Source organism: Phasianus colchicus, chromosome 2 (assembly GCF_987193195.1).
Source record: "Phasianus colchicus chromosome 2, bPhaCol1.hap1.1, whole genome shotgun sequence".
Classification (NCBI taxonomy): Eukaryota; Metazoa; Chordata; class Aves; order Galliformes; family Phasianidae; genus Phasianus; species Phasianus colchicus.
In genome coordinates this window covers 105,207,033-105,324,392 of record NC_143437.1, presented here as the reverse complement: position 1 = coordinate 105,324,392, position 117,360 = coordinate 105,207,033, and the positions used below count along the sequence as shown (strand labels likewise).

Here is a 117,360-nt window from a genome sequence, read left to right as displayed (position 1 = left end):
TGTGGGCACAGTGGGTGGATGTAATTCCCTGTTCCAGTGGGACAAAATGGGGACGGACAGAGTGACAAGGGGACCTCTCTGCTTAGGGGAATTGGAGAACCCTGCGCTCCTCCCAGTGACCCCAAAAGGGGATGAATTGTGCCATGTGCATGGACCAACCTTTGTGGATTTTAAGTGGTGGCATGGCCCCATCACCCCACAGCTCCATTCTCCCAGGGCCAGGACGTGTCCCAAGGTGGTGTGACCCCAAAACCACTTGAGGGCCACTTCTGCCAAACCAGACAATGGGGACTTTGAGATGCCAAGTCCCAGATCCTGAAGCTATTTTGGTGTGATGTCCCCTGGGATAAGTGGATCCAGAGCTGGGACATCACTCAGTACCATGCACTTCCCCTAAGCTGAATCTCCTTCCCCCTGTTCTCTTCACCCTGGCCTATTTCTCACTGACAGCTGTGTCTGATGGAGATCACATCCTGACACCTCCAGGGGACTGTGTGGGTATATTTAGGCACTGCTCTCCTCCATTACGCAAATGGGCGTTCAGCTGTGGGGAGGTGTTTTCCCCCTGGAAAACGAATATAGGGTGGCATGCTGGCCCAAACATGGGAAGGGGAGAGTGACCCAACTAGAAATGGGGTGACATTGCACAAGTGACACCACAGCATGGCAGAGCTTGGGACGTTTGTCCATGGTTTGTCCATCCATTTATCCAATGGGTGAAGGATCCTTTTGGGCATAACATGCCCCCAGTGTGCATGGGATGAGATGGACAAACTCCCCCACCAAGACAGAGCTGGACAAGAGGAGAACAGGCAGAGGGGAGAGGTGCAGGGTGCTCATAGGGTGGGGCTGGTGGAGATCAAAGTGGGGTTTTAGTGGGGTCCAAACTATGGAGTAGGAGAAGAATCACCAAGGGAGGGGAGCACATAAAGGAGCAAGGGGAGGACAAACAACCAAACACAGCAATCAGCAGCAGACAAACAGCCATTGTGGCAGTATGACCGTCCCTGCTGTGACTGGCACTGGCTGAACACATGGCACCCTCTGGGGGGGGGGCTCTGCTCAAAGGCTCCTTTGAGCTCCCTGCAGGTGTTGGCTCATGGCACAAACGCATCCCTGGGAGCACATCCTAGCCCCACAGCCCCAAAGGAGCAGCACAGAGGTGGGGGCTTGGTGACCACCCAGCTCAGGGCCATCATCTTGCACCCCGAAAGCCCACTGGGGATGGCTGTTATTGTGCTCTGGCAGCAGCTCCCTGTGGTCTCAGGAATGGGTTGATGGTTGGACTTGATCTTATTTGTCTTTTCAATGATTCTACTTAAGGATGTTGTTAGAGAGCATGGTGGGGATGAGTCAACAGCTGGACTTGGAAGTCTTTTCCTATCTTCATGACACTTCTGTGACCGTGGGGATGGAGTGAAGGTATTTCTGCTGTTTCACCCTAAGCCCTTTCCAAAAACGCCTGGGGAGGCTCAGCATCACCCCACTGGATTGCCATCCCAGCACTTCTCCCTTCAGCTTTCAGCATCGCATCTTTGGACCCATCGATTTGAACCCTCCCAAGCACAATCTTTGCACCACGCTCAGTTTTGGCTCTTCAGTCCCATTTCCTGGCCTCCTCCCAACCCCCTCCCACTGCCTCGTGCCCACTGCAGCTCCTCCCAAGGAGGGGTCCCCCGGTGCTGGGGATACGTATAGGGCTCATTCTCCAAAAAAGAGGAGGTCTCCATCACCGCATCCTCCGTGCCCAGCCCCAGGGCTGAGGGGGATGCAAAAGGAGGGGGGGGGAGCAGAGAAAAAAACACCGCCCTCCCCTGGATTGGTCAGAAATGACATCACCTCCCGGCTGTGAGCCAATGGGAGAGTTGCCTGCTTCCCCGAAATATCGCCTGAAATGTCGCTCCATCCCCGGATGCGTCGGGCAGCATCGGCTGGGGAGAACCCACAGCCAAAAATAAGGTGGAAATCATGAGGATCAACAAGAAAACGAGAGCCCATAGTGCCACGAGTAGGAAGGTTTGAGCTAAACTATTCAGCAGGCTGGAGCTCAGGGTGGAAGAGCCACAAAGGGGGTTCCCATACAGCACCCACCCGTGTTACCCAATGGATCTTCCAGCTCTGGGCGTGAGAGTGAATGCTCAGCCCCTGGAAGACATTGCTGCCTTAAAACTATTTCTCTGCCTCTTTGGGAATGAGATTCAGTGCTGGGGATGAAACAGCACCCTTTATTATACCAAAAAAAATAAAAATAAAAAAATAAAAAAATTGCCATCATAAGGAGCCAAGCCATTCATTCATATTGTTTCCTCCAAACAATGTTTGTTTTTTTCCCAACAAATTGTCCAGAAAAAGTCAAAATGCTTCACTTTTGTCATCTGAAGTGATGCTTCGTTTCATCCTTTATTGCCATTTTTATGCCAGACACTGCAGGAAAACATTCCCTTTGGGTCTGACAAAGAAAAACATCGCATCCTGCTCGGCAGCTTCGCTGCTTCTTACTTCCAAAGGATGCTTTGCTGTGCCCAAACGGGCCGTGGGACACCCAGATTTCCAGCTGGGAGGTGATGGGCAGAACAACACAGCAGGATGCTCATGCTGATCTGCCTGTGTTCCCTGTATCAGGGATGCTCGGCTGGAGATGGATCACGTCAGCCAACGTCAGCAAGGCGGAGGACCCCCGGGTTGTCCCCCCCTCAACATCTCCTTTTGTTTTTCTGTCAGCAGTGCTGGTTCCTAAGGAGCATCCTCTGCAAATGGTGAGAAACCATGGAAACAGCTTGTTAATGTCATCATCCTGCCAGGCGGTGCCTGGAGCACCGCATCCCAGGGTTTGGGAACACCTGGGTGTCCTTGGCACCATGCAGGGACTTACAGGGGAAAAGGGGTTATAATGTAAATCAAAACCCACTCAGGGTTTGGCTTTGGGGCTGTTGGTCCAGGATGCTTGGTGGGGATTCGGGAAAATGGGAGGCTGCTGTCCCCCCATAGTTGCTGGCATTGTGCTGGAGGAGCTTTTTGTCCTCTCCATTCCACCTCTGAGTGCACACTGCACATTGCCATTCCCAGAGGTGGGGATTTATGGGAAACCCCTTAAAAATGGAATGAGAAGGGATGAGCTCACTTTGCTCTGTCACGGAGGATGGAGGCAGAGGGATGTGGGCACAGACGATGAGAAACTGTGACACCAGAATTACTAGAATAGCTGTTTATTAAAGACAATTAAAAAAAAAAAAGAGGTAACGCTCATAAATTCTCTTTTTCTGTCTTCTTCTTCTTTTTTTTTTTTTTTTTTTCCTGAGGAAAGTTGACTCTAAAAGAGCACCTGTGGAACTCCAGGACGGAGGTGACACTGGACAGAGGGACAGCAGCCCTACACAGGGACATCCTCATGGATGCGGACGCGGAGGGGACAGATGCGCAGCGCCTCAGGCGTTGCACCCACTGGTGTGCCTCCTACATAGAAATAGGGGAAGACGGTGCCTCCAAACTTCTCATGGAAGGTGAAGATGTGTGTCTTGCAGTCGGCGTTGTAGAAGGAGAGCTCGCCTTCGTCGCAGTCCAGCTCGACGCGGATACGCACCAGGTCCCCCAGTGCCACCACCGAGCGAGCCATGTTGGACGCCTGGCACATCTTGCTGTTCATCCCAGGGAGGCGATAGATATACCAGAACCCGGAACGCGCGTCATGGTGGAAGGTCCAATGGATGCTGCCACGCAGCTGGGCCACCCCGACCCTCCAGTTCGTGATGCCACCCAGGTCCACTTCCCAAGTGTGGAAGCCGGTGGAGAACCCACGGGAACCCAGGATGCAGGGGGCCGAGGTGAAACGCTCGGGGTTCTCCACCAGCAGGCGGTAGCTCCCGTTGGTGACGCTGGTCAGGTCTTCAGACACCGAAAGCCATCCTGCTGCCGAGTTGGGGTTGAAGCTGAAGGGGACTGGAGAGTGGACATGCATTAGGGACATGTGTTAGAGGCAAGAGGTAAGGGCCTCAAGTTGTGCCAGGGGAGGTTCAGGTTGGACAGTAGGAAGAAAATCTCTGAAAGAGCAGTGATGCAGTGGCACAGCTGCCCAGGGAGGTGGTGGGGTCACCAAACCTGGAGGTGCTCCAGAACCGTGGGGTTTTCCCTCTGAGGGATGTGGGCAGTGGGCATGGTGGGGTGGGTTGGGGTTGGACGTGGGGATCTCAGAGGGCTTTTCTAACCTGAATGATTTGGTTATTCTAGGATTAGACATGGTGGGGATGGGTCAGTGGTAGGACCTGATGATCTTGGAGTTGTTTTCCAACCTTCCTGATACCATGAGTAGGTATATCGGGGATGGGCTGATGCTTGGACTAGAGGATCTTAGAGTTCCTTCCAACCTTCATGATTCTATGAATCTCTGCATTAGGAGAGCTGAGCCCAGCTTGTCTAAGGAATGAGCGTTATGGATGAGCCCTGCAAACAGCCATCTACCCATCATCTCCTTTCTGGTAGCAACACAAGGCACAAACCCACCCATGCACGGAGGAATGCATCCTTTGGGGCTGCTTTTTTTGAGTGCAAGCACCCCAGAGCATCCCACAACTCCTGAACACCAGTGGTGTGCATGGATGCTCCATGCCCTCAGTACCATTCCCCTGGGCTGCCCAGAGCAGGGGCTGATCTCATCCTTGGACCACACTCCCTTCCCATTTCCTCACCGACGGTGATGATGTTCAGCATCTTCTTCCACACATTGTACTGCAGCGAGCCCAGGTACTTGGCAGAATCAATGAGCATCCCCAAAGGCACAGCCTCTGGCTCCTCAGCCGTGCAGGCAATCCTAGGGCAGGAGATGAGGTCAGGGATGGGATGGGGCTGTTGGAACCCTGCTTTTCTGCAGGGGCTTCCATGGCAGCACCCCACATCTCCTACCAGGCTGTCTTCCCTTTGTGCAAGCAGAGCAGGAGGTCCTGCTCCAGCACCAGGGCTCCCACCTTGCTGTCATCCCAGGGAGGGCACTACCCCAAATCCCCCCATTGGCAGGGACATTGGGTTACTGGAACAGGGAGGTGGTGGGGTCACCGTCCCTGGAGGTGTTCCAGAACTGGAGATGTGGCACTGAGGGATACAGTGGGTATGGTGGGGAAGGGTTAATGGAGAAGTCTTTTCCAAACTCCATGGTTCTATGATTCTATGGTGTGGGGACCTGTCTGGTCTCACCAGACAGAGAATATGGCTGATAGCAGAACTCACCTGCGCTTACGGTTCTTGTGGGTCTGAAAGAGAAGGAGACAGTAGGCATCAAACTCTGCTCCTAAGGGTTACCAACACCCCCAACCAGGGTGCTGCTGTGCCCTGCGTGGCTGAGCCATGGGGACCCCATCAGGACTTTACCTTGAGGAAGGTATAGTCGTCCTCCTCCAGGTCAGCCTGGAGCTGTCGGGCTTCGCTGCGCACCGCCTGGCTGTTCTCCGTCAGCTGCTTCATCTTGCTCTCAATGAGGCTGTGTTTGTGCTGCTTTTCCTCCTGCAGCTGCGACAGCAGCGCCTTCTCCTCATCCCTCAGGAACTCGTGCAGCTTCTCAAATTCCCTCTTGATCTGCTCCTCCAGCCGCTTGGCTTCCACCTGCCCAATGTAAGGATATTAAGGTAGCTCCACGTGCCCAGCACCCCTGCAATCTCCTCCGCTCCCCAGATTGCTCCTCCAGCTCTGGCTCTTGCTGAGGTCTCAGTTGGACCAGGCTGCCCTCCCATGTCATGGAGATGAAGCCCTGAGCTCCATCTGAGACCTTCTTCCCACATGCATCACCCACCCGCCCTGGAGTCAGCTGCGTTCCTGTCTTGAGGTGTGTGTGCACCCATCTGCATGCAAGTGCATGCGTGTGCATGTGTGTGCATATATGTGGGGACTGGGCTCATTGCCACCCCCCTAGAAGGGACCACCAGGCTGCCACCCCACTGGCACCAACCACACACCTTGTTGTGTTTGGAGATGGACTCGTAGGAGCGATGCACAGCTCCGAAATCCTTCACCTTGTCCTGCAGGGAGGTTTCCATGTTCTTCAGCTTGGCCTGCGGGGGGGAGACGCCCTCAGGACCATCGCAAGCCTACATCCCCAGGTTTCAAATGCAGAAAGACAAGAGCCCCAACCCCGGCAGGATGCGGTTAAGCAGGATCCTTGCTCCATCCATCCCTTCCCCTCCTGCAGCCCAGCACTGCCCACCCGCACCCCAGCGCTGCGCAGACCCTAAACAGCAAGGCAGAGGTTTGTTCCATGGCAAATCCTCCCTGCTATTTTTTTCTTTCTTTTTTTAACACACTGTCAAGCTGCATCTTGCTCGGTGCCCTTTGCCCCGCGCCTTTTGAAATCTGGCACATCCCTATGGGCTGAGTCACAGCAGTTGGATGCTGGCACAGTGCCTGGCCCTGGCTCAGGGCTGTGCTCAGGGCTGTGCTCAGGGTTGTGCCTGGAGTTGTGTTTGAGGCCACTTCTCCCAAATCCCCTCCCCATCTCCTCAAGGCCAGGAGTAGCCATGCTGTGCTAACTCAGCCCAAAGCTCCATGCTCCCAACCCCGAGGCGCTGCTGCAATAACCAGCGCAGCCAGATCCGGCTCGGTGGCAGCTCTCCAAACCCCTCCCAATCCACGGGAGCATTGCCACGCTTCCCTCTCCCGCAGGCTTTTGGGGTTGGGGTGATGATTAAGGCAGGGAGAGTATCAGCAATGATGCTGTAGGGTTGCACCCACTCTCATAATCTGGCACGAGCAGCCTGCACCCTAATAAACAGAACGATGCCTCTCTCCATGCAATCAACCCCCAAGCATCGTTCCCTCACCCTGAAATCCATTGCCGTCTCCTGCACCGGCCTCATCTTGTGCCCTTCGTGCTGTTTGGAGCCCTGGCAGGCGAAGCACACCAGCTCCTTGTCATCCAGGCAGAACAGATTGGCTTCCTCGTGGTGCAGGGGGCAGAGGGCTGCTGGACGACCCTGTCTCCACCCCTCCTCTCGGAGGATCATCTCCACCAGGTTGTTGAGCGTGTGGTTGATGCGGAGGTCATCAAAGGAGGAGGTTTCCTTGCAGACGGGGCAGGCGTGGTGCCGATGCTCCCAGGAACGGCTGATGCAGCCTTTGCAGAAGTTGTGACCGCAGCACAGTGTCACCGCCTCCCGGAAGGGTTCGTAGCAGATGGGGCACAGCAACTCCTCCTTGAAGGGGGCAGTGGAGGGTGAGACCGAAGCCGCCAAGCTGGAGGACGGGGAGTTGGCTTCATTTTCCATGGCGCTGTGGGGGGAAAAAGGCAAAAGGAGTTGAGCTCCGGAGAGCAGCGACTGGAAAACAGCCCCACTCGTGATGCAAACGGGCTTCCTGCCTGACTCACCCGCAGCTCCTCCCGGCCGGCACTGGCCTGAGTGACACCGCGGGGAGGGGACGGGCAGCGGCCATGTCCAGCTCCGATGCACCCCTGTGCCCGGCTCCTCCCTCCCACTGCCTCCCTTGTGCTGAACCCCCAGCCCCAGCGTCATCTCCGTGTCACCCCGGTGTCCGAAGCCCCAGCCCGTGTCACCCCAGTGCCTGCCCGAATCCTCAGCCCTGCTGTTACGCCGGTGTCACCTCGGTGTCCAAAGCCCCAACCCCTGTGTCACCCCAGTATCCTGTCTCTCATCCCCAGTGTCACCCCGTGTCCTTTATCCCTGGTGTCCTGTCCCTTAGCCCCCTCTGCCACTCCCGGTGCCAGATCCCGGTTCTCAGCTTCCAGCCCCGATGTCACGTCGGTGCGATCCTGTTTTCGTTGCCAGCCCCCGTACCTCGCCGAGGACGATGAGGACGGGTGGCAGCGCTTACAGCGAGCCCTGCGCCGCGCCGGTCGGTGCGCACCGCGAGCAGCTGCCGGCAGCATCTCGCTCGGGAAGGCATTCGGTGCCGGAGGAAGCAAAGGCGGTCCGAAGGGCGGGCGGGGGCCGGGCTGTGATTACGGGGAGGGTTCTGGGCAGTGGGCCCGGCCCATCCCGGCTTTCTGCTTCCGTACAGGCGCGGAAAGGTGGAGATTTTGTGGCTTGGGGACAAGGAGACCTCAGTCCCTGGGGACTGGCCATGCAAGCTGGCCGGTCCCATGGTGAGGAGCAGGGGGAGGGTGAAAACAGCTCAAGGGCAGAGTAATAATGGTGTTGTTTTGCTGTGGTGTGCACGTACAGAGAGAAACTGCAGGTGTTGAGTTAAAGGAGTCAAGGCTAAAGATAACGCTGGGCAGGAAAGTACTGCTGGGAATGAGACAAAACCGTGGGGGAGGGAGGGATGTGACAGCCCTCACTGGGATAATCCTGCTGTAGCAGTGCTTTGGGCCAATGTTGCCCCAGAAATGCAGAATTTGGGTCCAGATGTAGCAGAGCTGGGATAATAATGGAAAAATAATTGAGGGGTGAGTTGGTGGGAGGAGTCTAGGGAGACAAAAGGAAGCAAAAGAGTGGAATAAAGTGTAAAACTAGATGGAGAAGGGTGGCTTTTTCAAACACCAGAATGCTGAGGGCTGATGGTTTGTTGACCTGCGTCCCTGCAACAACCTGTATGGTTGTGATACAGAGAGGGGGATACAATGGGGCTGATGCTACCATGGGGCCAGCAGAGCCCCCAGGTCCTGCTGCCCTGCCCAGAAGCTGTGGCAGGGACAGTTCCAGCTTCTTCCCTAGGCCAGCAGGCAGGCAGCGATGGTGAGACTCTGCCCAAGAGCATTGCTGAGAGCTCACAAAGTGGAAAGATGAGAGGGGTTCTGGCTCGGACATGCTGCAGGCAATTCTTGGGTTTGGACACTGCCACATCCCTGCTGCTCCCCAGCATTTTCAGAGGCTTTAGAGTGCTACTTGGAGGCTATACACACACTCCTGGCTCAAGTTTGGGAGAGGTTTATTAGGCCCTGACAGCAAGTCCTGGCTTCAGACACAGCGTCAGCTTGTGGCAGAGAAAAGCTGAGCCCTGGATCCGTGCATTCATCGAGGTTCTTCAGGACAAGGCAGGTTCAGGTCCATCTGATGCACAGGAGGGGAGAGCAGCATGCTGTTTACCTGTGGTGAGAGGCACCCTGAGCCTGACAGTGACAGTATTTAGGTCTGTGGGCACACAGTGGGGACAGCTGGGAGAAACCTGGGGATGTGGCTCAGTGCTAATCCCCTCCTCCACTGGGATCACATTGCAGGTACAACATGCTTGGCCTAAGCACCCCTGTGCCCAGGCTGCAGATCAGGGAGACACTGCACTCACCCCGGAGGTGATGAACTGCTCCAGCATCAGGCTTAGTTCAGAATTCTGCTGCTGTAGGACAGCTGCTTCAGCAAGCAGGTTGGCCCTCCGTGTGAGGATGTTGCTATGTAAAGAGGGCAGAGAATTAAGGTGGCCCCAGGAACAGACAGGGAGCTGCCAGGAAGTCTCTGGGATCTAAGACACCCTTGTGAAGCCCATCTGCAGGGATATGGGGACGTGAACAACCTCCTGAGGCACTGCTGGGTGTCACTAGTGCTGTGCATCACTCTGCTGGTCCCCAGCACAGACCCAGTGTCACTGTGGGCCCAGTGCATCTCAGTTACCTAGGGGACATCACAGAGGTCCCTGCTGAGCACCTGCCCATGTAAGCAGTGGTAGCAAGATTGGCAGACCCCTCTCCCAGCCAGTGTGCAGGGTCAGCCCGTGCCAGCCCTGCTGCAGTCCCCCCAGCCAAGACATCAGCCTACCTTGTCCCCAGCATTACTGCCAGGTACTTACTAATATTCCTCCAGTGCCACTGCCAGAGCATCCCACAGCTTCAGTGTTGGCTCTGGGATAACGTGTGCCAAGGCTTCCCAGTACTCCCCATCCTTAGAGCTGTCTCGTACCTGTAGCACCTCCTTTGCAGAACTGTCCTCCTCCCTGAGAGACGGAGAACAAAGTCCTGAGGCTCAGCTCTTCATGAGGAATAGCCCCGTAGCTCTCAGCTGCAGAGAGCTGTCATCGTCACACAAAATGAACACAACCCTGAAATTAATGGAACCTGCCTTCCTCATGGCTTTGTGTCCCTCTCCAGGCTGCCGTACATCTCCTGCCTGGTTGTACCCAGCCAAAACTCGCTCCAGCAATGAGGCTTGAAGCTGCCATTGACCTCCTTCCCTGGTGGGACTGTCCCCACCCCACTCAACCTCATGAGGCAGGCAGGAGTGGCTCTCTGAACAGACAGAGCAATACAATATCCCCCAGCCCTGCCCACACACCCCCAGAGTCCCTTGTCGTGTTGTCTCAGCCCTGTCTGGCTCTTTCCAAATGACAGCAGTTCTCTTTTGCCCTTAGTCCCACCTCAGTTTGTGAAAATCCTGCACAAATGCTTTCAGGATCTTTAGGACGTCATCAGCATGGATGCACACTGATAGAAGGGAATCCAGTGGTCTCTGAGAGGATTTGAGCTCATCACTCTGGGCACTGGATTCACCATCTGTTCTGTCCTCACCCAGATCTGCAATATCTTCTCCACCTGGGCTTCCCTGGCTCTGGAAGGAAGGTCAGCAAGCTGGGCATGGTGCCCTTCCACCAACTCTCCCTCCCCAAGAGCCTCCCAAGAGCTTCCAAGCACCTGCTGCCTTATCCTCTGGCAAATTTAGGTAGCCCAGACATGAATGGATGTGCAAAAGGCCCTGTCCAGCCATGGCAGAAGATGACTGCAACCCATCAACCTAATTTTTACCAAGACTGTGCTTGTAGCTACTATAAAATGGGTCAGGGATGTTCTCCAGCTTTGAGGTCAATTAGCACAGCTTTGCTATGTCCCTGGGTACATAATCACTAATACGAGGGACCTTGCTTAAATGCCCTGTTGAGATCAACCCAGCTCCACCTCCTCTAATTAATGACCCCATAGCCAAGGCCCTGTCCTGTCCCAAGCCCTTAATGGTCTGGGGCTAGGCACTGGCCTTGATTTCCCCACACCAAGTCCTGTGGGTTATGTTCCAAGGTGTGTGGCCATAGAGCAGCCCTGGCACTATTCACAGGGTTATTATAATGCCATCTGCCCCATTGCTGCCTCCCCTTGGTGTTCAGGAGATATTCTGCTCCCCTTTCCATATATGCCCTGCTCTGCTGGGCTCTCCCTACTGCTGTCCCTGGTAGTCCTACCTGGCTGAGATCTCCTTCCTTGGCTTTGTACTTCAAGAAGAAATCTACCAGCTGGTACAGATCATCCTCACTGTCAATCTCAAGGGCCTGGGGAGCAAAAGAATATGGTTAGCATCACTGAGACAACACAGGAGGGGGAGCTAAAAAAACAACAAACATATTATAGGAGAAAAAGGTGCTCCTCTGTCCATGGTTACGCAGGGCCTGAGCAGGAATGAATGGTAAGAAGTGGTCTGCATGTGACAGGTGGAGGTATCTGTGGATGAGGGGCTTTGAGAACTGACCAGAGGAGCATGCTTCATGCCCTCGCACAATGTTCCTCTCCTTTTATGCCACAAAGTTCCACAGCTGGATCTTCCTCAGGCTTCTCAGTCCTATGCCACACAGACAGATGGCAATAACCCTTCTCCTCTTTCATGGCCATTCTTGGGTTTTGTACCCTCTCTATAAATCACAGCTTGTTCTTCTGGCCGCCCTACACTCCTCAGGTTCTCCAGACCTTTCTTCAGCCTTACCTCCTGCTCCAGACTTTTCCACTTTGTTCCCATTTTCCAGGAGGAGAGAGGTCAAACAGAGAGGCAGTTCCTCAGCAGTGGCCTGATCAGTTCAGAGCAAAGCCCCTTGGCTATCACGACACCCCTGATGGGCCATCAGACTACTCACCGAAAAGATGGAGTCAAGCCTCAAGAGGGTGCGTTCATGCTTTCCCAGTGCACGCAGAGGCCCCAGCAGCTTTCTCTCAATGAGGAAACCCTTGGCAGACACAAAGAGCACAGAAACAGTGAGCATTTCCATTCATGCCCAGAACCCAGCACCCTGCAGCCAACCTGTACCATGCTATGGCTGTGCCACCCTCTAAGGGCAGGCTATGCGGGGAAGATTGGCAGCAGCTGGGCAGCATGAGAATATTCCTCCTGTCTGCCTTTTCTGATCAAGACAGGTACTGCATCATCACGCACCGACTCATCGCTCACGAGCTCCAGGATCCTCTTGGCAGTCTTCCTGGAGATATTTTGCAGAGGTGTGGCTGTATCCCCAGCCTTTGCTGTGTTTTCTTTTTGGCCTTCTCCGCTGCCCACTTCTTCCTTCTCCTTCTCTTTCTTCTCCCGTGCTCCACTGGTGCTCTCTAAAACACAGAAAAAGGGTGAGAAAAAAGTCTTTATTCTCTGATTGTGCTCCCCAGGTCAGTACTAGTAACATCACTGCAGCAGTCACTGGAGAAATCAGTTATTCCTGGTGACCTGGAAATTATACCAAAAAGACCAGGATGTAAACTGGCTCTGGGTCAGCTTGTCTGGAACTAGGAGCAATGGGCACAGCTCAGTGCAAAGATCCCCAAGGAGGCTTGGAATGAGCCAGTACAGAGCTGGACTCATGCCAGACTCTGACTGCAATCAGAAAGTCAGTCAGATCCCTTTGCAGTGGCAAAAACAGGAGAGACAGCGGGGGCTTTCATGAAGAAACATGAGGGTTACCCAGTGCCACAGGGGTGACAAGGGCACTGAGGCTGTGCATCCCACCTGTCAGGACCTCTGCAGCCAACTTGGTCGCCATCCTCTTTGCCTTGTAATGCCCGAAGGGGCCAATGTTGTTGAGGAACCAGTAATGAGGCTCTTCCCAGGGCAGCCCCAGTTGCTGGGTGTGAATGATTCGATCTGCATCGAGGGCTTTCCGCATTAACCCTTTGGCTTCCTCCTCGTTCATAAGCCAGACCTTCATGAACTTCTCAGCATCACTGGCTGCAAAGTGCCTGTGGAGAGAAAGAAAGCCCATGGAAGCAGGCTTTGTGTCCATAAATAAGTTGGCTCCCCTCCATACCTCATTCAAATGCTCTGAAGACTCATCACAGATGGATGTCCAGGCTTCCACACACAGCCTACCTCATCCTCCTCTGCACCTCCTTGCACTGTCCCGTGATGCGCTCGCAGTCAGCTGCAAGACTCTGGTTCTCCTCTCTGAACTGCTTTTCTTGTTTGACCAGTTTTGTTCTCAGATTACTGAGTAAGCTGTGGAGCCTGAAGAAGGATAGCAAAGCTGGAGATTCCCAAAGAAGCACCTTTGGGCAAATCTCACATGTGTGAAGGCTTTGGGAGTTGGAGCTACCATCTGCTACTCAACACCAAGACCTGACTGAACCCCACCAAGTTGTCACAGTTTGGTCACTGCCAGTTTATTCAAACTGTTAGGAGATGATGCTGCCCTGGGCTAAACCCCACCTCTGCCCAGGGATGGGTTGGGTAAGAGCTCACTGTCCTGTGCTACTGATGGTTTCCACAAAAACAAATGGCATGTTGGGAGATGGCAGCAGGCAGAGCCCATCTTCCGGAGATGTATTTTTACCGGTTGAGCTTCCTCTTCTGTTGTGATCTGATGATGGTGTTCTCCTCATCCTGCTTCTTAAGCACCTGAAGGTTGTATTCCAGCTTCTCCTGGTTCACCAAATAGACAGCTTTCATATGCTGGAGCTGCCTCTCCAGGTTCTGTCAATTCAGAAAACATGGACAGAAGCTGTGCTGTAAGTAAAGGACACAGAGAAGCCTGACCATACTTATCCTGCACCTTCAAACTCAGCTTCTCAGCCACATTTCTCCCAGTTAACCCCTCCTGTCTGGCCCATGAGATGGAGATGTTGGTTGTCCATGAGCACATGTTGCAGGACCATCTCTGGGGAAGGGAGAAGGGAATGAAGTTGGACCTGACTTACACTCACTGGGGCACATAGCTCTTGGTCTTCACCTTTAGCTCCTGGCTAAGTTTGTTTCAGAGACACCTCAGGACAGTGGTATCAATAATCAAGAAAACCAGTACTTCCAACTTTTCTTTTCTTATTCTCTCTTAGCTGGAATGGTAATGTCTGTGCTATAAAGAATTACACAAAGGCAGTACTGAAGGGAACCATGAGGACATTTTGCTCACCCCTCCGTCCCGCAGAGGGAACAGCATCACCAAGTAGGCCCAGCAGATGTTGATTTTTGCTATTCCTAACATCCTGCATCAAAGCACAGCTGCTGTTGATAACCACTGAGCAAGTCCTTGCACTTTTAGCTCTCTTGGCTTGAAATCTCAAACCTAAATCTGAATGCTAAATTTAAGCCTTTCCTGTCTAAACTCAAAATTGTGACTTTTTCTTGCATTTAATGCGGACACAGAGAAGCCATTCTCCTCTATCATACAAGACTGTGAAAATTTATAGATAGAGCTCCTCCCAAACAAAATCTCTTCAAACATCCCCGATCTCTCCACCTTTCATTACATGGCATTCATTACTTGCTTTTTTCCAGACTTCCCTGGTGTGTTGCCAAACCTGAATGAGGACATGTAGGTACAAAGTCGAGAGGAATAGTTCTCTCTCCTGCTTTATGTACGACTCTTTTGAAACTACAGTTAAACAGAGCTGGTGCATTTTCACAACAGCACCACAGTGCCATTTGTGAACCTTCATCTCCAGCGTATTGCTGTCTCCCTCCCCAAATGGCTCAGAGCTATTCGTGAACATTATGCAGTCTGTATCAGCCCCTCAGTTATCAATATGAAGTTGAAGAAGTCACAGAATCTGGTCTATCCCCTTGGACTTGCTCTTTCAAGTGGACAAGGACAGCAATGCTTTACTTACTGTTGTGAAAACCACAGGTTTGTGTTGCAAAACCTTTCAGACATTGCTCCTAGCTTGTATTTCCCCAGCCTCCCAGGAAAACATCATGTGGGACTGTCCTAGTTTTGGCTGAGATAGAGTGAATTTTCTTTGTAGCGTCTGGCACGGTGCCATGTTATGGATTTAAGAGGAAAAGAATTCTGATAACACACTGATGTGGTTGTTGTTGCAGAGCAGTGCTTACACAGAGCCAAGGACTTTTCTGCTTCTCATTGCTGCCCACATGGCCAGTGAGGAGAGTAGGGGCTCACAAGGAGCTGGAAGGGAACAGAACCAGGATGACTAAAATCATCAGAGGGATATCCTATACCAGAGAGTGTCGTGCTCAGTAATAAAAGTGGAAGGGATAAGGGAGTAGTGAGCAACTGCATTGCGTATCACTTGCTTTGTATATTCAAGGCCAGGCTGAATGTGGCTCTGGGCAGCCTGGTCTGGTGGTTGGCGACTCTGCAGATAGCAGAGGGGCTGAAACTAGATGATCATTCTGGTCCTTTTCAATCCAGGCCATTTTATGATTCTATGACTTTATGGGCATTAGAGAAATCATGAACCTAGGACAAAAGCTCAAACCTCCTAGGCCATGGACTCTGACAAGGGAGGCAGTTAGTTTGATCTGAAATGATCTGGTGTCAAAACACTCATACTATTTGATTTTCCTATCAAGCATCACCTCTTCAGAAGCAAAACCCTCAACATTCCCAGTTGCTTCATACATCCTAGAGCTGCTACAGACCACTTAGAAGCCAAGGGCACATTGATACTGTTCTGTGGATCCCACTGAGAGGAGAGACAAAAAGCTCCATCATGCTGTTGGCATGGAGCTGAACCATGCATGTTGAAGAGCTGAGGTGATCAGATACCAGATGCAGCTTTCACACCATCCACCTGCCCTCCAGAGCATTGAACAAATCAGGGAGGTCTGCTCAACTGTCACGCCACATGGCACACACCAGCCCTTTCTGTACCTGCACATCAGTCTCCAGATGAATCTTCATGCTGTTATACTCCTCCTCATCCTGGACTCGCAGCTGATTCAGCTGTTTCTCAAACTCTTCCACCTTCTTCACACGGGCATGCAGGTATTCCAGCTAAGGGCAAAAGAAAAATATCATCCATCAGTGGTGACAGCTTCCTCCCATGATCACAGCTCCCTCACCAGCACTAAGCAAGGTCATACATGGATAATTTCCTGGCAGAGCAGGCTGAAAAATCTGCCCACCATGCACCTGAGCAAGCAGCTGCCATCATGCACACTTGTCTTCCAAGGCAGCTCAGTGCTGGAGAACAGCACCAGTCCTGGCAGAGTTTATAAATCTCATGGGGACTTTACCTCTTTTGTGTTGAGGGCTTGGATGGCCTCCTCCCACTTCTTCCTGTTGTTGTCCAGCAGCTCTCGTCGTTCGAGCTCAAAAGCTTTCTGCCAAGGAGACAGAGCCATTTACCATCACGTTGGCACCTCAATTTGCCAGCCTCATTCTAGTCCACATCAGGAGAGGACTGACAGCTGCTCCTGTCTGATGAACCCACACAGACACAGGCCTGATGTTGCCTCTTGCTGGCAGAGATCTGACATTGTGAGCCCACTGGAACTGCTGTCAGCCACCCAGACCCACAAGGGATGCTTTTGGTGGCAGCTCTGTAAATTCACTGGAAATCACTGTCTGATGTCGAGCCCTCGCTCAACAACACATACAAGCTTGATCCATGACTTTCCATGCTCTGCAGAAGGTAAGACTTATGACCAACAAGGCTCCTTCTTGGCTTTTAGCAAGACAGATAACCAGCATGAAGCAGCAATAGCTTTTAAATGTTACCCCACTACTTTGTGCTGAACCAAAGTCATTCACAGCATTGTATAAAGCAGTCCCTCAGCACCCAGCATCATTCAGTGCTCTTACTTGGCCAGATTTGAGCTTCATTCACCAAGACATCAGCTCTCTGCTCTGGACAATAGTCAACCCAGCCAGTGGAAAGAGGCTGAGGACTTCTGGCCACAGATATGGAGAAGGGAACAACAGCACTCTTTCTCCCTGAACTCTCCCTTCACTGAATGAACTGGCTACCTCAACCTGATGGATGTTGTGACGGTAAGTTTTCAACATCATCCTGATCTGCTCCTCCATTCTCTCCAAAAGCAGGTGGATGTCATCTGACTGCTTTTTAATGGTTTGCACGTATTGCTCATCTTTGTTTTTCAGTTCCTGGAGGAGGACAGCAGATGCTGAAATCAGAGAGAATATTTTACTAGGGGATAACAGAGAACGTAGGATCCAGATGCTGTCTTTCCCAAAGGAGAAAAGGTGGCAAGGACAAAAGGTCATGAGGTATTTAGGAGGAAAAGCGGGAGGAGAGACAGATCACCACCAAAGGTCACAGCTGGTGAGAAGATGCAGTGGGAGGTGACACACCTGCAGGCAGGGCACTCCTGCTCCTGAGGGCTAAGGAATGTGCTGTGGGGAGGATTTGCTTCCCTCTAGGAAAACAATCCCCTTCTCTACCACTTTATATTATACTACTGCACAGTCTGGGATCTGCCAGTTTGACACACTGCTACTGGTGCCCCGTACATCTGTCCCTGTACACCAAGCACTACTAAGGCACTGGATCTCACTGTCAACACTTCATCACTTGTATTGCAATTCCTGGCACATTTGTCCTGGACCAACTGACACTGCATGCATCCCAGCCATGTGCTGGGGCCTTGGAGAGCCAGAGGGATGGCTGTTGCTTTAGAACAGCATCCTCCAGAGCTTCAAAACTTCAGTCCTCCCTCGTTAGCCCTGCATGGTCCCCACGCTACCTGCTGCAGTTCACCAATGAGCTTGTTCTTCTCCTCCAGAAGCTGCGTGCACAGCTGCTGCTGTTGGTTCAGCAGCTGCCACAGTTCCTGAGGGACTGTCATCTTTTTGGCCAAGGCCCACTTCGAGGTGATCTCCTCAAACTTGTCAGCACTGGACCTGGCTTCATTCTCCAGCTTCTCCACCCTGTGGGCAGTAGAAGAAGATAATACCAGGGCAGGGCAGCACTAGAAAAAATTCTAAGCAAGGAACTGATGTCTTGCTCCAGCCAGCCTCCCACAAACTGTTCCTACAGTGCCCTCCAAAGGCAACTAAGAGAAAGGATCCGGTGTTTCTTAGCTGATCTCTGCAGGCAAGGCTGAAACAGCCAGTCCCTTGGAGATCCCTCTCGTGAAGCAGTACAGATCAGCCAAGGCAGCCACTGAGCAATTGGAGAATAACTGAGGCTGGAAGAGCCTCAGGAGCAAAGCAGGCTGTGCAAGGCCTCATTCAGGCAAGTGCTGAGTATCTCCAAGGAGGAAGCTCCCTACATCACCATGTAGAGAGGGCATCTGACCACCCTCTCCATGAAGACATATATATCCACTTCCTCACATTAGCACAGCCTCACATTTTTCCCAATCCTCATACACAACAGCCTGGTGTGGCTGGCCCTGCACGTATTCATGCTATAGCTAATAACTACACTCACTGCTAAAAACAGAGGGCAACCTCTGGAAACAGATCATTTACCAAGTCACATCTAAGCACTGGTTGGCATGTTCTCCATCACAGTGTCACCTTCAGCCTCAGGAGAGCTGCTTGGCCAGTCAGAAGTGAGGACAGCTGTATGAGCAAGGAGACCACAAGTATGTGGTACAGCCTTCTAGGCAGAAGCTGAGAACCAGCTGTATTTCTCCCAGGCTGGAGACAAAGACGTGATGGGTCTGGAGAAGACAGGTAACCAGAGTGCCTGGAGTACAGCAGTACCATCTGAGGAAGTCACCAGCCTTGGCATGCCACACTCTGTAAACATTTATCTGCGGCAGGTGGGACCTGGGAGCTCTTGTGTGCCTAAATTTTCCTTTGGAAATTAATTACAGTGCAATCCTAACTTTTCAGTGTATGTGGATGATCAGAATGATGATGCTTTGCATGTAAATGCAGTCACCTTGGGAAGTGTTCAGAGAGCTGCACAATCATCCCTCACTCCTTCCCAGCAGAGCAAACCCACGCCACAACCTCTTACCTCTGTAACTTCAGCTCTGCCTGTTCTGCTCTCCTCTGTGTTTCCCTCAAGTCAGCAGCTACCTGGATATCTGTCACCATCCGTGTGCCTTCAAAGAGCAGCTTGGCCAGCTTCTGTGAAGGAGGTGGTACACATACCTGTAGACTTCAGCTCTGGAGAGAGGGATACTGGAACTGCTCTCATTATGCTGTCAAGGCTCTAGAACCTATCCCCACACTGAGAAACCTGTGTAGATCCATAAACTCCATCTTCTCATTCTATGGCAAGGTTCAACAAGCACTGGAAAGACCTCAGTGCATCCACGAGTCCTCCTTCACTTGCATAGCCCCAAAGGTCAACAGCACTAAGAGGAACTGGCCCATGCTCAGTGCACGGTTCTGTTTTGCTTCCTCTGTATTTGGACAGTGAGATTTGAGTCTGGAGGACAGCTCCAATCCCAGATCCTTCCAATCCATGGGCATTTTACTACAGGGAAATCTTGTCTTCAATATATGGCCTGTGAATCCCCTCCCACTTGGTCCTACAGAGTTTCTGCCACTGCTTCCTCTCTCATAAAGGCTGCTGGGTGTCACTGAGCACTGCATGAAGCCAAATGCCTATAGTTTAGGGATCCAAGAGGATCTTCCTGTCTTGCTGTCATACCTGCCGGCTCTCCTCCACCTGCTTGTGGCTGCTTCTCTCCTCTCCCTCCTCCTCAGCCTCCTCCTTTGGCTCCTCAATTTCTCCAAGGGCTTGCCTGGGCAGAAAAGGGAAGAGGACAGAATCTTTTGCACACTATCTTCCTAATGTTGAGAGATCACCTTGCAAGGCTTGCGACTCCATCCCAGCACAGACAGCACGATTCAGCAGGCTCACCGTGCCCCCAGAAGTGCAAAAAAGAGGCAGCAAATGGTGGACCAACCTCCGTGGTCCTGGACCCACAGCTCGTGTGGGGCAGGGGATGCTGTGAGAACTGATGCCAGCTCCAGGCAGGTGATCCCTAAGCTTGTGCAACAGGTGGAAGTGGCGGGGTCAGGGAGCTGGTATCAATTTGAGGTGAACTGGCACTGCTCTGAGGCTGTGTGCACCCATCCTTGGGCCCACTCGGGGAAGAGGAGGTCATCGGGATGGTGGATTCCAGGGGGAAGGCACTGCTTTGGTGCTGGCTAGGGGCTGCCTGCGGGGATGGGGGACAGGCCTGGCCTGTGAGGGTGCGGAGGAAGGCAGACCTGACACGCTTCAGGAAGAGAGGCCTGGGCCGGACAACGGCAGCAAGGGCCGGGAGGGGAGGGCAGAAGGCTCGGGGCACTGCCGTGAGGCAGAAGGCCAGGCCGCGGGATGGCTGCCCCGCTTCTCACCGGCGCTGGGCATCGAGACGGGCGGCGATGCGGCGGCGGCGAGCGGCGATCCGCTCCTCGGGGCCCGGCTCGGCCGGATCCGAGTCCGGTTGTGTCTCATGGTCCAGGCCCGGCATCCGCCACCGCGGCCCCGCCGACTCCTCGCCCGCTCCGCGGCTCATGAGAAAACGCGTTGCCTGGCAACGCACCTACCGCGCACGCGCAGTGGCACGGCGCCGCAGCTGAGGCGTCGCGCTGTCGCCTAGCAACAAGGGTGCGGCGCATGCGCGTAGCGACGGTCTGGTTGCTTTGCGGCACTGCGTCGCCAGGCAACGGCACGTCCGTGCGTGCGTCCAACGCCTTCCGCCAGAGTTGCTGCGCATGCGCAGTAGAGCCAAGGGTGATGCGGGGGGATCGCATGTGAGGGGTGAGGCTACGGGCAGTGCCAGCAGAGATCAGTCGGTCCTGAAGGGCAGAGGGGTCCAGGAAGGCTGGACGTTGCTCGGGAAGGAAACCCTGAGATGTTTTTGTAAATCTATTAACAGCAAGAGGAAGGCCACGGAGAATCTCCTGTTTATTGGACGTGGTGGGGAATGTTGTCACTGAGGACAAGGCCGAGGTTCTCAGTGCCATCTTCTTGCAGCTCCTTGGTGTTCCCTTCAGTTTTGGGGATATTCTGTGATCCGTGATTCACAGTTGTGGCCCTGATTTTAGTGGGCTTCAGGATGCTCCGGTCTCTCTTTGCCTGCATGGCAGAGTAAGCAGCTGAGGAGTTGAGCTGGGAGAAGGAGAAGGGATGTGGGAGGAGTGGGTGCCCTATGTTACCCCAGCTTTTCATCCCCCTGGGGTCTGCATGCGTTTGTCAGCCTCCCCGGGACTCCTTGCAGTGCTGGGTGTGCAGGTTGATGCTGCCAAATGGACTGGGATGGGCATGGGGAACACAGCCTGGGAGGCCAGCACTGGGATGTGCAGTCCTGGGATCTGTGCTGTTGAGAAGATGTTACTCTGGGAGTGATGAGCATAAGAGGAGCCTTGTTATTAAGTGTTGCGTGTTGTGTTTTGGATGGGTCTGTTCAAGAGGACAACCACTGAGCCCGGATCCTTGAATTGTTATTGAAGATGTTCTGGCTCCTATTCAAGTTATTCCTCATTGTTCAGCTGCAAATGGTCATGAAAATACTGGGCTTCCATGCTTTTGGGAGACAATTCTGGTCATCAGCTCTGATAGTTGCCCTGTCCTTGCAGAGGGTGAAGCTGCAGGTAAGGAAGGAGCCCACTCCCCAGCTTTCCCACCCTCTTCCAGCATTGGAGCCCTCCTGGGCTCTTCTGGGCATCTGCACCCTGGGCCAGAGGGATCCCACTGGAAGGGAGTTGTGCCCCACTAAACCTTCTTGTGTGCATACAGAAGAGTGCTGTGAAAAGGAGCACACGGAGAAGCACAGTCCGGAGAGAAACTGTGCAGAGGCACACGAGGAAGTCGATGAGGATTGCAAAAAATCTAAAGAGGTGTGTGTTATACAGGGTGGAAGAGCTATTGAGGGGCCAGGCTTGATCCAAGTGTTGCTCAGGAGATGTCCACTGCTATGTGCTCACACCCACCACAGCCCCTTTGCCCAGAGCCGCTGTGTTGGAGCCCCTGGCCACTGGGCTCCTCACTATTCCCAGTATGGTCCTTTCTGCCCTAGGAATTCCAGCTCAAGGGGACCCAAAGGGAGTCCTAAGATCCGTCTCCACTTCTTTTCTCCCTCCTAGATTGAGACAGCAGATTCTACACTATCAGCTGTCCTGTGGCTGCAGGTTGCATGTGGTGAATAGAAGAGACTGCATCCATTGCGTGCAGCAGCAGCAGCCCCTCTCACCACCACCACGTGCACTGGGGTCACGTGCACTGCACAGGGTGAGACGTATCTGTTTTGAGAATCGTTGAGATAATGTATAGAGACAAGAATGGCTGTAAGCAGCAGGTCAGCGGTGAGCCCAGACTTGACAGGATAAAACACAAATATCCTAAAAACATCTCTGAGTGTTTCTTAAGTACTGAATGAGGATCTTGCACACTTGAAGCTGGGCATGGTGGGTCATCAACAGCTGAATATTACAGAGAACTTACAAGAGAGCCCTTCCCTCCCTCCTTCCCCACTCTACACAATCAGAAATACCCCCAAACTTCTCGATGAGTACAAACCCACCAGAGAGAAGGCTGGAGGGAGCTCACACTGTGCCAGAAGATGTGGCTCCCTGTGAGCCTCAGGTCTGTCCAGCCAGTGCCAGTGCTGGATAGGTGGCCCTGGGAAGATGTTTGTGCTGCTGGATGCTTCTCTGCCTCTGCTAGTACCCCAGGGAGGGCAGAGCAGGGTCAGCCCCTTGCAGAGCCCCCAGACTCTCTTTCTCAATATCCCCTCAAGGAGCATTTGGGGAACATTCCAATGACTCCAGCGCCTCAGCTCCAGCTCAGCTCTTGCACTCCTCACCTCTGCAGCAGGGTGCTGAGCTCTCTGGGGGATGCCAACTGCTGCCCCAGAGGGCAGAAGGCCACAAGGCCCCATCCTGGGTGTTCTGCCGGGGCTGGCTGTGCACCACTGCCAGCCCAGGGGAATGATACCCAGCCTCACGGAAAGAGCTCCTCCAGCCCCGTTTCTGTGAGTGAAGACAGGAATGCACAGATAAATGCAGAAGAGGAGGCCCAACAGGAGTGAAATATGTCCTGAGGCTGCCAAGAGGCTGTGGGAGGAGAAGGGCATGGGGCTGGGGCAGGCGGTGATTCTGAGCTGGAGGTTGGATGCTCCCATGCTTCATGCCCCCAGGAGCTTCTTGACCATGTAGCCTGGCATGCTGTAGAGGAAGAGGGCCACCATGATGAGGAGCAACAGGGCCAGCACGATTTTGATGATGAGCCACTTGTAGCGGGTGCAGATGAGGTATTTGATGGACTTGAGAGGGTTGAGGAACCAGATGAAAGACGTGTCTGGACGGCTGCCGGGGAAGCAAACACCCATCATGAACACCACAGTCATGGAGAGGGCAGGCAGCACAGCTAAAGAACCACAGAGTGGAAAGGGAGACCATGGGTCCATCCCTGGGTTACCTTTGTAAGGGGAATTAGCAGGACATGTGCAGACAGAGCAAGGGCAGGGATGTGGGGGAGCCATGAGGAGCTAGTGTCTTGTTGGTCAGGGCAAGAGAGGAGAAGTTGGGAGGTCAGAAAAAGGGGATGAAGCTAAGTGTGAAGGGAGCTAGGCAGTGAATAGTGGGCAGTGGTGGGGAACTAAAGGAGAAGGGCCATGCACATAACTTTCATCCCTGAGGTGTGACCCTTCTTCACCTCCCCATGCATGGGTCCCTCCCTGAGCACCACCCAGCAGCATCTCATAGGAGCCCAGGCATCTGCTGGGGAGTTGGGTTTTGTTCTTACTTGGGTTTCTCCAGTGGGTCAGGCTCATTGCGAGCCAGCCCAGCGGGCGATTTCTCTGCTTCCTCTGCAGTCAGGAGGTGCAGTTCAGCTTCGACTTTCCCCTGAAAGGAGAGAAGGATGTTGTGCCCCAGGCTATGCTCCCTGCCTGGCCCACAGCCATGGTGATAGAAGGGCCTAAGGGAACAGAGAGGAGTATGGGGATGGTCTGCAATGGCTGTGGTCCCCAGGGTGGAAAATCACCCCCTTCTCCCCATCCTTACGGTGATCTCCAGCTCGTCATTCTCATCCCTGGCCACAAATGGCCACCAGCCCTTCACCCTCTTTTGCTTGAAGATTGAGACCATGGGCAGCTCTGCTTCGTTTGTCACCATTTCCAGACTGCACTGCTTGGATGTCTTGGCTCCCCGGGGAAAGCGGTTCAGGTCCAACTCAATGGCCCCTGGCAGGAGACAAGGAAGCATAGATGTTGGCACCCCCAAAATGCAAATCCTTGGCTGGAGGTGAGCTTGGCCATCATCTCCTTCCCTGGAAAACTATTCTGAACTTCTTTGGGAACTAAAAAGCTGATGTCTGTTTCAGCACAAGCCTTTGAACAGCAGCAGAGAAGATAAGGGCTCTGATTCTGTATACATTTACAGACAACATCCAAAGGGATCTGTAAGATGTAGTGGGCTTGAGGACCAGGGCTGCCCTTCTGAGCTCTGTTCCTGTCCAGGTATTGCCTCACCCACACCACCCCCTGCTCCTCCAGCCCCAGATAGAACCCTGCTGGTTGTCCCACTGTCCCGACTCAACAGATCCCCCCTTACCAAGGAAATCATCTGCTGAGAAGTGGTCAGCATCCCAGACCTGCAGGGTGAGGCGAGCCGGGATTTTGTACTCGGTCTCATCCCAGGAGAACATGGATTCTTTCTTGGAGATGACAATCTTCTCCTCTGCCATCAGGTAGTCAAAGGGGAAGATGTAACGCCAGTTGAAGTTGCCTTCGCCGGTGAGTGAGTGGTAATGGACGTCTGTGTCTTGCTTGTCCTCCTGCTGACCCTTCAGCCACCTGCAAGGCCCAGAGGAGTAGAATTTTCCAGAAGGGAGGAGAGGGCATGGGGCCATCCTGCATGTTCAGCCAGGATGCCTTCAAGCCAGCAAGACATGGACAGACTGGAAGAACCTAAGAGCTTTAAGTGATGAGCTGGGGCTGCTTGAGTCACTCTGTGATTCTGTGAATCACTGCAGCAGCCCCAGGGGAGGGACCTAGAGGGAACAGAGGGGCTTGAGTGCAAGAAATTCAAGCTGGCTGTTGGGAGTATTTCTCCAGGAAGGAGGATGTTGGACGTGGACAGGAGCAAGGAGCATTGCATGGGAATCTGGAGCAGAGCATGCTGGAGAGGTGTCCCCATCCCACACAGTTGGAGTGGACAAGCCCAGAGGTGGCTGTAGAGTTCTCACTCCACCATGGGGTAGTCTGAGCTCCAACAGCTTTAGGTGTTTGTGCAGAGGCAGCTCAGTATTGGTCGCTGTGGGTTCCCTGTATCAGGGTGTATGTATTCGAGCCCATCAGGAAGATTTAGGGTCTGATGCAGGCTCTGCTTCAGGGTGGGATGGACTCTGCTGACCCAATCTCTGCAGACAGGACCTGAGGTGCCCAGCTTGGCAAGGCATCGCATCACTGGAGACAGTGTTGGTGCTATCTAATCTCGCACCCACATCTACCCCCAGACCCACCCTGCGTTCCCCATAGCACCAGCACCCCCAGGGCTGAGGCAAAGAAAGTGACCATGCTGTACCTACCCCCTGACAAAAATGTCACTGGATTTCTCGCCAGTGAAGTAATCATCATCTTCCAGGATGACCTCGTCTGTGTTCCACACTATCACTCTGAGCTCATATCTGGCAGGAGAAAGGGAGACAAGGAGATGAAGTGGTGGGGAAGGGGCAGGAGGAAGGGAACAAAGGGGATGGGAGATTGGGTCCAGGCATGGAGAGCACAGGGATCTGCACACAGGGATCTGCTCATGGGGATCTTATCCAAAGAAAGGGATCAGGGATGGGTAAGAGCTGGGATCAACTCAGGAGGGTCAGTGGAGCAGCAAGGGAAGCTTTACTTTCCTTCTCCTAAGCTTCTGCACAACCCAGGCCAGAGGATCTAGGGGACAGCATGGCTTGGTAGCTGGGTAGATTTATCACTAAAACAGGCTGTGTCAGCTCTTCCAGACACAGCAGGGCGATAACAGAATCCCAGTCCCCAGGATGCTTAGGGCTGGAGCCCTGCCCCAGCAGGGCTGCCCAGCAGGTTGCCCAGCAGTCTTCAAAATCAGCAGAGAGTTTATCTTATGGCTAAGTACAAAACACCCCTGTTTATTCAGACCGTCTGTCTCCTTTCCAGGGCCTCATTATCAGCAAGTCGAGACTCGACGAGGCCAAGCTGACCTCTCCATCTCCCACAGGAGATCCTCAGGGAGAAACCCCCACTGCTTTCTGTTCCCTGTGCCAGGGCTCCAGCACCAGGTTACAGGTCACTGCTGGACACAGCTGTCCTGGGCTGCGAGTTAAACCTCTGCTTTTCCTCTGTGCTGTGTCTGGACATTGCCCTTGGCCTCGGCTTTCCTGCAGCCTCAATCTTGAGATCCCAACAGCAACCCTCTGGAATCCAGAGAAATTCTCTCCATCCAAGACCTCATCTGCAGGGCATGTGAATGCAAAAGACTCACAGTGGGATGCCCGCTTCACACTTCTGGGGTGGGAAAAGGACATGGTCCAATAGAGTAAGGCAGGACTAGGAAGGATGCAGAGGGAAGAAATGTGTCTTCTCTCCAAAGGAGGCAGGAGAGGCCATTAGGACAGTGCCTGTTCTTTCCTGCTCAGGTTGACCAACCCTGTCTCACTGGCAGCCCTCTCCTCCTGAAAAGAGCCCATCCAAACCAACCAGGAATGTCATGCCCTAACCTAACGCTGCCACTACTGGGGCTGGGATGGCAGTTCTAATTTCCTAGTCTAGGCAGACTCAGCAAAATCAGGAGCTGCCAGGCAGAATATTCAAGGGCAGCTCTGGAAGGGGAAGACATAACTTGGTGCCTCCATTTTTAGGATATCTGGAAGTGCCTGTGTAGCTGGACTGCCCAGACAGAGGGATGGGCTGTGGAGAAACACAAATAGTGGGAAGAAGCAAGACTGTGCCCCCAGCCATAGTTTTTCCCACTGGTCATTTGATTGGGACATTCCTTACTTCTTTGGTTTCCTGGGGGAAATATCAATGGCAGGGCCAGGTGCTGGCATATCCATGGGGAACATGTCCACCCACATCTCCAGGCGACCCTGCAAGGTTGGAGAGGTGCAGTCAGTTCCCTGGCCCCTCCTTGCTTCTCATACCACAGCATTCCCCTGAGCTCCTCCTGCCTTTCAGCATCAGTCTGGCCATGCCAGACATGGGGTACAGTCTGGCCAGGAGTCCTTGCCCACCCTCATGGCATGGTGTGGTGCTGAGATGCATGGGCATGGAGGAGCAGAGGACTCAAATACTAAAGGGTATGAAAGGGACAGCCTCGACAGGGAGAGGCACTGAAGATTCTGTCTAGTGGAGTTAACAGGCAAATGCTAAGGGCTGTTGATGCCCAAGTGCTGCTCTCTGGGGGCCTGGAGGAGGACCTGCTCAATGCCCGGCTTGTCAGGGTTCAGCAGTGGGCGCGTTTCCACGTGCTCAGGGACCAGCTTGCAGCCTGCCCGTGGGACATCCTCCCAGTGGCGCAGCACGGTCAGGGCCAAGTGTTCATCTGTCTGCTTCTTCTGACCTGCGTGGGCAAAGGAGCTTGGAGATCTAGATGGAAAAACACCAAGGAGAGCAAACAACCCTCTTCCTCTGCTCAAGAAGGACCCCAGATTTTCCTGGCACCAGCACACACACGCACACACACACACACTCTTCTTGGATTCCTCTTCCAGCTTCTCCCTGCTTCAAGGGAGCTGAAGTGCCTGCTAATGACTCCTCTCCATTCACTAGTGTCCACTTGAGCCAACGCTTCCTAACTCCTCTCTTTCTCCTGTAACCTTAACCATTAGCAGGAGGTCCAGATCCAGCCTGCTTTTACTCAGGCTGAACCAACTCCGTATCTTTTGACCACATGCTCCTCCTGTGCACGCTTCATGGCCTGCTTTCATCTTTCTTGTGAATGTGAATGCACTGGGACACAACCTTTGAGGATTCAGTTACATGAAGGACACAGAGCTTCCTAAAACCTGGAAAGATCAAGGTGGGCTCTCTTCATTGCTCCTCAAGCATACACCGTCAGGAGAATGTTCTAAAGGCAGCTTTGGTGATCTCATGGACACCCATGAGCAATTCTAACAGCATCCCGCAAACCCAGGTGGTCCACAAGACACTGTCCAGCTGGCAGCAAAGTGAAGGGTCAATGTAAAGCGGTAGATGGAGAAGGACTGCAACATTGCATTAGCATACTGGGGCCAGTAGATCTGTCTCCAACCCTGGACGCTGAGGAGACACCCAGACCCCCACTCCCCTCCAACCTTCATCCCGTGGGGCAGGTACCATTTTCATCCTCAATCTCCGTGGGACCAGTGTACACCCTGTTGGCAACTTTCACTCTTCCTCCTGGCCCGAAGTGTGGCCCATCCACCTTGCCCTCTTTGCACAGCTTGGATAGGATCTGGGAGGGCTTCATGGGGTCACGCCAGATGTTATACCCATGTCTGCAAACAGGAGGGCAAGGTCAGTGAAGTAGTAGCAAGGAGAAAGAAGATATGTTGTTTCCCTCTACAAGCCAGGTAAATGCTACTGCCTGGAAGGACTCGGCACTCACAGGGTAAAGATCTGGGGTTCCAAATGTGAAAACTCAGAGCAGACAGGTCCCACTGCATCCCTGCTCTATACTTTGCTAACACCTTTCAGCCCAGTCCCTTTACTCTGTGCTGACTCAGACCTGAAATCCCCAGTGCACCCTGCTTGACCTCTGATGCTTTGCTCCTTTGGTCCTGCTGCTATTACAGCTCTAGTCTCACTCTTCTACTGAGCCCCATCAATGCCTCAACCCCTCCCTCCCAGCCCTGGATTCCTGCTTACAACCCACTCTGCTGTTGCACTCCTGTTCTGGTCCTATAACCCCTGTTAAGAGAAAAAGTACAGCACAGACTTCCCCATCAGAAGGCAATGAAAGAGGGAGATTCCTGCAGGAGATCTAGGCTTGGCGTGGAAGATGAGACAGGCATGGGTCCAGGCAGGAGACTGGGCAGAGAAAGCTTTGTTCGTACATGGAGTAAGTCTGTGACACCCCACATGTAGCTCGGTGCTTGCTGTAGTAGCGGTTCTCCAGGTCAATCTTGGTCTCCCCAATGAGGTCATCTGTCCCCACCAAGTCCCAGTCGTACACTGCCACTGTCAGCATGGACTCCATGGGGAAGGTGGCCTCAATGTCAAAGGACCTAGGCCAGGGGAAAGCAGATGAAGAGAAAGAGAATGAGTTGGAACACTTGGCTGCTGCTCAAGATCAAGGGCAAGTTGAGTCTGCTTCAGTCTGTTGTCGGTGTTTAATTTGCTTTTGTCACTACAATGTGTTCAATATATGCATTGTAGCTGTATCTCTGCATGAGCTGTTTTGGATCCAGCGGCCCTAGAAAGAAGGTAGCACATGATGACTGCTTGACTTGGTTGACTCAACAGCCCTGAAACTAAGTTGGTGGGTCACTGGCAAGCCAGGCAATACTCTCACAGGATTTCAGACCTCCTAAAGCAGATACTTTGTCATGGTCGGATGTGGACATCTCCTAAACATCCATGTTGACCACACTGCTGCTAAAGAAGAGATGGGCTTAAAGGAGCATGCCTGCATACTCGTAAGGAAAGTTCTGTGTGATGAGTCCCAACCTCTGAACGCTAAGCAGCTGTGGGATGACTAGGGTGCAAGTGAATGGATGACAAGCTTAGCTAACCCCTTCTGGGTGTGAACAGGTGTACAGAGCTTGGGCAACTCACTTTCCAAAGACAGGGTTCAGCTGCTTGGAGATATAGTTCTCCTTGTCTTTGATGTCTGTCTTCCCCAGCTTGATGGCAATATAAGGGTCAGCTTTCCCATTGATGTCAGCTGGGTGGAGATCTGTGGCCTGGAATGGAGAAATGTTAGGTCAGCCCCATCCATGCTAGTGAACAATTCAGCAATGTTTCTGTCCTGATCTGTGAGACCAGGTGGCTCTACGTGGCCAAAGCCAGATGGCAAAACTCTTTTGTCCCCTAAACAGAGTCACTTGGCTTAAGCTGGTGAGAAGTCCTGCTGCATGTTAACCCCTGTCTCCACCTGGGGAGAAGTTGGGTTGGCCTAGCCAGGCACAGTTGGCTGTGTCCCCTCAGAAATATGTAAACAGAACCTCCTTTGCTGTCTCTCTTTAGAGCAAGACTTAACTAGTAGGTCAGGAAGACTTCCTCCTCCAGCTGTTCTCTCCACTGACTACACTGGGGTCCAGAGCTTGTAGGGATTCACCTCACAAAGGGAATTTTTCTCACAAATCACCTTTGTATTAAGGGTGATTTCAAACTCTCCAGTCCCAGTCTCTATCATTGCACACATCAGCAGTTTCCCATGCCAGGTCATATCTAGTGATGAAGCCAGTCCCAGTTAGCAGTGGTACTGGGCAGGCTGGTATCTACTGTCACAACCATCAGTTGGTGATGATGGATTGGAGACTCCTCCTCACCACTGGTCACAGCGATGCTGCCCTGGATGGAGAACCAGGCTAGTGGGAAACATCACCCAAAGTTGTATTTGTAAAACATCAGGGGCAAAGTGGTAAAAAGGGTCAGCCTGTGTGCTTCTAAGCAGGGCTAGTGCCTCGCTGATGTGTCTCACTCCTGCTCTTGCAAACACAAGGTGACTAGTTTGGGGGTCAGAGTTTCCCAGGGCACACTCTGTATATGTCAGGACGTATTGCCCATTAGCTGCACCAGGCTGATAATAATTCAGGATATGCTGAAGAAGGTGCCACCCCCTTCTGCCAGGTCTGCTAGATCCCACCAGCTCCCACTGTGCTCTGCATGTGCTCTGTACTAAAGCATGATGGGGATATAAGGAACCAGCACCTTCTAGTCCAGACCCTGAGAGCTAAAACTCAATGTCCCTGCAGATTTAGGACCAGCTCTGGGGTGTGCAGTGTGGAAGGGAGTGCAGGATCATACCTTGCCACACCATGCTATTGTACTCACCCTCACAATATAGACTCGGACCAGCACGTTGATGGGGTCATTGCTGGGAATCCCCTGGAACATGCCAAAGGTGGGGTCATATCCTGCCTCCTTGGTAATATCATCAGGGAGAGGCACTTTGTAGACACACATGGAGCCCTGGTGGGAGGGAGTGCACAACCTGATTAGAAGCTGGCTGTGCAGGGTGAGCAGGCCCATCCCAGATCACCTTGGGCTCAGCCTTGCCTCTACCCATGTGCTGTAGCATATCTGGAAGCTTTCTTCACCCCTCAAACATCACTTTCAGGGTTTGTTATCACGAGCAAAGAAATTGGACAAAGGGAAGGAGGCTTGCAGAGGAATCAGATTAGCAAGGTGCTTATGTACAGGGATTTCCAAGGGTAAAACTGGCAGAAGGACAACAGCCTGGGGCAGAGATCCTAAGTCCTAGACACCAGGCTGGGCTCTTGGGTTTGGGCAGGAATGCTCCTGGCCACTGTAGTTGGAGGTGGCAGCCATGCTTTTTATATCACTTAACACAAGCAAAGGGCAAATTTGGCTTTAATAGACTTAATCTGGCCAGGATCACACCCTCCAAAAGCAGCCTCACTTTCCAAGAATCTTACAGCTGATAGATGCGCTCCTGCATTGCCTGGGTACTGGCAATAGTGCACCATGGCAGTGAGTCCAGGTGAGTATTCCTGGGGAGAAATGGTTCACAGAGAAAACCAAGGGCAGGACTTATTTCCACAGCAGACTTCGAAGAGGAGAAGCCTTCTGTAAGAACTATCAAGCATCTGTTTGCCTACAGACCATTCTCTCTGTAGATGAGCTACTGAAGCCTGGAACTATCCATAGAGGATTTCCATCCCTGCAAGGATTTGTGGTTGGGTCAATGCAATTTGATTTCTATTGCATCCAATCCCTTCCCACTGAAGCACCTTCAGCACAGAAGTCTATAGGCAAGGACTGTCCCTGTCTTGGGCCAACTCAACCACCAAACTCACTTTGAACCTTCCCACTATCCGCTCTTCTTCTGTTGCATTGTCATCATTGTCCCCAATCTTCCCACGGAGCAGGTTGAAGGTGTGCAGCCAGTCCTCAAAGTTATCAAACTCTGCTTCCAGCTCTTTGTTGAAGACCTGGAGGACAGAAAGGAGGGGAATCAGGTAAAAACAGCAACAACAAAAAAACACTGAGGAAAAAATATGGTGACTGCCAGCGCAACTAAGATGGAACAAAGCTCCCAGTGTCAAATTCTCTAGGAAGAGAAGGGATCTTTGCTTTGGACCTTGATATAAGTGCCTCCCCAGACTGACTGTGTACAAGAGGGATGTTCAGCTGAATAGATGAGAGCAGCTGTTCCCAAACTGTGAAAGACTCAGGTTCTGAGCCCCAGATTCGCAGGCTACATCAATCCTAGTAAACACCATGTACCATCAAACAGAGCCCATCCCTGCTGAATCTCAATTGGGCTGGCCAGGGCTGGAAAGCCCTTCCCTCTAGCAGGAGCCAAACCAAACTGCAGGGCCTCCTTCTTGTGAGTCGACACACGCACCTTCAGTTCATCAATCTTCTGCTTGTTCTTCTTCTCGGGGAGCTCAGGAGCTGACTGCTGCTTCTTTTTCTTGTCATCTTTGGGTGCCTTGGACTTCTCCTTGTTCTTTGTCTGGCCCTTGAAGCCTTTCATGGGAGAGTCATCAAGTTTGATTTCTGGGTCCAAGGGGAAGCGGCGGGGAAGGAGGAGATGGAAATGAAGGTGAGGAAGGGTGGGGGAGACAGGGAAGGGAGACTTGATCAAGGTCTTTAAAATGGAAGGATCATGAAAGCTGACAGCTGTGACTGCCTGCAGCTCCCATTCCAGCCCTGGAGTAATTCTTCAGGCCCTCTCCTCTCTTTCCTTGTTCTCTGGCCATCTCTGCCTTTATCACAGCATTTCCAGGAGCCTAGTAGCTTCCATGCAAGGAGCTTCCAGAACATAAATTATTTAGATGACCGAGAGCATTCTAGCTTCTACCTAGCCTCCATAGCAGTAGTAAGACCTGATCCTACCAACAGCATCTCCTTTTCTTCCTCCCACTGAAGAGTTTTCCTGTCATGTGCAGCCTGGAGAAGAAAAGCCCAGCCTAGGTATTGCAAAGGTGACAGTGCTTGATGCTCAGCACCAAGGCACAGGCTGCTGCCCTTACAGAGGGTGATGCCCATGGCCAGCTTGGTCTCTATTCAGATCAGTCACCAGCTGGTGGCACCAGTTACACAAGGAAAAGCTGTTGGAAAGAAGTCTGAGCTGAGCAACGTTGTGCTCTTCTCCCACCCATCTACAATCCCCATCCCTCACTGCCTCAATCTGCCAGCTTTCATGATTGCTGGGCAGTGCAGATGAGGACAGACAAAAAACAATAAGGACATAGTATGGAAGAGGAATGGAGGAAAGAATGGGAGCGCCAAGGGGAAATGGGTCCTGCTCAGAAGACAGAACAAGGATGTGGGACGCAAGACATCCCCCAGCATCCCTGCCATGATAGCAAACCCAATGAAGAAGCTACTCTAAGTTTGGCAAAACTTCATCTTTCTTATGATATGAAGGCTGGCCTTCATAATGGAACCAGGCTCTATATTTCTCTCAGCTAATAAATTTTGCATTGCCTAAGCAAGACAACGGCCTGTTGTCATATGAATGTGGGACATACAGAAAGGATGGGTGAGAGTCCTTCAGGGAAACCTGTTCCAGCCCTGCTGATGGTTCCTTGCAAGGAGCCTCCAGGCTGCAAATGGATGAGGTCACCCTTGTGGCCATATGTATGATCCAGCAGGGTGCTCAAGCCCTGGTCCTCCCCTTTGCAGCTCCACTCCCTCTCTTGCTTGCAAGCTGCTTACCCTCTGCAATCTCCATCTCTTCTTTCTCCTCTGCTTCTGCTGCAGCTGCTTCCTGCTGCCGGAGTTGCTGGGGGAGAAATGAAGCAAGCAGGGAGTGGGTGACTGTATTGAGGGGCTCTGTGCTCACTGGAAATGCCTGACTCAGGGTCACAGCTTTTTTCCCATCCAAGCAGCGAGCTAAGGTCTGGCCACAAAGGTGCTTGGTGCAGCCTTGAGCAGTGATACTGTTATCAGTTGTGTTTGCCTGCAAACCCAACACCATGTGCATACCAAATGCATGCAAGGAAGCTGAATCCTGCTCAGCTCTTCAAGTGAATGCCTCACCAACAGGCAAGCGAGGAAAGCACCACAGCCTTTGGAAACAGCTGGAGAGAGCTGAGGCCTTGCTTACAGGAGGTAATGCATTCTCCTATCCCAGCCTACATGCCCCCACTCCTTTGTTCAGCACCCACCTCTTTCATGGTCTCAATTGAAGCAAAATACTTGGACCACCAGTCCAGCATGCTCTCATCTGGCTCCTCCTCTTCTATCTCTTCTCCTCCTCCTCCTCCTCCTCCTCCTCCTTTCTTCTTCTTTTTCTTTTTCTCCTTCTCTTCTTCAGACTGAGGAGGAAAAGGGTAGCAAAAGCAGAGAAGAGGATTCAGGTGAAAATCAAACACATCTTATAGTGGAAAGGTGGTGGGGAAAGCACCTGACCAGACAGTGCCCTCCTGGCTGCATGGCCTCTTTAGCACTTTCCCCCTTTTAAAGACAGAGACACAGGCACTGAGCAGCAAAGTGAGGTGCCCAAGGCTCCAGCAATCCTGTGCCAGCATCCTGAGACATCTCTTCCTATCCGTCGTCCATTTCATTCATGCATTTCTCATGCTACAGCACTGTATGTGGCAGCGATCCTCCCTCTGCCTAGGAAGTACCCTGTATCCTCCTGGAGGCACCACAACCCCCTCTGGGTTCTGGTACCTGGTTGTGATGGCAGTAACCAGCACCTCCTTCCCGGGGAGTTGTCTGCCCTGCTCCTCCTGGCACAGCAGTGCTAGGAAGTGCTGGTTCAGAAATGCTTCCCAGTCTGCGGGGACCAGGCCAGAGTTATTTAACGGGCAACACTACTCCATCTCTTCCCTGGGACAAAATGGCACTAGTCCCCACTTATTTTAGGGATGTTGAGGATGCATGGTCCATTGAAAGCTGCTCAGAAGGGTAGGATGGGGTGTAGAGGTTGGGAGCAGGGATGATGAGCAGAGCCATCACTTACCACATCCACCTTCACCACCGCATCAGAGTTCTGCCACACAGGGTGAAAGGGAACAGAGAGGAAGAGCAGGTTAACAGTGCAATCTCACCTGAGTTTGCATACACATAGGCACATACATGCATGGCAGGCTGGAAAAGTCACAGACCACTCCCCATGGTGTAAGGAAACACAAGCCTTGCACAGAGCCCTGGCTGGGAAAGCTCTGTGTACATGGGAGATGCTGCTGTGACACACCAAACCCATTTCTGCCTTGGAGACACCTCTCTTGGGTTCCAAGGAGAACCACCATTTCATGCAACAAAGACTCTGCTCTCTTTTAGCTTTTCTTGCTTAGGAAGGGAGGTCCTCATTTCCATTTGATCATTTTTGAAGGAAAACATGAAGCTGTCTAATTTGCTTAGCCCAGAATTGCCCTTCTCTGGACAGCAAGAAACAGTTGAGTCTAGCCAGAACAGAAAGAGGTTGATTTGTAGGACTGGTATTGACCCAAGACCCTTCAACTCCAAGCATCAACCCAGCCCTGTAATTGCACAGGATAAAGCAGCCCTCCTTTGGGTGAAATCCCTCAGAGATGGGCAGTTCAGTGAAGAAAGCAATGTTAGCATAGCTCTGACACACAGATACTCACAGCTTCTAGCTTCACCATGGTCTCCATCTTCTTGATAGGAACCTCAGGTTCCATGTTGACAATGATCTCCCCTGTGGGGTGAGAGCGAGGGGCCCCATTGGCCATTGCCATATAGCCTTTGAGCTGTTTAGCTGGACAGAGGACAGAGAAAGAGAGAACAAGAGAGAAGGAGAGAGTAGAAAAGAAACTGAGAGCTCAGGTAAGATATTGCAATATTCATGCAGGAGTGATGTAAGGTCACCTTGCTCAGAGGAGAGGGGCGGGGGGAATGAGTACAGACCCTTATAGCATGGTTAAAGGATGGTGCTGTAACAAAGGAAAGCAGATGATGAGAAAGGTCTGTTTTTAATATCTGCCCCATTTTCTAGAGAAGAGATATGGAAAGGGATTGCTCTGAAAATACCAGCACAGAGAGATGCAAGTAGAGGTCCAAATAGCAGCAGCAGCAGCAGCAGCAGAGAGCATAGCACACTCATCTTGAGTCTTGGGGAACATATGGAGTGTGGAGTCATGAAGATACAGAGATCGCAGAACTACGGAATGGTTTGAGTTGGAAGAAACCTTTAAAGGCCACGTGGTCCCACACTCCTTCAATGAACAGGGACACCCACAGCTCCATCAGATGCTCAGAGCCCCATCCAGCCTGACCTTGGGTATCTGCAGGGATGGGGCACCACCACCTCTGGGCAACCTGTGCCAGTGCCTCACTGCCCTTATTGTAGATGTTAGGGATGAAGCAGTTTTGTCTTAGAACAGAAGCCATCCCATCTCCTCTTTGCCCATGCCCCTCAGTTGCCTGCAGTACTCCACAAACACCCCACAAGCTGTGTCCCCACGGCCCAAGGCTGGTACCTGTCATATTCCAGTGCTGGGCTTTCTTATCTGGTGGGCGGTAGATGAACTTTCGGAGGGAGCTGACAGTATGGGAGCCCACCAAGGTGTAGCGCCCAAAAGCCCGGCAGTCCACCACTCGGATGTTCAGGGGCGGGTGGAGCAGCTCATTCTCTGGGAGGTCCTGGGATGCAAAGGTGTGCCAGTTAGCAAGGGATGGATGTGGGCTGTGGGGCTTTGATGTAGGTGGTTGGAAAGACCAGCAGGAACTAAAGCAGAGATAGGAGAGGAAGAGGTGTAGAGCAGCTCAGCAAAGCAGGCCTTGGGAGCGCTCAGAGAAGGGCCACCACCAACTGGGTTGGAGATCAAATCCTTTATTGCTGCAGGGAATCTTGAAGTGAGGGGCTAGGAGCCATCATTTCGGGCTTCAGAAAGTCTGGGGCAGCTGAGGGCCCATGGAGAAGAGAAGCACTCACCACTTCAAACCACTTGACCAAAGTGCTGAAGTTTGGGTTTTTCTTGTAGTTCTGGATGAGGGCTGACTGGACCCCCTTCCCAGCACACTCAATGTCCACACGGGGTCGGTCCACCTGGGCCAGGTTCACTCTCTTCAGGTCCCTGAGTCCCCAGAACAAGATCTAGGAGGAGGAGAAAGCATGTGTGAGAAGGGCTGCCCTTGGATGGAGTCCAGCTGGGGCCATAGGAGTTGGTATAAAGAAGCCAATATGGAGGAGCAGGGAAACAAATGCCATTGCTTGGGGACTGGTGGATCCCTGAGCATTCTTCTTCTTCTCTGCATGGCCCGGGGCTGAAGCACAGTCTGACACCCCACATAATCCAACCCACAGCTGATCCAGAATAACCCAAGATCTCTGCTGCTCTCAGCAGTTTCTTTTCTGCTTTGGGACCTCACTGAACACAAGAATATCAAGTTTGTGAGATGCACGCAGCCCACCTCGCTGCTGAACATTAAGATCTGGCACTCCAATGCAATTACCTCCACTCTGTATTTACTCAGCACCGGCCGAATCCCCAGTGGCACTGGCAGGATGGGGCCTCGGTCTATATCTGTGGGGCCATCAATTGGGGGCAGGTCTGACTTGCCCCCAGAACCAATCTGGAAGAAATGCAGTATGGATTAGGAACTTTGTGTTGTAGAATCATATAACGTTTGGGGTTCAAAGGGACCCTTAAACACCATCTAGTTCAACCCCCTGCCATGGGCAGGGACGTCTTTCGCAGATTGCTCAACCCAGCTTTGAAAACTTTTAATAATGTAACAGTCACATCTTCTCTGGGAAGCTCCAAGAAAGAATGAAAATGAAATGGATGTGCAGTAAGCATGCATCCTCTTGCTTTATTTTGTATACAGAGAAGAGCCCAGAACACCTGGGGCATAACGTACTAGGCAGAAGGAATGGGTTGTGGCAAGGTGTGAAAGGGGAAGCTGGGAAAACAAAAGACTTGGACAAGCCTTTGAGCAAGGTGCTTGGATGGACAAACAGGAAAAGCACCTGGATGGTAGGACTCTAGATCAACAGCAATCTGCAAGGCTGCCCTGATCTTGCCATTATCACAGGGCATCTGAGGACAGGGCAGGCAGACATGCAAAATAAAGTCCCCTTTGAAATAAAAGTGAGACCTGGGATGGAGGGGGCATGTAGCTCTGAAATGTTCAACCTGGCATCTTGGAGAGCACCAAGATGTCTACTGATGTCTTGCAGTGATGCTGTATAGAATTTGGGCTAACATAAGACTTCAATAGGGTGTCCTGTCCAGAATGAAGCTAGGACTTGCTGTACACCATCTTGACCAGCATAACTGCACAGGAGCTCTTGCTGGCACAGTAGCTGTGCTATGCCCTTCTGGATTTTCGAGGATGTACAAAATACACACTATTTGCATAAGCATGGATTAATTCCCACTCCCTCACAACTTCCCCTCCCTCAGTCTGTGCTGGCTGGCACCTGGAGCAGCTCGAAGGCAGCCAGAAGGTCTCCTGCTGTAGAGTTGCCCCGGTAGATCTGGTAGTATTCCAGCTGTGGGGGGAAGCGTGGTGGGCAGTACTGCTCATCTGACATTTTCACCACTGGTTTGGCAAAGGTGCGGCCCATGAAGTCAGCTTTGCCCTAGAGAGGGAAAGAGTACATGAGTTTGCTGGCCCAGCACAATATATCTCAGCTTTCCTCTTTGCATTTTTGAGGCATCAAAGAGTAGTGCCAGCTTTGGCTTCCTGTCTGAAGGCACATTCTAAGTCATAAACATCTTCAAGGTAAAGGAAATGGCCGAGGGCTGGAACAGCAGGGAGGCCATGATTGAACAGCTACTTTGAAGGAAAAGACTAAGGTAATGTCTCCTCAATTACCACATCACAAAAACTCTTGCTTCACTCTCCAAAAATAAGGTATCATTCAGTTTTGTCTAAGAGATGAGTAGCAGTGGCTCCTAGTTCATGCTCTTGGAAATGTGGGGGTGTCTTCTTCTTCCAAGGGTCAGGAGAAAACACACTTCTTGTACCCTCACGAAATCATTTGGGTTGGAAAAGACCACTAAGATCATCAAGTTCAACTGTTAACACATCATCACTGTGCCTACTGCACTGTCTTCCTGGCCTGCAGGATAGACATTTTTCTCTTCCAGGATTCATCTTACCACTGTGTCCTGGTCATAGATCTCAATGACAATTATAGGAGGGTCGTCCCGCATCTCATGGGCTTCTCCATACAGCTCCACATTGTCAAAAACCAGCAGCTGGTCCCAGGTTGGGCATAGGGTCTCATTGAGAACCTAGAAGAACGGAAGATGGATTTACAGCTCCAGACAAGGATTGGGACTCTACAGAAGGGCAGCAGGCTGGATGTTGGTCTCAGTTTTCCTGTCCCAAAGGCAGCCATGGGAATGGGCTTTCAGCATGCTCCAGTTCCTCCTAGCCAGGCAGGTGAAATTGCAGTCATAGGGATGCAGGAAGGCAGTGTGCTGATGAATGGGGGTGTGTTCTGAAGGTGCTGCTGGGGAAGGGACTTCCAACAGGGCCCTTGGAAACAGCCAAGCCCCAGTGCCATAGCAACTTTCCCACACCGTGTTTAACCTCACCCATGATTCACTAGCAGTCGTGAGACCTGTGGCATGGGAGCAGGATGTAGAGCTGATGGGACAAGTGTCACACCAAACCCAGAAACCTCCAGCCCTCCAGGTCAGGAGATGGTGTTTACCTCAGTGCATTGGCTCTGGGAGGTGAAGAAGACTCGGGCAAAGGGGTCTGAAAGGCCACTACTGTCAGCAGCAAATAAACTCCTGGCCTGGTACATGTGGGCTCGTAGCTGGAAAACTTGCTTCTCTGAAACAGAGAATGGAAGTGAGGCATCTTGGTACACAACACTGGAGCCCAGCTGTGGGGCTCAGCCTGGAGAGCAAGACCTCAGCAGTCTCCTTTTGCTCAGGACCAGCACTAATGAAGGAAATACATTCAAAACATGAGTCCTGGGTGGATAAGAACTTCTTCAGCATCCTATTGTTGATATGCAGAATGACAGCTAAGAACGGGGCAGGGAAGAGAGCACACAATTCCCACATCCCAGCTCACATGGGAGCAGAATGGGACAACTGGAAGACCCTCATCCCAAGTGGTGTCCAAGCAGGCTCCCTGCTGCCCTCTCAATGTCCTATTCCCAGATCTACCAAGGGTGGGAAGCTCTTACTGGTGTAAAGAAGGCTGATGGGAGGGAAGGATGGCAGGTTTTGGCCTCTGGTGGTCTTCTTCTCCTCGAAGCCACAGGGCAAGCCACTCAGGAAGTCTTTGCGCTGCTTGTTGAGGCCCAGCCACAAGTAAATCTCCATCTTGGCCTGAACTGTCCAGCCAGCAGGCCCAAAACCCCTCTTCCCAGGCAGCTGAGCATAAAGAACAGTGAAGTTCACAACTTGATAAGGGAGGTCTTGGAGAAGGACAGACCACCTCACACCACACTTCACTGCACTACATTGCTTGCACCCCTGTCACTTAAACACAAGGACCCATCCTCATTTTTTCCAGATCATGCCCACTACTCTGTTCATGCGTTATGTTCTTCCTACAACTCTTTCCAAGCCAAATTTCCCTCCTCTGGCTAGCTGGACCAAACATCATTCCTCTTCCAGACGCTAGCAGCAGGTTTCTATCACTACCAGTAGTGGATCTTTTGTGCCTACTATTCAAGCACCAGCAAAATTGGACCCGCAGTTCTCTCATCTCTATCTCCCACTCTCCCGGTCTGTCTCTTCTCCATCCCCCTCCTCTTGGCTGCATTTCCCCCTGGGAAGACAGGTGCACACCTTGAGGAAGACGGTCTTCACTTTGGCGCAATCCTTGCCCATCTCCTCATCCACAATGGAGTAGAGGATGTCCTTGGAAGGGACACGGGCATAGGCAATGCGCTTGTTATTGCTCATCATCCAGACGAAGATGTCGGGGATGGTGTGCTGGGGCTGTGAACAAAACCAAAGAGACCTGTCAAGCCCTCAGCTCTTTCTGAACCACTGAGGCACTGGCAGGGCTGCAGAGCTTTGTAGGGTAAATTCAGCAGATCCCACAGCAGATGGATGCCCCTAGTGCCACGTTATGACCATTGGAATGATTTTGAGCCTCCCGCTGCAGAACCTTGTCTGCTTAAGCAAAGCTGCTGAGACCTACGCTCAGCAGCATGAAGCTTAGCTAGAAAAGAACTGGGATTTATGTTGTTTTAATCCAAATAATAACTTTGGGGGTTAGAAGACTAAAGATTTATCTTTCCTCGTTACTCAATGATCACGAGGGCTCATGGGCAGAGACCATGTCTCAGTTCCCCACTATGAAAGAGGTTGAGAGGAAGAGTTTTAGCACTGATCCATTCCAGTCCAGCAGTGCTCCATGGGGGCAGTGTATAGACTTGGAGAGGCTCCTTGGACAAGACCTATGCCATGAGGACCTCATTACAGAGATTGCTCCTCTTGGGCCCTAGCTGCTGTGTCAGTGCCCTGTTGCTCTCTCCATGCAGGGGAACGCACCTCGTCTGCCAAGAAACGGAGTTTCTGCAGGAAGTTCTGCACCTGCTTCAGCTTGTCTTTCATGGTGTTCTTCTTCACCTGCGACCGCAGAGTCGTGGCTTGCTGGCCCATATTCTCCTGCAGTGAAAGGGGAGTCCAAGACTGTTCAGAATAGGGGCCATGAAGGATCTCACACATTAAACACATGGTTTTGTAGCTGTCTATGGAAGCTGGTGCCCTTGGCTGTCTCAGCTGGATAAGCTGGTCTTTGTATGTCTCTTCTACCAGCTGTGCTCTGCAGGGTTCCCCCCAAAATCCTCCTCCCCAGTTTCCTCAGCTGTCTCTGACACCAGTGGGGCTCTTTGCCAGCACTCCTGGATTCCTTCCCAAGGCAAAGCAGAGCATGGTGAAAGAGAGACAGTCGTGTATCCCCAAGTGCCCCTGGGATCCATGCAAGACTCAAGAGCTCTTGGGCTCCTCTATTCAGCAGTAAACCCCAAACCCTCAATGCATGGAGACTGGAAACCAGCATGCCCAAAGAGCAAATTCCCCATTGCTTTATCAAGGTCAGAATTAGTCTCAGACCTTCCCAGCTGAATCACACTCACCAGCTCCCGCATGCAGGACTTGAGCCTCTCCCGGTCCAACCTCGTGCGAGAAGAGTGGTGCTGGTCCTTGTCAGCCAGCGTCACAAAGCGCCTGTGGGAAGGGAAGCATGAATGTCTTTGGTCCCCATTTGGAATGCAATCATCTCCAGGCGGCTTTTTGGCTCGCAGTGTGGTGTTGTACATGGAGAGTAGGTGTCATTCAGGTACCAGCACACAGAGGCCACAATATTGAGGCTTCTCTTGCTGTTTTGGGATTGTTGGTGTGCAGACATAAGCACCACTCCAAGCCAAAAGGCAACCTATATGGTGCTGTGTCAATGCAATGAAATACTTGCCTATCCTCCAGAGGATAAGTCGTGATGAGATCACCACCTCACTTCCACAACCTTGTCCATAACCACACAGAAAGCAGGGGTTTGCAGTGCAGCACATTTGCCCAGCTTTTACTCACAAGCACCCGCTGCTCAGCTCCTCCAGGACCCCTCGGAGCCGGCGCTCTGGATGAGGTTTCTCTGTCTTGATCATTTCCTGTACATCATTGAGCCCTTCCTCCTGCAGCAGGGATAGGGGATGTGGTGAGGGGGGCAGTGGGGGTGAGGTCCAGTCCTACAGGGAGCAGCCCCATAGGGGCAGATTTGGCTGTTGGAGGCAGCTTTGGATGATGGGAACAGCTCCCGCATTGTTCTGGTTGGATCTGCTAGGTTTTCTCTTTACTGATCCTACTTGGACTCCTCTGCTCTACTCCTTGCTCTAGTCAGGGGGTGTAGTGACAGGACAAGGAGTAATGGCATTAAACCAAGAGAGTAGATTTAGAGTAGGTATTAGGAAGAAATCCGTTATGATGAGGGTGGTGAGGCCCTGGTACAGGCTGCCAAAGAAGCTGTGGGTGCTCCATCCCTGAAGATGCTCAGGGCCAGGCTGGATGGAGCCCTAGAAAGCCTGATCTGGTAGGAGGTGTCCCTACCCACAGCAGGGACTGAAACTGGGTGGGCTTTAAGGTTTCTTCCAACCCAATCCATTCTAAGATTCCGTAACTGGATGCCTGCTTTGACCTCACCAATTTGGAGTTTGACATAGAGGCTCCTCAGGAATTAGCTGAGATGACTAATGAGGCTCTGCCAGTGAAGTGGCATCCCTCCTGCAGTCTGTGGAGGGGAAGCCTTCCTGCTCTTCTGCTCTTTATGAGAATCCCTGGGTCTAATTGAGAAAATACAGTGAGCTCCTGGAGTTTGGAAGTGTTCAAAATGTGGAGCACTTCATACCAGGGAACTTTTCCCTTTCTGCACAAGCTGTCTAGTGGATCCCTACCATGATTTGTCCCTGCTTTGTGGCAAACTGCAGAGATGCTCAGGGAGCCTGGATATGCCCCATGGCTAACCCCCTGCCCCAACTCCCTCCCTCCCCGGCACGTACTGACCAGCTTGTCTGCAATCTTGTCCATGATGTTGGCGTTATACAGCCTGCGGCGCTGATCCTGCCACCAGCTCTTGATGTAGATGCAGGGCTTCTTCTCAAAGTACGGCAGGTGGAAGTAGTTCCTGCAAGAGGAGGCAGATGAGATGCTCCATGTGGTCATACTGATGGCCAAGGATAACCCCTGCCCCCTGTCTCTTTCTGGGAGGCAGAGCTGTGACAGGGATGGCGGACTTGGGAGGCCAAACTGATCTACACTACATCTTCAAAGAGAGAGGCTGCATCTCCACCAGCACACTTCCCTGCACTGGATTTGTTGGGGCTAGCGCATTGGCATGGGCTCATCATGGAACCTCAAGCATCTGCTAAAGCCATCAGTGACATTTCCAGACAGAATATGTCAGCACTGCCCCATGGCTGAGTGTGAGGCTCCCAACAACTCGGGCTTTCACCTAGGGGAAGATGGAGCCTAGAGAGATGGACTCACGGATGTGTGGTGCTGCTCCTCTCCTTGCAGCATTCACCTTCCCAAGGAGTTGGTGAACAAAAGAGGGAATCCCATGCGGACTTCATCCAAAGCACAAATAGCCTTAGTTCAATGTCGTTTGTTTTGTTTCCCAATTGAATTAACTTAGCCAATTAATTCTGATAGCTAGCACGTATCTACTGGTAAAACATCATTAAAATAATCCAGTTTAAGTACATCTCATTAGGTTATATCCAATTAGCTTTCCTGAATATGAGTCCCTTGTATGCAAGCCTGGTCTGTTTCCAGCCTGGGCACACAAAGACGTGTGCTAATCCCACTCAGTTTGGGGCTTTCTGACTAATAACTGTAGACAGACTGAGCTGAAGAGAGATGCTGAAGGCTAGAAAGACCGAGGGGATTTTGTCTTTTATCCCAGTCTCCTGCCTAACTCATTCTCAGTAACTTGTTCCTGCAATTTTTGTTTTATTCTCCCTTCCTCTCTGGGTGTCCATAACCTCATCTAACTTTAAAGATCCAGGTGATCTTTAAAGCTAGATGGCAGCTTGTTGCAGCAACCGTAGGGTTAGAGCATTGATGGTGCTGGATAGCCAAGTGTTGGGTGTACAGCTGGTCACATGGGTGAGAGGTGAATTCAAGACTTACCTGTCTGTAACCAGGGGCTTCATGGGCTGAGATGAGGAGACAGAGACCATCTCTCCATCCTCATCAGCTTCATCCTCACTGGAGTTGTGCAGCAGCTCGGACTCCTCCTCGTCCCCATCCCCACCCTCCTTCTTCCTCCGCAGGACAGGTTTGGTCACGCCATCAATCTGGTTCCCATAGTTGCCTCAAGAATGAAAAATGAAATGAAGTCACAGGAGTGTAACTCCCATGGGGGCTAAGTGGGCTCTGTCACCTGCCTTGCATTCAAGTTGGGAAGATATTTTCTCCACAGGGCAGTTGAGTTCAACTCTGTGAACCTTTGCCCAGAAACCACATATTAGTGATGGATGTTTACACTCTGCTCAGGTCCCTTTTCAAACCAGAAGGAATGCATGCCATCCCCTTGTGGCCAGTTTCAGAAGCATGTGCTCTGGCACACAATTGCATGGAAAAAGGGGGAAGAAACCTTGCTCTTGCCCTTGGATCCCTCATTCCCCACGAGGTGTGCTTCAAAACCACCCTCACCCAGAAAACAACCAACCTATTGTAACCTCAAAGTTGATGGGTTTGTCACCAATCTTCCTGTCGATCATGGTAGCTTCCAGGAAGGCTCCAAAAAGAAAGAATTCCTCCATCTTTCCAGTGCAGTTCTGCAGGATAAATCCCAGAGATCATAGTTTGGGTCAGCCAGAGGGACAGTGAGCCCTGGGCAAAGGATGGACCATTATCTGGTCCATCTGAGCACTCTCATGAGCTCTGCTTGGGTCTTAAGGATACCATGGAGTTTTGTGTCCTTCAGCCTGACCCATATGAGGAGCAGATGTTTGCATGAACTGGGTCTCTAGGATCTCTGCAGAGAGAGTTTGACCAGAGGTTTTAGCCTGATGTTTGAATGTGGTGGTTTAACTGAGATTGGCCATCCCTTGCTCGTGGCAGACTGTCTAAAGGACACTCAGGGATATGAGCTCAAGCTTGCTCACAGACTGAGATAATCAAACCTTGGTGAACCCTTTGTTTGGATGCACTTTCAGAAATCGAATGGCTTTACTTCCAGGTGGCTTAATTTCCTCTAGAGGTGAGATGAGAGCACTTTTCGCTTTTCCATTCCCAAAGGGGAGCTTTCACACAGAACATGAGCTCCATTTCTACTTCTCACCTCTGGTTCATACAGACTGACATGTGGGCATCCCTATATAGTACAAGAACTGATGTATCTGTGTACACAGAGCAAAGACAGCAGAACATTTAGCATAACACTAAGTGAAATCCTATCTGTGAGACCAGAGATAACCAGCCAAGGGGTCTGAGATCCAGAACTCTTCATTGCCAACAGTAGGGTCAGGGGAGACTCACGTCAGCAACTGGTGTGGCCTGCTCCACTTGCACCTCAGTGGAGCTGTTGATCTCTGGGTTGGTGGTATCCAATATCTCAACAGCAAGGCTCATCAGAAGCCTGGCCCGGAAGGAGACGCCTTCCCCCAGTCCCTCGTTCAGCTCTTGGTGTTCATCCATCAGGGTGTAGTTCCGAGTGGAGCCATACATGTTCACCCACGCAGGGCCAAAGGTGGGCAGATAGCCTACAGGAGAACAGATATGCTGGTGGAGAAGGGGGTATGCAAGAAGAAGGGCACATCTTTGTCTTGGGATCATCACTTTCCTGCTGTGAATGGTGACATCGACTTGAATGTGCACTTGTGTGCATGGAGACGCATTTTTGCAATTACATATGAAAACAGTTTTGCAGTGAAGGCAGTGATTTCAATTTTCAAGGTGCTCTTGTCCAGTGACTTCAGAAGGGCACTGCAGTGAGTCTTGGTCACTCCAACCAAGAAGCAGCTACCTCCAGGACTGGGAAGAGAGCCTGAGCTATTTTGTTATCTCTGCCCAAGGGATACCTCTCTACTGTGAAGAAGGTCCCAACCCCACTTCAGCTTTACCTTTGTCTCCTTCATTAGAGATCTTCCTCAAATCAATGAAATGGGTACCAATGGCCACATCATTGACTTTGTCTGAGTCTCGGATCTGGATCTTTATCCGCTTGCACAATGGGGGGAACATTTCTGTGAAGATGATTTGCTCATTCCAGAGAGGCTCATAGCTGCTTTTTTGCACTGATGTCTTCCCCTGCAGAGTGGGACAAGGAAGGTATTTGATATCTCTGTGGTTGTTGGAGGTCACAAGCATCATAGCAACCATTATGGAGAAAATTAACTCTATTTCAGTCAAAACCAGGACACGTCCTGCACTCCTCCCATGTTAATGACCACATGAGGGTCATTTCATCTTCCTCCTCTCCCAAGGAACTAGCTCTTTTCCTCTACTGGAGATGGCTGCAAACCCATCATAGGCTGCACAAGAAGGGGGAACATGACATGCAGCAAACAATGTGATTTTGCCGTGCATCTCAGCATTATCATGCAAGGACAAATGAGGTTGTCTCCAGACACCAGCACAATGGCTGGTCCTGCTCACATTACCTCCCAAGACCACCTTGGTGCTCACCCACCTTCTGCCCTGCAAATGCCACTTGCACATAGGGGTCTACCAAGTCCTTGTTCTCTCCAATGAGAGCCTTCTTCACATTGGCCATGATGCTGGTGTTCATACGAGGCAGGCCCTCTGCTCGATAGATCTTGATGTAGAAACGAGCCCACTGCCTCTCTGGAGGAACCCCATCTGGTAGGAGGAGGTTCCTGCAACAACAGCAAAGAAATAGGGTTGTAAACAGCTGCTGGGGCTGGCAGAGAGCCTTGCTGAAGAGGGTGAGTGAAGTTAGCTTGCTTCCTGAGCAGGCTGTGGGAAGATGGAAAGAAGATAAAAAGGGCAATTAAACTCAGCTTAATTTAGACATCTAAAGCCAACCTGCCAAGTGGGATGTACAAAGAGCCTTTTTCTTTGTTGTGATAGAAGGGGTGTGTTTTGGGGTGAGAATCAAACTCCACCAAATGGCTTTTATTGGAAGAATTTGCTTTCCTCTTCTGGGAGAAGAAATGAGAGCCACGGGGTACGATGCGAACAAAATCTCTGGAGGAGTTGCTAGATTTGTCCAAGACAAAGTGGCCAAATATGACTACAGCACAGAACAACACCTAAAACAGTTCAGGCAGTGCTTCAAACCCCTGAGCTGCAGCAAGTCAAGAAAGGGACACTAGCATTTTGCCACAAGTCTGAGATTGTGGTGAGTGGCTGAGAAATGGATTTGAAAGCCTGTGGTTGTACAAGGAGATATTTAATTAGCCCAAAGCATTTAGGGCTAGAATGAGGTTTTACACTCCCTTGTTTTTTCCTTCCATACCCTTCAATATCATCTTCCTCTGTCTCGTTGGCTTTGTGGGGTGTCTTGATATTGTCCCCTTTCCCCACCACAGCGATGTCACACTTCAGGTAACCTTTCAGCCCAGCAGTGAGATCCTCGGGGTCAGAAAGGATAGCCCATTTGTGGTAGAACTGGTGCTCTGGAAGCCAGAGGACAAGACTGTCATTTATTGAAAGAAATACAGAGTACAGAATATTGGAATATAATTGAATATGGAATATTGAAATGAAAGACAGTGATTTTGGAGATTTTGGAGGTATCTTTTCTGCAGGTATGGTCATGTGCTCAGCTCTGCCATACTTCAAGCACTGGGCCATCAAAGAGGCAATGCTATTTCCATGCAGAATGAGCTTTTTACAGGTCTCCTGGATGTGTATTTGCTTTATCTGTCCCACAGCTAAGACCAGTATGATTCCTGAATTCAGGGACTGGTCTTTTCATGCAGAAGTATACTGGGGAATCTGGCAGGAATCAGTGAAGGCATGGACTAAATGAGCTCTCCAGGGACTCCTTTGGACTTCTTTCACACAATTCTTTAAATGAATCCCATCCACACCAGCTTTCACTGCCCTCACTTGAGGACAGGATGCCAAAGGCATTCACTGCTTTTTTACAATTTTATAAAACAGGTTTCCTGAAACAGATGTGCTATAAACGAAGCCCATAATTGCACAACAGATTTTATGAGCACTCATAGGGCCCATCTGTGAGAAGTCACTGAGGGCTTTACCATCAGCCAGCAACATGGCAGCAGCTCTAATCAACCTCTTTCTCTTTTTCATTGCACATGTGCCATCTCTCTCTATTGGTTCAAATGCCAGCTACACAGGGCAAGATCCATTCCAGGCTGAACAGGGCTCTGAGCACCTGATGGAGCTGTAGGTGCCCCTGTTCATTGCAGAGGAGTTGGGCTAGGTGATCTTTAATGGTCCTTCCAACTCAGGTGATTCTACAGTTCTATGAAATCTGGAAGGGCAGTGTCTTGCTTACTTAAATAGCCTGGACATCTTCAGTAGGGCAGTGGAGAGGTGGCACAGCCAGGGGGCATCTCAGCTTGCCTCTTGTGCCTTATTTCAGATGGGGTATGCCATCTTTTCTGGAGGATCGAGGGTGACTTACATACATCTTGGATTCTAATTAAAGTAAATTACCATCACCTGAGGAAAGAAGTGCCTGCAGGATCCCTTGCAAAGACATTTCTCAGTGGTGCAGGTAGGCATGTTGGCTAACTGTGGTTACGCACCAGGCTGGGTGTAAACTGTCCCAACGTCCATCTTGAAGGAGCCCACCAAAGTCCCACTGCGCAAGAGGTTTTTTGAGTGGATCACCTGGAAATCGAGAGGGGGAGAAAAGTCAAATGTTTGTGCCATGGGGGTCCCAGGACTCTTTTCAGAAGAGTTCAGTGTCAGACAGGAAGGGAGCTGATGTGTTCTCCTTGGTCTTTACAGGACCTCACGGTACATATGGAGACTCTGTGAGGCACAGCCAGATTGGCAGCTCTTGCTTAGCACTCTCACAAGCAGGGATTTGGATCGATTGAGAGCAATGCAAACAAATTCATCTTTGAAACATGATACAGTTTGCAGCCACCGTAGCAACAAACACTGGGACGTTCACTTGAAGGAAGTGTCTTTAGGATGATTGAAATCTATGCTCTAATTCCCTCTGTGAGAGAAATTGCAAAGCCAGTCTGTTCATTGGATAGATGTTCAGGCTCCTAAGTAGTGTGGTTTGGTTGGTGACTCTACGAATCTCCTTGCTCACTGCCCTCTGTGACTCTGGAAAGGCTGTTTTGGTCTTAAGAACTGTATTTCAGCAATAGCTCTGCCCAGTTTCATGCTCTCGGAGGGTCTTGCTTCCACAAAAGCCAAAACACACAGGAAGACAGGCTGAGGCTCTGACACAGCAGTCATCGGCTCTGGAGGGGATGGCAAGCACAGTTGGGTGGCCCTAGCAATGAGGGCAGTGATAGAGGGGGACCAGAGATCTGCAAAAGTGGTGGGGCTTGTAGGGCCAGACAGTTCTGCTCCTGTCAGGGACCTCAAATCCATCCACAGTGCATGAGCAAAATGGACTCTTCCAAAGCTCAGAGAAAAGGGCAATGCCAGCATGCTCACTTACAGACAGCTTGATGATCTTATCGAACATGACATCTGGGGGCACATGGAAATCGAAGACAAAGTACTGAAAGGGAAAGAACAGGTGTGAAGGCAGGAGAGCAGCTCCTTTTGGGTTAAAAAACAGTGTTACAGAACCATAGACTATCCAGTACTGGAAGACTCCCAAGGAGCACTGATTACACCCCTAGCTCCTCATGGCATCACCCAAAATCTATGTCTGAGAATGGTGTTGCAGTGATCCCTGAGCTCCTTGAGCTTAGGCTCAAGCCCACTGCCCTCTTTCTCTAACCTCCACCTGACCCTCCCCTGATGCAGAATAAACCTAGGTGACAATAAATCCCATTTAACTAATGGCAATGTAGCACTAGGGGAGTGGGAGCGATGACCATTGCTGGAGAACAGACCGACCTCGTTGTAGTAAGGGCAGTTAGTCGATTCCTTCATGGATGTATACTTCTTCTCCTCCCCAACCTCCACGCAGACCACAGGGTCCATGTTGAGCCCAACCAGCTGCCGGGCCTCAATGACAGTGATGCTGACCTGTGGAGAGATCCCATGCCCAATGGTGCGGCAGCCAAACCAACCCAGCACATCTTCACTGCTCACATACAGGGCATCACAGCGTTTAGAAACACCTTGAGCCCCTCTGGAGGTTATCCAGGTAAGTACTTTGATCACAAATGAGAGATTCACCTTCCCCCATTAAAACCACCCATGTAATCCTCTTGTTCACAGTGGGCAACTAATTTGGTCCTTATGTTCTTGCAGTTGAAATTTGCTTGGCATCTTTCCCTTCCTCTTTATGTTCTGGTTACATCACTCCTGAACCCAGCACACTTGCTCCCAGTGTGTCTCACTCTTCTCTCTCTGTTCATTAAACACATAATTATACCTCTTCCACTCTCTTCTGTCACTGCTTCTCCTGTTTGATTTCACTTGGGGCTGCAAAGTGGATGCTGCAAATGTTCTGCAATAAATCTATCACAAAAATCTTTGTTTGCATCGTTCAAAGAAATCCCCATGGACATGTTGCTGTTGCAGAAAGCCAAAATGCTGCTGAATCAGCACAGCTTGGTGAAAATGAGAAGAGAAACCAATTTATGGATCACGCTGGCACCAGCAAGCCCAGAGGTGCTCAAGTGTCTCCAGTCCTTCCTCCTGGTCCCAGAGCTGTTCCCTGGGCAGATGGGGATGCATGTTGGAATGAGGAGGTTCAGCTCCTCAAGTAACAATGCTGCTGACCATAACACCTGCAAAACGTCCTCCCCTCTGTGAGCTGAGGTTGGAGACACAGCATCATCACCCACCTGGTAATCCATCGGCCTCCCAGCACTTGGCTCCATTTTGATGTCAGGTTTGGACCTTTGGAGGGGCAGAAGAAACCCTCAGTCAAACAATAAGTCAACTCATTGCAAACCATGACAGAGCAATGGCAGCCCCTCCTCTCTTTGAGTCTGAAGAATTTAACACCAGAGGCTGCAAGCTATTGCTGAACATTAGTGCTCTTTGTGGCAGGTTGGATATTTCCCAAAAACACTGAACAGGATTTCCAGTACATCTCATCCCTTGGAATGGATTGGAATGCAAAGTGTGCCCTCACCTCCTGGCTTACACAACCCTCACCTCTTGTTTGAGACATTGGTGGTGACAGCTGTGACAGAGGCCAAGGAGATGGTGTCTGGGTCCAGCCCCCCTCCAAGTCTCATGACTTTTCGGTCCAGGTCTTCTGCCTCCAGAACAGCAGGTTCATCTGCATAAACACACAGAGACAAAGGAATGTCTCTCATTGTTTCCACTCGGTGAATAATTAAAGGTGCAGGGAAAGGTAACCAATACGTCCTATCAACCTCACCCGATAATACAAAGAACAATGGTCACCAGGTCAGCTCACAGACAGCCTGGCCTGAAAGGGATTAAAAATAGGTTTGCTTCATGTGACATGTTATTCCGTCCAGGCAATGTGTGGTTTTGTGAAGCTTTGGAAAACTGAAAAATGAGAAACAAGCCAGACTTCAAAGCGTGAAATAGCATTTGAGCAAGCCGCTGCTTTAGCTGCAATTGCAAACACAACAAACCATGTAGCTCTGGGGCAGATGGGTATGAGAGAACAGGAGAAAGGGGTCATTTCCCAAGGTGGAAAATAGCTGCAGGGAAGGGCAAGACATCAAACCCACAGGCACTGACAGTCAGGGCCGAGTCACCCATCACCAGCTCTGCATTTCTGTTAAAAGAAGTTGCTGAGATATTGTGCTGCCTTGTGTAAAAGCCATGTGCACACAGCTCCTGCCCTTCCTGCTTTTGCTCTGGTCACAGCTTTGGAAGCAATGAGCGAAGCAGTGATAGTTTGTCTTTGGGTCAGAAGCTCTGGTCTAGCTGCTGGGTCACTACTTGTTGGAACCAAGAGGCAGCTCCAAATCCACTTCAATAGCACAGGGGCTGCCTTTGGTTTCCCATCTCTTTACCAAACTAGGCAAGCTCTCAGCTTGGTGTGCTCCGGGAGAGTAGAAATCAATTTTCTGTGGCATGCTTTTATGAGTTAAAATGGAAATAACCATGGGATCTGCTGAAGTGAAGGACATTGAGTCCGGGTGTCTCTCCATCAGGATAGAGAGACACTGTGTGGGGAAAGGGTTTTCTTACCCTCACTGGAAGTTTTGAGGATTAAATCAAAACTAGAACACCCAGGAAGGACCCCAGCAGATTCTGTCCTCCCACATGCAATTGGGTGGCCAGAAGAACATCCTTCTTGCTTGGGTTTTGATGACTTGTTCTGTCTGTCTGTTGGATGTGAGCAGGACCAGCACCCTTGTGCGGGGCAGCAAAAGGAAAGCAGACAATGGCACAGAAAGAACGCTGGGTTCAGGTCCTGGGCACTCTGGGAAAGGTTTCTGTTATCACACAGCTTGTTCTGAGACTGCACACCTATGCTTGGCCATTGGGAAGCTCAGTGAGCACTGAAGCATGTGGTTCAGTGGGATGAGATTCAGTGTAGGTTGCAACATGTATTGCTGTATAACCAAAGGATGCAACGCATCCAACCCTGTTCCATCACCAGGTAGCAAAAACAAGGGTCTGAGAGAGGAAATCATGGGATCACAGGGACTGGAAGGGACATCCAGAGATCATCCAATCCAATCCCCAAAGAGATGGTGTGAGGTGAGCAGAGCCCTGGCAAAGCATGCAAGAAACACATGGATAGCTAGGGAAGAAGCTACTGTTGCGTGAATATCAGCTGCCAGTGGGTGCAGGGAAGTCGCCCAGCAACAGCATCTAAAATGACATTTCATCCTTTGCCACAAAAAGGCATTCTCCTGATTCTTTGCCATCGAAACCCAATACTTTGTTCTGAATGGAAACAGCAATGAATTTCCGATCGCTGATGCTCTGTGCATTTCCAGAAAGGCATCCAATTTCAGTGTGGGATGGACAGCCTCATAGCAGCTCAGCCCTTTCACACTGCATGCACCGAGGGGGAAATCATGCTTTGTGTTGTTACATTTGCAAGTAATCCCTAAAAATAAGCTGGAGGCTGCCTGCTGGACCTGCAGGGCTTCTGCCACAGCTGCATGTGGTGGGAGACTCTCTGCATCAATTCCTCTTCCCATTTCCCCCATGGAGACTTTCTCTCCAGCTCTTATCTTGTGCACCAAACATTCTCTCTCCAGTCCCTGGATTGTGGGCTGGCTCTGCCCACACGAGCCCCTCATAGGGTCTCTCAGATTATTTCCTGAGAGGTAGTGGAAAAGCAGCACTGGAGGAAGGATTGGAATCCATTGGAACAGGTTGCCCAAGGAGGCTGTGGATGCCCCATCCCTGCAGGCATTCAAGGCCAGGCTGGATGTGGCTCTGGGCAGCCTGGTCTGCTGGTTGGCGACCTGCACACAGCAGGGGGTTGGAACTGGATGAGCATTGTGGTCCTTTTCAACCCAGGTCATCCTATGATTCTATGAAGGAACAGCCTTCTCCCAGCACCCACCTTGCTTCCGATGGTCATCTTTTGTGGGACGTGCCTTGCCAAGCTTCATGGCTGAAAAAACTCCTTTCCCAGCTCTGTAAGAGGAAAAAAAAAGACCAAACATTGAATCCTGTGTTTTCGGTGCTGTTGTTGGGTGTGAGGACAAGAGGAGCCCTCCACAGCTGGAAGCAATAGAGGAAATATCAGCTGAAAGACCAACAGAGAAAACAGCAAACAAAGGCCTTGTATTTCCTCAGTATTGATCCCCGAGCTGGATAAAACACAGTTGGAGCACAGCATCAGCAGCCAGCAAACTCTTCCACCTGCCCCATGCCTCCTTTCTCTGCTCACTCCTGCTGCTCCCCATTGTGAGGTTGCTCCTTAGGGCACTTCCCTAAAGCCATCTTTGTACTAAAAAATGTACTTGGTGTTTGTTACACCACAGCCTCATGGATCAGGACAACATAGATGAGCTCAGCACCTAGCTTTTGGTTTGCTCTGTTACAGCACCAGATTGCAGAGGAATGCCCTAACCTGCGTACAGCACAGAACTGCAGGGTGATACCAACTGCCCATAAAAAACAGTGCTCAGTAAATGATGGCATTTCTGCACTGCAGAGTGGCTTGCTCCCTAATACACATCTAACAGTGATAGCTATGGGCAATAACAACATTGCAGATATTTTTGGGAGACAGTTCATTGGTATTTGGATGCAAGTCCATGCTGCTGTTGCAAAGAGGCAGGATGTTTGGTGAAAGCTATCAGCACTGGATGTAAGCAGGATGATTTCTAGCTTCAAGATTCAGCTGAGAGTGCTGGTAGGAAAAAAAACCCAACACAGTATCTGTAAAACTGAAACCAAGCTGAAGTCAAACCACGCAATAACTCCCTTCTAAATTAAAGAGCAAAGAGCCAGAGAAGTACTTGAAGGAAATGCCCTGGGGGACTGTCCCAAAAGCAAAAGGTGATAAAGATGATGGGGATTTTTTTGTTCTTGTTGGAAAATTCCCATGTGCTGAAAGTGTTGATGTTTGCAAAAATATGGTTTGATGCATGTGTTCAGGTCGGAAGCAGGAAGGACCTCACTCCCAAGCAGGATCCAGCTGTGCTCCCCACGTGCTGGGAAATAGCACCAGAATTTGGGGATCTCCCCATCTCAGCTGTTATTCCCCTCTTCCTGAGGCCAAAAGACAAAATTGTATCTTTTTGGGGGAAGAAGTCCTGGCATTGGAGCCCATCTGATGCGTATAAATAACAGCTGGATGCTTGCAGGCTGCAGACAGAGGCAGAACAAACAAGAAGAAAATTAAGGGGAATAGGAGAATAATGTATTCACCAAGGGGGGAGGTGGTATTCAACTAGGGCAGAAGGCCAGCATAAGATAAAGGAATTATTTACAGCTGAGGTTTAACTGGAATTAAAGCAATGCTCAGGACTCAAGCCTCTTGTAGCTGTGATTCCTTCATGGGATCCATGGAGAGGGGCAGTTTCTCAATAGGCAGGAAGAAGGACAAAGAGTAGGATTTGTAACCCTGGAATAACTGTACTGGAAAGAACCTTACAACCAGCCCAGCCCCAACCTCTGCCATAAGGGCACCTCCCACCAGCACAGGGCTCCATCCATGGCCTTGGGTACTGCCAGGGATGGGGCACTCACAGCTCCATGGGCTGCCTATGCCAGGGCCTCACTATTTCCTTGAACAGTAAAACAAAGCAGAAGAGCAGTTGGTGATGGGTCCAGTAGGAACCTGCTGGGAAGACTCCAGCATTGCTTGTGTCTCATCAGGACCCAAAACAGCAAGCTCATTGCAAAGATACCAAGGATGTATTGGGTCCTGGATAGCACAGCGTCTGATGTGGGAATGATGAGGGTGGTCTGGGGCTATGTAGAAGACAACATGTAGAGATGGCACTGTGAGACATAGTTTAGTGATCATAGAACAGGTTAGGTTAGAAGGGACCCGTAAGATCATCCAGCTCCAACCCCCCTGCTATATGCAGGGATGCCTCCTTCTAGTGTTAGAATTGGTAGGTTGGGTTGATGAAGACTTGATCTTGGAGATCTTTTCCAACCTTGATGAACTGATGATAATTTAAGACTGGGACTAAGCAGCCATCCCAGCAGGACCAGCCCAGCCCAGCCCCTTCTGCAGGGATGTGCGTGGCAGTCAGTGACCCCTCACTGCCAGCTGAGCCATAGTGAATGTGCTGAGGAGATAAGCCACAGCAGTCTCTCACCTATCCCCAAAAGCAGCTTAACTGCACCAGAGGCCCCAGAGATGGGAAATATACATCCTGACAGCCTCCAGCTCATTCACAAGATGAGACTTGGCTCTGGTGGGCACAGTGAGGAGAGCTCAGACAGCGCAAGGTCCCTCAGAGGAGAAAGCTTCAGGTGGTGCCTCCTGTTCCCACACCCCAATCGCATCTCCCTGCTGCTCATCTCTGTCCCACCTGCATCCTTCACCCATCACTGCCCTTCCTGGTGTTATCTCCGAGGAGGGGGCCCCAGGGATATCGAGGAAGTGGCAGCTCAGAGGCCACAGAGAGAAAAGAAAAATGAAGAAGTGGATGAAAATGGATTCCTGTGAATTTTGGCAGTGCCTAAGAGAAGGGAAAGAGCAAACAAACAGTAAAGAGAAAGCCATGCTTTGATGCTTTGCAGGCAGATGCCCCGATAATCCATCCCATCAGCTCCATTCCCTTCCCAAGTCCCATCTGTCACCTTCTCCAAGCCAGGTGAGCAACGACACATCCCACAGCTACCCCCTTCCCTATCCCCATCCCACAGGGTACTACCTTCACCTGTCAGCTTTCCAGGACCCGGCTTCCTCCAGAAGAAGGGCTCAGTGGTGACAGGAGAGCCACCAGCAGCACACCTATGGTGGTGCAGCCATCCCTATATGCAGGTTGGGACCAAGCACAGATGGAGGCCCCCACCAAGCCTCCTCTCCAGGCACAACAGGGTCTTCTCAGTGCTGAAGAAAGGCTGTGCCAACCCTGTGTTCCTCCCACCAGGCTAAAATGAGGAGAGAAACGGCCACAGCCACTCTACAGTGTGGATGGGGAGCTGGCAGCGAGCTGACACCGTCCCCATATGAATATTGGATGAGGAGCAGTGAACCTGAGATGCCAACACAGGCAGTGCAGCGCCACCCAGACCAACCCCCCTCTGCACAACCCGGTTTTAGCCTGGTTTGCTAAAGAATGCCAGCTCACCTGCCTGCTCCCTTCCAAAGCAGTGCAAGCTACTAGCCCATTGCTTGGTAGCAGGGCTCACGTAAGGCTGGGGGTGAAGGACTGTACACTGTTCCCAAGCCGGGCCAGGCTTCCAAGAAAGCTTGACCCTCTATTAGACACCAGAGAACCTACCCACCACATTTTTCCCTTGAATTTTCTGGTTTCGGAGCAAACAGATTGCCTCCCATTAATGACAAAATGCTGATCCACCAGTTGCAGCTGACAGAAGAGCATGGCTTTGTCCCTTTTGGGTTGCCTCGTGTGGCTTTACAGGAGGGGAGAACCCAGGGACAAGCAGATTTGAAGGGCGCAGGGAGCTGGAAGCAGCCTCTCTCCAGGCCAGCTCCTAGTTAAAGATCTAGTTGCAGGTTGCTGGTTAATTATTCATGGCTGAACAGGACACTTTAATCATTGCTTTTTACTGGGGAGTTGAGAGCAAGGAAAGAGAGCAGGGCCTTTACGGTTCATTCCCCTTCAGGAATGATGTCCATCAGGTGGGTGCTGCCTCCACTCTTGTAAAGAGCATCTGTCTGTCCATGCACAACCAACACAGCAAGACGTTGCTGTAAACTTGACTTTAAGCAGCAGTGCAATAAATAGGAGCCAGAAGAGAGCACGCTGATTGGGAGCACCCTATGCTGGGGCAGGGATTGCCTCTGGGCAGCAGATATCAGCCTGCACTCTCAGGAGACAGCAGCTTAAGTTTCAGCAGATCTGTTACACCTGAGAGCTGCAGGATGCTGCTCTTTGCAGAATGCTCCAACACAGCCTGGTGTGGGCATAGCACGAGGATCTGGGGTAAAAGCAAGCAGGAGCTGAAGAAGCACCTGTATGGGTGATGCAGCAGGATAGCTTGTGGGCATTGGAGTTGTAAATCTGATGCTAAGTCTTGTTTCCTCAGTCCTGCGCTGATAGTCTGCACCCACAAACTGTCCCCTTACCCCAGATATCTCAGAAACCCAGAGCTCCTCTGGACCTGGCACTCTCAGCTTTAGGGAAAGGGAGAGCATGCCACGCGTGTGAGGAACACAAAGTAAGCTAGAAGAGCTAGAAGCAAAAGAGGAGAAGGATGGAGAGCCAACCTACTTGTGCTCCTTTGTCTTTTCTTTGCCTTTGCTGGAGTCAGGGCCACGCATCAGGGGGACAAAAGGCAAATTTCAGTGCACATTAAGAACTTCATCAGAGGAGACACTTTTCCCCTTGCAGAGCCCTACAAGCTCTTTCAAGTACCCCCATCTCTAGGCTGTAGCACCACCCTAACCTTATCTCCCTGTTCCCCTCCCTAATCACTCTTTCTACTCTACTAAATCTCCCCTTTAAGGCATCAGCAAAGTGGGAGGAGAAAGCAATTAACCAGCTGTCGAAGGTAATTAGGAGGACTGGGTTTTAATTACAGTTTGTTGCTTCATTTCTCCCTCTGGTTGCCTGTGCTGCAAAAACATCTAGAAAAAAATTATATTAAAAAAAAAATGGTGCGTGAAGTGAGTTTTTTGATAGGTGATGTCCAGGAGACCTGCACAGGAGAGAGGCCAGGACCCAGTGCTAAGTTAGATCTGGGAAGAGTAGAACCATTCAGCTCAGCCCAGGTGGGCAAGGATCAGCTTGGAGCAGCTTGGGCTGGGAAGCAGCCAAAGAAATCCATCCAGGAGCTGCTCCTGGGGCTGTCAGTGCTGCCCTCCACGTGCACCACCAACACCTGCTGTGGGAGCACACTGCAGAAATACCTCCTGTTTGCCAGCTGTGCTTGGCATGGCAACAAGCAAGCAGTGCTGCCAGTGATTCAGGTGGATCACCTGCCCTCGTGCCCCTGCCTGAGGTGGGGGTTTAAATCATGCCCTGCTTCTTCCCATGGGTCACTGATGTGGGTGAACGGCTTTGTGTCCCCAAACACTTCACCTCTGCAGGAGCCTGCCCAGCTGTGGCTAAAACCCTTCCAAATTCCTATGGAGGTGCCTCCACCCGAGGATGCTGCAGGGCCTGATCAGCTGGAGAGCATCATCCTTGGGTGTGTGAGCTGTGTTGTTCTGGGAGATGGCAGGGGGTACAGAAGTACCCAGCATTGCACTACATGAGAAGTACAGATACTCTTTTTCAAGGGCTCCTATGGAACAGCCAATGCTAGGTTATTCTCTTTCTGTCCCATCCCGCATCCCCTGCCCCTTCCACTTCACCCCTCACTGCAGAAGGATGCTTCTCTGACTGCAAACAGCCACAGTTTAACATTTTTGTACTGGAAAAGGATGCGAATTTCCCATTAGTGACACCAGCAGGGAATTCTTACTTTGTGTCTTCATGCAAATTGATCTTAAGCACTCTGGTGAGCACAAATGAACTTGAGGTCCTGCCCTGGAGCTGTTTCAGTGGAAAGCAATAATACTGTTAAAAGTGGCCCCAGGCAGGGATGGGGGAATCAGGTACCTGAATGGCAAGGTGAGGTGTCTTTTCTCTTTCCCCTTAGCCTTAGCTCTGCAATCAGAAAGATCGATTCCTTCAGTGGGATTCATCCTGCTGCAGTGACAAAGATCCACAAGAACCTTCTCCCCTCAAAACCTCCATCAGCATCGTGCATCAAGCAACCAACCAAACCCAGTTCACCAGCATGCCATAGCGAGATCTCACTGCACCAGGACTGGATAGACAGAACGGGTGGATGGATGGAAGGAAGGGTGGATGGATGGGAAGGTGGGTGGGTGCATGAATGAATAGGTGGATGGAGAGACGGATGGATGTGTGAATGGAGGGATGGAGTGGCACTGGAATGAGTGGACAGACAGTAGACCTATACAGGAGTGGATGGATAGAGGGTTGGACAGGGATGATTGCATTAATGGACAAATGGAAAGAAACACAATGATATAGGTGGGTTGTATCGAGATGGATCAGTGAATAGATAGACAGATGGAAAAAATAACATTAAGATGGATGGATGAGTAGGTGGTGAGTGAGTGGGTTGATAGCTATGCAAGCAGATAAATATTATCATAGAATCATAGAATGATAGAATCACAAAGTTAGAAAGGACCTGCAAGATCAGCTAGTCCAACTGTCCTCCCATTACCATTACTACCACAAGCTACTAAACCGTATCTCTTTTGAAAGTCTCCAGAGTAGAAGGAAATACGTGCTTGCAGGGCATAGGTGAGAATACAATCTACCCACCCTTTGGAGAGGAGAGGATGGGATGGAGTGAATATAAGAAATCTCTGTTCCCAAGAAGAGGGCAGGAAGCAGTTAGGTCCAGACAACATGCGGGGATTGGCATGCTAACATGCATGTCTCATGCAAGCACACAGTGTGTCCAGAGAGCCTGAGCAAAGGAGGGATACCATCCCCAGTACCTGGCATCTTCAGGGTCTTCACTGTTTGGAAGAGACACAACCAGGAGGATGAACATGAGGAAGAACCAAACCCACCCGAATGGACATGCCCTCCCACAGCCCATGGGAGCCCACTGGGACAGGGGAAGGGAACACTGGCTTCAACCCCACCCCGACAGGATCCTCCAGAGGTGGTGCTGAGAAGGTTCATTTAATGCAGTGTTCACCACTCTGGCCTTGGTCAGCACTGTGTGGCAAGATAGTGAGGAGGCAATATCTCACAGCTCTCTGTGATCACCCTGGCCCTGCCTGCCAGCAGCATGACAGTGTTCTCCTTCTGCATCTTCTCCACCTCTCCCAATCTGCTGAGCAGCAGCAATGAACAGCAGAATGCATCTCCTCCAAGGACTGACCCTGTCCTGGGTCTCATGGCCCTTCTCACACACTTGTGCCTGGCCAGGCTGCAAACTCTCCCCCACCAGCCAAATTGCCCTGGGGATGCTTTGCCTCAGGCCTCCCTTGCCCTGGTTTGGATTGGGATCATCATCATGGAGCATCCACACCAGCTAAATTTACTCATATTCTATGCCTTTGGGAGTACATTAGCCCAACAGACAGGGGTGATCCTTACCATGTTACATGGGATTTGTCTGTAGAGGCAGGATCTGCCTCCCTCTGCCATGCAACATGGGAGAGGTTTGCAGGCATGGTTGGGTCCCATAGAAAGCCCCTGAAACTGCTTTACCCAGGTCCTCTCCCCTTCTTTTGCTCTCTTGAGCCTGAGGCAGCTCTTCATGGTGAAACCTGCACATCCTCTTTTGAGCTGTCCATTGGGACAAAGGTTTGGGGTTTAACACAGTTTAGCTTGTGTCCCAAATCTGGGATGTTTTTATGCCTGAGAGGCCACTGGCCAGGTTGGATGTGGATTTGAGCAACCTCATCTGATAGGAGGTTTCCCTTCTCATGGCAGGGGTTGGAACTGGATGGGTGTTAAAGTCCCTTCCAATCCAAACCACTCTATGATTTGGTGAATCTATGACTAGAACGGGATGGGATAAGGGCAACTCCCACAGTAGAAAGTCAGGATGCCACCAGCCATGACATGTTGGTACCTTGCTACTGATTTGTATCCGTCGTTAAACTTAATCCTGAGTGAGGCACAGAAAAGAAGAGAGAAATGCAACCACAATGTCAGGCTTCTTGAAGTAGGCCACCCTCAGCAAGTCAAACATTGACCTGGTCAATACAGTTCATGGTGACATCCCCTTTGTATGGCAATGGCAGTGTTGCCAAACCACAATTCCCTGCCAGAATGTACTCTAAGATAGCTGATAGTTGGTGACTTTTGCTGGATATTCTCAGCCTAGGATGCTCCACTCACTAGGAAAAATTCATCTGGTGGCAGGGTCTGCACTTCTGGCACAGGGCACAGCAGCCACAGGGTACCTGGCAGCAGACAACATCCACTGCTCCTGCTGGATCCAAGAGATCTGCACTGGATCAAATTGGAGTCAATCTAAATTGTAGGTGATAACAGCTGCTGTGGAGGCTCTGCCCTGGGACTCACAGAAGCATCAAGTTCTTTGCTTGGACACCAATTTCCTATTTTTCAGGAATGTACTTTTCCTAGCAATTTAATGGTCTACTGGGAGGATTGCAAAATGGATGGGGGAAACTTGGCAGGAACTGAAAATCTGGGACTGATGGGAGATCATTTCCCTTGGTTTTACTCAAGATGAGAAGGACCCTCCCAAACTTGCCTGGTTATATCAGTTTCCCTAATAGCCCTAACTTCCACCTCTCTTTATTCACAGCAGCTCTGGAAAGCCAAACGAAGAGCTTTGTACCACTGACCAGCACAGGCTGATCAGAGAGTTGTCCAAGCCTGAAGCAGGGAATCCTGCCTCTCACTGCCATCCATCACGGGTGGTTTCATCACCAAGTTCAATGCCAGTGCTTGGCAATGACCCCAGCTTTAGAGCAAGTGACCCAAAGGGATAATTTGCAGCAGGCTGAACCCAGTCAGGCATGGCCTAGGACCACTGGGCACGCACAAGAAAAGGCAAAATCAATAATTCACTGGGACCAGATTGCTTTCTGCTGCAGAGCTCTGCCCTGCCCATGAATATTTTAAGGTCAACAGCTATCAGGTGATGCTTCCTGGGAGCTCAGTTTCTAGGTGGTCAGCAGCTGTGACGTGCGCAGCCCCATCCCACTGAAATCTGGGCAGTCCAGCAGTCCCTGCAGCTCACAATGGACACTGCACAGTGAGCAGGCTCTGACCTTTGAGCCCTGGCAAAATGCATAGATCTAGATTTTACTCATCTGAACCTCAAAGTTTTGACATTTAAGCTTGGATTTAAGGAAGAGCAGGGCTCTGAGAGCATCTCAGCAGAGCTTCAGGGCCACGGTCTGAACAGGTCTGCTCTGGGTATTTACCTAGTGTGCTGCTCTTCTTCTGCATCATCTCCAAGGCTGGGGAAATTACAGAGAGAGAGGAAAAAAAATGACTGTGATGAGAAGTTAGAGAGCTTCCACTGTACTATAGTTTAAAACAGTGGGTGCAGGAATAACCTTGGAACACAGCAACACTGCAAACCACTCCATGCATGCCTGTGGACCGAAAAGCACTAAGCTGAACCTTCTGCTGGTCAAACTGGTTGATCTGGATGGGCTCCCCATTAGGGTGGAAGTGAACCAGTCCCATCCATCCTGACCTCTTTCCTCCCTTCTGCCTTGCTCTAAGAGAAAAGTGGCTCAGGCTGGAAAGGGCTGTGTTGGGTTGGTGCTGTGCCCTGTGCTGACTGCATGGAGGCAGTGGGCACCAAGCTAATTTTCAGCTATCCCAAAGCACACTGACTGCCTCCCCAGCAAAAGCACAAAGGGCAAACTCTTGTATATTAAAGAAAAAAAAAAAGGAAAATGCCTTCTTGTTTCAAGTGTTGTTCCCTGCTTTCTTGGCTGCTCCTGTTGAGAGTCACGGGGACTGGATTGCTCCTTAATGCTGAGGTTGTCTGCTTCTTCCCAATCCACATTGCTTCAGTGCCCCTCAATGTATGAGACCATCTCGCTTTTTGGAGGGGCTTTTTGGCTTCCCTCATCCTCGCTTACAACAGCTGCCTTCTTGTCTCATCTCCATCTTGCTCGGCTGCCCAAAAGCTCTGTGCAAAACACCCAGTGAGCTGCCAGAAGTGGTCAGCAGAGGTCTGCTGCTGGACTCCAGCTGCAATAGGGACGGTAGGGAGGTGCTCTGTGACCTGGTGCAGAGATGTTCACCTCATGCACAAAGCTACAGTCTCCCTCTCCCTAATTTTCTCTAACTTAACATTCAAATATCATAGAAATAAGGGAATAATGGTTTGCTTTCAAGAAACACACATGGTTCCATGGTTTGCATGGATGGAATAATAAGAGCAGCTCCTGCAGTGCTGCAGTCCCTAGCTTGGGCTGTGTGCAGCTACTGTGTGCAATCAGGGGGTGATCCCAGGCTCCCAAGAGATCCACTGGCCCACAGGGGTTAAGCCATGAAGAAGCACGGAGGCTGTGCTATAAGAACTTGTGCCCAAAGTAACAGCCACCTGCTGTTATTCAGCATGAAATAGCAGGCACCAGCTCCTGTATGACGGGTCATAAAAGGAGACCACAAAGGGTGAGGTTTTTTGTAGCCTCCAATCCACTATGGGTTTTGGGGGAGCTCCTGCTGGAGGTGATGCCATTTAGCTCCAAGGCTGCTGCTGCTGAACACAAAACAGGCTTCCAGCCTGCTTTCTTATTGACTGCAGCCTGATGTCTGCTCTGTGCTATTTGTCTCAGCCTGAGCCATCAGCAGGGAGCACAGGAGGTGCTCCAGGCTCATTGGTATTTTTTCCCTGTTGTGGAGGAAAAAGAGCAGAATAGTTTTGCAGCTGCACTTTCTTACCAGGAACCATGCTGGGCCTTTATGAGGAGCAAATGACCATCCCTGTGGGCTTTGTGTGAAGGGCAGGGTGGTGAAGGGATGTAATACAACCCTTGTTCTCTGTTGGGAAACTGCTCAATGCCATAGCATCCCCATCACCCTCAACATCCCCATCACCCTCAACATCCCCATCACCCTCAACATCCCCATCATCCCCACCGTCTTCCCCCCAGAACAGCTCCTGGACCTAAGGACCATCTAAGCCACCCAATGACAGGAGATGACAGTGATCCTATTAACCTGGTCATCCATTCCCATCTGCTTGCACACAGCTTTGAGCTCCTGCACCAAACTGCTAAGTAAAGACAAAAGTTTGGCCATCTTCATGCTCCTGGTTGTGGCTGCTGCTCTTCACATATCAAGGCCCACTTTTTTCCCCACCTCTGCTTCCTCTCAGCAAAGGGATTCAGCTGGATAATAAAATGATGTTGCTAATGAGCCAAGGGAAGAGGGAGCTTTGTGATGGAGATGATGCTGACAGTGGAAATCCAGGGAGATTTTCCCGTTGCCTTCAGTTGGATCTGAAGTCCCCCCTAGGAGGACACAGATGATGGAAGCAGCCCGTGAAGACACTGTTACAGAGCTGCCAAGATTTCTTCCTGCTTTCTGGGTATGAAAAACTGCCACGCTTCTCTACACAGCAAAATGAATACTACAGGGACACTCTCCTGCCTTTGGAGGCAAACTACCTGGCAGCCAACTCTGCCTCATCCAAACAGAGGTTCTGGATGGGAAATTTCAGTCTGCCCTTTGTGTCTGGCCTATGGCATCAGCTTGTTGCTTGGGTTTACCTGAACTTCTCTTTGCTGCATCTCTTCTCAAACTCTTTCTGGGACAAGGTGGGGAGCAAATCAGCACTGCATAGCAAGAAAAACCACCGCAAAGAGATATCACACTTTCATGCACGTCACAGGGAGCTCATCCCACACCAAGGCCATTTCTCTGGGATCCCAGTGCTCCTCCTGGCAGCTGAGCATCCTTTCCAAGGATGCTTCTACAACTGCCCCATCACAGTTCCCCACCAGTTCTCCCGCAGCTGAGAGGTGGAAATCCAGCTGTGATGCTTGTGGCACATCTTCAGGGACAGGAGCAGCACAGCACTGCAAACGCCATCAGCACCCTACCTCGTGTTGAGGGAACCCTGGCTGAGGGTGTCCCCCTCTCCCAGAAGTTCATCCTCGCTGTGATAATACATCTCGTCCTCTTCCATCCTGTGACAGTGGTGACATGGAAAACATCAGCCCTTTCCCTGCTTACTGTACCTATTGGTGCTGACATCAATGACCAACAGCACCTGAGATTGGCAAGGATGAGTGTAGAGCAGCAAGGCAGAGCAAAGTGCTTTGATGCAGGGCAAGTCTCCATCCAGAGGGCACAGGGGAGCTCCTTGGGACCAAAGCAGTGGGTTGAACCCTGGGCCATCTTTGAGTTTTAGTGCAATTATCCACATTCTGTCTTGCTTGGGACAGTGGAAAGAGCATGCCTTGCTTTTTTGGAGGTGTCTGCTCTCCAGTGGCGAGGACATGCAAACCAGTCTCAGAGAGTCCTGCACCTACTCAGCAGCCTGCAGCCACCACGTGCCCCTGTGCATCCTGCAGGGGTGCTCAGCAAACCTCTCTGAAATGTGCCCTGGTAGCATCTGTAGGTCTACAGGAGCTGTCTCCCACCTCCAACTGAGCTGGACATCTTAGTTAGACTCTACAGCCCCTTTCCAGAACCTTTAAGCACAACTCATCCCACACCCTGCAGGCTTCTGCTGCAGGAAAACCCTTCAGTCCCTTCAACATCGTCTCCTCTTTGGCAACATCACGGTTCACCAAGCTGGGAAACGAGTCTGCACTTTTCATTTGCTTGAAAACTCGCAGGTTTCAGCCCAATTCACACAGTTAATTAAGTGCCTAGGAGTGATGTGAGCAGCTGGGGATAACTTCCCTCAATCTCTCACCGTGGGGAAAAAGAAATGTTGCCCTTATATGGTTGTAATAAAGTGCTAAACACAGGAAGAAAGCAAACACTGTTGAAGCACACCACTGCAGAAGCTCAGAGTGGGGGATGTATGGTTTCATCAGTGCTAGAAATGTAAATGCTTGTTGAAAAGCAGTTGTTTAATAGGATTATGCTTGGATTCACCCCTCCAAGCTGGGTTCCCTTATGGGTTTGCAAACACCAGGGCTGTCTGCCTCTGACCTGCTGGTTCCTTGCATACTGTTGGATTGGGACAATCATCCAGGGGCTGTATGGTCCTGGGAGAGCACTGTGCACCCAGCTCCACTCCCTCTGCCTTCCCCATGTGCAACCTTTCCCCTCTACCTGCTTATCTCTTCTCACAAGACTTTGAGCAAAGTGGACCTTGAGGTTTCCACTCTTCCTGTTCAGCTCAAGAGCTATTGGGACAGACAGATGGAGTCATTGTCATGGACAACATGGCTACTGTAAATTTGGCTGAAAATCTGGTTTAGCAGCCCATGGAAACAATACAGATATGCACAGGTGGCTTTACACTTGCAAAACTCTTCTTCTACTTGAAGAGCTGTGTCAGGATTTGAGCATGGGGTGCGATGAAACTGAGCCAGCATCACTGTGGCTCTTGACCTCAGTCCACATCCGTGCCTTGGCCTCATGGATGGCATTTGAGGTGGTAAAGGCTCCTCACAGAATCTATAAGCATCCATAAGCATCCATAAGCAACAGCTCACGCAGAACCGATCCCAGCTTTCACTTCATCCCAGTGGACAACCATCTGCAGTGCCCCAGTCCTGAGCCATCTCCACTCATGCCAGTGACCAGGCTGCATCTGTGACTTATTACAGCAGCTTTGTGTCAAGAAATGGAAAGGGACCACTCATAGGCTTGTTTTCACCTGTTGTTACATCCTACGGGCTTAGAAAACATCACGGTTCCCCACAAGTTCTCCCGTGATGCCAAGGAGCCTTAAGTTAATAGAAAGCTGGTGACAGCACCCTTTAGAGTACTGGATGTGTTCCCATGTGCCATCACAGGGAAAGGGTCCTCAGCTAATCCAAATGGGACTCACCTGCCACAACACTGCATTTGGGACAGGATTTCATTTAAGCCTGGTGACATACAGAGGCACAAGGGCTCTGTCACCTCCCCTGTTCCAGAATCCCCAGTTTCTCCTCCAGCCTCACCATGAGACACGCATACTCATAATGCTCCCAACAGGTCAAAGACACCACCACCTTCTACTCCTGAAGAATCTGCACTGTTTTGGTTTCATGGCCAACCTATCCTCCTGTCCCCATACAGCTGCAGCTTCATTCACCTCCACCTCCTGCCTTGTGGGGGCTGAATCCTGGGAGAACTGTGAGCCCCACCAAGATGCAAGACCCCAGACATCTGCAAATAGCTCTAATAACATCCAGGAAGACGAGGCCTGGCCAACAACTGAACCTTTAATCCTCCCCAGATCTGTATATCACTGCATTTGCAAGCCAATCATGTGCTCCAAACCTGGATATTTGCTGGAAGACTCTGTGCTGGGCAGGCAGGCTGGAGCAAAGGGACCTACATTGAGCTGTGGCTTGGATCTCCTGATGGCTGCTCAGATGTGGAGCTCCTCAGGTGCTGGGACGGTGCTGTCCCTTGGTGCCAAGCCAAGCCCTCCCCAGCCCTGCTGCTCCCACACGCCATTGTGCACTGGTTTTCACATTACCTCCTGAAGCTTCTCTCTGCAGACTGCTGGTTGGATTTGCCCACAGACCCGTCTGTGCCCTGCCGATGGCCGGAGAGGAGGCTGTCTGTCTCCAGAGGGTACCTGCCGTCCCCTTCTGAGTGGACACTGGGAGTCTCCAGGAATTCCTTGTCATTCCACGTGCCCACTGTCCCATCCAGAGCCTGGTACCTGATCTCTATGGAGATGCTGGTCTGCAAGATATGAAGAAGGAAGGATCATCCCTCAGGGGCAACACAGGGAGGAAGGCAAGTCCTGCAATACCTGGAAGGCAGGAGGAGCTGTTGCCTTATCTGGTTTGACCTCTCTGCCTCAATTCCCCAAGTCTCTTCACCATTAGCAGACGAAGGTCATGTTGTATTGGTGGTGCATCACTCATGCTCATTCCCCTCTTACCCAGACACAATTTGCACCAAGCTGCTGCCTGGTTTAGAGATCTTGAACTGTTTTTCCAAGACAAGACCCCAACATTTAAAAAAGCCCAGTCAAATATGTGAGAGTTCATCTTGCTGCAAAAGCCAGCAATGCCACCACTGTCCTAGTGTCCAAAGTCCTTCTAAAATCACTGCTTTGGTCAAAGCAACCAGAAAATTATCTCCACTAACAACACGCACATTTTGAAAGGCAAAACAGCTGCTACGAATATTAAAGCAAAACAAAACCAAAAACCATTCCCCACCTCCGTTCTAAGCTGCAGGTTAGATTGAATGCCAAAGCAATCAGTTTTAGACACAGGGACAATACATTCCTTGCAGAAGGAAGAATTCAGCACCAGACTCATTTGCAGGGAAAAGGGTGATGGATGCAGGGGCTTTAAAGAAGAGGTGAGAGACACCTTTGGGAGAAATGCCATGAGAGCAATGGGTTCTGCCCTGGGGAAGGTGTGCGAGATGCTCCTTTCCAGCTCTGTGACTCAAGGATTGCTTGGGTAGTATTTTTCCTTTGTTTGTGTTTTTTTTTTTTTTGCAGAAAATCTTCCTTTCCTCATCTCTGTTTTTCAGAGGAGGTACAGCATCCCGAATGCCTCCAACCTCAGCTCGTCAAAGGGAGGACGAAAGGCTGGAAAAGAGGGGAGGTGGTTTGGAGGAATGGATGAAAAGAAATGGGAAACTGTCAGTGCAATAAAAGGTGAGATTTTGTTTTGGGCTGTGTTGACTTTATTCAAGTCATCACTAGTTGAAAGGGAAAATAGTAGGTGAAAGCTGAAACTGAGAGAAATCCACACCGTGAAGAAAACTCTGAGTTGTGACAATAAAGAAAATTACTCAGAGAAATGATTCATTGAAGTGCTGTTGGATTCCTCTGACATTGGACTTCCAAATATCATTTTGGTGTTGTTTTTTCTTCATTTTTATTTTTCCCCCACCTGATGAGACAATAATAACGAGTTCTGAGTTGTTCCAGAGGCTCTCTTGTTGAAGGGCAGATTACGCCAATATGAAATTCCTCCTGGCTCCACAATTCTTTGGTTTTTTAAGCCCTTTGCTAGGACAAGTCAATAATGTTATTAGGGTCAGCTGGAAGCTGCCAGCAATGCTTTGCAGTCAGCAAAAAAAAAAAAAAAAAAAAAAAGAAAAAACATTTTTCGACCCTTCCATTGTGTTTGATTGCAGAAAGGCGAAGCTGTGCCTGGAAATTGCTTTCTGCCCACCTCCGCCTCCTCAAAACATCCCATCATTTTTCAGCCCCCTGTTGTTCTGAGTTCAAGATGTGGTGATGGTGGGGGTCTCCAAGAACTCCATGTCATTCCATATGCCCACTGTTATATTATATTTCCACAATCATTCTCCAAGCAAACATCCCAGGCGTTGCCCTCTGGATTCTCTCCTCAGGTCTCCCTCAGTTTGAATTCATCCCCTCGCTGGAGCAATGCCTGGCAGCAGGGGTTTGGGGAGGGAATTCACGAAGCTTATTTGTCTCTGTGCCCCTGAAGTTGCTATGGAGACTGAATGGGAGAAGGGACTGAAATTCAGCCAAAAGCCCAAAATGCAAACACACACCCTCACCTCCTGGCTCTGATTTCAACAGGGGAGACTTGGAGCTAAGATGTCCCAGAAATGAAGGGGAAATAAAGGGACATGACATTTCTGCCCAAAGCAAGCTCCTGAAACCCAAGATTTGTGAGTGTGAATGTACATGGCTTGCGATCTGCAGAAGATAGAGGGGTTTCATCATCTCATCTGTCTTCCTGTCACATCTGCCTTCCCAGTGCTGTCCTGATCCATAGCAATACACAACACTCAGCATTTATATTTTCCAGAGCATTCTACAGCTACCAACTTAAAAAAAAATGCAGAGGGGATGCAGACATTGGGTACTCAGAGGGGAGCTGGTGAGCATGTTCAGCCATGGGGAAGGTTGTTTGTCCTGCAGGTGCCTCCAGTTAGATGCTCTTGGCTTGTAAAGAGCTGAAGGACAGAAAATCACCTCCCTCCACCTTTTGTGTTGCCCCAGTAAGTGGCCAGCCAGGCTCCAAGGCACCAGGCAATGCTGGGACCTCCTCAGTCATAGAATCATGGAATCACCAAGGTTGGAAAAGACCTGAAAGATCATCCAGTCCTAAGTTAGCTCATCCTAAAATGTCATCGTTTTCAACATCAAGAAGTTGCCCAGATTTAATTTCCATCTGCTGATTTTTCCTATCACCCCCTGTGATACTGAGCAGTCTTGAATATACGGGGTTTTCCTCCTTTGGATGTTTCCATGGACTTCAGGAAAAACCAAGGAAATATCAGAAGGTGACTTCTCCTGTCCTGAAATCATCATCGCATCCTCAGTCTGTGATTTCTCCATTTCCTTCTCCCTCCTTAGGACTGGTTTTCCTTCTGCTTTTATTCTCTTTACCCTCATAGAACAAGCCAGCTTGTGTCTCCTGCTAATGAAACCATCGGTCTTTTTATTGCTAATTGCTTGTCATTAACACAAGGGTTATACAATTAAAGTGTTACATGCAATTGCACATCTTAATGCTGAGCCTAGAAAGCTGCTTATAAATGGATAGGAAAGCACTGCGTCTAGCAGAGGAAGGAGGCTAAGTTTTCATGTCTAGACAAAACACCGTGGTTTTTGATGCACAAGACCAAAAGGCACTGTATTCCTAAGTTATAAAATGCAGTCTCCATGGGAAACAGCTCCTATGAGATGCATTAAACAGCCCTGAAATGTGCTGAGTTACGCAGCGCGGAGCTGCAGGTGGGGATTTTATCCCTTAGTTTGGGGAAGTGGGTGAAGGGTGGGTGAAGTGGGTGAAGTGGGTGATCCAGATTGGGTCACTGGTGACAGGACATTTTCACGTTGTTTCTGAGCTGCGTGCAAGCAACTGCACCCTGTCTGTGTGCAGGCTAAGGGGATTTGTTCTCATTTTGCTTCTGCAGAAAATCCTTTGCACCTGCAGAGCCACTGACCTTTACACCAAGAGTAATGGGATGGAGGTGAGGATTCGGGCATTCAGGTGCACAACACCGGCTTGGCTGTTCCCATAGAAAGGGCTGGCGGAGACGCAGATGGACAGATGGACCTGATTCTGAAAGGCAGTTATGGCCAATCACTCCTTGCAACCTACCTGGATGGCCGAATTATTGTCATCTATGAGCGTATCCATCACCTCCACGTGCCCTTCCTCCACCACCTTTTGCAGGACCATCCGGAAAGTGCCGATAAGCCTACGAAACAAAGAAAAGTCAGGTGAGGTGCAGTGAGCAGCCAGCACAGGACATTTTCAGTGGGAAAGCACTTTGATGGCCAAGAGCCACCAGAGCATGTGTGGTTGTTTGGGTTGCTTTATTTAGTTATTTAGTTAGTTGGTTATTTTGCAGTGTGTTGGCCTTGTGAGGATCTAGACAGGAGATGCAGGGCCAAGGATTCTAATTAAAGAGATAGGCAGAGGAGAAGCTGTTGTTGAGACAATGCTGCTGGGATAAAAAAGCCAAGGAAACATTGAGAACAATCAGCCTTAAATTACTAAGGTACAACTAAGGGAACCCAAATTGGACATCTCATCTGGATGTGCCACCCTGCTGGATGTCCTCATGGATTTCCCATCTGGAAATGGTGCTGTATACCCTCAAGAAGTGCAGCAGGGCCCAGAGAAGCTGTTTAGTTCTCCATCCTACTTTTTCCAAGACCCAACTGGATAAAAAGCTGATCAACCTGCTGCAGGTGATGCTGACTTTACTTGGAGCATGAGGCTGGACTAGAGAACTTCAGAAGAGCCTTCAAATCTGAACTATCCAGTGGTCCTTTGATTTGATCTTACAATATCATTGTTTCTGTGGTCTGTTGTGCACGGGCCACACCAAACTCAGTCCCCATGTAGTTGTTGCACATCCTGCAATAGCTGACAGCCTCACCTGAGCTGGGACCACATGTCTCAGGGGAGACATCCACAGCAAGTATGGATCAAGGGTTCGTTAAAATATTTCTTCTTTCTGAATTTGTTTCTACTCTTGTGCTTGAGGGCTCAGGCATGGGCATGCTGACTTCCACTGTGAGCTGCAACAAATGCCAAGGCTGAGGTGAGGTCACACAACACCTCCTAGCCACCACGGTTGTTTCTCCCCAGGGATCTGATCACCACCCAAACTCCTCCATGATGAGCAGGCTGAAGGCATTTCATTGCTCCTTGCAAATCTTACCTGGGCTCTCTGCACTCTACCGCTCTCGCAGGCAGTGAGGGCAGCACAGTGTGCACTAAAAGCAGCCACGTTCATTAAATCAAAACCCACAGTGGATACCAAGGAGAGCTCTCTAATAAAAGCCATTACTTATCTGCTGGCTTATGGCTTGTCAGAGAGCTGTGACTTTATGTTCTCTGTGTTCTGGTGTTGCACCAGAGGGATCTTCCCAGGCTGGGCTGAGTCAGCCTGAGCAAAGAGCCAGCTGTGAATCAAGAAACACCCAATGTGGAAAAAGTCCTGAAACATGCAGTGTGGCATTGCTTTACACCGCTGGCCTTGCATGTCACCTCCAGTGCTATGAGACTGATGACAGCAAAGATCTTTGATGGCATGCAAATGTTCCTGCAGTGCTCTACTCTGGCGAAAACAAAAATAAAAATAGCTGCTGGTTAAGTGAATTTTTTGGGATTTTTTTTTGCTGATTTATCAGGATGTGATATCAAAGGGGGAGATGGGAACTGCCTACAACATGCATTGATGTATGGAGGGATCTTCTCCCACCCCCCACCTAGCCCCAACTCTGGTGCTGTGTCTGCACTGACTTTGGAGGTGGACTCACCTGGAGTCCCAAGGTGTCTGACCAGAAATAGGACTGTGTCTTCTTGTTGTTCCATCACACACCACTCACCACATGGCCTACTTAGGGGGAACATCACAGCCCCTTGGAAATGCTGCACAACTCTCAGATGCAGCGGTGGTGGCTTCTCTGCTCTTCTTGGACCTCTGTGGACCTACAGAAGGTGTGTCTGTAGGTGGGAACACCCCTTACCAGTGTAGTGGGAAATGCAAAATGAGCTGAAGCTGCCTGGAAGCAGCCTGATCTCCACAAAACCTGCCCTGAGCTCAGGCTGCCTCTACATTCCTTTTTAGCATCCTCAGGGTAATGCTGGAGGCAGGATAATGCTGCAACTGCAGCACCACAGCTTGGGGCATTTCAACTTTCCATTTAAGCTGTGGAGAGTGCTCTAAAGTGGTTTCAAGCTACCTTGCCTTGTTTTGCAATTGCAGGGGGGTGAGAACATGCCTGTGCTCAGTTTATACCATCTGGACATACATTTCCCATCTGAAATCCCCTTCAGCATGGGGCTCACACCTGCTGCTCCAGCAGCAAACCAGTCTTGAGCTGCAGTTTTTCTGAAGGCATCTCACAGCAGGACACTGAGCTTTTAGTTCAGGGACTGCTGTGTTTGGCTCAGACCTGCTGTGTGGAAGAGACTCTTTACACTGAGCATGGACACCACTGGTGCTGGTGGAAGATGGTCATTGGCTTTCTCCAGCCAAACCTGGGGGGCTGCAGATCCCCCAGAGCTTTGCTCACCTTTTTGAGTCTGTCTCAACCTCCTGGGGAAAAAAATTTTCCCAGCATCCAACATGAATCTCCCAAGCCACAGACTGTGCCTATTGCTTCTTGATACTTCTTCTGGTGAACAAATATCCACCTCTCCCTGTAGGCTGCAAACTCCAGCCATGAGTCAGTTAAGGTATGGTGTTGGTGATGGGTTCAGTTGGTGACACTGACCATCTCATATTCTGTCATCTCCTCACACCAACAGTGCCTTAGGACCTGGGGCACAGCTTGGGGATGTCCTTGGTGTAGCTGTTGTGGGAGCTGCAGCAATCTGCAGTCTGAAAGCTTTAGGACACAGTAGCAGCAATGTGTTTGGACAGCAGCACTCCCTAGAGACATTTGGATCTGACCCTGTCAAAGTGCATAGCAAAGAGAGGAGGAAAAGAACCCCAGATTCTAACAGGGAGCAAATGTCTCCAGGGGGCATTTCACACACAGCCCTCCTGCTGTGCTGTAGGGGAAACAGGTTAAGAAGAGCAAACAGAATCACAGAACCATAGGGGTTGGAAGGGACCTCTGCAGATCCACCAGTCCATCCTTCTGTTAAAGTAGGTTCCCTAGAACAGATAACACACTAAAGCATGAGTTTTAATATCTTCAGAGGAGGAGACTCCATCACCTCTTTGAGCGGCCTGTTCCAGTGCTCTGGCACTCTTACAGAAAAGAAGTTCTTTGTCATGTTTATATGGAAGTTCCTGTGTTCCACTTTGCACCCACTGCCCCTTGTTCTGTCACTGCACACCACTGAAAAGAGCCTGACCCCAAATACTTGACACCCACCCTTTAGATATTGATAAACATTGATCAGAACCCCTCTCAGCCTTCTCTTCAGTCTTCATTCCTTACCAGGAGATGCTCCTGGCCCCCATCATTTCTGCAGCCCTTCTCTGGGCTCTCTCCAGCAGTTCCCTGTCCTCTTTGAACTGGGGAGCCCAGCACATCAGGGCTCAGTGCTCCAGATGTGGCCTCCAGAGGTGGAGGAGAACCTCCCTTCCCCTGCTGGCCATGCTCTGTGCAATGCACTTCAGGGTCCCCTTGGCTTTCTTGTCCACCAGGGCACATTGCTGTCTTATGTTCAACCTTTGATCAACTGTTAGTCAATTGCTGGTCAACCTCTGGTGAACAGTTGGTCAACCACTGGTCGATGAGAACCCCCAGGTCCTTCCCTGCAGAACTCCCCTCCATCAGCTCAGCCCTTAACCTGTGTGAGTGTGTGCTGTTATTCCTCCCCAGAAGTAGGGCTCTACACTTACCCTTGTTGAACCTCATCACGTTCCTCTCAGCCTGTCTAGGTCACTGTCCAGACAGACTTCAGCTGACATGTCTGAATGTCATGCTCCTTGTGAAACGTGAGCTCTGTAATGCAGGGGGTGAGGATACAGTCTCTGGACATAATCATCCCCCCTCCCAGCATCACAAGGATTTGTGGCATGAGGTCAGAAACCATCTGCAGCATGCTTGTGGCGTGGACAGACTTCAGAGCTACGTCAGGGAAGGATCAGGTGGGGGTTAGGGAAAAGCTCTGCCCCAGAGGTTGGTGGGTATGGCTCAGCTCCCAGGGCAGTGGGCAGAGCCCTGAGATGATGGAGCTCAGGGAGCCTTGGGTCAGCGCTCTCAGACATAGGGTTTGGGTTGGGTGGACCTGTGTGGAGCCAGGGGTTGGGCTCAATGATCCCTGTGAGTCCTTTCTAATTCAGAATTTTCTATGGTCCTATAATTCTGTGATTCTAAGCGCAGAGGCTGGAAAAGCATCACGTCCACCTCCAGCACTTTCCTGCTCTCTCAGCTGAGTCCAGTCAAAGCACATGCTGCCCATATGTGCTCATAATTGCATGCTGTTACTGCAGCAGGACTGGATAAAAGCAGGAATCTCAGCACCAGTTCTGGCTCTTTGACAGCTTTTCCCCTGCTGCAATATCTGAACCGTGAAAACAGGCAATGAGCATCTGCTCCTGCCTCCTCAGAAGTGAGACGTTGGCCCTTTCAACACTTTCTTCACACATCTTTGCAAGCTCTTGTGAGACGTGCCTCTGCACTACCCAGCTCTGCTCACAGACCTGAGGTCAGCTTGTATGTGTGAGAATTACCAGAAAGATGCATGGTGTGAGGTTTGGGGTGATGCCTTCCTTCCTTGAGCCCCTCCCAGCCTACATCTCCTGCAGGCAAGAGCCCAGAAAGAGGGAATGAAATATTCAGCACTTGTCTGCACAGCCTTTCACTTCCGAGCGTTTCATAATTCATCGAGTGCCCTGCTCCCTCCCCTTGTGTTTCTGCTCATGGAAAGAGTGAGGGAGTTTTTCTGGGTCACTCGTAATTTTATCAGACCATAGAAACTTCTTCAGTTTCAGACCCAGCCCAGCCGGTTCTGTGCTTAGAGCCACGGATCAGGGTGGTCTGAGACTTCTACACGCCGCAAACATGCCATGCTTTGCTCTTTAGACTTGTGGTCTGTGCCACCTTTCCATGAGACCCTCTGTGTGCCCAGTGCAGCTCAGGACAGACAGCATTTGGGGGGATGCTGAACCCTGTCAGGCATCAGTGCTGAAATTCCCTCTCCCTCAAAGCAAGGGCTGCAGCATTAAAGCAAGATGGTAGACCCGTGTCATCTCCAAAGTGTTGACCAGCAAATTCCCATTTGTTTTTCTGTGATTAGACCACCTTCTATGTTTCTGATCAATAGGCCAGAGAGAGCTGCTGGTGACTTCAGGAGAGGCAGCTCTGCTCTGGTTTCAATCTTGCTGCTCCTCTCTGGACAACCCCACTTTCTCAGCATCCTTTGTGGGCAGTATTGGCGGACAGTTGGACTAGGGGATGCTGAAGATCTTTTCCAACCTTTAATGATTCTATGATTCTAGGAAGATGTAGGCTCTGAAACTAAACACCCTTTTTTTTATTCCAGCACCAAACACAAAGATAGAAAAACAAACTGAAACAACAACAAAAAGCCCTAAAACCAAGAACTCCCAGACACAACATCACTGGTCCAACAAGCAACCACCCTCGTGTAGAGCATCTCTGAATCATCCCATGTGCACACCTATCCTCACCTCCTGCAGTGCACATAACACTCATTCCCAACATACCCAGCAACTGCAGCAGCTCCATACCAGCCTCCTTGGATGCATCTTTCCCCTTCCTGACAGCCCAGCCAGTGCTGTTAGTGCTCCCTGTGCATGTGGAAGTCCAGGCTGGATGTGGCTCTGGGCAGCCTGGTCTGGTGGTTGGTGACCCTGCACGTAGCAGGGGATTGAAACCAGGTGATCACTGTGGTCCTTTTCAACCCAGGCCATTCTATGATCCTATGATTCAATGACAAGTTTTGGTTCTGCAGGGCTCTGCAGTTGCCAGCTTCCACCTCCAATTGCTGCTGGGATCTTACCATGTGTACAGCAGCTCCAGCATGACAAGTTTCACAGACTTTTCATTTCTTAATCAAAATATTGTGTTGCCACCACATCAAGCACTGTGCAGAAGTCTGAGTGCATCCACATTACCGCTGTCACTTTTAGCAACCAGGTCTGTAACCTCATCCCAAATTAGTCCCTGACAGGATGCATTTCAAAAAGACAGGGCTGACTGGCACTCGTTATGCTATTTCCACCTGTCTGCCAGAGTGAATAAAAAATCCATTTGTATTTAATGAGAATTTTTGGCAGCGGTTTGCTTGGGAAAAAAAATTAATTCTCTGAAGTATCTTTAATATCTGGAGGCTGCTGAGATGGAACAGCTGGATTGTCCTAGATTTCACCAAGTTATCCAGACACTGCAAAAATACTAACAGTTGTGTACGCTCAAAACTGTCATCTCTGACTTGCCAGCCACAAAGGCTGGGTGGGAAGGGGATGGTGATGAGCTGAGTGATTTGGGAAGCTTTGGCTGAAGAGCTGGATGATTACTAATGAAGCTGCAGTTGGCTGTACTGTGAAAAAGGCTCTTCAGGCTGGTTCAAGATTCATATCAGCCAGAAGAGGAACTGGTTTGCTTCTATCAGCATTATGGTCATTCAGGTTGGAAAAGACCTCCAAGATTACCAAGCCCAACCCCCATCCAATTCCACCATGCCCACTGACCACGTCCCTCAGTGCCACATCCCCACAGTTCTGGAACAGCTCCAGTGACAGTGACCCCATCACCTCCCTCAGCTCTGGCCTTTCTGATGTTGGTTGGAAGCTCACCTGGGCTCTATGTGCTTTTAAAACTAAAATGTGAGGCTGAGGAATCTTCAAGGAGCCCCTTTCTTCAAGCCTGACATTACTCAATGAACAAAAATGTGGTGAGCAATTGAAAAACACAAACAAAATCCCAGATGCAACTCAAAACCTCTGCTGGGAAGGGTCCATCCCACCTACTTGGATCTGCCCTGCAGTTTGCTGTTGGCTCCTGAACTCAAATGGAGATGGACCCACATGAGGGAAATCCATCCCAGCTGCCTTAGATGTGTCTGTGCTGGGAAGAAAATACCTGTGGGAGGTTCTGCTCCTTTTTTAAAATTGACTTCTGAACTTAAGGAAGGTCTCCTCTTGAAAGCACACAAACACAAACCCCTCCAGGGCTTCGTTCAGAGCAACCTGAACTTCTGGCATTACAAAATGCAAAGTGTTCGAAAGCCTGCAAAATATCATTTTATGTGGGAGCCAAACATCAGTCCTGCTCTTTTTCCCATGCCAGTCTTGCATTGCAAAAATGGGCAAGTTGTATCACATGGTATTGCTGGCAGGGAGGCTGAACCCACAACACCTCCACAGCATCTCAGCTGATTAGCTTGCATCTCTGGCACGGTATGGAAACTTCTGTCCTTCCAGGTTCCTGCCCTCGTGATACCAGCCCAAGAGGTCGGATGAAAGCTTTCTTCAGAAGTCAATAATCCCACAGTCCATGAAGAGTGGTGGAAGATGGGCAGGATAAAAAGTGTTGACTTAATACCAAAGGAAAAAGCGTGAAAAGGAGGAGTGCAGCCCGTGGGTCAGGATGGATGGGGAGCCAGGGCTCTCAGGAGGAATGATCATTTTGTAATGATAACACAGGCACATTAGGAAGGGCCTCTTTTCATCAAACCCACTCTTCCAGAGCACAGATCTTCTGGCTTATGTCAGGTGTCCACCTTAAGGCATACCCCACAGGTATGCGAGCGTTCAAGAAACTCAGGTAGATTTTTCAACCATGAAAATGTCAAATTCAGTATCAGACCTGTAAACTTTTGGTATCCACAAGATTTTGAGGGATCATCCACAGTCCACCGTGTCTGAAGAACAATTTTGTTGTGACTCTGCCTTTTGAACCATAGAATCCTTAGAGTTGGAAGGGACCTTTGAAGGTCATCTAGTCCAACTTCCCTGCAATGAGCAGGGACATGCACAGCTTGATCTTACAACACAGTTAATAACATAGGACCAGAGGGCTCCTACAACCAATGGCTTGGTGCAGGAGCAGCCTATAACTGCACTGGAAAGCGGCCTTCAGAGATTGAAATAGCAAAATGTCCTAATGGTGCTGGAACAGTCAAGGTTACTGGGTTATTCCCAGTTACTAAGCCTGGCATAAGATTCTCTCCAAGAAACTTCCCCGTCTGGACATCAAGTAATAAAGTTTGGAGACCTTAATTACGTATGAAAATTTGAAAGGAGCTCAAAGAAGCTGTTTTGAACTGGGGTAAAATTGAAATAAGCAAGGGGCTGATGTGCTGTGACGTTATGCAAACCTTCTGGGTTAAAAGCATACTCAGTTCCATCTGAGGAGTAGTTTGCTCCTTTTTCACAATTATCTGCACCATAATAACATCTTGATGCATGCGCTGGGTGGGATGCACCCAGGGCATCCCACACTGAGAGGGAAAAGACTTGGGAGCACTGAACCCCCTGCCCCAACTGATGATGCTCCAAGCTCTACCTCTGCTATATTTGGCAGCAGGAAGGTCCCAGCAGAGCAACTGTGACTCCTGTTGCTTTGCAAACCCAGTTCCAGCCATGCCCACCTCCCCAGCCCCTGCCCTCCAAGTGCTGGCCTGAAAGTGAACTCTGCAGACGTCTGGATTACTGGAGAAGCTGGAGCACAAAAGAAAAAAAAAAAACAAAGCTCTATTTTTGAGCTGCTGAGCTCAATGCTGTACTGAAAGCCCTTGCTATTAGCCTCTTTGTCTCCCCATCAGGTAAGGGGAGCCAGCTCCTGACTGCTCTCTGCAGATCAGCTTTCTCTCAGGGATGTTATCTGTGCACCCACCCCAGCATTGCCCAACAGGCAGCAGGCAGCTCTGTAAGGTGGCTGCCCGCCCTTGGCCAGATCCAGTTACTGCTTCTCACCCCAGAGAGGAAAATGGTGACATATGCCCAGCAGGGAGGAAAACGAACCTCCTCAGAGCAAAAGATATTTGGTGTTGTGCATCCTTCTTCATCCTGAAGGGACGTCCTCGTTCTAGGGATGGGGAGAATGCGTGGCCCCATATCACACACTCTTCTGTGCATCCATCTCCTAGGGCCCTTCACTGTAGGACCACGTGCTATGAACTGTCACCCATCACAGAGGTATTTTTTGCAGGTCTCCCCAGGGGACCAGAAGGGAGAAGACAGAGGTAAACAGTCCCCTGTATGAACTCACTACTTCTAATCAGGTCATCAGGTTTTTGGCTTTACCGCCTGTTTTCCAGAATGGGATACGTGGCATCAGATGAAGCATCTCAGGTAAAACTCATCATTATTGGTCCTTCCCTTTTGTGCAGCATTTCAGGTTGCCAAGAGGCACTAGTAATTTAACCTGGAGGTGTTCAAGGAACGTTTGGATGTTGTGTTGAGGGACATGGTTTAGCGAGAACCACTGGTGATGGGTGAATGGTTGGACTGGATGATCCTGTGGGTCTTTTCCAACCTTAGTGATTCTATGATTCTATGACATGGTCTTGAGGCAGAAACTGGAAATTTATAGGTCTGTAATTAACTGTTCCATTCACTGTGGTGGCTGTAGAGGTGCACTGACCCAATTTGCATGGCAAAGCTTGACATGGAGCACCCCGCTTCTGCTCAGCCTATTTGGCCCCTGAGAAGATGGCTCCCATTGAACATTGGGTAGTGCTGGCTGAAGAAGAGAAGGGGACAGCTTAGAGATAGAGAAGAAGCACCCAAGGGAAATGTCCTTGGGCCACCACAGAAATCAATAGGTTCTTTACATACTTTTCCTGAAGAAATTGCTGCCAGCCATGGCTGGAGCCATACGTTTCTGTGCTGGAGTGATGGGTAGCATGCCTTGTTTAAGGTGTCCTATGAGCTATCTTCCCACCTCCATGCTTTACTCCTTCCTTTGGGCACTCAGACATGCACTGCCCTGGGGAACAGCTCCCAGGGACAGTCACTGTCCCAGTCCACATCTCCTCCATGGGCACCAGGGCCAGAAGATTATCTTACCATCTAATTAGCTTCATAGTGATGGCCACTGAGGCAGCAGACAAAAGCAAGGCAATGAGCCACACAGCCACGACTCAGCACCAGATCCCCTCCATTATTCACGGTGGATCTGCATCAGGTGTCATGCCTTTATCTGGGGCTTTGATAAATAGTGCTAATCAGCTGCATGTTAATTATTCACCGTGGCTCACCTTTCCAAACCCTCCAGCCAGGGAGCTGCTTCTCCCCACTCCTCTCCCTTTTCTCCAAGACTTTTGTCTGTCTGTCCTCCTCCAACTCATTTCTATGAAGTCCTATGCTGCAGTTATGGCACTTGTAAACTGAGGGCTTAATTATTTTTGTAATGTGCATTGCCAGCTTTCCCTTGAGGGAGGTGCCCAGCACCATATTCCAGGGCTTGAACAGTGTTGGGTGCTTTGGCTGGGTATTGCAGGAGTACCCATGGCTGTGTCTTGGCAATGATGTGCTGGTGTGTGCACCTCTCAGCCAGGAGGAGAAACGCTGTGAGTATGAACATAATCTCTGGCTAATCCCTTTATATTTCTGACTTGGAGAAGTCTTTTGCAAACTGATTCCAGACACTGGTGCTTGTATCCAAAACAAATTCCTTCCTCCATCATTAGGCAGCCTGTAGTGTTGGACTAGGGCTCTACTACCATTGTCTCCTTTGGGCTCCTGGTTGTCTTTTGCCTCAAGGAATTTCAGCCTTCCCAGCCCATCCTTCAGCCAATTCTCCATTCCCTGAGCCCAAAGAATGTGGCCCTGGGGCAAGGTTTGCTGGGGATTCCACTCCATTACTTACTCGTCATGCCATGGGTGCCTGAGACAAGTGCAGGCTGGAAGCTACAACTTTGGATCTAAAGGAGATGTGTCCTTCCTGAGACTGGATTCCCAAAGGGCACTGGATACATGCATGGGTTCTGAGCTGAGCCCTCATTCCCATAGGTACTTGTACTGCAAAGAGAAGTTGAAGCTCCTTTTGGGATTTGGCTTACCACTGGTTTCAAAGGAAAATAAACTTGGGCAGTTGTTCCCATTTAGAATCGTTTGAGTTGGAAGGGACCCTTAAAGGTCATTTGCATGAGCCCATGACACAGTATTTCATCACAGTCATTAGTTGATGGCTGAGGATACACGCTGGTTTGGTAGTGTTCTGAAGAACAAATTCACCCTCATAATTACCCATAATAATGGGTTATTTGGCCAATGGTGAGCCATTTTTTGAGTCCTCATTTTAAATTTATGATGTCTTGATGGAAGCCTAGAGCACTGCCAGGGATGAGGCACCCACAGCTCCTGGGCAACCTATACCAGAGCCTCACCACCCTCATACTGAATTATTCCTTGCCTATCACTGAATCCCCTGATAAGGAATCCTTCTCACCCTTCCAGCAGCCCCTTTAGGTACTGGAAGGCTGCAGTAAGTTCTCCCCAGAGACTCCAGGAAGAAGACCCCCATTTCTCAGCCTGTCCCCATAGGAGAGGTGCCCCCAGCCCTTTGAGCATCCTCATGGCCTCCTCCGGACCCTCTCCAACAGCTCCATATCTTTCTTATGGGAAAAAAAAAAAGAAAAAAGAAAAAAAAAAACCCACATTCATTATTCAGCATGCTGAAGTAATAATTGAAAACAGCTGCAAAAAGTCCCTGTAATGAGTGTCCCTTTCCACCTGTGCTGCCAGCTTGGCACTGCTCTCCTGGACGGGGCTGCAAGCACTAATTGTTCCTCGTGCACCTCGTTGCTACGGGGATGTTTCTGGGTTCATCTTACCTCTGTCTGTAAATGACAGCACGAGGAAACTGTTCCTAACCTGAGGTGCTTTTTAGTTTAGCAGAGAGAAATGGAGCAGGTAATTAAAAAGCTCTGGAAAGCTTCAGCAGGGATCTGGGGATGACCTACGTCTCTCTGACATCAGCCCTGTGCCATTATGGCTGATGGCAGAATGCTCCCAGTGTCCTGCCTTGAGTCATCAACACGACAAGAGCATCCTCCAGCCAGTGCTTGGCCCCAGAGCTGCTGGGGAGGAGGAACTCTGCTTCTGAAGGCATATGCACTCCAGAAACAGGAGCAGCAGTTCCAGCCTGTAACAACGAAAAGCAGGAAAACACACTGGATAAATATTTCTATGCGTTGTTCCAAGCCAGGGGGAGTTTGTGGGTAATCATCAACACCCAACTGGCAGCCTCTGATTCACTGGTAGTATTTTTTAATGAAGTTGGAATAATAGAGAAATCCCAGCACAGCAAAGTGTTCATACAGGGTGAATGAAGAGAGCTGGGCTAACCTGGCAGCAGTCCTAGGAAAATCATAGCAGTGCTCATAGAGTGTTCAATGAAAAGCAGTTGAACACAATTAGTGGCATTCCAGGTAGGTTCATGAGGAAACAGAGCCTTCAGAATGGGCTTGGTTTGCTTCTTTTGAGCCCATTTGTTGGGTAGCTGTGTGCAAGGAATAGGCTCTTATAGCATTATTGGTTTAACCATGCCTGCTATCAATGCTGCATACTAACAAGGGAAGATTAATTGGGAAATTCTAAAAATAGGGCATCTGTTGAAAGTCACCACTGAATGACAGTCATGGTACAGTTTTGCTGTTCAAGATATGTCTACTACATCACTGACTGCAGTGTAAAAACAAGTTGCAGTAGGGTTTTGAAGTGATGTGAAGACTGAGAGCAGTCAGTCACCAGGGAGCAGAGGAGGCACAAGAACTGTGAGGACCTTGGGATGTGCCTTAGCCAAACCAAAGGGCCAAAAACACTCCAACCAACACAACCTGCAACACTCTTACTCCAACACAGCCTGCAGTCCAGGAGCAGGGAACAGAGACTCACCCGTGGGTGTTTATAACAGAAGCAGGGATGCTTGCTTGTTCCAGTTTCACCCCAGAATTTGGTCTAAGAACAATCATGGAATTGTGGAACCATTCAGGTTGGAAAAGACCACTCAGATAACCAGGTCCAACCCCAGCCACCCCATGCCCACTGCCCACGTCCCTCAGTGCCACATCCCCATAGTTCTGGAGCACCTCCAGGGATGGTGACCCCACCACCTCCCTGGGCAGCTGTGCCACTGCAGCACTGCTCTTTCAGAGAATAAATTTTTCCTAGTATTTAGAATCATAGAATTTTAGAGCCATCTAGGTTGGATCTCAGTGGAAGATAAAGACATGCAGAATTCACCCTGGGCACTTCAAGCCCATCCAGCACCCCAGGACATGGCTACAGCCTGTACCACCAATTGCTACAGAAGGTAAGGTTGATCAAGTGTGTGCAGCTCAGGACCAAATGAGTCAAAAGAAAACTGAGGAACATAACTAAAGAGATGAGAATGATACAATAGAAGGTCATCCTAGGAGTGAAAGTGGCTCTTGGCAGGCTGAGGTAGCCAACCTGCTTGTATATACAGCTCAGCAAAGCAAAAAAGTCACTTACAGTATATTTGAGTTGGGTAGCTGGAGATTGTTAAGAGGATTTCGTAACCTTGGAGGTAGAAGGAATTACCCAAGTGGTTGCTTGCTCAGCCTCCATCCATAGCCTGCCTATTCGACTTCCCATAGAGGAACAGTGGCAGTTCTTTTTTTGCAGACACAGATACTCCATTTTCTACCTTTTAATGCATCTTTCAAGTGGATTTTTTTTTTTCAGGTTTTGAGAGAGAGAAAGTAGACTGCTCCTTTGTGTGCACAGCATGCAGAAATGTTGTCCAGGACGTAAATGAGGTATGCCCTGAAGTGCAGTTTGCTAAGGCAAAGCCTTCTGATTCAGTTGGCAAATCTTCATTCAATTCTGCTGAGCGATGAAGGCATGAAGCCTCAGGCTGTCGTGGATGGAGGGAGGGTGTGTCCCTGCATACTGTCTGTCTCTAGGCTGGAGTAAACGTTTTGCACTATGTTGCAATGGCATTAGCCAGGGAAAGATGTCTGCTTGGTCACAGTAGGGGAGCAGAACATTAAGGAAAGCATCAAAGGAGTGTCTGCCCAAAGAGAAACCACTACAGCATGGATGGAACATGGGCCTGGGGCTTCCATGTATGGCTTTACTCTATGCAAGCCTTCTCCTTGCCTTCCTCCTCCAAGTCAGTGGAACATTGACAATGGAGTTTTTGCAGCTCTACCCCTGCTACTCAAGCTCCTACTTAAATCAAGACAAAGGTAGGTAGCTTTTTTTCCTCTGTTTGTTGGTCTTGTTTCTTCATTTGGTTTTTACTTTTGTATATTTAGCATGCTTGCCCTACACACCACCTTCCCAACCCGGGAGACACCATCAGCATCTTCCTCCTGCTCTGGTCCCTAAACTGAACAGTGACGTGGATCCAGCTCAACCAAGAGCAAGCCCAGGGATGGTGGAAGGAAAGGGCAGAGCTGTTCTCACCTATTGGTGAAGACTTTGCTGTAGTTGAAGACCTGGATCTCCAAGATCTCATTCCCATCGATGTTGCTTGCAACTGGCCAGCGGAAGGTCTGTGGAGAAAGGACAAGAGGGAGATGTCAGGGTAGTTTTGAGGAGCTGCTCTGGAGGCAGTGAGGATAGAGCTGAGGGGACCATGTCAAGATCTTAACCAACTCTTCTTATCAGAAGACAGACAGGACTGTCTTAGAGGGATCTTGCTAAACATGTGTCCTGGTGTCAAACGTATGTATATTTGGGATTCTTTTTTTATGTGTGTTTAGGTTCAATTTCTCCCTATTTTTTTTTTTATTGTAATTTTTATTTTTTCTGTGTGTGTCTTTTTTTCCCTCCCCAAGCCAAGAAATCACTCTGCCAGGCCAAACCACCTGAGCTTCCTTTGCTTCTCCAAGTCCCCGATCCCTTGCAGCATCCCATAGACAAGCAAACCTCAGACCAAGCTGCTTGGTGCCATGATGGATGGATGTGTGGCTGCATAGGGACATGGTGTCCTGGGTGCTGAGGCAGTGGGACCTGAGTTGTCTGCATTCAGAGCCTTAAAAGGAAAATGCTTGTCAAGCAACTTCACAGGAAGACATTTGTGACTCTTTAGAAATATGCTGACTATCACTTTTGAAGCTAATTTTTTCCTTTTTATGTTTTCTGCAGTGAGTCAAGGAAGCAAATGGGAAAAAAATATCCAGAAATAGAAAACTAGAAATGGCCTTGCAGTAGGGATGTCACTTTTTTTACCCAGTCACATTGCTGGGAATTGTGTTTGCAGCACAGACACACTCTGCTGGAAAAATAAACCCTGGTCCATGCACAGACTCTTTACCACTCAGGAGAAGGGCATTAAGGAAGTTATTATTGGAAAAAATTCATCTCAGAAAAAGCATTGGCACAGACTGCTCAGGAGGTCATTGGGTCACCATCCCTGGAAGTAAGGAACGTGGAGACTTGCCTCTGAGGGACATGGTCAGTGGGCAGGGGTTGGGCTTGGTGATCTACATGGTCTCTTCCAACCATAATGGTTCTATGATTCTGCTTAGGGACACGGTCAGTGGTCAGGGTGGGGATGGGCTGGGGTTGGACTTTGTGGTCTTAGAGGTCTTTTCCAACCTCAGTGATTCTGTGATTGTCCTCAGAACATATTTTGGGGAGGAATTGGAACAAACAAGCATCCCTGCTTCAGTTATTAATGCCTGTGGGTGAGTCCCTGCTTCCTGGGCTGCAGCTGGAATAAGGCTGTCCCTTGCCCTCTGCGTTTTATAGCCAAGTTAAACTATGTGACCAATGAACAGATCCTACAGCTCAGGTAGGGCTGCCAGGACAAGGCACAGAAATAACAAATCATCAACTTCCCCCTTGGTTTTAGAGGTTTGTCAGGCAGCAGAACAACAAATAAAGTCACTTGGAAAGCGCAGTGACCTAGAAAGGCTCCCAGCATCCCCACTGAGCTTTGCTGAGAGCCTTTCACACCACAAAGCTCATTTGGTTATGTTCACACTGTTGCCAGCAAGCAAATGCCAAAGCCCCACACTGGGGAGAACGGCAAACCTCAGGGATGAGCTACAGTCTACTGTGTTCCTTCTTTCTGGCATTATTTGTGGCCTGATGCACACCGTGCTCTGTGTGCTAGAAGAGGTCTGCAGCCTCAGGAGGAGAAGCAGTGCAGGGAGGGCCACCTATCTGCAGCCACTCATGCAATCTGCAGAGTTTTGCCTGCAATCTTGGGGAAAGAAACATGCTGACATCTCCCCTTCGGGGGGTCGCAGCCTTCCTGTAGTTTCTGGACACCAATTCAGAAATCACTCCAGTTAAAAGAGAGCACCAATTTCCCCCAAATCCACCATCAAGATTATGAACATCACTCATATCCCCAGGCTGAGAACTGGTCTCCAACTCCTCCAGTGCATGGTTTTCCACCATTCCCAGTGGGTTGGGGTGTCAGTCCTGCTCCCCCTCCATCTTATAGACATCCCATGCCCTATGATATCCTGCAGCAGACCTTGCCCATTGATCCCCTGAGGATGCTATGCTCTAAGTCTAATGTAGACTTCAGCTGGATGTAAGGCTGAAGGGAGCCACAGAAAATGGAGAACAAGATCTCTAGCCACCAGACACTGCCATGACGAATGTGGATGTGGGTTGCAGTGGGCTGCCAGGACAAGCTGCCATTGTCCATTCCCCATCTGCTTCATGCCCATGGGGGTTGTCCACACATCCCCAAAGTGGGACTGGGAGCTACAGCAATCCACAGGCACTGTCACCCATCTGGGAGAGAAGGAGCTGGAGGTGCCAGTGCACACCAAGTGGGACACGAGCCAGTGATGTGCCATTGATGCCAAGGAGGTTAATGATGTCCTGTGCTGCATTAGGTGATGAGGGCAGCCCTTGTCCAAGGTGCTGGGCTACTCTGGGTGACACTGTAGGGCAGGGGAGTGACCAGAGGGACCCGGGGGTGCCTCCAGCCCCAAGGATCCCAGGATTCATGCAATCTGTGAGTCACTGATGTCCCTTTAGGATGCTGCCTGGCTGGCTGTTAATTCTCCTTGCTGGTTTTATTATTAAGAGTCTTATTAAAAGCCCTTTGCAAAGCTAAGCAAGCGATGTTTGCTGGGTCAGTTTTATCTGTTTTATTAACGAAGGGAAAAAAAAAAAAAAAAAAAAAAAAAAAAAGACAGGCAGAGAAATGCCTTTGCAGAATGCAGAAGCCAGATGCTTCCAGCGAGACTGCTTCAAAGGAGCTGGGAAAGGGCATCTCTGCAAGGCAGATCTCCCTTTCCTGCAGCCCCGGGAGCTTTGGCTGCGTGCTCGCCCTGCCTGCTGCCTCCCAGATTGGTTACTCAGAGACATTTCCAGAAGTTCAGGTCAAGACTGCAGCAATGGGTCTCAGCTTTCTTGGTCATGGCAGTGAGCCTGTCCTAGTTACTTTAGGAGAAACTGAATTTAGGCAAGAAAGAGCACACGGAAGTCAGTCATAGATTTCCATGCTCAGCACCGTCACCAGAGATCTCTGCCTTTCCCATTTTCCCTTGGAGCAGAAACAAGTCAGAGTGCACACAGGATATGATACAACTGTTCCTGACTGTGCTGAACAACCAAAGCACTGCATTCACCCTCTGGAACAGCCAGCAGATTCTCTTCCCCAGGCTCTGGAGAGGCACAGGTTCTGCATAATTCATTAAGCAATGAATAAAGATAATTGCAAAAGAAATAGAGTGAAAACAAACAAATGGAAACCACCGGGGCAGCCCAAATTCTGCCTGGTAGTGACTTCTCCTGAATGTTAAGCAGTGGCCGGGAAGGTGATGGGCTCGGTGTTTCCCTTTAGAAGATCCCAGTGGGAGCTTATCACAGAATGATAGAAGCATCACAGTTGGAAAACAGCTCACAGATCACCCAGTCCAACCCCAACCCACCCCACCATACCCACGTCCCTCAGTGCCACATCCCCATGGTTCTGAACCACCTCCAGGTTTGGTGACCCCTGGGCAGCTGTGCCACTGCATCACTGCTCTTTTGGAGAAGAAATTGTTCCTAATATCCAACCTGAACCTCCCCTGGTAAAACTTGAGGCCATTACCTCTTGTCCCATTACAGGACCAGGCAGATCAATGCTTTCTGCCAGCTTGATGTTAACTGCAGTCTTACTGAGGGTGCATTCAATCCCTTCATCCAGATCACCAATAAAGATACTGTGCTGATCACTGATGACCGGCTGCCAGCTGTATGGAACTCCATTCACCACCAAATGAGAGGTTTCATGGGGGAGGAGGAAACAGGGCTGCACTTCAAATGTTTTGATTGCAGCAGAGCTGCAAGTAGCAGCAACCTCACCCCAGCTGGTCCTGCAGGTTTGGCTGAGCTCCCAGCTGGAAACAGGAGCCCAGAAGTGGAGGTTTGCCCTTCCTAACATAGATCACATTGGATCCCCTGGGGAGCATCTCCACAGGTGCCACACTGGGACCTGCATGCTCAGCAGCATTTGGCACACATTTAGGCACCTGAATGCCTTATGGAATGGCTGCACATACCTCATCACATCCAGGCAAGGAGTGCCTGACCACTGCAGCCCCATTGCAGTCACAAAGGGCTGCCAGCTCCACCAGTGCACATCCCCAGGTGGTTGCACTGCAGACACCTCCCACCACACCCAGCATCAGGGCTTGTTTTCTTAGGGCAAAAAAGCTTTAGAAAGTGGTAAACAGTTTAAAAGTCTTCCTGTTCCTTTTAGGATCCTCTGTTCTCCCACCCCTGGGAATGAGTTAACTTCTGTGTGAAACAGAAAATAATCAAAGGAAGAACCAGTTCTCTTTTAAATACGTATTTCCATTTTGAATGTGACTTCTTCATAGCATCTCTATTCCCTGCTTGTGTGGGTGACCTTATTTCAATCTTCTCTGGATTATGTTCTTGATGATGACAGAAAGCAAGGCTGCATTTTGAAACTACACAGAGCTGGGGCTGCAATTCCTTCTTTCAAGCCAAATCCCTTCTCTTTCCCTTCCCAAGCCCAACACTGGGAGCTGGAGGCTGATCCATCAACCTGCAGGCACCCAACACCAGGCTTTGGGATGTGAAGGGCTTTTTCCCCCTCAGGCAAGGGATCTGCAAGCACAGCACTTCTCAGTGCCGACAACACAGGTTGTTGTTTGGGAATAAAGCAAAACCATGCTGCCTGGATCACTGCCACCATGGGAAGTGCAGCAGGGCCACCCCACAACGACACCCCCCCGTTCCAGCCAAGGAATGTTTGGTTCAACAGACCCACTGGGGATGCTGGAGCACATAAAAGTGATGTCAGCACACCTAACCTTGAGATCTTTCCCCAGAACTGCTTTTATCCCACTGTGCTTGCACAGTGCTGCCTTGGGAATCCCTCCTCTCCGTAGGGAGAATGAGAATATGTGTATGGAGAAGCAGTCATGGCAAACGAAACCACATGTGTGAGATGGAGCAGGAGGAAAACACTGCTCCTCTTACCTCGTCAAACCTGGCCTCGTCCTCACAGTTTTCCAGCACTCGGGTGTAGAAGGAGAGCCCTGCAGGAGGAGAGGAGGAACAGGTTGGTTGTGGCAAAGTGAATGGGGGGAGCTGCCCCACATCTGTGCTGTCCTTTGGGATGCTGACATTGGCTTCCCCATGGAGCATCCCCCACAGGGTAATCCTAAATCAGTATTTGTGATTAGAATCTACTTCACAACAGTGCAGAAGGGAAAGTTATAGAAATTCTGATAGTCTCTCTCTGAAACAAATTGAGGCTTTTTACTTCTGGAAAGGAATGCTGTCTCCTAGGTAATAAAAAACACTGCTGAGCAGTCGTTGGTGTTCAAGAAAGCACAGGCAACGCTTAACCAAGCTACACAGAGGCTGGGACACCACTTACTCCTATGGGATCAACTTTTATATTGCTGCAGATTGAAATATCATGATTGTGTGGCTCGTTGTAGGGAGTACCCAATCCCCTTGGCAAGCCCTTTTTACCTCCATCGTGCAAGGAGCAAAAGAAGATCCCTTCTCCAGGTGCTGGCAGACCTTCTGCCCCGTGCAGCAGCAGACCTGGGTGAAGCAAACCCTGAAGGTGTGTGTGTGTCCCAAAACACCTTTGGGTTGTATATTATGAACAATTTCTTCTCAGAAAGAGTGGAGATGTGCTGGCACAGCTGCCCAGGGAGCTGGTGGGGTCACCGTCCTGGAGGTGTTCCAGAACTGTGGGGATGTGGCACTGTGGGATATGTGTGGGATATATGTGTCTCATGCCACTCAGCTCCACCTGCAGGACCAGGAATGGGGCCACCAGATGCACGATCCCAAATGTTCTTGGCTATGGGGATAAGCAGCTCCTTAGCCCTGGTGTCTAAGTGCACTGAGTCTCAGAGCAAAAGCTATGCTAGCAGCAAGACAGCCTCTGGTGCATGGCAAGAGTTAGTAGGGTACCTCCAGCTCTGGGGAATCCAGCCATGGGTGCAGCAGCTACTGGATAGTGCCTGTAGGATGCAATGAGCTGTTATCCAACAGCAGCCCTGAGTAAGCTCAGATCTCACAGGGAAAGAGGAGCTGGCCCCCATGAAATGAGCAGGATGAAGACATTCCATCAGAGGACACCTCCAGTCTTCCCATCCCCATCACACTTCTTTCTACTGAAGCCCCTGGATATGTTCCCACTCTTCCCCCAACAGCAGCTTGCAGAGCAAGGAAATAAAGCCCAACTTCACCCAGATGTGTGAGTGATTTCACCTTCAGAGCCCAGAGCTGGGAAGCTGCAAGGGCAGCAGATGTGAGGCTGTGCAGCCTGGAGCACTTGGTGGGGAGTGACCAATGCCTCGTGAATCAGTGAAGTTCCAAACCAGCCCCGTGTCTCCTAAGAAGAGTTAAGCAGCTCACAGACAAAAGACTTTGGATATGATATCCCAGCCTTGCAGGTGCAGGTGGCCCTTGGCTCAGTGTCTCCTGGGTGCCCAGTGAGCCAACTCCCATGCCATGGTGGGAGGAGAGCCCCTGATGCTTGGGGTTGGATATTGGCTGCAAGGAGCACCAGGAGAGCACTGCCATGATCCAGCAGCGTTGCTCTGCAAATGCCTTCTGTAAGACCCACCAGTTGCTGTGTGCTGTGCGAAGGGATTGTGGTTTTGCTCAGAGATGCAATACAGGGATTGAAGAAGGTACACCTGGCTGAGATAGCTGGGGACTAGAAATGACCTGCACCAGGATGTGCTGGTGGAGGACTCCTTGCTCCAGTAGTGAGGTTGCTCTAAAGGGGTGTCTCTAGAGTCACTGGAAAAAAGCAAGAGACTCTTCCCACAAGATTTCAACCCAAAAACTGTGTGTCCACGTTGGGATGCTCCCCTGAGCCTGGCATTGAAGTCACAGAACACCAGGACCCTGATATGGTTGAGATTGCTGGGTCCCTCTGGTCCCCTTCTGCCCCCAGCAGGGTCACCCAGGGCAGGGTGCCCAGCACCACAGCCAGGAGCTGTTGGAGATGCCCAAGGAGGAGATTCCACAGCCAACCTGGGCAAAACCAACAGGACCAAAAACACAAGAGCTTCACAGCAGCTATGAACTCCATACACCCTGATTCTGCTCCTTGCTCCCAAATGATTATGGGGCAAGGGGAAAACAAAGGCTGAGCCACAGAGATGCTAAACACAAGCAAGCAGTAAATACCAAGGAGCAGACCAGCTTGACAAAAAGACCGTATTGCTGCTGCACTCTGAGCTCCTTCTCCCCATGTGATGCAAATGCAACACCTGGCCCAGGAATAAGGCACAGGCTCTAGCTGATGGGTCAATCCTTGTTCCTGCCTCACTATTAGTAACACACACAAAATCCTTGGTGTTTCAGAAAAAAATACCTTCCCATAAAAAGATTGTACAACTTTGTTATCATCCCAAAGTGATCATCCCAGTCCCTGCCTTACAGCAGAGCAATGCAACAGAGTCCTGTCCCAGCTTCATACCAGAACCAGGGTCCACCCCCCTGAGGTTTTGCCAGCTACAATCTCAGGATCCAACCCTGCTGGGTCTGATCACTGGGAGCTTCTCCTGTCAGACTGGGTTTGATGGTGACATTGAGTGTCCTGGTCACAAATCCCATGGGTGCTTAGGTTGAGCAGAGGGAGAAGCATCCCCAACAGCATACAGAGGTGGTCTCTGCTCTATGCATGAGGCTAAGCACCCTGTTTGCCCAGCAGCTGATGGCAGCAGGCTGCCAGGCAAAACATTCCAGCACAGGGGAAGGAAGCACTGTTCTGAAGTTTGGTGTCACCCTGCCCATAGTGACAGTGACAGCAATTCTATGTGCAGGAAGAAAACAGGGATGGAAACATGGGGTGGTGTAGCAAAGGAACATCCCAAAGTGGGGTTCACCCCCCTTTTCCCAGTGCATAAATTCCTCTCCCCAGGGCAGTGAGGGCTCACACCCCTTCTCTTCCTAAGTGCAACCATTGGGGAGCATGAGGCACAGCCCATCCCGGGACCAACCCCCCTCCACCACTGCCCCCTCCCCATACCTCGGAAAGCCGCTTTGGCGATGCGATCCGCTCTGCCGCGGAGGCCGGAGACGGTGCGGAGCTGCAGCTGCAGAGCCATGGTGTGGGGCAATGCGTGGGGATCCGTGCGACGCTGAGGGTAATGCTCAGTGCAGTGCTCGGTGCAATGCTCAGTGCAATGCTCACCGCGCTCCCAGCTGTGCTCCGAGGCACAACGCGACGCACACCCCCCTCCTCCAGCACCGAATTCTTCAATTATTCAGCAGCAGCACCGCCTTCCCCTTCCCTCCCTGGAGATGGAGGTGGTTGGGGGGGGGAGGGGGGGAGGGTCGGGCTGCAGGAATCGCCCCTCTTCAGTTGTTAGGGTTTGGGAGAGGGACTCCATTAGGGAAACTGAGGCAGCGCTCCCCCTGGGAATGAGACATCAACCTGGGAGCACTGCAAGCTGGAACCTGGGAGTCAACCATATCACTAGGAAAGGACATGAGGAGTGGGTGGCAAGGGGCGTAGATAACAGCTTGACAGTGTCAGCTTGGTATGTAGAGGGTCGTGCCTGGTTGGGCTGCACATCGTACTGTTCTTGGAACCTTAAACTCATCCTTTATTTTGAGGAAGACGATCAGCAAGCACAGAGACAGGGCTGTGAGCCCAATACATCTTGCTTCCTGCTTGGAAAATTCCCAGAAGAGCCCATTTGTAGTGAGGAGTGAACCCGAGAGGGGTTCAGCATTGTCGGAGAGAGACAGTGAGGGTGAAACCTCCGCAAATGAGTAATAAAGCCCTGGAAATGAGGCATGTCCTTCCATCTACATTTGTCTTACCAGTGGAAAAGATCCCTGTGCTCATTCACAAGTGCGTAAGAATGAAGAAACTTGTGGAGATTAATAGTGCTCATTAGGCTCAAACTGCATGATTTTTTTTGGTTCCCAGTTGGTCTTCCTCTGCTGAGCTGCACGAAGTGGTGCTGCATCTGCAGCCCGTGCACCTTCTGTACCACATAGCTAATTAGAAACCTCTTGCTCAATAGCAGAAAGTTGATAGCGAAGTACACTCAGCACGAGGAGCGTTGGCTGGGGATGCTCATAGAACAGTGCAGGTGGGTGGTGCAAGGTGGGCACCTGAGAGCTGCACCAGCTTTGAGACAGGGACCTGATAAGGAATGTATCTGCTCATTCCTGGTCTTTATTTATGCGGAATCCCAAGGCAGGGTTTAATTCTACTGCTGGAAATTGGCAGGCAGAGGGCTCATGGGGAGTGGTGAAGCGTGATGTTACCCTCAGACTCAGGGCAAAGTAGGAAAATAGAAATTAGGATAGAAGATGATGTGCACACGTTGCTGTGTGTCCTCCCTGGGGATCCCCAAAGCCTCTGTCCGTGGTGCTGAGGGACCGGAGGGCCCCAAGGGCATTTCCAGCCCCAAACACCTGTGGAGCACATCTGTAGTTCTCCCGGATGGATCTGGGCTGTATCCACATCTCTGCACAGTGCTGCTGATGTTTGTCTGCTCAAAACTAAAGATTCAGCGCTCCTTTGGATGGGGAAAGATCTCCACCTGTAGCCGTGGGGATTTGTCTATCCATGACACAGTTAAATTGGGTAATGAAGACAAGCAGGAATAACATGTCCCTGGAGACACTCAAGGTCAGGCTGGATGGGGTTCTGAGCACCTCATGGAGCTGTGGGTGTCCCTGTTCATTTCAGGGAACTTGGACTACATGGCCTTTAATGGTCCTTTCCAACTCGAACCATTCTATGCCTCTATACAGGGCAATAACACAGGAACCCAATTGCAAAGAAGCCAACCGAACACACAGACTGTTGAGGTATAGTGGATCCAAAATGTGCCCTCCAGACTGGGAGAGGAAGGATCTGCCTGTGGTTCCAAACACAAATTTCAGTTTTCATGATGTCTCTGCATTTTTCGCATTGCTGCATGTGAATAGAATTACACGCCCACCTCTGAATCACCAATGATTTTTCTTATTTACCATGGCCTTACACCAGAGCTAAAGAGGAAAGTGTGGCTTCACAGGGCAGGATCAGGCCATTACCAGTCTCCCTACACCTCCCATGGCACCAATATCCATTACAATAAATCCAACCCAACCACACATCCCAAAGCAATCACTGCTCTTATGATGATGCTACAGAACTTTAAGTCCAGAATTAATGAATTTTTCTCTTCTTAACTCCTTTTCTCTCATTTTTTTTCCAGCTCTCCTCCTCCCACGCTTGGAAAAAAAAATCATTATCAGCCTCCCCCTTTGTCACACCATTAAGAGCCTTGATATTAATTACAGTGAGTTGCTGTGTTTTTCTGTTCCCCATTGTTGTGGGCAGCACCAGCACCTTATCCCTGCAAGCGAGCATTGCTCTGCTCCCAGTCCCCACCTTTCCCATCCCAGCTCTTCCCAAATTGCTGCAAGCTGCCGTCCCCCCTGCACTGAACCTCTTTCATGCTGAAGGGTTTGGGGGATGCAACTGTCATGTGTGAGGCGTTGTGGGATAATCACTTATTACAGCATCATCTGTAATTCTGAGTGCTGCAGTGGGCGGCTTTTGCATGTGTGTGTTGGTCTTGGGAAGAAAAGGGAGAAATGCTGTGGAGGCAGTTTCTGTATGTAAGCAGGAGGGTGAGAAAATGCAAGGGCTTGCTAAGAAACCTCTCCAAAGGAAGTCAGTGCTTGCCATGTGTACCACTGAGTTCCGCAGACTGTGCATCTCACCGGGTGCAGCCATCCCACAGCTGCAGGGATGGCAAAATCTTCACAGAGTTCCAGAGAAAGGGAAATATCTTCTGGGAAGAGCTGCTCTGGGCATGCACTGGAGTCCCAGGCTCTCCAGCAGGTTCTGCAGTGCTTTATTTGCAGAGCAAACCTCTGCAGAATAGAGGTGCCATGGCCAGCAGCCTTTGGCCTTTCCACCCCAGCTGTAGGAATCCTGGTCCCCTGTCAACCAGAGGCTTCAAAGAGTGCAGCCCAGCTCTGGCTCTTGGTAAATCCATTTGGCCTTTTGCATCATTTTTCATTTTCTTTCTCTTCTGCCTCTGGTATCCTCTGAGACAGGTTGGAAAGCTGTGGTTGCAAGCCCAACAGCCTTCCACCCTTTTTTAAATGCCAGCACTGTACTTGTTACTCAGCAGTGCAGTAGCTTCCTCAATGGGTGGATTTTTTAATTATTTTTCTCCTTTAAAAAAAAAACAAACAAATTTTGGCATAGAGGTTCTTGCATTTTCTTGAATTCAGTACAACCAACATGAGCATGGTGGTGATGGATTTATGGTAGGACACAATGATCTCAAAGGTCTTTTCCAACCTCCATGATTATACAATTCAATGAACCCAGCTTTCCTAATCCAGAAGCAGGCTGTCAGGATGCACAATGCTTTCCCAGGAGAGATCTCCCATAGCAAAGACCATGTGCAAACCCCAGCCACCTTTCACACCAGTCCCGCACTGGCTGAATGGGGCAAAGTGGAAAATAATTGAGCAGTTCAGGCCACGCTCTGGTCGGTCAGGATGTACTGCCAAAAGGTCTTCTCACCATCTGGGTTCCAATTTTATTTCCTTTTCCTTTTCATCTCATTCTTTTATTATTATTCATTTAGATATTCATTTGTTCATTTGTTCGTTCATTCGTTCATTCATTCATTTGTTCCTTCCTTCATTCATTTGTTCCTTCATTCACCCATTTCTTTGCAATATCTCAGACCTCAGGCCAAGATGCAAATAAAGAGCAGCCCCTCTAGTTCCCACACATCCCCGTGACTGAGTGCTCATCCTTGCAGGTCCACTGGGGTTGTTTTAATTGAATATGCATCTGTCTGCTTGTGCAATTGCTTTTACATTGGTTCTCCATTGGCAATTGGCAACCCTGCACATAGCAGGGAGTTTGAAACTCGATGATCATTGCAATCCCTTTCAACCCAGGCCATTCTATGATTCCTAAAGGCCTTTTGGGACAGGTCTATGGTTACACTGCTGGGACAGGAGAAGAGCCCACAGTTCCTCTTACAGAAAGAGTTGATTAAAAGAAAAAGAAAAAAAAAGAAGAAGAAAATATCTAAAGAATGTCGCCAACATGGAGACAGTTCTGCATTCCCCGCGGAACGCAGGGTGAGGGCAGGGTGCAGGGTTTGTTGGGGTGCAGGCAGTGGGAATAGGTGATGTTCACAATGGGGGCGAAGGGAGTGTCAGGGTGCTGGGGTTGAGTTCTTCCTGTTGCCTGGTGATGGTGTTTGTGAGCCAGCTGAGGTGGGGACAGAACAGAACAGGACAGATCTAGGTTGGGCTGAGGTAACTACAGGGCAGGGACCCTCTGCACTCAGGTTTCTGATGGAGCTGGCTAGGGGCTGAGCATGGTCACATTGCACCCTGCAGCCTTCATAGACCCTGCATTCTGCATGGACCCAAAACAACCCTCACTCCTGCGAGTATCACTGAGCTCCTGCTCATCCTCACTTGTAGACAGAGCTATGGTCATAGGATACGTATCTATAAAAATAATTCTCCTCTGCTCATTTGAGAGCATCATTTTGAGGCATCCCACTGACAGCTCGCTGCTCGTTTGTGTCTGAAGGGCTCTCAGTGCTTTCACCCCTGGAGCTGATTTGCTGCCAAATTTTCCCCATTCCCTTCCAACCAGCTGCTCTGGTAAATAGCAAATTGTGGCCAGGCTGCAGATAAAAGCAAGGAGAAAGAGCAGCAGTGGGAACAGACAGGGCACCTAGCTGAGATATATGTATTAACGACCTTCTCTTTTGAAAAATCGGCTTTGTGCTTCAATGAGCAAAGCCCTGGTGCTGAACCTCGCTCAGATACAATCAAAGGGTTCAGTGTGCAGCGTGCAAATCGCTGCTTCTGGTTCCAGATGCACCGTGAGGGCTGGGCAGGAGCAGTCCCTCTGCAGCACGGCTCTGTCAGCAGCGTCCCCTTGCCCAGGGAACCCTTAAAATGCAAAACATGATGCTGAAAAGGGAAAATGAAAACTAACTCCGTGTTTCCCTTGCAGGTAACAGAGCACATACCGAGCACAGCACTTTTCCTCTGAGAAACCCCACCATGATGAGCCCGCAGCGTCCCCAGCCCCCAGCACCCTACCCAGGAGAGGTGCAGGGACACTGCATCCCCACACACACCCCCTTCAGCATGGAAAACAGGAGGTCCCTGGAGCTGGACAGGTTTTACCAGGTGGGGATGGGATGGGGACGGTGACTCCTCCACCACTGTTGCCTGTCCCCAAATCCCTGTCTCTATGGGATCTTGCTGGGCTTGAGCTCTATGGGTGCAGTGTGCTGAGCAGCATCCTGCAGGCAGAAGTAATGCAGGGCTGGGAAAGGCTGCCAGCCCAAACCTCTGCCTCTTTGCCTTTGAGTGCAGCTGACCCAGCAGCAACGCGAATTTTACAAGGACAAGACTGGAACACTTTATCCCATTCCTTACTTCGTGCTGCCTGAAGAGGAGAAGGAGAAATATCCACACCCATTGGACCTGTGAGTACCCAGCAGGTATCCCAGTGACACAGCAGCAGCCAGCACCCAGAGCTGGGGCTGTGTGATGAATCTCAAGATTTGTGGGATGAGTAGAACACACATCCACCTCCCTGAGTCCCTGCCAGCTGGAGATTTTTGCTCTGTTCTGCTCTATGCTATGCTATGCTATTTTACTCTATTCTATTGTGTTCTATTTTGTTATATTCTACCCCACTATATATCCCCTCCCACCCTGCCACCTTCCCTTCCCTGCCACCTTCCCTTCCCTTCCCTTCCCTTCCCTTCCCTTCCCTTCCCTTCCCTTCCCTTCCCTTCCCTTCCCTTCCCTTCCCTTCCCTTCCCTTCCCTTCCCTTCCCTTCCCTTCCCTTCCCTTCCCTTCCCTTCCCTTCCCTTCCCTTCCCTTCCCTTCCCTTCCCTTCCCTTCCCTTCCCTTCCCTTCCCTTCCCTTCCCTTCCCTTCCCTTCCCTTCCCTTCCCTTCCCTTCCCTTCCCTTCCCTTCCCTCCCCTCCCCTCCCCTCCCCTCCCCTCCCCTCCCCTCCCCTCCCCTCGCCCCCTATTTTCTCATCCCATCATCTCCTGATCCATCCTGTCCTGTCCTGTCTCATCCCCTGACCAGCTGGGCAGACTGCCGGGTTTCGGGGTCTTCTGTCCAATTGAGAATTACAGATCTTTTCTAAAAGCAAGCATCCTCCTGGCTGTACATTTGAAATCCTTCATGTTGGCTTATTCCATATCCCTCACAGGAGCTGCTGTACTGGAGCAGCATCCCTGTCCCATCTCCTCAGCCGCATCACCCCAAGACAGAGAGCTCCGTCATTCTGCCATGGGGATGCACGGCAGCAAATGCACGGAACCTCTTTGGCTGCGGGGCTGGGAGCATCCCTATGGCAGGGTGTGTGTGTGGGGGGGGGGGGGCGGGGGGTACCGGCACGGGCAGCAGAAACGCTCGGGGGCCCTCTAGTGCCCGGCTCGGGCTGGGAGAGCTCCCTCCCCCATATCTACCTTCCCACCCCCGCTGCCCGACCGTTCAGTTGGACACGAATAATCACTGCAGTGAAATTTAATGTTTGGAGCTGATGGAAGCTGCTTAAAGCAGCGGGACCTGACCCCATAGCTCAGGTTGCACAGAGTTCCATCCACAGCCTTGTGCACCTCCAAGGATGGGACACCCGCAGCTTCTCTGGGTCGTGCGCTGGCGTTTTAGCAACTCCAATAAGAAGTAATTCCTTCCTTACATCTGTCCTCAGCCCCCAGCTCAGTGCGAAGACACGATGGCACTTACTGCGTGTGTCCCCAGAGAACCTGCACACCTACCAGACGTTCCCATCGGGCAAGAGGGTCACCTCCCAGGAGAGGGAGGTCCGTGACAGCTTCTTTGAGTACAGGGCGTAAGCAGCAGCATCCTTTGGAGGAAAGCTGTTTTTTCTGCTGGGGGAGGTGTGATGGTTAATAAAGCTGAGACAAAGGAGAGGGAACTGAGTGCTGGTGTGTGTCTGCCCTCCAAAGAGAGGGGTTGGTTGTTCGTCAGAGAGCTCTTTCTGGTGCTTATAGGATGATCAGGGTTGAGGATGGGCAGGGGATGAGCTCCAGTCCAGTCCCCGTGGAGCCAAAAGGGCTTTGATGGGGTGTCACCAAGTGGGGTAGGAGGGAGTTTGGTCATGAGGGTCGGTGACTGGTGGGAGGGAAAAGAGGTGAACAAAGGGGAGGGAAAAGTACCCAGATTGTGCAGCAGAAGGGGATGATGGGGAAACCTTCCAGGTGTGAAGACAGCAGGGAAAAGCATGGCGACCGACATCTTCAAAGGGGCACCCAGGGGAGTGAAGACAAAGGTTGATGTCCCATCCCACACAAGAGCTGAGCAGGACAATAGAGGTTACCATCTTCCTGACCCCCCACACACACAGCCAAATTCTATAGGGTTTTTAAAGCTACTGGAGAGATGAGTGGAAGGAAGACATTCTTGGGAATACTCCGCTTGGTTTAACTCTGGAGGAAGGACTTTTCCAATAGGTAGGGTACTGGGAGGGCTCCTGCAGAGCACATTCATCCATCCCAAGTCAAGCACTGTTCCCTGTGTTCACTCTGTAGCAGGACAACCTGCCTGGGAGGGAAATGAGTGGTCCTTTGGGTGTGATCTCTGCTCTCTCAGGAGATGGCTTGTAGTGCCTTTTTATTGATTTTTTTCACCTCACTGACATCTGAAGTTAAATAACCCTTTTACCTTCATCTGCTCATCACTCCCCCCACCAGCACGTTTCATCCCATTAGTGCAAAGCTGATGGGGACTGACACCTGCAGCACTTCCAAGTGTACATTTAACGCATTGAAAAAATTTTTAGTGCATCTGCAAACCCCTTTCAGCTCCTGCAGGGTCACGGTTGGCAGCAAGGCAGAGCTGTGTGTGCTTTTTAGGACTTGTGGGCAGACACAAAAGGAAGCAGATCATCACGGGGCCGTCTATTTCTTTGTGCTGAAAGAGCAAATTCATCACTGGCATCGTTTTTACCAAGTGGAATTTGCTCGCTGGAGGGACTTTGCATGCTGACCCTGAAATGGCAGATGAGGAGTCCTGGGAAGTTCTCACTGGTTGTTTTAGAGAAAGGATCACCAATGAATGGTTTGAGACTGATAGTGCAGTCTGTGTGGGGACCAGCAGATCCCATAGCCAGCTCAGAGGCTGTTTTATACACCAGACAAGGACCTTTTTTTCCCTTTTATTGCTTTTTCAGAGCCCTGTGTGGCCCCTCTGCATCTTATTGCCATCAGCCTGAGCCCCTCAGCATCACCCCTGGGGACACTGCAGTTCTGTAACCCATCCTTGGGACACCAGGCAGCATCAAAGCAAGGAAATCTCTCTCTTCCCTCCACCCTGGCTGAGATTTCTGAGACAGATTCATCTTCACAAGCATCCTCCCAGCATATGGGATGTGCTTTGCCATGGGATGCAGAGGCCACAGCCAGCATATCCTCAGTTGCAAAGCTATGGGATACAGAGGGCTCACGGCAGCTTTAGTGCATGGCAGGAGCTGTGGGTGTCCCTGTTCACTGCAGGGGAGTTGGATGAGGTGGCTTTTAAGGGTCCCTTCCATCTTAAATCATTCTATGACTCCATGTGTTTCCAGCACACGAACCCCTCCAAGGATGCCCACGGCCCTCGAAACTTTATATGAAAGGAAAGTCGCAAAAAGAGGAGGGATCTTCCACCTCGAAAAAGGGTGGGAGAAAGCGGGGAGCTGAGTGCTGTGCGCCTCGAGGAGGTTTTTCCCGCAGCCTGCCGGGGCTTTCCCCCCCTTCTCCCGTTAGAGGGCAGCGCAGCCTTGCAGGATACGGGCATAGAGACGCGACCCTGGTCCCGGTCCTGATCCTCATCCCCAGCATCACGGCCAGGTGTGTGGGAGATCCCCCAGGAGGAGCCTCCACCGCTCTCTGCTCCCTGTGCCAGGGCTCCAGCACCCACCCAGCACTGCAGTGCTGCTGATGGGCAGCTCCAGGGCTCCAGGCTGTGCCCTGTGCCCCTTGGCTGCCTGGGCATCGCAGAGCAGAGCTCCATTCCCTTGCACCTCCTGTGAGAATTTATGGCCGTGGTGGGACTCCCCTGAGCCCCACCCTGCTCCAGGCTGAGCATCCCCAGCTCTCTCAGCTCTCCTTCCCCATGTCCTGTGTTCAGCTCTCCCCACTGGGAGGCCAAAGGCTTTGTGCTGGTGCTGCACTTCATATGGGACCTATGTCTGAGCATCCCTCCTGCCCGAACCCTGCTCCCAGCACAGGGTCAGGGTGAGTGGAATGGAGTCAAACGTCCCCTGCAGTGCCTTCTGCCCCAGCATCACAGCTAGGAAGGCACAGGCTCACTTCTAGTAGGGGAAAGTGCTGACGTCTGCAAGAGCTGCCTGCATTCTCCAGCTGCTTTTGCAGCTGCTCTCAACCCTTGGAGCTGGCAGCATTTGTTTAGGGAGAAGGGGTAGCTGCAAAGTGCTTGGGGACAGGTGATGGAAGGAGCTGGGGGGCTTGAACCATCTGTGGACCGGAATGGCTTAGCAGGATTACAACCCATCTCCAAGGCTGCTCACATCTCCTGGCCCAAGTGGGAAGGGATCATCCTTTGTAGCTCAGCCCATTCCTAGAAGTGGAGGCCACTGAGACCCTCAGAGGCTGCAGACTGGAGACCACTGGCCACTCAGGGTGCAGGAACACGAGCATGCTCACTGCACCCCAAAACTGGAGACTCCTCATGGCCATCCTTGCACCTGCAGCCCCAATCCCACTGCTGCTTCCCTGGTGGAGCAGCCTGCAGGTGGGTGTTTATGGGGACTTTCAGTGCCCTGACAACTTGTTTAATGTCCCGTGCTGCAGCTGCCCGAGCCAGCAATGCTGATTCTTCCCACCTCCCTCTGTTTAAACTGTGAGTCCTTCTGCCTAGGGATGTGTTTTATTGTGTATTCATTCAGGCAGCGCAACGGCTGGCGTTAGGCAGGGCTGTTAGATACTTGCATAAAACAGATGATCCATAATCATAAAATGTTTGTTTTCCGACTTAATGTGAAGAAAACCAAACCCCTCTCTGCTACCCCCCGGCTCTGCTCAAAGTGTGTTTGTACAAAGGCAGAGCAGAGCCATTCGCTGCATTTGGTGCTGGTTTCTCTGCATAAATAACCAAGGCAGGCGAGCGTGAGCTGCCTGCTGCAGACCTCCGTCCTGTAATTATGTGCCCGTGCACGGCTGTGTCTCCTTTATTGTCTGCTCTGCACATAATGGCAGCCTAGGGACAGCTGCTTGAGCTTTTATGGCCCTCCCAAAATGCAAAGCGTGCATCTGAAACGATCCGCCGTGCATCCAAATGATCCACCGTGCATCTGAAATAATACGTAGTGCATCCAAATGACCCACTGTGCATCCAAAGGGATCCTTCGTGCACCCAAAGTGATCTATCGTGCATCCAAAATGTCATATTGTGCAACCAAAGTTGCCTGCTGTGCATCCTAAGTGACCCACTGTGCATCCAAAGCGTTCCATCGTGCATCCAAAATGAAACATGGTGCAATGAAAATGACCCACTGTGCATCCTAAGTGATCCATCGTGCATCCAAAATGACACACTGTGCAATGAAAAGGACCCACAGTCCAACCAGAATGATCCACTCTGCATCCATAATGCTCCAACATGCATCCAAATGATCCATCATTGTTCCAAAGTATTCCATCATGCATCCAAATGACCCATCGTGTATCCAAAATGACCCACTGGGCAATGAGAATGATCAAAAGTGCATCCAAAGTGTTCCACCATGCATTCAGTTGATCCCTCATGATTCCAAAATGATCCCTCACAATTCCAAAATGACCCATAATGCGTGCAAAGTGATCTAAAAAGAGATGAACGTGCGTAGGATGGGAGCAGCTGTGTTTCCATTAAGCAAAGACCAAAGCAGTGTTTCCAGCAGGTGTCTTGGTGGCCCATTGAAGTGCTGCTTCCATCCCTGATCCCAACAATGAAATGAACACTCCTTAAACTGGCCCAGACAGCAGACCCTGGGAATGGCTGGTAGCCCACAGCAGAGGGTTGGAGCTCTTGAAGGTCCCTTCCAATCAATGCCCTTCTATGAGTCTGTGATTCTATGATTCTATGAAACAGACCCTGCTGGAGACATGGGGACAAATCTCTATGAGGTGTAGATGTGGGGACTGGGAGACATAACCACAGTGATGGTCTCTGATCAGCTCAGGGAGGTTCAGCCCTACATGGTCCATTTTTTGCACAAAGACCTCCGTGGCTTTCAGGTGCTGAGCATTGCTCACAGATGCTGCAGAGGAGCACAGATTTGAGCAGTGAGAGGGGAGCATATTTTATAAAGTATCTTCAGCTTATTTGGTTTGGAAATGCAAATGCAAAGTGCAGCCATTGTTGCAAACGTTTGAGTTGCTGCCTCTGAAATGAAGTGGAGGACTCAGGGAACACTTGGTGGCCCCTTGGAGGTCTCCATGCCCATGGGACATTCCAGAGACACCTGGAAGTTCTCTGCCCTGTTGTTCTCTGGTCTTTCACTCTGGGATGAGCTCCGGGGTTCCTCGACAAGAAAAGAGCCCTATGGTGCATTTAGAAGTGAACTGGGGGACAGAAAGTAGGGCACGGTCATGACACACTGGTGCGAAAGAGATGCTCGAGGTTCCACGGAATGGAAAAAAGCAGGGAGCCATCAGCGGCTGGGCATGTTTACATAGCTCCAAATGTCAGGTGGTGAATGTGAGAACAGGGCAGAGGGATGTTAGGAGGCAGGAGGATGGACGTGGGCTTGCTGGCAGCACTGGGGACGTGGGGATGGGATGCGGGACGTTGGGGTTGCAGGCTGGGTATCACCAGCTGGGTACTGCAAGTGTTTCTCTTTCTTTTTTTTTTTCTTCCAGTTTTGTTTTTTGTCTTAACTTGTAGTGCCTGCCACAGCTCTTTGCTCTTACAACATTCTTTCCAGGAGCTTGTAAAGCTGAGTGGTGAGATTTGTGCAGTCCTTCACGCAGAGAGCTTCAATTAAACATGTGAAAGTCAAACACATGCGGTGTAATTCAGCCTGACAGTGTATCTAAATACTCTTAGTTCTCGGGTTTTAATTAAGTCCTCCAGAGTTATCGCTTGATTCCATAAGCACCACTCTGTCCTTTCCCTCTTTATTTTTTTTTTACCCTTTCTTGGGACAGCAGAACAATTCCCACACAGCTATTTCCATTCATACCATTTCCCATGTTTAAAACCCTGGACAGGAGGTGCTGGGAGGAAACTTGGTTGGGTCACAGCAAAATAATCTTATCACAGAGGCATGAAATGATTTAAGTTGGAAAAGACCTCTAAAATCAAGTCCAATCCCAACCCATACCCACCATGCCCACTGACCCACGTCCCCAAATAGAATCATAGAATCATTAAGGCTGGAAAATACCTCTAAGATCATCCATACCAACCCCAACCGATCCCTACCGTGCCCATTGACCCATGTCCCCAAATAGAATCATAGAATGATTCATAGATGATGGGGTTGGAAAAGACTCTAAGATCATCATTCAACCCCAACCCATCATCATCATAGCCACTGGAGCATGTCCCCAAGTAGAATGATAGAGTTACTAAGGTTGGAAAAGGCTCTAAGATTATCAAGATTATCAAATCCAAGCCCAACACCACCTTGGCTGTCTGGGCACCCTGTTCCAATGTTACCACTCCAAGAGTAACAAGTTTTTCTTACATTCAGATGGAATTTGCTATGGTTCAATTTATGCCTATTTTCTGTCGTCCTCTCACTGAACACCACTAAGAAGTTTCCACCTTAGTAGTCTTTACTCTCCCATCAGGTATTTAATAAGCACTGATAATACTTCTCCTCACCTTTTTTGTACTAAACCTCCTCCAGGATGGGCAGTCCCAACTCTTAGCCTCTTAAAGACTTCAAATGCTCTTTGCAGGGTTGCAAAGGGTTGCTCTTTGAAACCCTTCACTGGATTCCCTAAGGGTATGCTCATATCTACTCTACTGGGGAGCTCAGATCTGCTGGCACTGTTTTTCTAAAGCAGCCCAAGATATTGTTAGCTACGAGATATGGTTTAGGGACTTGTGGTAGCAATGGTAGGGAGGATGGTTGGATGGTTGGATGGTTGGATGGTTGGACTAGATGATCTTGCAGGTTTCCAACCTTCTGATTCTATGATTCTATGATTCTATGGCCACCAAACCATATCTCCACGTGCCACATCCCAAACACCTGTTAGAAATGGTGTAATTGCTCATCATATTTGCCCTCCAATAAACCTTTTTTTAATATTTCGTTTCTGGTTACAGTGATCTCAGGAATGGAACTGAAACCACCGTAGGGACCCCAGCTCATCCATCACAGCCCCAGGTGAGTTTCCAGCCCCCAGGGGATTTGTCCCCAGATGCCTCCGAACACAACACGTCTCCTTCCCCTTGCACGTGCCGTGCTGTTCTCTCCATAATCCCTGCAGTGACGCAGTCGGGGCTGCCATGAGCCCCCACCTCGGGCTGCGGTGAGCATCTGTCCCCCGCCCGCTGCCATCTGTGCTGCCGAAGGGAAGGAATTACACCAGGCTGCCCATTAAAGCGTCCTTTGCTTTGGCTGGGGAAGGGATGGGGTGCAGCAGCGCAGAGCGTGGCACAGGCTGTGTGCACACTGGGTATGGGTGGAAAGTCTGGAGCCATCTTCTCACCTGTTGCCTTCCTCTGCCCAATCTCTCTCTTCCTCTGCCCCACTGTTATTTGGGGCAGAACAAGTGGGTGTTGCTTTCATGCCCCTATGCTTTGCCAGGGCTGCAGGCAGCACTGCTCCAGCACGGTCCTGAGCCGCTTGCAGCAGGGATTTGCCTTCAAATGATGAGCTTTGCAGTTTTGCATGAAAGTCACGAAGAACAGCTGTTGTTTAGGGCCAACAGCACGCACCCTGAGCAGGACCACGTCCCCATCTATGGGAAGAGCTGAGCAGCATTCAGCCCCAGACAATAAATTCAGCTGTGCTAAAATGATATCCAAACAGTTTGCAGGAGCAAATGACACATATATACATGTATATATGTATGGGGGAAAACTTCATCTAGCTTTGTACTCAGGGGCAGCCTGTACCCACAGAAGGGTCCTCCTGGGGAGCTCTGATCTCACTCCTCCCATCATCACTGCAGTGCTGGCTCCCAGCTCTTCCAACCTGCTTTTCCCTGCATGGTTACAAAGCTGCTGCTACCAGCCCTTCTGTCCCAGGAGGGGCAATTATACTCTGCCATGAGCATTCTCCCTTGCCTTTATTATGTGTGGAAGTACATGAAGGGAGTTGAGTGAAATTATCAGAAGGGAGCTTCACAGCCAGCATCAAGCCAGACTGCTCAGCTAACCCACTGCAACAGGAATATCAAAAGGATCAGAAGATCCCAGCTCAAACATCTGTTGAGATTCCTCTCCACCAGCAAATCCCCAGCCTCTGTTTGCCCACCCAGAGCCTCCCCTGCAGGCTTGGGACCACCCCACAGCCAGAGCCCAGCCAAGCTGCACTGGGAATGCCCTGGTTGTGTCCCCTGCCCAGGGGTTGCCATGTGGTGGTGGTACAGGTGATGTCCTCAAAGTGGTGCTCCCAAGGTGGTGATACTGGTGGTGCCCCCAGAGTGGTGTTCCCAAAGCAGTAGCACAGATGGTCTCCCCAAGGTGGTGGCACTGATGCTGTCTCCATTTTGGTATTCCCAAGTTGAAGGTACTGGTGATGTCCCCAAGGTGGAGTCCCCAAGGATGTGGCACTGATGATGTCCCCAAAGTGGTGTTCCCAAGGTGGTGGCATTGGTGGTGACCCCAACGTGGAGCCCCCAAGATGATGGCATTAATGATGTCCACAAGGTGATGTCCCTAAAATGGTGGTACTGGTGGTGTCCCCAGAGTGGTGTTCCCAAGCTGGTAGCACAGATGGTCTCCCCAGGGTGCTGGCCCTAATGCTGTCTCCATTTTGGTGTCCCCAAGTTGAGGGTACTGGTGATGTCCCCAGGATGGTGTCCCCAAGGTGGTGGCACTGATGATGTCCCCAGAGTGTTTCCAAGGTGGTGACATTCGTGGTGAGCCCAAAGTGGTGTCCCCCAGGTGGTGTCCCCAAGGTTGTGGTTTTGATGATGTCCCTAAGGTGGTGACACTGGTGATGTTCCCAAGGTGGTGATACTGGTGGTGCCCCCAGAGTGGTGTTCCCAAAGCAGTAGCACAGATGGTCTCCCCAAGATGGTGGCACTGATGCTGTCACCATTTTGGTGTTCCCAAGCTGAGGGTACTGGAGATGTCCCCAGGGTGATGTGGCCCAAAGATGTGGCGCTGATAATGTCCCCAAAGTGGTGTTCCCAAGGTGGTGGCATTGGTGGTCACCCCAAAGTGGTGTCCCCACTGTGGTGACAATCCCCAAGCCATGCAACCTCACAATCAGCCACCTTAAACCTTGCACAGCTTAATCATCCCCACTTGCTCAAAATGACCCAGCCGTGTGTCCCCCATTGATCATTGTGTCATAGGCAAAATCCCTCTGGAAGGATTTAACACTTCCTTTGAGCTCTGACAGGAATACTGAGCAGCTTCAGGCTGGGAGCAATCCATTAGCTGTGCTGCAGGAGCCAGATCTTCCCTTCCCGCCGGGCAAACCAGCAGCAGTTTTTCTCTAATCTTAACATGTGTAGCTTCTCTGTTAATAAAATACACACATTATTCTTGGTGCATATGCAGGCGCGTTGCATCGTCTCTTTCAGGGCCACGAGATGTGTGTAATGGGAATTTTCTAACAAGGCGTTTAATCCCTAAAGCATGCAAAATGATTAAAACGGGAAATGACAAAGGGAAAATTAAAAAAAAAAAAAAAAAGGAAGTCATGGCTGCATGCTGTGCATATGTAATCCCCCTTCAGAGGCACACAGATTTCCTGCACTGTCCGCACGGGAGATGCTGCTCTCTGTGGGCAGTGGAAGATGCCCACAGAGAGCAAACCCAGATTGGCTGTGGGAAGCATGACACGGTGTTGGTGCTGTGCTATGAGGCTCCTCTCTGCTCTGATGATGGGACAGATGTGTTCCTGGGCATCCCAGCTGTGCACTGCTGGGGTTGTGCTGGGGCTTAATGATTTTCCTGGTTAATGGAATAACTTCAGCTTTTGGCTCTTTGGGTTCAGCCACTGAACCAAATGATCCCTTCTTTTTGCCCTGCTCTGCTGAGCACCGCTCTCGTTAGCAGGCTCCTCTCAATTAGGACAGCTTCAGAGATCAGTGGGTTTCCAGGCGCAGTGGATTAGAAGTGAACAAAATGAGCCATTTGTTTTCCTCACGCCTGCTGCCCGTGGGAGGTAACTAATGAACAAGAGCTGAGGATCGCACTTATCCTAAATACAAATCAGAATGTGCAGCGGTGTTGTTAAAAGGGAACGTCCATCCTAAGTGTCCCTGGGCCAGAACTACAGATAAAACCACCCCATTTGCATGGGATCACAGTATCAGAGAATTACAGAATTGTAGGGATTGGAAGGGACCTCCAGAGATCACTGAGTCCAACGCCAGCTTCTGGGGTTCTGTTGGATTTGGGGGATGTTAAAGGGCAAGCACATGGCTTTGTGTCATGATAAGGAAGAGAATGGCAATGGCAATGCAGGGCTGAGGATGGGCACAAAATGTCCTTGTACACCCCACGCTAAGGAATGCACTCCACTGCTGATTTGCTCTTTGTGGTACCTCTGCTGGTTTTTACCATGGACACCCAATCTCTTGCTTAATGGGATTAAGTGATTAAGATCAGTTAAGTGTCTGACACCTCCTTAAGCTCTGTAGTGAGTGGGTTCTTGCATGGCTGCTCTGAGGGGTCTGAATGAGCTTCATCTGCACCACACTGCCTTGATCCCCAACTGGGAGACCACAGGTAGACCTGGAGGCTGCCAGTGGAAACTTGTTGGGTACTCAACAGCAAAACCCATGGGAATGGTGTGGAGCTGCATCAGGGAGGGGCAGGTGTGGGTTAGAGAAAGGCTCTGCCCCAGAGGACTGTAGGCATGGCGCAGGCTGCGTAGGGCAGTGGGCACAGCCCTGACCTCCAAAGCTTAGGGGGGCAATGGGACACCACTCTCAGCCATAGGGTTTGGGTTTGGGTGATGCTGTGTGAAGCCAAGAGTCGGATTCGATGATCCTTGGGGGTCCCTTCCAAATTGAGGCATTCTATGGTTCTATGAAAAGAGCTCTCATCGGCATCTCCAGCACTTATTCCAGTCTTATCCCTTGCCCTGTCCTTTCACAAGCAGTGAGCGAGGCTGGAAGATGGATAGGCTTTTAACAAACCTAAACAGACTTCACCCCACTACATCCATTTCCTCCTTGGGCGGCCAGAGAACAGTCTGACGGATGGGCTGGTGTGTGCTGAGTTGTTTCCAGCAAGTGCTTGAAAACAACAAGGAAGGAATGGTAGCAGCATCCTCCTAAAAATAGCATTCCAAGCTGAAATTTGTCTTTGGGGCAACAGTCACCTCCAGAACCAAGTCCCAAACTGCATCCCACATATGCTCCCATTGCAACCCACGGAGACCTGGTGCCAAAGAAATCTGGTAGATGCTATACTTGTTAATCGCTCTGGTCTCAATCCCAAAGTCCAAAGTCCAGAGTTCCCCCTTAAGCCACTCCAGCCCCACGTGGGCACCATTCCATTTCATGGGACTTGGCATTCCAGTCTCATCCCAAAAAGGGAGGGGGCAACTGCAGAGGGAAATGGTTCAAAGAGTGTGGAAGGATGGTCCTTATCATAGAATGGCCTGAGTTGAAAAGGACCACAATGATCATCTGGTTTCAACCCCCTGCTATGTGCAGGGTCACCAGCAGACCAGGCTGCCCAGAGCCACATCCACGTCCTTCTGCCAGCCTTGTTCCAAGCACTCTCCTGAATGGTTGTGAGTGGAAAGCAGCAGTAGTCTGAGTAATACATTGCAAGTGCTATACTTGGAGGAATCACTTTCTCTGGGGGACTGGATGGATAATTATTGCCCTTTTAGTGTGTTACTTGGACTCGTTGGCGCTCTTCGGCCTCTCTGGCTCAGACTTAGCCTGCCAGCATCCACTCAATCATCAGACACATTTGGGTAGTGAAATTTCCAAGAAAATGTAATAAACTGGTCCTTAGAGACTCCATTTCATGTTGTGTTGGAGATGAAAGCTAAGAGGAGCTGGGTCACATGAGAACTCCGGGCACTTACAGACGCTATCTCCGCTCACATCATGACTCACAGCTGTCCTCACCAGAAGACGGTGCCAGGCAGAGCCCAGTGATGGGAAAAGGCTTATTGGGACCATCCCATGCGGATGTGTGGGTCCAGATGTGCCCACCCCAGTGGTGCAGAATGAGCTTCCGCCATGTGGGCTCCAGGGAGCAGCAAGGAGAGACTTGGACGATGCCTTCCAAACACAGGCTTGGGGGTCACTGGTAGAATCTCTGGCAGATTTAAGGCCAAAATATGCTTGTGAGCAATGTCCTTTCAGCTTGGTCCTGGAGTAGGATAAGAAGCATATTTGGAATTAAGGAGAATAACTGAGCATCGTGGAGCTTGCATTCAATATGCACTGATGTGCACCCCATCTCCCCACAGTACAAAGCCCAGGGAGGAAAACACCCTCTTGGTTTTCTCCATCTCTAACAAGCTGGGATGAGATAATTTCATACAACTGTTGTTCTCTTCTGTTTTGCTGCTCTTCCATGCGTGAAAGGAAGCAAGGGCTCTCCTAATTAAGTTGTTGTTGGGCAGATGTATGAGGCACTGAAGAGCGTAAAAGAAAAAATGAAATAGGTTGCAGCTACCCTGAGATGTTTTCATTCAAGGGAATGAAACTGTGCAGAGCTATTATTTTTTTCATCCAGTTTCAGTAATGAAACAATTAAACTTCCCTTTTTACTGAAGCAGAACTCCAGAAAGCAGCGGAGTGAAGACATCACCTGCGTGATGTCTTCTGCAGTCTGTTAAACATTGAGTGCAGAAATTTTGCTGCTGCTCAGAGGGGGCAGACACGGAAAAAAAAGGGGTGAAAAGGGGGGAATCTCACCAGAACAATGTTAGGTCAGAATTCAATTAATGCAGCCAGCTCAGCCCTGCTGGGTAGGAGTTACCAGTTCAAGGAATTTGGTTGGTGGGTCCTGAAGATGCTTAGGAGAGTTGAGATATCCCTCAGGATAGCAATATATAGAACCATAGAATCATTCAGGTTGGAAAACACCTCCAAGATCCCCAAGTCCAACCCCAGCCCACCCCACCATGCCCACTGCCTACATCCCTCAGTGCCACATCCCCACGGTTCTGGAACACCTCCAGGTGACCCCACCACCTCCCTGGGCAGCTGTGCCACTGCAGCACCACTATTTCAGAGAAGAAATGTTTCCTAATATCCAACCTGAACATCCTCTGGCACAACTTAAGGCCATTAACTCTTGTCCTATTTAGTCTTTTCTCTGCTCCAGATCCCAGGGGTTTTGCTTCCCAGCAAGTGCTTCCTCCTTCAGCTGCTGTGGTTTCTGTCTCTTTAGCTATTGATAAAGGATGACGTGGGCCAGTTGGGTCATCTACTCAAGGGCCCTGTGATCCCATACACCATCTCACCTCACTCTCTCATCTCATCATCCCACCTCATCTCATCTCATTTCCTCTCATCTCACCCCACAAAAACTCATCCCACGTCAAATCATCCCACCCCATCTCCAGAATATGAACTAATTCAGGCTTAAAAACACTGTTTTGATTCCTTTCTGCAGAAACATTCTGCCTGAACAAGGAAGACAGTCTCTCTGTGAAATGATCAGGTGGGAGCTGTGAAGTCAACTGGAAGAACTGCTTCACCATCCTGCACCACAGACCTATGCAGGTCTTCTCTTCTTGAAACAGTAAAGAAGTTCAAGGCGTGAGGGAATTCTCTTTGCAGGACTCTTGTATGAAGGATATCAGTGTGCCTTATGATGCAGGCAGATCTAAGATCACCTCCAATGGGTGGAGGCTCTCCAATGGACAGCTGTCCTACACTATATTGGAGCAGAATAATGGGAAAAGGTATAGGAACAGGATCCACATACCCAGTTCTGTGTTCCCAGCTGTCACCAGGAGCAGATATTTGAGAACTAGGGCACAGTGATGTTCCCCTGATGCTTTTTTCCACCCTCCACTGAACCATGGTGAAAGGATGGAGAAGACACCAGGTGATAACTGGGTCTTATGTGCTTTCCCTGAACAATCACTACTGACATCGGTTGGGGCAGATTCAGATGAGATGAGTATGGGCTGAAAATGGCTATTCTTACAGTTTGAATCCCAGGTAATTCATGGGCTTAGTCTGCTCATTTGCAGCTTATCTCCATTAACGCATGCTTGGACTACTTGTCTCCGCACCCCCTGTACTCAGCACCATCCATTTACAGAGAGAACTCCTATCTCAGCCCCTTTATCTTGCAGTTTCCTCTCCTGTCCTGTAGTCAGTACTTTGACCCAGACGAATTGTCTGACAGATGCATGTTCCATTGTCATCTAAAGTGGATGGACTTTGAACCCAGGAAAGAGATAACAGGCTGCAAACACAAACAAGGAAGTATTGCACACCTGTCATCTCATGGTGTCAAAGATGTCAAGACCGTTCATGAAGAGAGACAGACTGATCCATGGATCCTTGATGGTTTGTCATCACGATGGATGGTCGGCATCAACATCTGGGTCCTTTTTCTGGCTGCCAGGAGCCAGCAGTGTCTGACCAGAGAAATGATCAGTCAGGTGTGTGCTGTCCTGAGCAATGGCCATGCTTGGTGATGGCCTTAAGTTGCACCAGGGGAGGTCCAGGTTGGATATTAGGAACAATTTCTTCTCCAAAAGAGTGGTGATGCAGCACGGACTGCTCAGGGAGGTGTTGGGGTCACCATCCCTGGAGGTGTCCCAGAACCATGAAGATGTGGCACTGAGGGACACAGTGGGCATGGTGGGGTGGGCTGGGGTTGGACTTGGGGATCTTGGAGGTGTTTTCCAACCTTAATTATTCTATTATTCTATGGAGGCAGCACCCAGGGCAGGGTTAGGTTTAGGTCTGAGCCTTTCCAGCTGATCTTCCATGCTCTATGAGGCATCGCCCTCCCAAAATATCCCTAGTCACAGCAACAGGACTCAAAGCGTCTGGATCTCAAAGGGTGCTGGCAAACTGCTGAAATGGCATCCCTTGTCAAACGAGGTACAGAATGGCTTAGATGACCCAAAATGGGTTTTTCATCAGCTCCGTGGAGGCAGGAGAGCCAGGCAGTGTAGTCAGAGCTGTACAAACATGACCCCCACTCTCTGCCTCCCAGATATTTTTGTTCCTGTCCTCACGGGGATTAATCTGTTTGTTTCCATTGTCCACAGCAGAATCAAATTGCACAATGTCTCTTGCTTATGATTTCAAAACTCCCCTGTTTCAGATCCCTTAATCCACTTGCTACCGCGAAATTCAATTACGTGTCTAAGGCAGATGTCCCTCACTGCTCCTGCTAAAGTGTTTATTAAACTGCTCTTGCTGCCGAGGGTGAGCACTTTAGCTCTCTCCCCTGGTGTCCTGGTGACAAAGCAACCTCCTTGTTGCTGTCAGAGCTCAGAGAAGAGTGGCTGAGTCTGGTGCATGGAGCTGTTCCACCTTGCTCTGCCACCAGCATCCTCAGGGAGATGCACTGGGTGCAGGATGTCTTGGGTTTTGCTGTGCCTTAGTGCTGTGCTCACTTAACTGTGTGTTCAGGGCTTGGATGAAACACTTTGCAGGTGCACTTCTTCATGGAAACCCTGATTTCAGCTCCCTCTGCAGAGATTCACCCAAATGCTGTGGGTAAGGCCATCCTCTCACTCTGCAAGGTTTGTGCCAGGGTACCTCACAGTGGCAATGCTAAAGCTTTTTCTGCTTCTTTGCAGCAGAGACTCTTGATTTGTGGTGAGGGGATCCCACCACAACATCTGCCTCTCCCTTGTTCCATCCCAATCCCATCAGAACATGTTGTGTCTCGTAGCCCATGGAGTTGTGCTCTAGTTCTAGAGAGCAGAAGGGTCCCCAAAAGACCTCTATAGTCTGATAAATCCCCAAGCAAATGGCATCTGCACCCAGGCACGTCCTGTTGGCTCCACCATGATGCCGTGCTGTAGTTTTCCAGGGAGTTCTGAGATGGTTTCGGCTGTGTGATCACTGCTGCTGAGCACCTTGCTCCAAGAGCTCAGAACTGAAGCTTAAACCATCCTGCCTGTGTTACTGAATTAAGCTCCTTAATAAAGCCAGTTGTTATTTCCTTAATTCCCTCCAGACTCCTTAATGCTATTACCTCAACACAACACTGCTTAAATAGCTTATTATCGATTGGTTCACAAAGCAAACTTGCCATTTACTATGGCACCTGAGAGACCAGATCAAACAGGAGTGGACAACGCTGCTTTGTGTGCAAGAATGCAAAGATGCAACAAAGGTGAAACCCAAGGTTAAAGCTAGCCTGGGGCTGGGAAGAACTTTGTTCATGGGTTTGCCACTCTCCAGACTGCTGACACAAAGGTGCATGTTCAGGTTTTACTAATCATAGAATCATAGATCATAGAATCATGGAATGGCCTGGGTTGAAAAGGACCACAATGACCATCTAGTTTCATTCCCCCTGCTATGTGCAGGGTCACCAACCAGCAGACCAGGCTGCCCAGAGTCACATCCAGCCTGGCCTTGAATGCCACCAGGGATGGGGCATCCACAGCCTCCTTGGGCAACCTGTTCCAGTGCCTCACCACCCTCTGGGTGAAAAACGAATGTCCTATCCTAATATCTAACCCAAACCTCCCCTGTCTCAGTTGAAGACCATTCCCTCTTGTCCTATAATCTGGGTCCCAGATCTTTCTCAATGTCTTAGGGCAGATGACAGCTGAATGTAGTTCCTTCCTCTGTTGCTTTGTGGTTTCTCTTAACCAACAGATGGGTATGTAGACCTGAGCTGCCCCAGAACTATGCTGAACAACCTCTGGGCTGTCATGTTGGTTGTGCCATCTCTGCATCTCCCCCTGCTCTTCATCTGGAAGAGCTGGTGTCCTCTTTGGCTGCACTTGACCAGGAGGTAGGAGAAGAGCGTAAGGGATAACAAAACCACATAAACAGCACTAAGTGTCCTGGTAACATGTGCACGAAGTCATGACACAAAGTCCTACATCTATACCAGCAGTCCTGGACCTTTCCTCTTTAGATGCATGGTTCTCCCATTGGGAACAGCCTTATGAAGTAGTGGAAACAGAACTGATCCCCTCCTGGTGCCAACAGTGATGCTGCCCTTCAGTGCACAAGAAGCACCAAGCAATGTGGACAGGAAGAAGTAAATCTTTGTGTACTGTAAGTCCAGGATCCCCCAGGGCAAAGCAAATACAGCTCAGAAAGAGTCTGGGGGTATCCAGGTGCAGGAAGACCTTAACCAGGGGCAGCTCTTAGCACTACTGTGGGAAGGAGGTGGTTTGTACCCATGCATCCCACTCCCACTTTACTCTCAGCATTGATAATGATTTTTATTGAGGGTGGTGAGGC

At 50.4% G+C, this 117,360-nt stretch overlaps 4 protein-coding genes and 1 long non-coding RNA gene across 13 annotated transcripts; 2 read left to right on the top strand and 3 right to left on the bottom strand.

The window, feature by feature from the left end:
- Positions 1-3,190: 3,190 nt before the first annotated feature.
- TRIM35 (tripartite motif containing 35) lies at positions 3,191-7,975 on the bottom strand. Of its 2 annotated transcripts, none has more exons than XM_031603883.2 (7): positions 7,773-7,975; positions 6,801-7,248; positions 5,940-6,071; positions 5,359-5,589; positions 5,218-5,240; positions 4,683-4,804; positions 3,191-3,936 (listed from the first exon to the last, which is right to left on the bottom strand). In XM_031603883.2, the coding sequence occupies exons 1-7, from the start codon at positions 7,862-7,864 to the stop codon at positions 3,371-3,373; spliced, it is 1,614 nt and encodes a 537-aa protein (XP_031459743.1). In that variant the 5' UTR covers positions 7,865-7,975; the 3' UTR covers positions 3,191-3,370. The 2 variants fall into 2 exon arrangements, with proteins under 2 accessions (XP_031459743.1, XP_031459746.1); XM_031603886.2 differs by having other exon boundaries at positions 5,940-6,035; positions 7,773-7,971.
- Positions 7,976-8,848: 873 nt separating this feature from the next.
- DRC1 (dynein regulatory complex subunit 1) lies at positions 8,849-20,316 on the bottom strand. Of its 2 annotated transcripts, none has more exons than XM_031603882.2 (17): positions 20,110-20,316; positions 19,415-19,508; positions 18,773-18,885; positions 17,547-17,730; positions 16,816-16,947; positions 16,077-16,163; positions 15,712-15,834; positions 13,435-13,574; positions 12,975-13,109; positions 12,615-12,844; positions 12,054-12,220; positions 11,758-11,847; positions 11,095-11,181; positions 10,282-10,472; positions 9,718-9,861; positions 9,220-9,322; positions 8,849-9,023 (listed from the first exon to the last, which is right to left on the bottom strand). In XM_031603882.2, exons 1-17 carry the CDS (start codon positions 20,268-20,270, stop codon positions 8,949-8,951), a joined length of 2,256 nt encoding a protein of 751 aa, XP_031459742.2. In that variant the 5' UTR covers positions 20,271-20,316; the 3' UTR covers positions 8,849-8,948. The 2 variants fall into 2 exon arrangements, with proteins under 2 accessions (XP_031459742.2, XP_031459741.2); XM_031603881.2 differs by having other exon boundaries at positions 16,810-16,947; positions 20,110-20,312.
- Positions 20,317-20,365: 49 nt separating this feature from the next.
- Positions 20,366-22,098, top strand: LOC116235629 (uncharacterized). The gene is made up of 4 exons (XR_004168408.2): positions 20,366-20,515; positions 21,167-21,348; positions 21,494-21,594; positions 21,841-22,098. It is a non-coding gene; the product is annotated as an uncharacterized LOC116235629 (long non-coding RNA).
- A 109-nt stretch (positions 22,099-22,207) lies between these two features.
- Positions 22,208-94,082, bottom strand: OTOF (otoferlin). Of its 7 annotated transcripts, XM_090136538.1 has the most exons (52): positions 93,833-94,082; positions 90,805-90,863; positions 85,801-85,889; positions 71,577-71,676; positions 67,997-68,208; positions 65,448-65,534; positions 62,805-62,840; positions 61,478-61,513; positions 60,387-60,407; positions 59,467-59,514; positions 58,135-58,164; positions 53,829-53,902; positions 51,476-51,602; positions 51,160-51,214; positions 50,261-50,392; positions 49,854-49,916; positions 48,976-49,060; positions 47,712-47,871; positions 46,923-47,109; positions 46,354-46,540; positions 45,770-45,993; positions 44,958-45,066; positions 44,417-44,600; positions 43,289-43,409; positions 42,323-42,423; positions 41,872-41,962; positions 41,285-41,401; positions 40,574-40,726; positions 39,964-40,153; positions 39,478-39,602; positions 38,918-39,052; positions 38,233-38,394; positions 37,263-37,382; positions 36,742-36,903; positions 36,287-36,449; positions 35,435-35,565; positions 34,807-34,836; positions 34,007-34,156; positions 33,555-33,621; positions 32,236-32,390; positions 31,685-31,819; positions 30,699-30,836; positions 29,478-29,605; positions 28,757-28,927; positions 28,038-28,198; positions 27,140-27,282; positions 26,721-26,809; positions 25,286-25,384; positions 24,310-24,551; positions 23,761-23,939; positions 23,501-23,601; positions 22,208-23,061 (listed from the first exon to the last, which is right to left on the bottom strand). In XM_090136538.1, the coding sequence occupies exons 1-52, from the start codon at positions 93,909-93,911 to the stop codon at positions 22,881-22,883; spliced, it is 6,324 nt and encodes a 2,107-aa protein (XP_089992664.1). In that variant the 5' UTR covers positions 93,912-94,082; the 3' UTR covers positions 22,208-22,880. The 7 variants fall into 7 exon arrangements, with proteins under 7 accessions (XP_089992664.1, XP_031459739.2, XP_089992660.1 ...); XM_031603879.2 differs by lacking the exons at positions 59,467-59,514; positions 60,387-60,407; positions 61,478-61,513; positions 62,805-62,840; positions 65,448-65,534 and having other exon boundaries at positions 32,236-32,360; positions 35,435-35,505; XM_090136534.1 differs by lacking the exons at positions 58,135-58,164; positions 59,467-59,514; positions 60,387-60,407; ... (1 more) ...; positions 62,805-62,840; positions 65,448-65,534.
- A 4,064-nt stretch (positions 94,083-98,146) lies between these two features.
- On the top strand, positions 98,147-100,793 carry CIMIP2C (ciliary microtubule inner protein 2C). Its single transcript, XM_031603931.2, has 4 exons — positions 98,147-98,239; positions 98,822-99,000; positions 99,190-99,302; positions 100,551-100,793. Exons 2-4 carry the CDS (start codon positions 98,872-98,874, stop codon positions 100,693-100,695), a joined length of 387 nt encoding a protein of 128 aa, XP_031459791.2. The 5' UTR covers positions 98,147-98,239; positions 98,822-98,871; the 3' UTR covers positions 100,696-100,793.
- The last annotated feature ends 16,567 nt before the right edge of the window (positions 100,794-117,360 follow it).

What these genes read in the sequence shown, in the direction of transcription:
- DRC1 (XM_031603881.2), bottom strand. Translation starts at nt 20,270, where the DNA reads ATGAGCCGCGGAGCGGGCGAGGAGTCGGCGGGGCCGCGGTGGCGGATG. An exon ending in AGGTGGAGGAGAGCCGGCAG is followed by an intron (nt 18,886 to 19,414) that starts GTATGACAGCAA and finishes CCTCCTTCACAG; the next exon opens with AAGCTGGCCAAGCTGCTCTT. An exon ending in CAGGATTTTCACAAACTGAG is followed by an intron (nt 9,862 to 10,281) that starts GTGGGACTAAGG and finishes TCCGTCTCTCAG; the next exon opens with GGAGGAGGACAGTTCTGCAA.
- CIMIP2C (XM_031603931.2), top strand. Translation starts at nt 98,872, where the DNA reads ATGATGAGCCCGCAGCGTCCCCAGCCCCCAGCACCCTACCCAGGAGAG. An exon ending in AGCTGGACAGGTTTTACCAG is followed by an intron (nt 99,001 to 99,189) that starts GTGGGGATGGGA and finishes CTTTGAGTGCAG; the next exon opens with CTGACCCAGCAGCAACGCGA. An exon ending in TATCCACACCCATTGGACCT is followed by an intron (nt 99,303 to 100,550) that starts GTGAGTACCCAG and finishes ATCTGTCCTCAG; the next exon opens with CCCCCAGCTCAGTGCGAAGA.
- TRIM35 (XM_031603883.2), bottom strand. Translation starts at nt 7,864, where the DNA reads ATGCTGCCGGCAGCTGCTCGCGGTGCGCACCGACCGGCGCGGCGCAGG. An exon ending in TCCTCATCGTCCTCGGCGAG is followed by an intron (nt 7,249 to 7,772) that starts GTACGGGGGCTG and finishes TTCCCCCCACAG; the next exon opens with CGCCATGGAAAATGAAGCCA. An exon ending in GCTGAACATCATCACCGTCG is followed by an intron (nt 3,937 to 4,682) that starts GTGAGGAAATGG and finishes TCCACTCTCCAG; the next exon opens with TCCCCTTCAGCTTCAACCCC.
- OTOF (XM_090136538.1), bottom strand. Translation starts at nt 93,911, where the DNA reads ATGGCTCTGCAGCTGCAGCTCCGCACCGTCTCCGGCCTCCGCGGCAGA. An exon ending in CAGGGTTCCCTCAACACGAG is followed by an intron (nt 62,841 to 65,447) that starts GTAGGGTGCTGA and finishes TAATTTCCCCAG; the next exon opens with CCTTGGAGATGATGCAGAAG. An exon ending in AGAGATGGAGATTGCAGAGG is followed by an intron (nt 32,391 to 33,554) that starts GTAAGCAGCTTG and finishes CCTTGGACCCAG; the next exon opens with AAATCAAACTTGATGACTCT.